The sequence below is a fragment of the Orcinus orca genome, chromosome X (assembly GCF_937001465.1).
Source record: "Orcinus orca chromosome X, mOrcOrc1.1, whole genome shotgun sequence".
NCBI classification, from domain to species: Eukaryota; Metazoa; Chordata; class Mammalia; order Artiodactyla; family Delphinidae; genus Orcinus; species Orcinus orca.
In genome coordinates this window covers 72,095,381-72,239,559 of record NC_064580.1, presented here as the reverse complement: position 1 = coordinate 72,239,559, position 144,179 = coordinate 72,095,381, and the positions used below count along the sequence as shown (strand labels likewise).

At 36.0% G+C, this 144,179-nt stretch overlaps 1 pseudogene; it reads right to left on the bottom strand.

The window, feature by feature from the left end:
• Positions 1 to 16,138: 16,138 nt before the first annotated feature.
• Positions 16,139 to 16,405, bottom strand: LOC101288503 (ATP synthase subunit f, mitochondrial-like; annotated as a pseudogene).
• Positions 16,406 to 144,179: the final 127,774 nt, after the last annotated feature.

The window sequence follows — 144,179 nt, the reverse complement described above, 5'->3', positions numbered from 1 at the left end:
GAAAACCTGGAAGAAATGTACAAAATCTTAGAAAGGCACAACTTGTCAAGACTGAATAAGGAAGAAATAGAAAATATGAACAGACCAATCACAAGCACTGAAATTGAAACTGTGATTAAAAATCTTCCAACAGACAAAAGCCCCGGACCAGATTGCTTCACTGGCGAATTCTATCAAACATTTAGAGAAGAGCTAACACCTATCTTTCTCAAACTCTTCCACAATATAACAGAGGGAGGAACACTTCCAAACTCTTTCTACGAGGACACCATCGCCCTGATATGAAAACCAGACAAGGATGTCACAAAGAAAGAAAACAACAGGTCCATATCACTGATGAACATAGATGCAAAAATCCTCAACAAAATACTAGCAAACAGAAGCCAACAGCACATTAAAAGGATCATACACCATGATCAAATGGGATTTATTCCAGGAATGCAACAATTCTTCAATATACGCAAATCAATCAATGTGATACACCATATTAACAAATTGAAGGAGAAACACCATATGGTCATCTCAATAGATGCAGAGAAAGCTTTTGACAAAATTCAACACCCATTTATGATAAAAACCCTTAAGAAAGTAGGCATAGAGGGAACTTTCCTCAATATTATAAAGGCCATATATGACAAACCCACAGGCAACATCGTCCTCAATGGTGGAAAACTGAAAGCATTTCCACTAAGATCAGGAACAAGACAAGGTTGCCAACTGTCACCACTATTATTCAACATAGTTTTGGAAGTTTTAGCCACAGAAATCAGAGAAGGAAATGAAATAAAAGGAATCCAAATCAGAAAAGAAGAAGTACACTGTCACTGTTTGCAGATGACATGATACTATAAATAGAGAATCCTAAAGATGCTACAAGGAAGCTACTAGAGCTAATCAATGAATTTGGTAAAGTAGCAGGATACAAAATTAATGCACAGTAATCTCTGGTATTCCTATACACTAATGACAAAAAATCTGAAATTGAAATCAAGAAAACACTCCCATTTACCATTGCAACAGAAAGAATAAAATATCTAGGAATAAACCTACCTAAGGAGACAAAAGACCTGTATGCAGAAAATTATAAGACACTGATGAAAGAAATTAAAGATAATAGAAGTAGATGGAGAGATATACCATGTTCTTGAATTGGAAGAATCAACATTGTGAAAATGACTCTACTACGCAAAGCAACCTACAGATTCAATGCAATCCCTTTCAAATTACCACTGGCAATTTTCACAGAACTAGAAAAAAATATTTCACAATTTGTATGGAAACACAAAAAACCCCGAATAGCCAAAGCAATCTTGAGAATGAGAAACGAAGCTGGAGGAATCAGGCTCCCTGACTTCAGACTATTCTACAAAGCTCCAGTAAGCAAGACAGTATGGTACTCGCACAAAAACAGAAAGATAGATCAATGGAACAGGATAGAAAGCCCAGAGATAAACCCATGCACATATGGTCACCTTATCTTTGATAAAGGAGGCAGGAATTACAGTGGAGAAAGGACAGCCTCTTCAATAAGTGGTGCTGGGAAAACTGGACAGGTACATATAAAAGTATGAGGTTAGATCACTCCCTAACACCATAGATAAAAATAAGCTCAAAATGGATTAAAGTCCTAAGTAAGGCCAGAAACTGTCAAACTCTTAGAGGAAAATATAGGCAGAACACTCAATGACATAAATTACAGCAAGATCCTTTTTGACCCACCTCACAGAAAAATGGAAATAAAAACAAAAATAATAAAATGGGATCTAATGAAACTTCAAGTCTTTTGCACAGCAAAGGAAACCATAAACAAGACCAAAAGACAACCCTCAGAATGGGAGAAAATATTTGCAAATGAAGCAACTGACAAAGGATTAATCTCCAAAATTTATAAGCAACTCATGCAGCTCAATAACAAAAAAAAACAAACAACCCAATCCAAAAATGGGCAGAAAACCTAAACAGACATTTCTCCAAAGAAGATATACAGACTGCTAAGAAACACATGAAAGAATGCTCAACATCATTAATCATTAGAGAAATGCAAATCAAACTACAATGAGGTATCATCTTACACCAGTCAGAATGGCCATCGTCAAAAAATCTAGAAACAATAAATGCTGGAGAGGGTGTGGAGAAAAGCGAACACTCTTGCACTGCTGTTGGGAATGTGAATTGGTATAGCCAATATGGAGAACAGTATGGAGGTTCCTTATAAAACTACAAATAGAACTACCATATGACCCAGCAATCCCACTACTGGGCATATACCCTGAGAAAACCATAATTCAAAAAGAGTCATGTAGCAAAATATTCATTGCAGCTCTATTTACAATAGCCAGCAGATGGAAACAACCTAAGTGTTCATCATCGGATGAATGGAAAAAGAAGATGTGGCACATATATACAATGGAATATTACTCAGCCATAAAGAGAAATGAAATTGAGCTATTTGTAATGAGGTGCATGGACCTAGAGTCTGTCATACTGAGTGAAGTAAGTCAGAAAGAGAAAGACAAATTCCGTATGCTAATATATATGGAATTTAAGAAAAAAAGTGTCATGAAAAACCTAGGGATAAGACGGGAATAAAGACAGAGACCTACTAGAGAATGGACTTGAGGATATGGAGAGGGGGAAGGGTAAGCTGTGACAAAGCAAGAGAGTGGCATGGACATATATACACTACCAAACGTAAAATAGATTGCTAGTGGGAAGCAGCCTCATAGCACAGGGAGATGAACTCGGTGCTTTGTGACCACCTAGTGGGGTGGGAGGGAGGGATACACAAGAGGGAAGAGAGATGGGAAATTATGTATATGTATAACTGATTCACTTTGTTATAAAGCAGAAACTAGCACACCATTGTTAAGCAATTATACTCCAATAAAGATGTTTTAAAAAAAAATGCAAGCCTGCTTTCCTGTCTTAATTTTTGCCATGCCCTTCTTCTTACCTCTGTTATTCAGAGAGTTACTTCAGCATATTTTGTGGCCATATATCAGATGCTCCCAAGTGAGTTAAGTGTGCAACATCATTTTCATCTGCTTCTCTAAATTTGTCTAATCTCCAACCCATAATGTTACTTTTTTCTCTATGAACCTTCAGTTGGTATAGTTATCATTCTCATATAATGTTATCTTTCTGCAGCATTTCCCCAGCCTCCTTAATCCTGGTAATATGTGTGAGTACACACACACACGCACACACACACACACAGCAACAACAATATAAACATAGAATCAAAACACAGATGTTTATAGATAAATGGCAGATAATTTTTTTCTGGCTTTTTCTGGAACTCACTTGATGACAACTGGTGATGCGACTGATATATACTGCTTGAGATTTGAACAGACTGTAAGATGCACTATCAATAATAATTGATGAAAACTCGTATGCCTACAGTTTGTCTTGCACACCAGTTGGTGCCTAAAACACACAGGTATTGATATTTTTGGTCATCTCTATTTTTATTGCTAAAGTAGTTTCTTTATGCCCTCTAGTAGAGCAAGCTGCTACCAAGTATATGATTTCTCATATTCTGGTGTCCTCTGACTACATCACTATTTCTAAGACCTCTAATTATGGCAGGGGCCCCAACTGCTGGGCCGTGGACCGGTACTATTCCGTGACCTGTTAGGAACCGGGCTGCACAGCAGGAGGTGAGCAGCGGGCGAGCGAGTGAAGCTTCATCTGACGATCCCCATCGCTCACAATACCATCAGAACCATCGCTTGCATTAATGCCTGAACCATTTCTCCTCTCCCCCGCCCTCCATGGAAAAATTGTCTTTCACGAAACCAGCTCCTGGTGCCAAAAATGTTGGGGACCACTGAATTATGGAATCTTCTCTCACCATTTTATTTTTAATATTGATACGGGGTTGCATGTCCATATAACAATGCAAAAATCAGTGGCTTTTTATATTTTTGGAAAATTCTGTAATCCGTGTGACAAACATAAGGACCACGTTCTTGAATCATAATTTGTAATGATCCAGTAGATATCTAATATAGTTTCTTAAATAGCAGATAATTTAAATTATGGGTATTGTTTTTTGTTTAAAGGTTTTTGGTTAATAGTATAAAAGTAGTAAAAGTCTTTCCTGTCCCCATGCCCTGAGGAAATAAGAGGTACTTTTATTGAAATGTAATTTTGGTTAGGACAAAAATTATTAAAATAACAACAACAAAGAAAGGGCTTCTGATTATGAGAACACAATGATTTCTACTTCTCTCTGATTTATCTGTGTATGTATGTATGTATCTATCATCTATCTGACTTAGTTTTATTGAGATATAATTGACATACGACACTGTATAAGTTTAAGGTATGCGGTATAATGACTTGACTTACATGTATTGCAAAATCATTATTACGACTTCTTTTTCCTTGTGAAGAGAACTTTCAAGTTTACTCTTTTAGTAACTTTCAAATATACCATACATCATTGTAAACTTTAGTCATTATGTTGTATATGACATCTCCCAACACCCCACACCCCACCTCTCATAACTGAAAATCTAATCCTGTTTTCTATTATTGTTTTTTTCTTATATTTCACGTGTAAGATCATGTGGCATTTGTCTTTCTCTCTATGACTTATTTCACTTAACATAATGCCCTCAAGGTCCATTCACATTTTTGCAGATATTTTTTTCATGGCTGAAGAGTATTACATTATATATATATAAATATATATGTATTTATTCGTTTGTTTATATTTCATTTTCTTTATTCATTTCTCTATCAATGGACATGTATGTTGTTTCCACGTCTTGGCTATTGGAAATAATGATGCAATTCACATGAGGGTGAACAAATCTCTTCAGCATAGTGATTTGGTTTTCTTTTTGATATATACCTGTAAGTGGAATTGCTGAATTATATGTTAGTTTTATTTTTAGGTTTTGAGATACCACCATTCTTTTTTTCTCTAGTGGCTGTACCAATTTATGATCACACTCATAGTATCAAGATTTCCTTTTTCTCTGCATCCTTGCCAGTCTTCTTTTTTTTTTTTTTACTTCTTTATTAGAATATAATTGCTTTACAATGGTGTGTTAGTTTCTGCTTTATAACAAAGTGAATCAGTTATACATATACATATGTTCCCATATATCTTCTTTCTTGCATATCCCTCCCTCCCACCCTCCCTATCCCACCCCTCCAGGTGAACACAAAGCACCGAGCCTTGCCAGTCTTCTTGATGATAGTCATTATAATAGGCATGAGGTGCTATGTCATTGTGGTTTTGATTTGCATTTCCCCAATTATTAGTGATGTCAAACAGCTTTCCGTGTACCTGTTGGAAATTGGAGTATCTTCTTTATAAAAATATCTGTTCAGGCTCTTTTCTCATTTTTTAATTAGAAGATAATGACGATGATGATTGCTATTGAGTTATATGTGTCCTTTATATATTTTTGATTTTAATCTCTTATCAAATATATGATTTGCAACTATTTTATCCCATCTGTAGGTCGGCTTTCATTTTGTTGATTGTTTATTTTGCTGAACAGAAGTTTTTTAGTTTTATCTAGTTCCCCTTGTTAACTTTTTTACTTTGTTGCTTGTGCTTTATGTGTCATATCCAAAAAATCATTGCCAAAACCCACGGCAAGAAGTTTTTTCATATGTTTTCTTTTAGGAGTTTTATGGTTTTCAGTCTTACATTTAAGTCCTTAATCCATTTTGAATTAATTTTGTGAGTGGTGTAAGGTAGGGTCTAGTTTCATTCTTTTATATTTGAATATCCAATTATCTTAGCACTATTTATTAAATAAACCATTTTTTTCTCCATTGAGTATTCTTGGCACCCTTGTCAAGTCTTAGTTGACTGCATATGCATGGGTTTATTACTGGGCTCCTGATTCTGTTCCATTTGTCTATTTGTCTGTTTTTATGCCAGCACAACACTGTTTTGATAACAATAGCTTCATAATATGGCTTGAAATCAGAAAGTGTGGTGCCTCCTGCTTTGCTCTTTCTTAAAATTTCTTCATATATTTGGCATCCAAATACTCTGTGGTTTCATTCAAGTTTTAAGATTGTTTTATCTACTTCTGTAAAAAATGCCATTTGAATCATAGTAGGGATGACATTAAATCAACAGATAGCTTGGGGTAATATGGATATTTTTACGATATTAATTTTCTCCAATCCATGAACATGTTTTATTTTTCCATTTATTTCTGTCTTTTTCAATTTCTTTAATGAATGTCTTTAGTTTTCAGTGTAGAGATCCTTCACCTCCTTGGTTAAATATATTCCTAAGTATTTAATTGTTTTTGATGCTATTGAAATGGGAATGATTTTTAATTTCTTCTTAAAAAATTCATTGCTTTTGTATTGAAATGCTACTGATTTTTGTATGTTAATTTTGTACCCTGTGACTTTGCTGAATTTGTTGATCATATCTAACAGTTTTCTGGGGGAGTCTTTAGAATTTTCTGCATAAAAATTAATGTCATTGCAGATAGAGACAATTTCACTTCTTCCTTTCTAATTCGGATATATTTTATTTCTTTTTCTTGCCCAGTTGGTCTGTCTAAGACTTCCAGTACTATGTTGCATAGGAGTGGAGAGAGTGGGTATCCTTGGTTTTTTCCTGATCTAAAGGAAAATATTTTATTTTCACAATTGAGTATGATGTTAGCTGAGGGCTGGTCATATATGGTCTTTTCTTCTTCATTGGGAGATTTTTTAAATTGAAGTACAGTTGATTTACGTTATTGTATTAGTTTCATGTGTACAGCAAAGTAATTAGGATTTTCTTTTCCATTATAGTTTATTACAAGATACTGAATATATTTCCCTGTGCTATAGAGTAAATCTTTGCTGTTTACGTATTATATATATAGTAGTGTGCATATGTTAATCCCACATGCCCAAGTTATCCCTCCCCCTATAAACCATAAGTTTATTTTCTATGTCTGTAAGTCTGTTTTGTAAATAAGTTCATTTGTATTAATTTTTAGGTTCCATCTATGAGTGATATCATATAACACTTGTCTTCCTCTGTCAGACTTACCTCACTTAGTATGATAATCTCTAGCTCCAACCATGTTGCTGTGAATAGCATTATTTCATATTTCAGTCTTTTTTATGGCTGGGTAATATTCCATTGTGTGTGTGTATATATACCACATCTTCCTTATCCATTCATCTGTTGATAGACACTTATGTTACTTCTGTGTCTTGCCTATTGTAAATAATGCTGCTATGAACATTGGGGTGCATATATTTTTTTGGAATTAGAGCTTTTGTCTTTTACAGACATATGCCCAAGAGTGGATTGTTGGATCATATGGTAACTCTATTTTTAGTATTTTGAGGCAATTCTTTACTGTTTTCCATGTTGGATGCACCAATTTACATTCCCACCAACAGTGTAGGAGGGTTCCCTTTTCTCCTTACCCTCTCCAGCATTCATTATTTGTAGACTTTTTGAAGATGGCCATTCTGACTGGTGTGATGTGATACCACAGTATAGTTTTGATTTGCATTTCTCTAATAATTGGCAATCATGGGCATCTTTTCATATGCCTGCTGGCCATCTGTATGTATTCTTCGGAGACATGTCTATTTAGATCTTCTGCCCATTTTTTTGATTGGTTTGCTTGTTTTTTTTTTTGTTGTTGTTATTGAACTTTGTGAGCTGTTTGTGTATTTTGGAAATTAAGCCCTTGTTTGTTGGGTTCATTGTTTGCAAGTATTTAATCCCAGTCTGTAGGTTTTCTTTTGTTTATGGTTTCATTTGCTGTGCAAAAACTTATGTTTGATTAGGTCCCATTTGTTTATTTTTGCTTTTATTTCTATTGCCTTGGGAGAATGACCTAAGAAAACATTGGTATGATTTCTGTTTTGCCTATATTCTCTTCTAGGAATTATATGGTGTCATGTCTTATATTTAAGTCTCTAAGCCATTTTAAGCTTATTTTGTGTATGGTGTGCAGGAGTGTTCTTACTTCATTGATTTATATGTGGCTGTCCAGCTTTCCCAACACCACTTGCTAAAGAGACTGTCTTTTCTGCATTGTATATTCTTGCCTCCTTTGTTGAAGATCATTTGACTATAGGTGTGTGGGCTTATTTCTGGGCTTTGTATTCTGTTCCATTGATTTATATGTCTGGTTTTGTTCCAATACCATGCTGTTTTTTTTTAATTTTAAAATTTATTTTATTTATTTATTTTTTGGCTGAATTGGGTCTTTGTTGCAGCAATCAGGGGCTACTCTTCATTGTGGTGCACAGGCTTCTCATTGTGGTGGCTTCTCTTGTTGCAGAGCATTGGCTCTAAGCACACAGGCATCAGTAGTTGTGGCTCGAGAGCTCTAGAGCACAGGCTCAGTAGTTGTGGCATGCGGGCTTAGTTGCTCTGTGGCATTTGGGATCTTCCTGGACCAGGGTTTGAACTCGTGTCTCCTGCATTGGCAGGTGGATTCTTAACCACTGTGCCACCAGGGAAGCCCACCATGCTGTTTTGACTACTGTAGCTTTGTAGTGTTTTCTGATGTCTGGAAGGGTTATCTCTGCAGCTTTGTTCTTTTTCCTCAGGATTGCTTTGGCAATTCTGGGTCTTCTCTGGTTTCATATAGGATTCACTTTAGGATTATTTGTTCTAGTTCTGTGAAAAATGTCTGGGTAATTTGACAGGGATCACATTAAATTTGTAGATTGCTTTGGGTAGTATGGCCATTTTAACAATATGAATTCTTCCAATCCAAGAGCATGGAATATCTTTACATTTCTTTGAATAACCTTCTATTTCCTTTATAAAAGTTTTATAGTTCTCAGCATATGTCTTTCACCTCATTGGTTAGGTTTACTCCTAGGCATTTTATTTAATTTATGTATTTTTTTTTTACTTTCTCTTTCTGATATTTCATTGTTAGTGTAAAGAAATATTATGTATTTCTGTGTATTAATCTTGTTTCCTGCTACTTTGCTAATTAATTTATCAGTTTTTATAGTGTTTGTGTGGAGTCTTTAGGCTTTTCTATATATAATATCATGTCATCTGAATATAAGGACAATTTTACTTCTTCCCTTCCAATTTGGATACTTTTTATTTCTTTTTCTTGTCTGATTGCTATGTCTAGGACTTCCAATATTATGTTGAATAGAAGTGGTGAGAGTGGGCATTCTTGTCCTGTTCCTGATTTTAGAGTAAAATCTTTCAGCTTTTCACCATTGAGTATTATGTTGGCTGTGGGTTTGTCAAAAATGACTTTTGTTATGTTGAGATGTGTTCCCTCTATACCCACTTTGGCAAGAGTTATTATTATGAATGGATATTGAATTTTATCAAATGCTTTTTCTGCATCTATTGAGATGATCATGTGGTTTTTGTCTTTTCTTTTGTTGATGTGGTGTATCACACGTTTGATTTGCATATGTTGAACCACCTTTGTGACCCTGGAATGAATCCAAATTGATCATGGTGTATGATCCTTTTTATGTATTGTTGGATTCAGTATGATAATGTTTTGTTGAGAATTTTTACATCTGTCTTCATCAAAGATATTGGCCTGTAATTTTCTTTTTTGGTAGTGTCTTTGGTTTTCGTGTCAGGGTGATGGTTGCTTCATAGAATGACCATGGGAGTGTTCAGTCCTCTTCAATCTTTTTGAAGAGTTTGAGAAGGATAGGTATAAATTCTTCTTTGTATGTTTGATAGAATTGCTGGAATATTTTTGATTACTGATTCAATCCAAGCTAGTATTTGGTTTCTTCAGTTTTTCTATTTCTTTCTAACTTAGTCTTGGTGGGTTGAATGATTCTATGATTTTATCCATTTCTCACAGGTTGTCCAGTTTGGTGGTGTATCACTATTCATAGTAGCCTTTTATGATCCTTCAGTTTTCTGTGATATGTTATATTATTTCCTCTTTATAATTTTCTTGATTTAAATCCTGTTTTTTCTGGTTAGTCTAGCTAAAATAATTTCAATTTTATTTATCATTTCAAATAACCAACTCTTTGTTTTGTTAATTTTTTCTATTGTTTTCCTGTTCTCTATTTCATTTATTCCTGCTGCTGTCTTTATTATTTCCTTCTTTCTGCTGCTTTGGGTTTGGTTCATTTTTCTCTTTCTGTTTCCTTGAAGTGTAAAGTTATGTTGTGCATTTTAAATCTCCCTGTTTTCTTGATATATAGCTAAAAACTTCCTTCTTAGAACTGCTTTTGCTGAATCACATACCTTTTGATGTGTTGTGCTTCTCTTTTTATTTGTATCAAGATAATTTTATTCTTTTCCCTTTAGTTCTTCTTTGACTCCTTGGTTTTTCATGTATTCATTTTCTCTTTTAATTGATTTCTGGTTTCATACCATTGTGGTTGGAAAAGGTACTTGTTATTATTTAAATGTTAAATTTGCTAAGACTTATTTTGTGGTCTAACATATGCTCTATCCTAGAAAACGTTTGATGTGTGTTCACGAACAATGTGTATTCTGCTATTGTCAGATCAAATGTTCTGTGTATGTCTGTTAGGGCCATTTGGCCTATAGTGTTGTGCAGGGAATAAATCCTGCAGTCCTAGCCAACAGTCTCAGCCAGCAGCACAAATCTGCCCAACCTCAGAGCTCATTATGCAGCCTTGTCCAAAAATATGCCCTAATAGTAAGCTTTGTCCACTCAAGGACGAAGGTTCAAAACCACACCTTTCTTATTAATTCTCTGTCTGGATGATCTATCCATTGTTAAGAGTGGGGTATTAATATCACCAACAGTTTTTTGTTGATGTTTATTTCTCCTGTTAGTTCTGTTAGTGTATGCTTTATATATTTAGGTGCTCTGATATTGAGTGTTTTAATATTTACAATTGTTATATCTTCTTGATGGATTGACCTCTTTATCATTATATAATAACCTTCTTTATTTTAATGAAGTTTATACATTTTAAGTTTAATGTCTTTCGGTTTGATATAAATATAACTAGCTCTGCCGTTTTTTTGGGAGGGGGTTACCATTTGCTTGAAATATCTTTTTTCATCCCTTCACACTCAATCTATGTGTGTTGTTAAGGTTCAAGGGACTCTCGTAGGCAGCATATCATTGGATCTTTTTAAAAATTCCATTTAGCTATTCTATGTCTTTTGATTGGAAAATTTAATCCATTTATGATTAATCTAATTATTGATAGGTAAGGACTTGTTATTGTAATTTTCTTAATTGTTGTCTGACCGTTTTGTAGATCATTGTTTCTCTCTTATCTGCAGTCTTCTTTTGTGATTTGATGACTTTTGACATCAATAATCTTTGACTTTTTTTAGTATGTTCTTTTGTGTAACTACTGCATGTTTTTGTCTTGTGGTTACCATGAGGCTTACATATCTTAAAAATGTCTTAAAATTGTAACACCCTATTTTAAAATGATAACTTTCACAGTATTTCTAAACTTTATACTTTTGTTTCTCCTTTCCCTCATGTTAGGTTACTGAAGTTACAGTTTACATATTTATCATATTTTGTAACCAATAGCAGATTATTGTAGTTATGGTTATTTTTAGTACATTTGTTTTTAAATTTTAATATAAATTTAAATGAATAATGCACTACCATTACCATAGGAGATTATCTGACTTTGACTATATATTTACCATTACCAATAAGTTTTACACTACCTTCATATGTTTTTATCATGCTAATTAGCATCATTTTACTTCCGCTCAAAGAACTCTCTTTAACATGTCTTATAAGGTAGGTAGGTCTACTGTTGATGACCTCCCTCTTCTATTTTTTGTTTGGGAAAGTCTGTTTCGCCTTTATTTTTGAACTACAGTTTTGCCAGTTATAGTATTCTAGGTTGACTTTTGTTTTTTTTTTTTTCAATATTTTGAATATATCATCCCATTCTCTCCAACCTGAAACATTTGTTTTGAGAAATCCACTGATGGTCTTATGGGGTTTCCCTTGTATTCATTTTTTTCTCTTTTCATGCCACTTTCAAAATTGCTTTTTTGTCTTTGACTTCTGAAAATTTTATTATAGTGTGCCTCTTTATAGCCTTACTTTGTTTTAACTTATTTGGGGTATTTGGGCCTCATAGATATGGATGTCCATTTTTCTCCCATGGTTTGGGAAGTTTTCCACCATTATTGCTTTAAATATACTTTCTGTTCCTTTCTCTTTATCTTCTCCTTTGGAATTCCCATAAGGTGGATCTTGTTTCTTTTGATCATGTCTCATAAGTCCTGTAGGCTTTCTTCACTCTTTTTAATTCTTTTTCTTTATGGCCTCCAACTGCATATTTTCAAATGCCCTGTCTTCTAGGACACTGATTCTTTCTTATGCATGGTCTAGTCTGCTTTTGAAGCTCTCTATTGAAGTTTTCAGTTCACTTGTATTTTACAGCTCTAGGATTTTTTTTATTTTTGACAGTTTCTATTTCTTTGTTGAACTTCTCATTTTATTCATGTATTTTATTCCTAATTTTGTTTAGTTGTATATTTGTAGTTCACAAAAGTCCTTTAAGAGGATTATTTTAAATTCTTTGTCTGATAGTTTATAGATCTTCATTTCTTTTGGATCAGTTATTGGAGTTTTATTAGTTTACTTTGGTGGCATGATGCTTACCTGATTTTTTGTGATCCTTGATTCCTTATGTTTGTATTTGTGCATTTCTGTAAGCAGTCTCATCTTCCAGACTTTACAGGTTTACTTTTGCACTAACAGTTCTTCACCAGTTCACTTAGTGTGGAATTCTGTACAGGTCAGCTGGTAGTGTCCTTGAGTGGATGAAGCTTACTATTAGGGCATACTTTTGGGCAAGGCTACATAATGAGCTCTGAGGTTGGGCAGACTTGTGCTGCTGGCTGAGAACTGTTGGCTAGGACTGCTGGCTTTATTCCCTGCACAAATAAGTTTATAAGATGAGCTCCACATTTGCCTGTGTTCTCTGGTCAAGCTTTCTAGATGGTTCGGACTGAGTACTATACTCATAAGTAGACAAGACTATGACTTAGATTCCGTACCCTGGTAGGGGAGAAGAATGGGTCCCAAGGCCTGCATTGTTCATTGTTTGGTGACCCAAATTAATCAAGAATGTGCATTGCATTTCCTGGCCAGACAGGTCCACAAGTTTTGTTCTGAAGATGGGGAAATCCATGGGATCTGCTCTCTGTTCATATGGGACTGTAAGCAGGGCTGTATGGTGGGCTCCACAGCTTCCACAGTGATCTGGTTAGATTCCCTGGTCAAGCAGACTGATAACTGGATTCAACAGTGAGCAGGGCTACAAATTAGTTTCCCTGCCCAGGAAGGTGCCCATGTATGCCCCAAATCTGGAATGACTCTTGTTTGGTGATCAAATGTGGCAGAACTATACACCTAGATCCCTGGTCTGACAGGCCACTGTCCTAGCTCTACAGATGGGTAGGCTCACTAGACAGGCTCTCTGCTTAAGTACTGTTGTAACTGAAGTTGCAGGATCAGCTATACAAATTTCCAGAAACTCTGGTTAGATTTCCTGGTCAGGGCTGGCTGGACCTTGTATTCAGCTTTCGGTAGGGCTATAAATTAGCTTTCCTGCTTGGGTGGGGCTGCAGAAAAGGCCATAGGGCTTGCATGGCTCTTTGGAAATCAAATTCAACAGAACTGTGTGCTAAGCTCCTTGGATATACAGGACCTCTGTCTTGTCTCTGTATATACAGATCTGTTTGCTGGGCTCTTTGGTCAAGTGCTGTTGAATCTGGGCAGCAGGATGGGACACTGAGATTCCAGGGAGCTCCATTTAGGTTTCCTGGTTGGCAGGGTCAGAGGCTGTATTCAGAAGCACGCAAGACTACAGATTAGCTTCCCTGACTAGGGAGAACCACAAAATAGGTCCCAAGGCTAGCAAGACTCTTGTTTCAAGAGCTAATCAGGCAAAACTGCACCAAACTCTCTGGCCATATAGGGTTGCTGGCTTGGCTCTGCAGATAGGCAAAGCTGCTGGCCAGGCTCTAAAGCAGTTCCCATGTTCTCAGGACAGGCTTCTTGGACATGTGGGCCAGGAGGTTCCCTCAGCAATGGGCAGGCCTGTGAATTAGCTCCTCTAGAAAGGCACAGTGTTAGAACTAGTTTTAGGCCAGCAAGACTCTTTGTATGTGGTCTTGACTTCAGCAGTACTGTGATACAAGTTCTCTAGTCAAATGGGACCATTGGCTTTGCTCTTTAGACAGTCAGCACTGCCTGATGAGTTCTCCACTCAACTGTGCTGGGCTAATCAACCTCACAAGATTTCCAACCAGGCTTCTTTCTTGAACAGGGCTGGGAGCAACACTTAACAGTGATAGGGGTTATGACTTAACTCTCCTTCTTTGACAGAGGGGAAGACCAGGTTCCAGGACCAAAAAGGCTCTTTGTTTGTGGTCCCATATCAAGCAGGCCTGCATCCTGCTGAGTTCTTTGGTCAGACTGGACCACCATTTTGGTTTTGCGGATGATCAAACCCACTTGGTTTGGACTTCTATTTGTGTGCCAAAGCTAGAAATACAGTCTGCCAAGGTCTGAGAGCTGGTTGCTACAAGCCACCTGCCTGCTTCTCCATCACAGTCCAGTTCTCAATGGTCAAGATCCATAGAGTCCCCCACAATCCCCATTAGGCAAGTCCAGAGTGACTCTCTTCAGAAACAACCCACAATGCTTGGGGATGTCTACCCTGGGCTCTCTTTTTCCCACTGGAGGAAAAGTAGTGCTGCCCTGGCTTAGGGGAGGAGCAGTGTGGCCAAAGGGTAGCCATTCCTCTTACCCTTCTAACACAGCCCATCTGTGTTATATATATCTATATAGATGTAGATGGGCAAATAAAGTGGGATTTTTTAAATTTTTAATTTATTTTTAATTATTTTTTTACTGGAGTATAGTTGATTTACAATGCTATGTTAATTTCTGCTATACAGCAAAGTGAATCAGTTATACATATACATATATACACTCCTTTTTACATTCTATTCCCATATAGGTCACTACAGAGTACTGAGTAGAGTTACTTGAGCTATACAGTATATTCTTATTAGTTATCTATTTTACCATGTCACTACAAATGACATCATTTTGTCCTTTTTTATAGCTGAGTAATATTCCATTATATATAATACCACATTTCTTTTTAAAAATTTTATTTTACATTATAGTTGATTTACAATCCACAATATATTTTTTAAAAACTCTTATGCAACTTAATAGAAAAGCAAACAAGCAACCCAGTTAAAAAATGGGGAGAGGCTCTGAATAGACATTTTTCCAAAGAAGGCATACAAATGACCAACAGGCACTAAAAAAGGTGCTCAACATCACTAATCATCAGGGAAATGCAAATCAAAACTACAATAAAATATCACCTCACATCTGTAAGAATGGCTATTACTAAAAAGCAAGAAATAACAAGTGTTGGCAAGGATGTGGAGAAAAGAGAACACTTATGTACTGCTAGAGGGAATGCAAATTAGTGTAGCCACTATGGAAAACAGTATGGAGGTTCCTCAAAAAATTAAAACTAGAACTACCATATAACCCAGCAATTCAACTTCTTGGTATTTATCCAAAGGAAACAAAATCATTATCTTGAAAATATACCTGCATCCCCATGTTCAATGCAACATTATTTACAATAGCCAAGACATGAAAACAACAAGGGTTCATCAAGACATTAATGAATTTTTTTAAATGTGGCATATACACAATAAAATATTATTCAGTCATAAAAGAAGGAAATCCTGCCATTTGTGACAACATAGATGATCTTGAGAACATTATACTAAGTGAAGTCAGACAGAGAAAGACAAATACCAATACTGTATGATCTCATTTGTATGTGAAATCTAAAAAAAAAAAAAAAGTCAAAAACAAAAATATAAAACTGAAGCCATAGATACAAGAGAACAGATTGATGGTTGCCAGAAACAGTGAGTGAAATGGGTAAAGGTGATCAAAAGCTGCAATTTTCCAATAATAAAATAAATAAGTCATGGAGGTATAATGTACAGCATGGTGAGTATGCTTAATAATACTGTATTACATACTTGAAAGTTGCTAAGACAGATTTTTTTTAACCAGTCATCTTTTATTGAGTGTTAATTCTCCATTAGGATATGAAAGGATTCAGGGGTGCCCAGCAAAGGTCATGGTCAAGAATGCAGAGTGCACCCTCTTCAGTGGTACTCACTTGGCTGCTCATGTTCAAGTTCCTTGTAAGAACAGCAGTAGTTGAAAATCACATAAGCTGCCAGCACCATAGAAAACCCAGTGATGCTCCCTTTCTTCACGTTGAAATACTTGTTGTAATATCAGTAATAACCTATTTGAAACGCTCCAGTAATGCCTTTAGGGATGAAACCCCACATTATTATCCAGCTAGACAGCTCCTTTAATTTGATATCCAGGAGCTTCTTCTCCTTCAGTGGTACAACTGATGTCATCTTAGAGTCCTGGCTGTCTGCTCCAACCTGAACTCTTCCATGTTGAGCAAGGTTTGAGGCATAACTAAAGGCCTTCCCACATTCTTCATCTTCATAGTGTTTCTCACCACTATGAATTCTCCGACGCAAAAAAAGTGATGGCTTTTTCCAGATATAAATGTCTTTCTAATGCTGATTATTTTATAACTTGAATCCAAATCTGTAATCCAGCTTCTTGTTTCTTCTCTCACAACCATTCAGCGTTCTTCTCCTTGCTCCAGTAACACAATTATGTCTGGCTCATAAATGGAATGGTCCACTAAGACCAAATTACTATTGCTCTCCATCAACACATCATAGTACAACTTCTTCTGAATAGGATCAAGAAATTCCAACGCATGCTGAAAGAACTCTTTGGCCACATCCCTGAAAGTTATTGCTTCATAGGCCATGGTTTTAGACCTGCAAGAGCTGATCAGTCCTCAGGGTTTATTTACCAGAAAAAAACAGAGTCCAGAAAACCCAAACCTGAGATTGGGTACCTTTGTCTGTTGTGAGCAGATCTTCCTTCTCCCATGTCTAACTTCAAAACTGAAAAGAGGTCATATAATCCCAAGGAGAAACTCTTTTGTGACTGTCCCCCACGGGCTGTGCACAGTCATTTCTGCAGCAACTTACACAGGTTTCTTGCTTGGATGGTTGCTAGTCACAAGCAGTTTGCAACAAGGAGCCTGGAAAAAGGCCCAAAGTGGAAGTTACCTCGTCAGTTGTGGTCTATACCACATTTATTTATCCATTCCTCCATCAATGGACATTTAGGTTGCTTCCATGTCCTGGCTTTCATAAATAGTGCTGCAGTGAATATTGGAGAACAGGTATCTTTTCGAATTATGGTTTTCTCCAGTTATATGCCCAGGAGTGTGATTGCTGGATCATATGGTAGCTCTATTTTTAGTTTTTTTTTTTTTTTAACATCTTTATTGGGGTATAATTACTTTACAATGGTGTGTTAGTTTCTGCTTTATAACAAAGTGAATCAGTTATACATATACATATGTTCCCATATCTCTTCCCTCTTGCGTCTCCCTCCCTCCCACCCTCCCTATCCCACCCTCCAGGCTGTCACAAAGCACCGAGCCAATATCCCTGTGCCATGCGGCTGCTTCCCACTAGCTATCTACCTTACTACGTTTGTTAGTGTGTATATGTCCATGACTCTCTCTCGCCCCGTCACAGCTCACCCTTCCCCCTCCCCGTAACCTCAAGTCCGTTCTCTAGGAGGTCTGCGTCTTTATTCCTGCCTTACCCCTAGGTTCTTCATGACATTTTTTTTTCTTAAATTCCATATATATGTGTTAGCATACTGTATTTGTCTTTTTCTTTCTGACTTACTTCACTGTGTATGACAGACTCTAGGTCTATCCACCTCATTACAAATAGCTCAATTTCGTTTCTTTTTATGGCTGAGTAATATTCCATTGTATATATGTGCCACATCTTCTTTATCCATTCATCCGATGATGGGCACTTAGGTTGTTTCCATCTCCGGGCTATTGTAAATAGAGCTGCGATGAACATTTTGGTACATGACTCTTTTTGAATTTCGGTTTTCTCAGGGTATATGCCCAGTAGTGGGATTGCTGGGTCATATGGTAGTTCTATTTGTAGTTTTTTAAGGAACTCTATACTGTTCTCCATAGTGGCTGAACCAATTCACATTCCCACCAGCAGTGCAAGAGGGTTCCCTCTTCTCCACACCCTCTCCAGCATTTATTGTTTCTAGATTTTTTGATGATGGCCATTCTGACTGGTGTGAGATGATATCTCATTGTAGTTTTGATTTGCATTTCTCTAATGATTAATGATGTTGAGCATTCTTTCATGTGTTTGTTGGCAGTCTGTATATCTTCTTTGGAGAAATGTCTATTTAGGTCTTCTGCCCATTTTTGGATTGGGTTGTTTGTTTTTTTGTTGTTGAGCTGCATGAGCTGCTTGTAAATTTTGGAGATTAATCCTTTGTCGGTTGCTTCATTTGCAAATATTTTCTCCCATTCTGAGGGTTGTCTTTTGGTCTTGTTTATGGTTTCCTTTGCTGTGCAAAAGCTTTGAAGTTTCATTAGGTCCCATTTGTTTATTTTTGTTTTTATTTCCATTACTCTAGGGGGTGGGTCAGAAAGAATCTTGCTGTGATTTATGTCATAGAGTGTTCTGCCTATGTTTTCCTCTAAGAGTTTGATAGTTTCTGGCCTTATAATTAGGTCTTTAATCCATTTTGAGCTTATTTTTGTGTATGGTGTTAGGGAGTGTTCTAATTTCATTCTTTTACATGTACCTGTCCAGTTTTCCCAGCACCACTTATTGAAGAGGCTGTCCTTTTTCCACTGTACATTCCTGCCACCTTTATCAAAGATAAGGTGTCCATATGTGCATGGGTTTATCTCTGGGCTTTCTATCCTGTTCCATTGATCTATCTTTCTGTTTTTGTGCCAGTACCATACCGTCTTGATAACTGTAGCTTTGTAGTATAATCTGAAGTCAGGGAGCCTGATTCCTCCAGTTCCTTTTTTTGTTCTCAAGATTGCTTTGGCTATTCGGGGTCTTTTGTGTTTCCATACAAATTGCAAAATTTTTTGTTCTAGTTCTGTGAAAAATGCCAGTGGTAGTTTGATAGGGATTGCATTGAATCTATAGATTGCTTTGGGTAGTAGAGTCATTTTCACAATGTTGATTCTTCCAATCCAAGAACATGGTATATCTCTCCATCTATTTGTATCATCTTTAATTTCTTTCATCAGTGTCTTATAGTTTTCTGCATACAGGTCTTTTGTCTCCTTAGGTAGGTTTATCCTAGATATTTTATTCTTTTTGTTGCAATGGTAAATGGGAGTGTTTTCTTGATTTCACTTTCAGATTTTTCATCATTAGTATATAGGAATGCCAGAGATTTCTGTGCATTAATTTTGTATCCTGCTACTTTACCAAATTCATTGATTAGCTCTAGTAGTTTTCTGGTAGCATCTTTAGGATTCTCTATGTATAGGATCATGTCATCTGCAAACAGTGACAGCTTTACTTCTTCTTTTCCGATTTGGATTCCTTTTATTTCCTTCTCTTCTCTGATTGCTGTGGCTAAAACTTCCAAAACTATGTTGAATAAGAGTGGTGAGAGTGGGCACCCTTGTCTTGTTCCTGATCTTAGTGGAAATGCTTTCAGTTTTTCACCATTGAGGATGATGTTTGCTGTGGGCTTGTCGTATATGGCCTTTATTATGTTGAGGAAAGTTCCCTCTATGCCTACTTTCTGCAGGGTTTTTATCATAAATGGGTGTTGAATTTTGTCAAAAGCTTTCTCTGCATCTATTGAGATGATCATATGGTTTTTCTCCTTCAATTTGTTAATATGGTTTATCACATTGATAGATTTGCGTATATTGAAGAATCCTTGCATTCCTGGAATAAACCCCACTTGATCATGGTGTATGATCCTTTTAATGTGCTGTTGGATTCTGTTTGCTAGTATTTTGTTGAGGATTTTTGCATCTATGTTCATCAGTGATATTGGTCTGTACTTTTTTTCTTTATGACATCCTTGCCTGGTTTTGGTATCAAGGTGATGGTGGCCTCGTAGAATGAGTTTGGGAGTGTTCCTCCCTCTGCTATATTTTGGAAGAGTTTGAGAAGGATAGGTGTTAGCTCTTCTCTAAATGTTTGATAGAATTCGCCTGTGAAGCCATCTGGTCCTGGGCTTTTCTTTGTTGGAAGATTTTTAATCACAGTTTCAATTTCAGTGCTTGTGATTGGTCTGTTCATATTTTCTATTTCTTCCTGATTCAGTCTTGGCAGATTGTGCATTTCTAAGAATTTGTCCATTTCTTCCAGATTGTCCATTTTATTGGCATAGAGTTGCTTGTAGTAATCTCTCATGATCTCTTTTATTTCTGCAGTGTCAGTTGTTACCTCTCCTTTTTCATTTCTAATTCTATTGATTTGAGTCTTCTCCCTTTTTTTCTTGATGAGTCTGGCTAGTGGTTTATCTATTTTGTTTATCTTCTCAAAGAACCAGCTTTTAGTTTTATTGATCTTTGCTATTGTTTCCTTCATTTCTTTTTCATTTATTTCTGATCTGATTTTTATGATTTCTTTCCTTCTGCTAGCTTTGGGGTTTTTTTGTTCTTCTTTCTCTAATTGCTTGAGGTGCAAGGTTAGGTTGTTTATTCTAGATGTCTCCTGCTTCTTAAGGTGTGCTTGTATTGCTATAAACTTCCCCCTTAGAACTGCTTTTGCTGCATCCCACAGGTTTTGGGTCGTTGTGTCTCCATTGTCATTTGTTTCTAGGTATTTTTTGATTTCCTCTTTGATTTCTTCAGTGATCACTTCATTATTAAGTAGTGTATTGTTTAGCCTCCATGTGTTTGTATTTTTTACAGATCTTTTCCTGTAATCGATATCTAGTCTCATGGCGTTGTGGTCAGAAAAGATACTTGATACAATTTCAATTTTCTTAAATTTGCCAAGGCTTGATTTGTGACCCAAGATATGATCTATCCTGGAGAATGTTCCATGAGCACTTGAGAAAAATGTGTATTCTGTTGTTTTTGGATGGAGTGTCCTATAAATATCAATTAAGTCCATCTTGTTTAATGTATCATTTAAAGCTTGTGTTTCCTTATTTATTTTCATTTTGGATGATCTGTCCTTGGGTGAAAGTGGGGTGTTTAAGTCCCCTACTATGAATGTGTTACTGTCGATTTCCCCTTTTATGGCTGTTAGTATTTGCCTTATGCATTGAGGTGCTCCTATGTTGGGTGCATAAATATTTACAATTGTTATATCTTCTTCTTGGATCGATCCCTTGATCATTATGTAGTGTCCTTCTTTGTCTCTTTTAATAGTCCTTATTTTAAAGTCTATTTTGTCTGATATGAGAATTGCTACTCCAGCTTTCTTTTGGTTTCCATTTGCATGGAATATCTTTTTCCATCCCCTTACTTTTAGTCTGTATGTGTCTCTAGGTCTGAAGTGGGTCTCTTGTAGACAGCATATGTAAGGGTCTTGTTTTTGTATCCATTCAGCTAATCTGTGTCTTTTGGTGGGAGCATTTAGTCCATTTACATTTAAGGTAATTATCGATATGTATGTTCCTATTCCCATTTTCTATATTGTTTTGGGTTCGTTATTATAGGTCTTTTCCTTCTCTTGTGTTTCTTGCCTAGAGAAGATCCTTTAGCATTTGTTGTAAAGCTGGTTTGGTGGTGCTGAACTCTCTCAGCTTTTGCTTGTCTGTAAAGGTTTTAATTTCTCCATCAAATCTGAATGAGATCCTTGCTGGGTAGAGTAGTCTTGGTTGCAGGTTTTTCTCCTTCATCACTTTCAGTATGTCCTGCCACTCCCTTCTGGCTTGTAGGGTTTCTGCTGAGAGATCAGCTGTTAACCTTATGGGGATTCCCTTATGTGTTATTTGTTGTTTTTCCCTTGCTGCTTTTAATATGCTTTCTTTGTATTTAATTTTTGACAGTTTGATTAATATGTGTCTTGGCGTATTTCTCCTTGTATTTATCCTGTATGGGACTCTCTGTGCTTCCTGGACTTGATTAACTATTTCCTTTCCCATATTAGGGACGTTTTCAACTATAATCTCTTCAAATATTTTCTCAGTCCCTTTCTTTTTCTCTTCTTCTTCTGGAACCCCTATAATTCGAATGTTGGTGCGTTTAATGTTGTCCCAGAGGTCTCTGAGACTGTCCTCAGTTCTTTTCATTCTTTTTTCTTTATTCTGCTCTGCAGTAGTTATTTCCACTATTTTATCTTCCAGGTCACTTATCCGTTCTTCTGCCTCAGTTATTCTGCTATTGATCCCATCTAGAGTATTTTTAATTTCATTTATTGTGTTGTTCATCGTTGCTTGTTTCATCTTTAGTTCTTCTAGGTCCTTGTTAACTGATTCTTGCATTTTGTCCATTCTATTGTCCATTCTATCTCCAAGATTTCGGATCAACCTTACTATCATTATTCTGAATTCTTTTTCAGGTAGACTGCCTATTTCCTCTTCATTTGTTAGGTCTGGTGCATTTTTATCTTGCTCCTTTATCTGCTGTGTGTTTTTCTGTTTTCTCATTTTGCTTATCTTACTGTGTTTGGGGTCTCCTTTTTGCAGGCTGCAGGTTCGTAGTTCCTCCTGTTTTTGATGTCTGTCTCCAGTGGCTAAGGTTGGTTCAGTGGGTTGTGTAGGCTTCCTGGTGGAGGGGACTAGTGCCTGTGTTGTGGTGGATGAGGCTGGATCTTGTCTCTCTAGTGGGCAGGTTCACGTCTGGTGGTGTGTTTTGGGGTGTCTGTGGCCTTATTATGATTTTAGGCAGCCTCTCTGCTAATGGGTGGGGTTGTGTTCCTGTTTTGCTAGTTGTTTGGCACAGGTTGTCCAGCACTGTGGCTTGCTGGTCGTTGAGTGAAGCTGGGTGCTGGTGTTAAGATGGAGGTCTCTGGGAGATTTTCGCCGTTTGATATTATGTGGAGCTGGGAGGTCTCTTGTGGACCAGTGTCCTGAAGTTGGCTCTCCCACCTCAGAGGCAGAGCCCTGACTCCTGGCTGGAGCACCAAGAGCCTTTCATCCACACGGCTCAGAATAAAAGGGAGAAAAAGTAGAGGGAATTAGTAGAAGTATGAGGAAAGAAAGAAGGAAAGGAGGGAAGGAAGGAAGGAAGGAAGGAAGGAAGGAAGAAAGAAAGAAAGAACCAAAGAAGGAAAGAAGGCAAGAAGGAACGAAAGGAGGGAGGGAGGGAGGGAGGAAGGAAGGAAGGAGGGAAAGAAGGAAAAACAGAAAGAAAGAAGATACAGTAAAAATAAAATAAAGTATAATAAAGTTATTGAATTAAAAATTCTTAATTAGAAAAAAAAAAGGGATGGATAGAACCTTAGGACAAATGTTGGAAGCAAAGCTATACAGACAAAGTCTTACACAGAAGCGTACACATACACCCTCACAAAAAGAGGTAAAGGGGGAAAAATCATAAATCTTGCTGTCAGAGACCACCTCCTCAATTTGGGATGATTCGTTGTCTAAAGGAGGGAAGGAAGGAAGGAAAGAAAGAAAGAAAGAAAGAAAGAAAGAAAGAAAGGACGAAGGTAAAGTATAATAACGTTCTTAAAATTAAAATTGATTATTAAGAAAAAAATTTTAAGAAAAAACCATGGACGGATAGAACCCTAGGACAAATGGTGGAAGCAAGACTATACAGACAGGATCTCACACAGAAGCATACACATACACATTCACAAAAAGAGGAATAGGGAAAAAAATCATAGATCTTGCTCCTAAAGTCCACTTCCTTAATTTGGGATGATTGGCTGTCTATTCATGTATTCCACAGATGCAGGGTACATCAAGTTGATTGTGGAGCTTTAATCCGCTGCTTCTGAGGCTGCTGGGAGAGATTTCCCTTTCTCTTCTTTGTTCTCACAGCTCACAGGGGCTCAGCTTTGGATTTGGCCCCGCCTCTGTGTGTAGGTCGCTGGAGGGCGTCTGTTCTTCGCTCAAACAGGACAGGGTTAAAGGAGCCGCTGATTCGGGGGTTCTGGCGTACTGAGGCCGGCGGGGAGGGAGGGGCACGGAATGCGGGGCGGGCCTGCGGCGGCAAAGTCCGGCGTGACCCTGCACCAGCCCGAGGCCCGCCGTGCGCTCTCCCGGGGAAGTCGTCCCCGGATCCCGGGAACCCGGCAGTGGCGGGCTGCACAGGCTCCGCGGAAGAGGGGAGTGGAGAGCGACCTGCGCTCGCAGACAGGCCCCTTGGTGGCGGCAGCAGCAGCCCCAACGTCTCCCGCCCGCCTCTGGGGTCCGCGCCTCCAGCCGCGGCTTGCGCCCGTCTCTGGAGTCTGCGCCCTCAGCCGCGGCTCGCGCCTGTCTCTGGGGTCTGCGCCCTCAGCCGCGGCTCGCGCCCGTCTCTGGGGTCCGCGCTTTCAGCCGCGGCTCGCGCCCGTCTCTGGGGTCCGCGCTTTTAGCCGCGGCTCGCGCCCGTCTCTGGGGTTCGCGCTTTTAGCCGCGGCTCGCGCCCGTCTCTGGAGTTCCTTTAAGCAGCGTTCTTAAACCCCTCTCCTCACGCACCAGGAAACAAAGAGGGAAGAAAAAGTCTCTTCCTCTTCGGCAGGTGCACGCTTTTCCCCGGACTCCCTCCCGGCTAGCTGTGGTGCACTAACCCCTTCAGGCTATGTTCAAGCCGCCAACCCCAGTCCTCTCCCTGCGCTCCGTCTGAAACCGAAACCCGAGCCTCAGAGCCTCAGCTCGCAGCCCCGCCCGTCCCGGCGGGTGAGCAGACAAGCCTCTCGGGCTGGTGAGTGCCGGTCGGCACCGATCCTCTGTGCGGGAATCTCCCCGCTTTGCCCTCCGCACCCGTTGCTGCGCACTCCTCCGCGGCTTCGAAGCTCCCCCCTCCGCCTCCCGCAGTCTCCGCCCGCGAAGGGGCTTCCTAGAGTGTGGAAACTTTTCCTCCTTCACAGCTCCCTCCCACTGGTGCAGGTGCCGTCCCTATTCTTTTGTCTCTGTTTATTCTTTTTTCCTTTTGCCCTACCCAGGTACGTGGGGAGTTTCTTGCCTTTTGGGAGGTCTGAGGTCTTCTGCCAGCCTTCAGTAGGTGTTCTGTAGGAGTTGTTCCACGTGTAGATGTATTTCTGGTGTATCTGTGGAGAGGAAGGTGATCTCCGCGTCTTACTCTTCCGCCATCTTCCTCAGTTAATAATCTATTTTTAGATTTTTAAGGAACCTTTATACTGTTCTTCATAGTGGCTGTAACAATTGACATTCCCATCAACCGTGTAGGAGGGTTCCCTTTTATCTACACCCTCTCCAGCATTTATTGTTTGTAGATTTTTTGATGATGGCCATTCTGACTGGTGTGAGGTGATGCCTCATTGTAGTTTTGATTTGCACTTCCCTAATGATTAATGATGTTGAACATTCTTTCATGTATTTGTTGGCAGTCTGTATATCTTCTTTGGAGAAATGTCTATTTAGGTCTTCGGTCCATTTTTGGATTGGGTTGTTTATTTTGTTATTGAGCTGTATGAGCTGCTTATAAATTTTGGAGATTAATCCTTCATCAGTTGCTTCATTTGCAAATATTATCTCCCATTCTGAGGGTTGTCTTTTGGTCTTGTTTCCTTTGCTGTGCAGAAGCTTTGAAGTTTCATTAGGTCCCATTTGTTTATTTTTGTTTTTATTTCCATTTCTCCAGGAGGTGGGTCCAGGAGGTGGATCTTGCTATGATTTATGTTGTAGAGTATTCTGCCTATGTTTTCCTCTAAGAGTTTGATAGTTTCTGACCTTACATTTAGGTCTTTAATCCATTTTGAGCTTATTTTTCTGTATGGTGTTAGGGAGCGATCTAATCTCATACTTTTACATGTACCTGTCCAGTTTTCCCAGCACCACTTATTGAAGAGGCTGTCCTTTCTCCACTGTATATTCCTGCTTCCTTTATCAAAGATAAGTTGACCATATGTGAGTGGGTTTATTCTGGGCTTTCTATGCTGTTCCATTGATCTATATTTCTGTTTTTGTGCAAGTACCATACTGTCTTGATTACTGTAGCTTTGTAGTATAGTCCGAAGTCAGGGAGCCTGATTCCTCAGGCTCCGTTTTTCATTCTCAAGATTGCTTTGGCTACTCGGAGTCTTTGGTGTTTCCATACAAATTGTGAAAAATTTTGTTCTAGTTCTGTGAAAAACGCCAGTGGTAGTTTGATAGGGTATACATTGAATCTGTAGATTGCTTTGGGTAGTAGAGTCATTTTCACAATGTTGATTCTTCCAATCCAAGAACATGGTATATCTCTCCATCTATTTGTTTCACTTTTAATTTCTTTCATCACTTTCTTATAATTTTCTGCATACAGGTCTTTTTTCTCCTTAGGTAGGTTTATTCCTAGATATTTATTCTTTCTGCTGCAATGGTAAATGGGAGTGTTTTCTTGATTTCACATTCGGATTTTTCATCATTAGTGTACAGGAATGCCAGAGATTACTGTGCATTAATTTTGTATCCAGTTACTTTACCAAAGTAATTGATCAGCTCTAGTAGTTTTCTGATAGCACCTTTAGGATTTTCTGTGTATAGTATCATGTCATCTGCAAACAGTAACAGCTTTACATCTTCTTTTCTGATTTGGATTCCTTTCATTTCCTTCTCTTCTTTGATTACTCTGGCAAAAACTTCAAAAACTATGTAGAATAAGAATGGTGAGAGCGGGCAACCTTTTCTTTTTCCTGATCTTAGTGGAAATGCTTTCAGTTTTTCACCATTGAGGACGATGTTGGCTGTGGGTTTCTTATATATGGCCTTTATTATGTTGAGGAAAGTTCCCTCTATGCCTACTTTCTGCAGGGTTTTAATCATAAATGGGTGTTGAATTTTGTCGAAAGCTTTCTCTGCATCTATTGAGATGATCATATGGTTTTTCTCCTTCAATTATTTAATATGGTTGATCACAATGACTGATTTGCATATATTGAAGAATCCTTGCATTCCTGGAATAAACCCCACGTGATCATGGTGTATGATCCTTTTAATGTGCTGTTGGCTTCTGTTTGCTAGTATTTTGTTGAGGATTTTTGCATCTATGTTCATCAGTGTTATTGGCCTGTAGTTTTCTTTCTTTATGACATCCTTGTCTGGTTTTGGTATCAGGGTGATGGTGGCCTCGTACAATGAGTTTGGGAGTGTTCCTCCCTCTGCTATAATTTGGAAGAGTTTGAGAAGGATAGGTGTTAGCTCTTCTCTGAATGTTTAATAGAATTCTCCTGTGAAGTCGTCTAGTCCTGGGCTTTTGTTTGTTGGAAGGTTTTTAATCACAGTTTCAATTTCAGTGCTTGTGATTGGTCTGTTCATATTTTCTATTTCTTCCTGGTTCAGTCTTGGCAGGCTGTGCATTTCTAAGAATTTGACCATTTCTCCCAGGTTGTCCATTTTATTGACATAGAGTTACTTGTCGTAATCTCTCATGATCTTTTGTATTTCCACAGTGTCAGTTGTTACTTCTCCGTTTTCATTTCTAATTCTATTGATTTGAGTCTTCTCTGTTTTTTTCTTGATGAGTCTGGTTAGTGGATTATCAATTTTGTTTTTCTTCTCAAAGAGCCAGCTTATAGTTTTATTGATCTTTGCTATCATTTCCTTCATTTCTTTTTCATTTATTTCTGGTCTGAATTTTATGATTACTTTCCTTCTGATAACTTTGTTGTTGTTCTTCTTCTTTCTCTAATTGCTTTAAGTACAAGTTTAGGTTGTTTATTTGAGATGTTTCCTGTTTCTTAAGGTAGTATTTTATTGCTGTAGACTTCCCTCTAAGAACTGCTTTTTCTACATCTCATAGGTTTGGGTCGTCATGTCTCCATTGTCATTTGTTTCTAGGTATTTTTTTAATTTCTCCTTTGATTTCTTCAGTGATCACTTCATTATTAAGTGGTGTATTGTTTAGCCTCCATGTGTTTGTATTTTTTACAGGTATTTTCCTTTAATTGATATCTAGTCCCATAACATTGTGATAAGAAAACATACTTGATACAATTTCAATTTTCTTAAATTTACCAAGGCTTGATTTGTGACCCAAGATATGATCAATCCTGGAGAATATTCCATGAGCACTTGAGAAAAATATGTATTCTGTTGTTTTTGGATGGAATGTCCTATAAATATCAATTAAGTCCATCTTGTTTAATGTATCATTTAAAGTTTGTGCTTCCTTATTTATTTTCATTTTGGATGATCTGTCCATTGGTGAAAGTGGGGTGTTAAAGTCCCCTACTATGAATGTGTTGCTGTCTACTTCCCCTTTTATGGCTGTTAGTACTTGCCTTATGTATTGAGGTGCTCCTATGTTGGGTGCATAAATATTTACAATTGTTATATCTTCTTATTGAATTGATCCCTTGATCATTATGTAGTGTCTTTCTTTGTCTCTTCTAATAGTCTTTATTTTAAAGTCTATTATGTCTGATATGAGAATTGCTACTCCAGCTTTCTTTTGGTTTCCATTTGCATGGAATATCTTTTTCCATCCCCACACTTTTAGCCTGTATGTGTCTCTAGGTCTGAAGTGGGTATCTTGTAGACAGAATATATATGGGTCTTGTTTTTGTATCCATTCAGCCAGTCTATGTCTTTTGTGGGTGCCTTTAATCCATTTACATTTAAGGTAATTGTCGATATGTATGTTCCTATTCCCATTTTCTTAATTGTTTTGGGTTTGTTGTAGGTGTTTTCCTTCTCTTCTCTTTCTTGCCTAGAGATGATCCTTAGCATTTGTAAAGCTTGTTTGGTGGTGCTGAACTCTCTCAGCTTTTGCTTGTCTGTAAAGGTTTTAATTTCTCTATCAAATCTGAATGAGATCCTTGCTGGGTAGCATAATCTTGGTTGCAGGTTTTTCTCCTTCATCACTTTAAATATGTCCTGCCAGTCCCTTCTGGCTTGCAGAGTTTCTGCTGAAAGATCAGCTCTTAACCTTATGGGGATTCCCTTGTGTGTTATTTGTTGTTTTTCCCTTGCTGCTTTTAATATGTTTTCTTTGTATGTAATTTTCACACTTTTATTAATATTTGTCTTGGCATATTTCTGCTTGGATTTATCCTTTATGGGACTCTCTGTGCTTCCTGGACTTGATTAATATTTCCTTTCCCATATTAGGGAAATTTTCAACTATAATCTCTTCAAATATTTTCTCAGTCCCTTTTGTTTTCTCTTCTACTTCTTGAACCCGTATAATTCGAATGTTGGTGTGTTTAATGTTGTTCCAGAGGTCTCTGAGACTCTCCTCAGTTCTTTTCATTCTTTTTTCTGTATTCTGCTCTGCAGTAGTTATTTCCACTATTTTACTTCCAGGTCACTTATCCGTTCTTATGCCTCAGTTATTCTGCTATTGATCTCACCTATAGTATTTTTAATTTCATTTATTGTGTTGTTCATCATTGCTTGTTTCTTCTTTAGTTCTTCTAAGGTCTTTGTTAAAAGTTTCTTGCTTTTCCTCTATTCTATTTCCAAGATTTTGGATCATCTTTACTATCATTATTCTGAATTATTTTTCAGGTAGACAGCCTATTTCCTCTTCATTTGTTAGGTGTGGTGGGTTTTTGTCTTGCTCCTTCATTTGCTGTGTGTTTTTCTGTCTTCTCATTTTGCTTATCTTACTGTATTTGGGGTCTCCCTTTTGCAGGCTGCTGGTTCATAATTCCCATTGTTTTTGGTGTCTGTCCCCAGTGGCTAAGGTTGGTTCAGTGGGTTGTGCAGGCTTCCTGGTGGAGGGGACTAGTGCCTGTGTTCTGGTGGATGAGGCTGGATATTGTCTTTCTGGTGGGCAAGTCCCCGTCTGTTGGTGTGTTTTGGGCTGTCTGCAGACTTATTATGATTTTAGGCAGCCTCTCTGGTAATGGGTGGTGTTGTGTTCCTGTCTTGCTAGTTGTTTGGCATAGGGTGTACAGCACTGTAGCTTGCTGGTCGTTGAGTGAAGCTGGGTGCTGATGTTGAGATGGTGATCTCTGGGAGATTTTTGCCATTTAATATTATGTGGATCTGGGAGGTCTCTTGTGGACCAGTGTCCTGAAGTTGGCTCTCCCATCTCAGAGGCACAGCACTGACTCCTGGCTGCAGCACCAAGAGCCTTTCATCCACACAGCTCAGAATAAAAGGGGAAAAATGTAGATAGAAGGAATTAGTAAAAGTAGAAAGGAAGAAAGAAAGAAAGAAAGAAAGAAGAAAGAAAGAAGGAAATAAAGAAAGAAAGAAAGGAGGGAGGGAGGCAGGATGGAAGGAAGCAGGAAAGGATGGAATAAAAGAAAGAAAGAAAGAAGATAAAGTAAAATTTTAGAAAGTAAGATAAATATAATAAAGTTATTAAAATAAAAAATAATTATTAAGAAAAAAAAGTTTAAAAGACAAAAAGGTAAGATAGAACCCTAGGACAAATGGTGAAAGCAAAGCTACACAGACAAAATCTCATACAGAAGCATACACATACACACTCACAGAAAGAGGAAAAGGGGAAAAAATCATAAATCTTGCTCTCAAAGTCCACCTCCTCAATTTGGGATGATTCGTTGTCTATTCATGTATTCCACAGATGCAGGGTACATCAAGTTGATTGTGGAGCTTTAATCTGCTGCTTCTGAGGCTACTGGGAGAGATTTCCCTTTCTCTACTTTATTCTCACAGCTCCCAGGAGCTCAGCTTTGGATTTGACACCGCCTCTGTGTGTAGGTCGCCGGAGGGAGTCTGTTCTTCGCTCAGACAGGACGGGGTTAAAGGAGCAGCTGCTTCGGGGGTTCTGGCTCACTCAGGCCCGGGGGAGGGAGGATCATGGAATGCAGGGAGAGTCTGCGGCGGCAGAGGCCGGCGTGACATTGCACCAGCCTGATGCGCATCGTGCGTTCTCCCAGGGAAGTTGTCCCTGGATCTCGGGAACCTGGCAGTGGCGGGCTGCACAGGCTCCCCGGAAGTGGTGTGTGGATAGTGACCCGTGCTCGCACACAGGCTTCCTGGTGGCAGCAGCAGCAGCCTTAGCTTCTCATGCCCGTCTCTGTGGTCCACGCTGTTAGCCGCAGTTTGCGCTCATCTCTGGAGTTCCTTTAAGCAGCCCTCTTAATCCCCTCTCCTCACGCACCAGGAAACAAAGAGGAAAGAAAAAATCTCTTGCCTCTTTGGCAGGTCCAGACATTTTCCGGACTCTCTCCCAGCTAGCCGTGGTGCACTCACCCCCTTCAGGCTGTGTTCGCGCTGCCAACCCCAGTACTCTCCCTGCGTTCCAACCGAAGCCCGAGCCTCAGCTCCCAGCCCCGCCCACCCCGGCGGGTGAGCCGATCAGCCTCTCGGGCTGGTGAGTGCCGGCCGGCACTGATCCTCTGTGCAGGAATCTCTCTGCTTTGCCCTCCGTACCCTCATGGCTGCGCTCTCCTCCGCGGTTCCGAAACTTCCCCCCTCCACCACCCACAGTCTCCACCCGCGAAGGGGCTTCTAGTGTGTGGAAACCTTTCCTCCTTCCCAGATCCCTTCCACTGGTGCAGATCCTGTCCTTATCCTTTTGTCTCTGTTTATTCTTTTTTCTTTTGTCCTACCCAGGTGTGTGGGGAGTTTTTTGCCTTTTGGGAGATCTGAGGTCTTCTGCCAGCATTCAGTAGGATGCTGTAGGAGTCGTTCCACGTGTAGATGTGTTTCTGGTGTGTCTGTGGGGAGGAAGGTGATCTCCGCATCTTAATCTTCCACCATCTTCCCTTAGCACCCCGAGAATTCTTCATATGTTGAGAACGTTTGCCCTTTTGTCACATGTAGCACAAATTTTTAAACTAGTTTTTCATTGATCTTCTAACTTTAATTATGGTGTGATTTTCCTCATATAAGTTTTTAATTAGTAAAGATTTAGAATTTTATTGTGCATGTTATTCTACAATGTGATTTATCTTCTTAATAGTATCTATGTCAGGGTACATATGTCGAGCTTACTTATTAGTATTCATATAGCTTTCCATTATTTGGATATGCTATATTTTATTTAACTGGTCGTTTGTTGATAAACTTTAGGTTGTCTCTAGCTTTTTGCTATAGCAATCATTGAAGCAATGAACTTTCTAGTTCATTTATCTTTATGTAAATGATTATGATTAAGTATATTCAGAGGATAAATTTATAGTAGTGGAATTGTATATTAAGTGTAGTTGAATTAAATATCTTAGGAAACATAGCCAAGTTATAGGAGACAATAGATCTTCATTATTGGAAGTTGATTGAGACTTGAGGAGTGAGTAATCAGGCCATTCCAGGAAGAAGAGCAAAAATATATTAAAACATGGAGACTGCCCTCTCCAGAAAAAAAAGTGGATGGTGATAAATTTAACTTATACAAAATGTATGGAGGCTACTTGTGGAAGATAATTTGAAGGGTTAGGAATGTTGCATAAAGCAATTAAGCTCAGACAGTACTTTTATTTTCTGAAACCCTAGAGCAACGACTTTCAAAATGTGTTTCATAAAACACAAAAGACTAGAAAAGGGGCAATTCTCACTACCAGCTTCAACCAGAGCAGTTCATATTAAATTTTTTTAATATATAATGGGAATCAACATGATATTTTATTTTATGGGTTCTATTGCTGGTTGGTTAGTAAAGAAAAAAATATAATTCTATAGGAAGTGTAGCACCCTTGAAAGTTATAGAACTGGTTTTTAAATGTTTTTGTCTAAGAGCATTTACTCTCTTAAAATATTATTGGGTATACTGAGTACTGTAAAGAATTTTCATATTGTGAGTCCTATCTATTGACATTTACCTTATTAAAAGCTAAAAATCAGAAGAAAACATATTTGTATAACACTCTTTTCCTGGATTATTGCAGTGCAATGTTAGACTTTTTGAGATATTTATTTTTTCTTTACTTTTTCATTTCTTCAGCTTTATTGAGGTATAAATGACAAATAAAATTTTAAGATATTTAAGGTGTGCAACATGTTGATTTGATGTACATAGGCATTGAGAAAGATTCTCCCCAATTGAGTTAATTAACACATCATCACCTCTCATATTTACCTTCTGTTTTTTTAGTGAGAACACAAATTCTACTCACTTAGCAAATTTCAATTATACAATATATAGTTATTAAATCTTGTCACCATATTATACATCAGATATTCAGAACTTATTCATAGTAAAATTGAATGTTTGTACCAAACTCTCCCTGTTTTCCATAAATCCCAGTATTTGGCAGCCAATTTTCTATCCATGTTTCTATGAATTCAAATTTATTTTTTTGATTCCACGTATAAGTAGAATACATACTGTATTTGTCTGGCTCATTTTACTTAGCATCATTCTCTCCAGTTTTGTTCATGTTGTCACAAATGGCAGGATTTCCTTTTTTTTAAATGATGAATAATATTTTATTATAGTCATATATAATATATTTCCATATATATCACATTTTCTTTATCATTAATCCATTGACAAACAGGTTGTTTCCATAATTTGGATATAGTGAATAACATTGCCATGAATATGAGAGTACAGATATCTCTTCAAAATAGTGGTTACTTTTCTTTTGGATATATATACCAAGAAGAGGGATTGCAGGAGCACTTGGTAGTTCTACCTTTAAATTCTTGAGAAACTTCCATATTGTTTTCCATAGTGGCTCAATCAGTTTACATTTCTACCAAAAGGTTACAATTATTCCTTTTTCTCCAAGTCCTCACAAACATTTGTTATCTTTTGTCTTTTTGATAATAGACATTCTAAGGGTTGTGAGGCTATATATCATTTTGGATTTGATCCACATTTCCCTGATGATTATTGATGCTTCACACCTTTTTATGTACCTGTTGGCCAACTGTGTGTCTTCTTTGGTTATCCAGGTCCTTTGTCTATTTTAAATTGGAATATTTGATTTTTTGCTATTGAGCTGTATGTGTTATTAATACATTTTAGTTATTAGCATCTTAGATATGCTATTTGAAAATAGTTTATTCTCATTCATTAGATAGTCTTTTCATTTTGTTGCTGGTTTTCTTTATTGTGCAGAAACTTTTCAGATTGGTGTAGTCTCCCTTGTTTATTTTTGGTTTTGTTGTATTTGATTTTGTTGTCAAATACAAAAAAAAAATTATTGCCAAGACCAATGTCAAGGAACCTGCCCCCTATATTTTCTTTTAGAAGTTTTATGGTTTCAGGTCTTAATTAAATATTTAATTATTTAATCCATTTGGAGTTGATTAAGATAGGGATCCAGTTTCATTTTTTTGGATGTGGCTGTCCAGTTTATTCAACACCATATAGTGAAAAGATGGTCATTTCTACATTGTATATTCTTGGCTTCATTTGTCAACAATTAATTGACTACCTATGCATAGGTTTATTTCTGGGCTTTCTATTTTGTTCTATTGATCTATATTTCTTTTTTTATACCAATACCATACTCTTTTGATTACCATAGCTTTGTAATATAGCTTTTTTTAAAAAAAATTATTTATTTATGGCTGTGTTGGGTCTTCGTTTCTGTGTGAGGGCTTTCTCTAGTTGCGGCAAATGGGGGCCACTCTTCATCGCGGTGCGCAGGCCCCCCATTATCGCGGCCTCTCTTGTTGTGGAGCACAGGCTCCAGATGCGCAGGCTCAGTAGTTGTGGCTCACGGGCCTAGTCACTCCGCAGCATGTGGGATCCTCCCAGACCAGGGTCTGAACCCGTGTCCCCTACATTGGCAGGCAGACTCCCAACCACTGCGCCACCAGGGAAGCCCTGTAATATAGTTTGAAATCAGGACGTGTGATGCTTCCAGCTCTGTTCTTTATCAGGGTTGCTCAGGGTATTTGGGGCCTTTTGTGGTTCCATATAAATTTTAGGATTGTTTTTCTATTTTTGTGGAAAATGCTGTTGGAATTTTGATAGGGTTTGCATTGACTGTGTAGATTGCTTTGGGCAGTATGGATATTTTAATAATATTAATTTTTACAATCCATTAGTATTGAATATTCTTCCATTTATTTTTTTTCATCTTCATTTTTCTTCAACAATGTTTTATTGTTCAGTGTACTAAGCTTTCACCTCTTTGGTTAAATTATTCCTATGTATTTGATTCTTTTTGATACTATTATAAATGGAATTGTTTTCTTTATTTCTCTTTCTGATAGTACATTTCTAGTATATAGAAACACAACTCATTTTTGTGTATTGATTTTTTACCTGAATTCATTTATTAGTTCTAAGAGTTATTCAGTGGAGAATTTAGGATTTTCTAGATATAAGATTATGTCTTATGCAACAGATACAGTTTTAATTTTTCCTTTCCAGTTTGGATGACATTTTCATTTCCTTGCTTGGTTGCTCCAGATAGGGATTCCAGTACCATGTTGAATAAGAGTGGTGATAATGGGCACATTTTTATTGCTCCTCTTCTTAGAGGAAAAGCTTTTAACCTTTCACCATAGCCTGTAATGTTTGCTGTGGGTTTGTCATTTACGGCTGTTAGTATGTTGAAGTATGTTCCCTCAATTCCCAATTTGTTAAGGGTTTTATAATAAAAAGGAAGTTGTATTTTGTCAAATGCTTTTCCTGCATCTACTGAGATGATAATATGACTTTAATTTGTTATTCTATTAATGCAGTGTATCACATTTATTGATTTGTGTATGTTGAGCCACCCTTTCATCCCAGGGATAAATTCCACTTAGTTATGTTGTTAAGTCCATTTAATGTATTGGTGAATTAGGTTTACTAACATTTTGTTAAGAATATTTGCATCTATATTCATCAGGGATATTATATAGTTTATTCTTATTGTGTCTTTTTCTGGCTTTGGTACCAGGGAAATGTTGGCTTCATAAAAAGTAGTTTGGGAGTGCTCATTCCTTATCAACTTTTTTGAACAGTTTCAGAAGGACTGGTGTTAATTCTTTTTTAAACTTTTATAGAATTCACCAGTGAAGTCATCTTGTCTTGGGCTTTTCTGTGTTGGGAGGTTTTTGATTACTGATTCAGTCTCCTTACACATTATTGGTCTATTTGGACTTTCTATTTCTTTATGATTCAGTCTTAGTAAGTTGTATGTTTCCAAGAATTTATGCAATTCTTTTAGTTTGTCCATTTTTTGGAGAATAATTGTTCATAGTTATCTCATCTGATCTTTTATATTTCTGTGGTTATAGTAGTCATATTTCCTACTTGATTTCTGATGAAGTAGAAATTCTTATTTATTTGAGTTCTTTCATTTTTTGTCTTGGTACATTTGTTTGTCTATTTTGTGTGTCTTTTCAAAACCCCAGCTCCTTGTTTCTTTGGTCTTTTCTATTGTCTTTTTAGTCTCTGTTTCTTTTATTTCCACCAAGATCATTGTTATTCCCTTCTTTCTACTAACTTTAGGCCTAGTTTTTTCTTTTCTTTTCTTTTCTTTTTCTTTTTTTAGTTCCTTGTGGTCAAAAGAGATTACTTATTTGAGATATTTCTCTTTTCTTAATGTAGGCATTTATTGCTAAAACTTCCCTCTTAGAACTGTTTTGTTGCAACCTATAAGTTATGATATATTTTCTTTCAAATTTTATTTGTCTCAATATCTTTTTGATTTTTTAAAAATGTTTTTCTTGGACACTTTGCTTGTTCAGAAGCATGTTATTTAATCTTTATATATTTGTGAATTTTCTAGTTTTTGTCTTGTAGGTAATGCCTAGCTTCATAATATTTTGGTCAGAAAATGTTCTTGATATGCTTTCAATATTCTTAAATTCCCTAAGACTTGTTTTATTGCCTAAGATTTTTTAATCTTTATTGGAGTATAATTGTTTTACAATGTTACATTAGTTTCTGCTGTACAACAAAATGAATCAGCTATATGTATACATATATCCCAATATCCCCTCCCTCCTGAGCCTCCCTCCCACCCTCCCTATCCTAAATAATGTTTCAAATGCCTTTGAGTAGAAAGTGTATTCTGATGCTGTTGGATGGAACGTTTATTTCTATCTAGTCTAAAGTGTTGTTTAAGTCCAATGCTTTCCTTAATGATTTCATGTCTGGAAGATCAATCCATTTTTAAAAGTCAGGTATTGAAGTGCTGTACTATTATTATACTACTGTCTATTTCTCATATCAGACCTGGTAGTATTCAGTATATATATTTAGGTGCTCTAATGTTGAATGTATAAATAATTTTTAAATTTTTATTTATTTATTTAATATTTTAGTTTTATTAGTGTATAGTTGATTTAAACTGTTGTGTTAATTTCAGGTATACAGCAAAGTGATTCAGCTATTCATATACATATATTTATTCTTTTTTAGAGTATTTTCTCATATAGGTTACCACAGAATATTAGGTAGAGTTCCCCGTGCTATATAGTAGGTCCTTGTTACTTATCTATCTTATATATAGTATTGTCCATGTGTTCATCCCAAGCTCCTGATTCATCCTTCCCCACCATGTTTCCCCTTTGGTAACCATGTTTTTGACATATAAAAAGTCTGCTTCTCTTTTGTAAATAAGTTCATTTGTATCTTTGTTTTTTGATTAGTTTCCATATATGAGTGATATTATATGACATTTCTTTCTCTGTCTGACTTACATCACTTAGTATGATAATCTCTAGGTCCATCCATGTTGTTGCAAATGGCATTATTTCATTCTTTTTTATGGCTGAGCAATATTCCATGGTATATATGTACCACATCTTATTTATCTATTCCTCTGTCAACAGACATTTAGGTTGCTTCCATGTCTTGGCTATTGTAAATAGTGCTGAAATGAGTGTTGGGGTGCATGTATCCTTTCAGATTATGGTTTTCTCTGGATATACACCCAAGAGTGGGTTTCCTGGATCATATGATAGTTTTATTTGAAGTTTTTAAGGAACCTCCATACTGTTCTCCATAGTGGTTGTATCAATTTACATTCCCACCAACAGTGCAAGAGGGTTTCCTTTTATCCACACACTCTCCAGCATTTATTGTTTGTAGACTGTTTGATGATGGCTATTCTGAACCATGTGAGGTGATGCCTCATTGTAGTTTTGATTTGCATTTCTCTGATAATTAGTTATGTTGAGCATCTTTTCATGTGCTTTCTGGCCATCTGTATGTCTTCTTTGGAGAAGTGTCTATTTAGAATTTCTGCCCATTTTTTGAATGGGTTGTTTATTTTTTTGATATTGAGCCGCATTCACTGTTTGTAAATTTTGGAGACTAATCCCTTGTCAGTTGTGTCATTTGCTAATATCTTCTCCCATTCTGAGAGTTGTCTTTTCATTTTGTTTATGGTTTCCTTTGTTATGCAGAAGATTTTTAGTTTAATTAGGTCCTATTTTTTAATTATTCTTTTCATTTTCATTATTCTAGGAGGTGGATCCAAAAAGATTTTACTGTAATTTACGTCAAAGTGTGTTCTGCCTGTGTTTACCTCTAAGAATCCTATAGTGTCTCACCTTACATTTCAGTCTTTTTATGGTGGATTGTGTTAGAGAATGTTTTAATTTAATTCTTTTCCATGTAGCTGTTTAGTTTTCTGAGCACCACTTATTGAAGAGAATGTCTTTTCTCCATTCTATACTCTTGCCTACCTTGTCATAGATTAATTGATCATAGATTCATGTGTTTATTTCTGGGCTTTCTGTCTTATTCCATTGATACATGTTTCTGTTTTAGTGCCAGTGCCATACTGTTTTGATGACTGTAGATTTGTATAGTCTTCAGACTATAGTGTGAAGTCAGGGAGTCTGATTTCTCAAACTCCTTTTTTATTTTTCAAGATTACATTTTCTATTCAGGGTCTTTTGTGTTTCCATATAAATTTAAAAAATTTTAGCTCTAGTTCTGTGAAAAATGCCATTGGTAATTTGAGAGGGTTTGCATTGAATCTATAGATTGCCTTGGGTAGTACAGTCATTTTGACCACATTGATTCTTCCAATCCAAAAACATGGTATATCCTTCCATCTATTTGTGTTATCTTTGATTTCTTTCATCAGTATCTTATAGTTTTTGGAGTAGAGTTCTTTTGTCTCCTTAGATAGCTTTATTCTTAGGTATTTCATTCTTTTTGATGCAATAGTGAATGTGATTGTTTTATTAATTTCTCTTTCTGATTTTTCATTGTTAATGTATAGGCATGCAACTGATTTCTGTGTACTAATTTTGTATCCTGCAAATTTACTAAATTCATTGATGAGCTATAGTTGTTTTCTGGTAGCATCTTTAGGATTTTCTGTGTATAGTATCATGCCATCTGAAAACAGTGACAGTTTTAGTTACTTCTTTACAGATTTGGATTCCTTTTATTTCTCTTTCTTCTCTCAGTGCTGTGGCTAGAACTTCCAAAACTATGTTGAATAAAAGTGGCGACTATGAGCACCCTTCCCTTATTCTTGATCTTAGAGGGAATGTTTTCAGCTTTTCACCAACAGAGGAGTGTCTCAGGTTGGATAGCAGAGGGAAACACTGCCAAACTTCTGTGCAGGTTAATCTCCGTTCTGCCTTCCACAAACTGGTTGCTGCTCTCTCCTCTTAGTCTCCAAAGCTCCCCCTCCATCCAGGCTGATTTTCCCACCAGTGAGGAGACTTCCTGAGGTTCAGGAACATTTCCTCCTTCACAGCTCCCTCACCCGGGTGTAGGCCCCATTCTGATTCCTTTTTTTCTTTTTTCCTACCTGGTTATGGGAAAGTTTTCTTTTATTTTCAGATGTCTGAGGTCTTCTGTTTACATTCAGTAGCTGTTCTGTGTGAATCATTCCACTTGTAAATGTATTTTCAATGTTTTTGTGGGTGAAGGTGAACTCCATGTCCTACTCCTCCACCATCTTGATCCCCCTCCGAGTCCATAAATACTTACAATTGTTATATTCTCTCGATAAATTGACATCTTTTTTTATAATATAATGACCTCTTTGTCTCTTTTAAATATACTTACTTTAAAAGCATTTAAGACTATGTTTAAAAAATAACACATAGATTGACTATCTCCACTTAGTTGTTCTTCTGGAGTTTTATCATGTTCTTTCGTCTGGGACATATTCTTCTGCTGTCTCATTTTGTCTAATTTTCTGTGATTGAAAATTCTCTTCTGCAGGCTGCAGGGTTGTAGTGCTTCTCACTTCTGCTGTCTGCCCCCTGGTGGATGAGGCTGTCTACGAGGTTTGTGCAGGCTTCTTGGAGGGATGGACTTGTTCCTGCCCACTGATGGGTGGAACTGGGTCTTGTCCCTCTAGTGGGCAAGGCTGTGTCAGTGGTTGTTTATCAGGCAGCTCTGTGTTCAGGAAGACTTTAAGCAGCCTGTCTGCATATGGGTGGGGCTGTGTTCCCACCCTGTTAGTTGTTTGGCCTGAGGCATCCCAGCATTGGAGCCTACAGGCATTTGGGTGGGGCCAGGTCTTGGTGAGAAAATGATGGCCTCCTGGAAGGCTCTTGTCTATGAGTACTCTCCAGAACTACCACCACCAGCGTCCTTGTCCCTGCAGTGAGCCACAGCTGCTCCCTGCCTCTGCAGCAGTCCCACCAATACTAGCAGATAAGTCTGGCCCAGTCTCTGACGAGGTCACCATTTTTTATCCCTGGGTCCTGGTGCAAACAACATCTGTGTGTGCCATCCAAGAGTGGAGTTTCTGTCTCCCCCAGTCCTGTCGAGTTCCTGTAACCAAACCCCACTGACCTTCAAAGCCAGATTCTCTGGGGTCTTCTCCTCCCATTGTCAGAGCCCCTGGCTGAGGAGTCCACCATGGGGTTCAGAACTTTCACTCCTGTTGGAGAACTTCTGTGGTATAATTATTTTCTAGTTTGTGGGTCACCCACCTGGCATGTATAGGATTTGATTTTATAATGATTGTGCCCCTCTTTCTGTCTCCTTGTGGCTTTTTCTTTACCTTTGGATATAGGGTATATGTTTTGGTAAGTTCAGCATTTTTTTGTCAGTGGTTGTTCAGCAGTTAGTTGTGACTTTGGTGTTTCCATAAGAGGTGAGCTCATGTCCTTCTACTCTGCCATCTTGTCTCCAATAATAAACCTATTACACATTAGTGTAAATAAGATTTAAAAAAAATAAAATTACATTTTTATGAACAAAAAATATTACTGAGCAGAGTAGCATTGCTTTACACTTTTAGCAAATGTTTTGTATGTTTTATCTAATTAAAATAGCTTGTAATAAAGTGTTTGATTCTATTTTTGAGGTTTGATTATTGACAACTTTCAAGTTACTTTCCTCCCTCTTCCCTTCTTGTCCCTCATTTGTGCCAGCTGATAATAAAGCATGCACTCTACCCCTTTGGCTCCTGTGGGAAGTTTAAAACACACAAGCCCTAGTTTGTCACCATCCCCTAAACAAAATCAAATCCAAAGCCACTCATCTTTTCTTGCTTTCTCAAGCCATTTGTGGACCTGCTTTTGAGCCTTCTCTGCTCTCCTCAGAAAACCTCATAATGTTATTAATAAATCTTTGCATTCTCTTTTGGTGTACATGTGGAGACATCCAAACCAAATTTTGAGTATAGGGTCAATTTCATCCCTTTGGTCTCTCTATAACACAGCTGGATTCTGATATCTACACTGCATTTAGTCTTTTTTTTTTAAATACTTATTTTTTAGACTAGTTTTAGGTTACAACAAAATTGACAGGAAGATACAGATTTCCTATAGACTCCCTGTCCCCACACATGCACAGCCTTCCCAATTATCAGTATTCTCCACCAGAGAAAATATTGGTTACCACTGATGGACCTACGTTGACACATTGTAATCACTCACTGTCCATGGTTTACATTACAGCTCAGTTTTGGTGTTGTACTTTCTATGGATTTGCACAAATGCAAAATGACATGTATCCATCATAATAGAATTATACAGAGTAGTTTCACTGCCCTAAAATGTCCTCTGTGCTCCATCAATTCATCCCTCCCCCAAACCCCTGGCAAGCATTAATTTTTTTACTGTCTCTATATACTTTCCCTTTCTAGGATATTACATGGTTAGGATCATACAGTATGTAGCCTATCCAGATTGGCTTCTTACACTAAGTAATTTGTCTTTAAGGTTTCTCCATATCTTTTCATGGCTTGACAGTTCATTTCTTTTTAGCCCAGAATAACATTCTATTTTCTGTATGTGTCATAGTTTTTTTGTTTGTTTGTTATTTTTTATTTTTATCCATTCACCTATTAAAGGACACCTTGTTGCTTACAAATTTTTGCAATTATGAATAAAGCTGCTATAAACAGCCTTGTGCAGGTTTATGTGACAAAAGTTTTCAACACCTTTAGGTAAGTACCAAGGAGCATGGTTGCTGGATTGTATGGTGTGTTTAGTACATTTAGTTCTGTGAGAAACTGCCAAACTGTCTTCCAAAGTGACTGTACCATTTGCATTCCCACCAGCATGAATGAGAGTTCCTGTAGCTTCACATCTTCACCAGTATTTGGTGTTGTCAGATTTCTAGGTTCTGGCCATTCTAATTGGTATGTAGTGGTATCTCATTGTTGTTTTAGTTTTTGTTTCCCTGATGATAAATTATGTGGAGCATCTTTTCATATGCTTATATACTTCTACATTTAGTTTTTGTGATATGTTGTTTTAGTTGAAATATGTAAAGAAACTGCAACATTTCACAGATATGTAGTTTGAAAAAGGAACACGTAGACAGAGGAAGATGGCGGAAGAGTAAGACGCGGAGATCACCTTCCTCTCCACAGATACACCAGAAATACATCTACACGTGGAACAACTCCTACAGAACACCTACTGAAGGCTGGCAGAAGACCTCAGACCTCCCAAAAGGCAAGAAACTCCCCACGTACCTGGGTAGGGCAAAAGGAAAAAAGAATAAACAGAGACAAAAGAATAGGGACGGCACCTGCACCAGTGGGAGGGAGCTGTGAAGGAGGAAAAGTTTCCACACACTAGGAAGCCCCTTCGCGGGCGGAGACTGCGGGAGGCGGAGGGGGGAGCTTCGAAGCCGCGGAGGAGTGCGCAGCAACGGGTGCGGAGGGCAAAGCGGGGAGATTCCCGCACAGAGGATCGGTGCCGACCGGCACTCACCAGCCCGAGAGGCTTGTCTGCTCACCCGCCGGGACGGGCGGGGCTGCGAGCTGAGGCTCTGAGGCTCGGGTTTCGGTTTCAGACGGAGCGCAGGGAGAGGACTGGGGTTGGCGGCTTGAACATAGCCTGAAGGGGTTAGTGCACCACAGCTAGCCGGGAGGGAGTCCGGGGAAAAGCCTGCACCTGCCGAAGAGGAAGAGACTTTTTCTTCCCTCTTTGTTTCCTGGTGCGTGAGGAGAGGGGTTTAAGAACGCTGCTTAAAGGAACTCCAGAGACGGGCGCGAGCCGCGGCTAAAAGCGCGAACCCCAGAGACGGGCGCGAGCCGCGGCTGAAAGCGCGGACCCCAGAGACGGGCGCGAGCCGCGGCTGAGGGCGCAGACCCCAGAGACAGGCGCGAGCCGCGGCTGAGGGCGCAGACTCCAGAGACGGGCGCAAGCTGCGGCTGGAGGCGCGGACCCCAGAGGCGGGCGGGAGACGTTAGGGCTGCTGCTGCCGCCACCAAGGGGCCCGTGTGCGAGCGCAGGTCGCTCTCCACTCCCCTCTTCCGCGGAGCCTGTGCAGCCCGCCACTGCCGGGTTCCCGGGATCCGGGGACGACTTCCCCGGGAGAGCGCACGGCGGGCCTCGGGCTGGTGCAGGGTCACGCCGGACTTTGCCGCCGCAGGCCCGCCCCGCATGCCATGCCCCTCCCTCCCCGCCGGCCTCAGTACGCCAGAACCCCCGAATCAGCGGCTCCTTTAACCCCGTCCTGTCTGAGCAAAAAACAGACGCCCTCCAGCGACCTACATGCAGAGGCGGGGCCAAATCCAAAGCTGAGCCCCTGTGAGCTGTGAGAACAAAGAAGAGAAAGGGAAATCTCTCCCAGCAGCCTCAGAAGCAGCGGATTAAAGCTCCACAATCAACTTGATATACCCTGCATCTGCGGAATACCTGAATAGACAGCCAATCATCCCAAATTAAGGAAGTGGACTTTAGGAGCAAGATCTATGATTTTTTTCCCTATTCCTCTTTTTGTGAGTGTGTATGTGTATGCTTCTGTGTGAGATCTTGTCTGTATAGTCTTGCTTCCACCATTTGTCCTAGGGTTCTATCCGTCCATGGTTTTTTCTTAAAATTTTTTTCTTAATAATCAATTTTAACTTTAATAACGTTATTATACTTTACCTTCGTTCTTTCTTTCTTTCCTTCCTTCCTTCCCTCCTTTAGACAACGAATCATCCCAAATTGAGGAGGTGGTCTCTGACAGCAAGATTTATGATTTTTCCCCCTTTACCTCTTTTTGTGAGGGTGTATGTGTACGCTTCTGTGTAAGACTTTGTCTGTATAGCTTTGCTTCCAACATTTGTCCTAAGGTTCTATCCGTCCCTTTTTTTTTTTTTCCTAATTAAGAATTTTTTAATTCAATAACTTTATTATACTTTATTTTATTTTTACTGTATCTTCTTTCTTTCTGTTTTTCCTTCTTTCCCTCCTTCCTTCCTTCCTCCCTCCCTCCCTCCCTCCTTTCGTTCCTTCTTGCCTTCTTTGGTTCTTTCTTTCTTTCTTCCTTCCTTCCTTCCCTCCTTTCCTTCTTTCTTTCCTCATACTTCTACTAATTCCCTCTACTTTTTCTCCCTTTTATTCTGAGCCGTGTGGATGAAAGGCTCTTGGTGCTCCAGCCAGGAGTCAGGGCTCTGCCTCTGAGGTAGGAGAGCCAACTTCAGGACACTGGTCCACAAGAGACCTCCCAGCTCCACATAATATCAAACGGCGAAAATCTCCCAGAGACCTCCATCTTAACACCAGCACCCAGCTTCACTCAACGACCAGCAAGCCACAGTGCTGGACAACCTGTGCCAAACAACTAGCAAAACAGGAACACAACCCCACCCATTAGCAGAGAGGCTGCCTAAAATCATAATAAGGCCACAGACACCCCAAAACACACCACCAGACGTGAACCTGCCCACTAGAGAGACAAGATCCAGCCTCATCCACCACAACACAGGCACTAGTCCCCTCCACCAGGAAGCCTACACAACCCACTGAACCAACCTTAGCCACTGGAGACAGACATCAAAAACAGGAGGAACTACGAACCTGCAGCCTGCAAAAAGGAGACCCCAAACACAGTAAGATAAGCAAAATGAGAAAACAGAAAAACACACAGCAGATAAAGGAGCAAGATAAAAATGCACCAGACCTAACAAATGAAGAGGAAATAGGCAGTCTACCTGAAAAAGAATTCAGAATAATGATAGTAAGGTTGATCCGAAATCTTGGAGATAGAATGGACAATAGAATGGACAAAATGCAAGAATCAGTTAACAAGGACCTAGAAGAACTAAAGATGAAACAAGCAACGATGAACAACACAATAAATGAAATTAAAAATACTCTAGATGGGATCAATAGCAGAATAACTGAGGCAGAAGAACGGATAAGTGACCTGGAAGATAAAATAGTGGAAATAACTACTGCAGAGCAGAATAAAGAAAAAAGAATGAAAAGAACTGAGGACAGTCTCAGAGACCTCTGGGACAACATTAAACACACCAACATTCGAATTATAGGGGTTCCAGAAGAAGAAGAGAAAAAGAAAGGGACTGAGAAAATATTTGAAGAGATTATAGTTGAAAACGTCCCTAATATGGGAAAGGAAATAGTTAATCAAGTCCAGGAAGCACAGAGAGTCCCATACAGGATAAATACAAGGAGAAATACGCCAAGACACATATTAATCAAACTGTCAAAAATTAAATACAAAGAAAGCATATTAAAAGCAGCAAGGGAAAAACAACAAATAACACATAAGGGAATCCCCATAAGGTTAACAGCTGATCTCTCAGCAGAAACCCTACAAGCCAGAAGGGAGTGGCAGGACATACTGAAAGTGATGAAGGAGAAAAACCTGCAACCAAGACTACTCTACCCAGCAAGGATCTCATTCAGATTTGATGGAGAAATTAAAACCTTTACAGACAAGCAAAAGCTGAGAGAGTTCAGCACCACCAAACCAGCTTTACAACAAATGCTAAAGGATCTTCTCTAGGCAAGAAACACAAGAGAAGGAAAAGACCTATAATAACGAACCCAAAACAATATAGAAAATGGGAATAGGAACATACATATCGATAATTACCTTAAATGTAAATGGACTAAATGCTCCCACCAAAAGACACAGATTAGCTGAATGGATACAAAAACAAGACCCTTACATATGCTGTCTACAAGAGACCCACTTCAGACCTAGAGACACATACAGACTAAAAGTAAGGGGATGGAAAAAGATATTCCATGCAAATGGAAACCAAAAGAAAGCTGGAGTAGCAATTCTCATATCAGACAAAATAGACTTTAAAATAAGGACTATTAAAAGAGACAAAGAAGGACACTACATAATGATCAAGGGATCGATCCAAGAAGAAGATATAACAATTGTAAATATTTATGCACCCAACATAGGAGCACCTCAATGCATAAGGCAAATACTAACAGCCATAAAAGGGGAAATCGACAGTAACACATTCATAGTAGGGGACTTAAACACCCCACTTTCACCCAAGGACAGATCATCCAAAATGAAAATAAATAAGGAAACACAAGCTTTAAATGATACATTAAACAAGATGGACTTAATTGATATTTATAGGACACTCCATCCAAAAACAACAGAATACACATTTTTCTCAAGTGCTCATGGAACATTCTCCAGGATAGATCATATCTTGGGTCACAAATCAAGCCTTGGCAAATTTAAGAAAATTGAAATTGTATCAAGTATCTTTTCTGACCACAACGCCATGAGACTAGATATCGATTACAGGAAAAGATCTGTAAAAAATACAAACACATGGAGGCTAAACAATACACTACTTAATAATGAAGTGATCACTGAAGAAATCAAAGAGGAAATCAAAAAATACCTAGAAACAAATGACAATGGAGACACAACGACCCAAAACCTGTGGGATGCAGCAAAAGCAGTTCTAAGGGGGAAGTTTATAGCAATACAAGCACACCTTAAGAAGCAGGAGACATCTAGAATAAACAACCTAACCTTGCACCTCAAGCAATTAGAGAAAGAAGAACAAAAAAACCCCAAAGCTAGCAGAAGGAAAGAAATCATAAAAATCAGATCAGAAATAAATGAAAAAGAAATGAAGGAAACAATAGCAAAGATCAATAAAACTAAAAGCTGGTTCTTTGAGAAGATAAACAAAATAGATAAACCACTAGCCAGACTCATCAAGAAAAAAAGGGAGAAGACTCAAATCAATAGAATTAGAAATGAAAAAGGAGAGGTAACAACTGACACTGCAGAAATAAAAGAGATCATGAGAGATTACTACAAGCAACTCTATGCCAATAAAATGGACAATCTGGAAGAAATGGACAAATTCTTAGAAATGCACAATCTGCCAAGACTGAATCAGGAAGAAATAGAAAATATGAACAGACCAATCACAAGCACTGAAATTGAAACTGTGATTAAAAATCTTCCAACAAAGAAAAGCCCAGGACCAGATGGCTTCACAGGCGAATTCTATCAAACATTTAGAGAAGAGCTAACACCTATCCTTCTCAAACTCTTCCAAAATATAGCAGAGGGAGGAACACTCCCAAACTCATTCTACGAGGCCACCATCACCTTGATACCAAAACCAGGCAAGGATGTCATAAAGAAAAAAAGTACAGACCAATATCACTGATGAACATAGATGCAAAAATCCTCAACAAAATACTAGCAAACAGAATCCAACAGCACATTAAAAGGATCATACACCATGATCAAGTGGGGTTTATTCCAGGAATGCAAGGATTCTTCAATATACGCAAATCTATCAATGTGATAAACCATATTAACAAATTGAAGGAGAAAAACCATATGATCATCTCAATAGATGCAGAGAAAGCTTTTGACAAAATTCAACACCCATTTATGATAAAAACCCTGCAGAAAGTAGGCATAGAGGGAACTTTCCTCAACATAATAAAGGCCATATACGACAAGCCCACAGCAAACATCATCCTCAATGGTGAAAAACTGAAAGCATTTCCACTAAGATCAGGAACAAGACAAGGGTGCCCACTCTCACCACTCTTATTCAACATAGTTTTGGAAGTTTTAGCCACAGCAATCAGAGAAGAGAAGGAAATAAAAGGAATCCAAATCGGAAAAGAAGAAGTAAAGCTGTCACTGTTTGCAGATGACATGATCCTATACATAGAGAATCCTAAAGATGCTACCAGAAAACTACTAGAGCTAATCAATGAATTTGGTAAAGTAGCAGGATACAAAATTAATGCACAGAAATCTCTGGCATTCCTATATACTAATGATGAAAAATCTGAAAGTGAAATCAAGAAAACACTCCCATTTACCATTGCAACAAAAAGAATAAAATATCTAGGATAAACCTACCTAAGGAGACAAAAGACCTGTATGCAGAAAACTATAAGACACTGATGAAAGAAATTAAAGATGATACAAATAGATGGAGAGATATACCATGTTCTTGGATTGGAAGAATCAACATTGTGAAAATGACTCTACTACCCAAAGCAATCTATAGATTCAATGCAATCCCTATCAAACTACCACTGGCATTTTTCACAGAACTAGAACAAAAAATTTTGCAATTTGTATGGAAACACAAAAGACCCCGAATAGCCAAAGCAATCTTGAGAACAAAAAAAGGAACTGGAGGAATCAGGCTCCCTGACTTCAGATTATACTACAAAGCTACAGTTATCAAGACGGTATGGTACTGGCACAAAAACAGAAAGATAGATCAATGGAACAGGATAGAAAGCCCAGAGATAAACCCATGCACATATGGACACCTTATCTTTGATAAAGGTGGCAGGAATGTACAGTGGAAAAAGGACAGCCTCTTCAATAAGTGGTGCTGGGAAAACTGGACAGGTACATGTAAAAGAATGAAATTAGAACACTCCCTAACACCATACACAAAAATAAGCTCAAAATGGATTAAAGACCTAATTATAAGGCCAGAAACTATCAAACTCTTAGAGGAAAACATAGGCAGAACACTCTATGACATAAATCACAGCAAGATTCTTTCTGACCCACCCCCTAGAGTAATGGAAATAAAAACAAAAATAAACAAATGGGACCTAATGAAACTTCAAAGCTTTTGCACAGCAAAGGAAACCATAAACAAGACCAAAAGACAACCCTCAGAATGGGAGAAAATATTTGCAAATGAAGCAACCGACAAAGGATTAATCTCCAAAATTTACAAGCAGCTCATGCAGCTCAACAACAAAAAAACAAACAACCCAATCCAAAAATGGGCAGAAGACCTAAATAGACATTTCTCCAAAGAAGATATACAGACTGCCAACAAACACATGAAAGAATGCTCAACATCATTAATCATTAGAGAAATGCAAATCAAAACTACAATGAGATATCATCTCACACCAGTCAGAATGGCCATCATCAAAAAATCTAGAAACAATAAATGCTGGAGAGGGTGTGGAGAAGAGGGAACCCTCTTGCACTGCTGGTGGGAATGTGAATTGGTTCAGCCACTATGGAGAACAGTATGGAGTTCCTTAAAAAACTACAAATAGAACTACCATATGACCCAGCAATCCCACTACTGGGCATATACCCTGAGAAAACCGAAATTCAAAAAGAGTCATGTACCAAAATGTTCATCGCAGCTCTATTTACAATAGCCCGGAGATGGAAACAACCTAAGTGCCCATCATCGGATGAATGGATAAAGAAGATGTGGCACATATATACAATGGAATATTACTCAGCCATAAAAAGAAACGAAATTGAGCTATTTGTAATGAGGTGGATAGACCTAGAGTCTGTCATACACAGTGAAGTAAGTCAGAAAGAAAAAGACAAATACAGTATGCTAACACATATATATGGAATTTAAGAAAAAAAAATGTCATGAAGAACCTAGGGGTAAGGCAGGAATAAAGACGCAGACCTCCTAGAGAACGGACTTGAGGTTACGGGGAGGGGGAAGGGTGAGCTGTGACGGGGCGAGAGAGAGTCATGGACATATATACACTAACAAACGTAGTAAGGTAGATAGCTAGTGGGAAGCAGCCGCATGGCACAGGGATATTGGCTTGGTGCTTTGTGACAGCCTGGAGGGGTGGGATAGGGAGGGTGGGAGGGAGGGAGACGCAAGAGGGAAGAGATATGGGAACATATGTATATGTATAACTGATTCACTTTGTTATAAAGCAGAAACTAACACACCATTGTAAAGTAATTATACCCCAATAAAGATGTTAAAAAAAAAAGAAAAAGGAACACGTTAATAGCATTTTCAGATAACTGTGGATATTCCTCTTTGATATTATTCCAAAACTTAATAAGCATTAGTTGTTATAGATAAAGTAGTTGCAATATGCAATATGAAACCATGTTAATAAATTTGACATTTAGAGAATATTTGTTCACTTAGTTACATAAATATCTAAATATTGATACATTTCATTATACAATATCTAAAAATCATAATCCTTAACTTCACCACCCATGTCATAAGAACAATTTTAAATATTGGGAAGCTGCCAAACTCATGGTGGCAGATGTAAGTTTTCAAAAATATAAATTTTGCTTAAAAGAAAATTGAAAATTTTAGCATTGGCAACAAATAATGTCATTTTTTTTTCAGTGAAGTAACTCTAACTTCCTTTATTTTTGAGAAAATATATGCCAAATACTCAGGTCTAAATAACCAAACTTTGTCAGTCATTATTTCAAGTAAAAAGGTTTTTATCTTGAAAAATGACTAGCAGATTGTACCTCTAAAAGACAGACAACTCTTTTTCCTGGAGACATCCATCATACTTCAGTATACAACAAAAATATTTTATGTATATTTGCCATGTTATCACAAAAATTATCAAAAAGTTGTGTATCCAAGGATTAAAATTTAATAAAATTAATATTCTTTACTATTTCATCAAGGGTGTTTTTAAGTAAAGCCAGTTTTTTTTTTACCTGCAGGTGTGTGGCAATGAATAGTACAAAAACTACTAGCAATTTGATGTCACTGCTTTGATTTTTGTTAAGGACCCAGCACTTTTAAATCCCCATTACTTTTGCACCATCTGTGCAAATGCCTACACAATAAAAAAGGCAGTCTAAGCTTAATATTTTTATAGAATTAATTTTAATGTCACAGACTCCATGAAAGGGTCTTAGACATCCCAAGCTTCCTTGAACCATTCTTTAAAAAGCACTTTTGGGGGTATAGAAAATGGGACAATTTGTGTGAGTTAGTGTGGTTGGGCAGGACTTCATAGGGAAAGTATGATTTAAGCTGGAGCCATAAAGATTGAGATTTGGTATGGACCAAGATGTTCAGGATGTTTAGGTATATGGAAGAAAAAAATAAAAGGTCTGGTGTAAGATTACAGAGTAGAAGAATCATGGAGATAAACTAACTGTATAAGATGGGATATGAGTATAGAATCAGGCAGCCTGAAAATGACCCTAAGAAGATAAACAAGTGAGAACCTTTGAAGGTAAAGTGAAATATTAACACCTAGTGGAAATAAAATGCTCAGTAAAATTAAGACCCTTCATTGTTTATAAAAATTATTAATTAGCACTTTCTAAAATCTTATTACAAATTAGGGGGAAACACAAACATGGGTTTATTAAATGGGAAGCATATTTACAGATAGCAAACCATCCATACATAGAAACATCATTTTAGCAGATTCAGTTATTGAATTTTTTTCTTATTTAATTAAATAATTCATTCAATCTTCTAAGAATCATGTTTGAAAGAAAACAAGCAAGAGCTTTGATAACTTTGCTGGATCGAGTGTAGAAGCCCATATGTTTTTTTCTTAACTGACTTTGTTTGCTTATAAAGTTTTAGAGGCAAGCAATATTTGCAAGCAAACTACATGGAAAATACAGTTGCGTCATTCTTTTATGGTTGTCAGTCAAATAACAATTTAGACTCATTCCTCCCCCCACCCCAACAAATGAATTGACAAGTTGATTGAATTGAATGAATTGTCTGTTTTCATTCCTTGGTGATTATCATTGGTCCCCTTCCCTTTCCCTTTCCCATTCCACAATTAAACACAGCTAAAAATTTTATAGCAGAAAAAATAGCCCCAAAGAACTTAAGATTTTATTTAATACTTTGATTTTTCTTTGTTGATTTGTTTTAAACTCCCAGTGGGTTTGAGTGTTTGAAAAGATTTCTATTTTTATTAAAAAGAAGCAAAAGTTCTTTGTAAATGTCCCTGTGAACGTGTTTGTGTGTGTATGTGTGTTATAATGTGTGCACATCTCTTTTTTCAGGCATATAATATTTTAATAACATGATTGAATGGGTACCAGAAACAAATGTAAATGAGCCAAATTAATACCTTTTTTGAATAGGAATAATGTAATTAATTTGTTTGGGGGTCTCAGAAAGGTCTAAGATTCCTCAATGCTGGACATCACTACAAAAACAAACAATACAACAAAATCTTATCCAAAAATACTCAGTTAAATATTTTAAAGTGAAAATCCATTTATTTTAAAATTAAAAATGATTTTTTTCTTTTTACAAAAGCAGTGCCTATTCATTATGGAATTCTTGGGTCATTTCTACTGAGTATTTTGAAGCTATTTTTTGGAAGGAAGGCACACTTTTCAGTAATATTGCAGATTTGAGAGTGCCTATCCATTGTAACAGGTTCAGTGTTCACATACCCCTGTCAGTGTTTATTAAAACTTCAATTCACTATCATCCAACTAAGTAGAATATGTTGCTAACATAGGGTTGTCAGATTTAACAAATTAATGTTAATTAATGTCCAGCTAAATTAGCTAATTTTTTAGTATAAGTATGCCTCAAATATTGTCCTGTATTTTAACTTGCAGTTGTATAGCCTGGACTTTAATGTTATTCTCTGCTTTTCACAGAACAACCACATTCTAGACCTTGGAACACATCTAGCTTGCTCTCCCATACTTACTAGTGTATCCTGGCCCAAATGGTGAGAGGTAGATCCTTATTAAAGTGAAGCTAGTTAGAACCCAGTGGGTTTTGTAGTCAGACAGACCTGTCTGCCACTAATTCTCAACTTTCAATTCCTTGTCTGTAAATTTGGGAAATATCTATAAAAAATGATTGTTGTGAAAATTAAATGAGATAACATGTGTAAAGTGTCAGGCATGTATTTATCTGGCTGCTTCTTCAGACAAGTAAAAGATTAAATTATATTTAGCAAACTGATGAGGCAAAATCCTGGAACTAGTACATTTCAGACTTTGCTTTTACTTTTATTAGGAAAAATTTCAGATATATCAAAGATAGAAAGAATAGTAACAACTATATCCCATGTATTTAATACCCAGTTACAATAATTACCAGCATGTTGCCATTTTCATCATCTCTCATTTTTTTTTCCTGGAGACTTCTAAAGTATATCTCAGACATAATATACTTTTACCCATATATATTTCAATATGGATTAGAAAGATATTTGACAATAAAGACTACCCCCTTTTCCAAAAATTAGCTGGAAATTGAAATCACTTACCCCACTATTTGACCCTTCCTGTTAATTGGTGTACCTTGTAAATTAAATGTCTAAAAGAAGTTGGTATATAGATACCTAGATTATAGCAGAGTGGAATTACAGATAATACAAACACTGCAGATAATAAAAACACAAAAAGACAAGCCTTCACTACCAAACAATTAAAAACAGTTTCACAGAAATAAATAAAATTATTAAGAAATGGGAAATTTTTATTTGCCGTTGCAATTGTATTTTTGCATCAGTGGGATGAGATTATGTACTTGAAACTAACTGAAGGCTGCTATTGGATATACTTTACATTTGAAAGCCTGCAGTTCTTAAGGTGATTTGAAACCTAGATAGTAATAAATGAACTAAGCTCCTCTGAAAAGAATTATGTAAGATTATTCTTCTAACAACCCAATTCTTTTATCTTCCCTATCTGTGTAAACATTAAAGTTAAATGCACCATTACTGACACATAATATTTAAAGCAAGCATTTTCATAATGGTAAAGTAAAAGTTGAAAGCCCAAATGAAGAATAGAATATACATATGTATAAGCCCTCTACTTCTACGTGTATTGACAACTGGGTAAATTTTAGCCAGTATTAACTCACTGAAAATTTTATAAATTCCAGTGGGGATAGAGTGGAAAATGGGAAGAGATGGAGATTCGAAAGACCTGGAATACATCTTCATGTTCTACCACTAACCAACTAGATGGCATGAATAAGGATGATGTGAGATGAATGCCCTCCACTGTAAAGGTGCCATATACAACACACTGATTTTACTGCTATATACATCTATTTTTTCATATGAGAAAGAATCTCATGGCTTTATTGAAATAACAAATCTGTCAAGTGAATTGGAGGTTGCTGTGGTAACTGTTTCCCACCTAACAGTGGAATACGTAGATGGAAATATGCATACAAGTTGAAGGTATTAATGCCTGAGGGCAGCATAAAAACCCACTGTCTATTTCAGCCTCTATTTTCAGGATTTTTGCAGTTTTACTCAAATAAAGTTGCGGTCAAATATTTCCTCTTTCCTGCCTTCTTTCATCTAACCCTGTGTGGGGTTGTGCACCCTTTTGACCTCCAGAGGTAAGGTGATAATGGAGAAGGGCAGGGAGAGAAAAAGATTGATGAATTTTCTGAATCGGCCTAATTGAAAAACAAAGCTAGCTACATTTTATCCTTCCTGGTAAACATTCCTTGAACAGAGTGGGGTTAGAGATATTTTTCCTTTTAAAATCAATGAGCGCTTTATACTTTAACTAGAAATTTGTTAGCCTCTAAATTCAATAGGTTTGCATCACTAACGTGAGCCAAAACATTCCAGTCTGTTCAAATACTTTTGATTTTGGCATCTGAGCAGAACTTTGCTGGGATATATGTTCTGCACATGCAGGTTTTATTGAACTGGAAACTGGTCCAAATGGCAACGGATGTCTTCTCTACAACTAGTTTCCAGTTTCAAATTCAATATCTCACATACTAACTACAATCAGTGTTTCATTTAAATATGTAAATTTCTTATATTTACACTGGTTAATTTTAGTAATGGAGCCTTTATTGAACCTTTTTTCCTACTTGCCTCTCAACTCTATTTTAAAATTCTCTTCTGAAGTTTCTCCCCCCACCACCACCATAGTGCTTGCATTTTACAAAGTAATTCATGTATGCAGTTAAAAAGAGAATCCTTTTACAGCTAATCTGCATTTTTGTTTCAGCACAATATCGATCTGACAGTAATAGTTTGCATAAGGTGTACTTTTTGCTGGGTGGAGCAAAGAGTAATAAATTAGTTTTGAACTTTTATGATCTTATATTATAAAGAGTCTACAACAAGCCCTGTATTCAAATCAATTGTCAAAGTGAAGAAGGATTAATAACTGTTGCACCATATAACCTTTAATATAACTATAGCCTGAGGAAGGCACACTTTAAAATCTACTATGTTATTTCATTATTGTAATTCTTAACAGAAGACCCTTGCCATTACAGAAAAAAATAAGCAAAAGCAAAAATAAATAAATAAGCAACTGCTTAGTTTATAGATTTGTTTATAGAATTTTTTTTAATACAAAATCTCTATTTTTCCTTTACATGATTGGGAGATGAAGTTGAAAGCAGGCCCAGGGAATAAAACTATCAAAAATAATTTTATATTAAAAAACAAATTAAGTAGCAGAGATGTTGCTTTTCAGGAGACATCACATTAGACTGTATTGTATTTGTGTTGTTTTATTATTGATGGGGTGTCTTTTGTCTGAAAATCTTGAAAATTTCTATACATGTAGTAATTTTCATGGGCCACAGGGCCATAGGTAGGTGAGCCAGAACCAATATTGTTATTTTCCAGAGAAAGAGACTGATTCACAAACTGGTTTAGTGACTCCCCCAAGATAGTTACCCAGCCCTGTGATTCTTTTCTATATTTTAGTAACTGAATGAAAAAGAAAACCCAGATCTTCAGACTCCTGTGTTAAACCACTTCCCTGTTGCTAAGAATGTTTGCACAATAAAGTCAGAAAAGATCTCTTTTAATGCCAGAAACCACTAGATTATGATTCAACATAGAAGAAGTAAGGAGGCTTTTTATTTCAAACTGTTCAAAATTTTCAAATTTACAGCAGCTTAAACCGTGTGAGAATTGGAGGGCCCCCTTGAGATGCTTTGGCCTAAAGTAATACAGGGACAGGACAACAGTCTTAGATGGACTTCAGAACCGACTTCATGGTAAGGAGAGAGAACTTAAGTTATGAAACAAACTCCACATCCTAACCAGCTGTGAGACTTTGGGCAATTTCCTTCCTCTTTCTGCTCTTAGTTTTCCTATCTTGAATAGGGGGAAGTAAGACTAGAATTAGTGATTCTTTGTGGAGGTGGGGCAGTGTAGTTACAAAAAGATTTAAACTGTGATGAAAACTCAGGAACCCCCTCACCAGAAAATAGCAGTCATAGAGCCACCCTCACCGACACAAACATTAATACATCATTTTACCTACAGTTTGTGGAGATTTGTGTACTCCTAAAGCTCTTACACAGACTCCAGTTTAAGAACTCTGCAGCAAATATTCTTTCAGCTCTAACAAAATTTGATTCTATGTTTTTCTAATTCAATTAAGTACAATTTATTTATGCACACTGCATACTAATGAAGATGACTACCCAGTCAATATATTTAAAACCTGGGACAGGCAAGGCTATTCCTCAGGATTATTATTCCCTTTGATGGTCTCATGTTCTTATGTCCAGGCTAGGGACTTCAAGCTTTTCAAGAACCTATAAACATGCTCAAAACCTGAAAAAAAATCTATTAGTTTTAAAATATGGAAAGAAAATGGCAATATCAAAATTTAAACACTTGTTTAGATTTCTAGATAATATAACACATCAACTAGTTAATTGTCACTCAATTCTTAAATAATTATATATATAATTAATGAAGCTTAAATCACAACATATTTTTCTTAATAAAACTCAAAATTATAATATTAATAAAATTATTTAGACTTTTATCAATAAGTATATTTAATATACAGTTAGATATATTTTAATATTTTTGATATGATGTGGGAGAGGGCTTCCAAATCTAAGCGTATATAAGGCCTAAAAATGTCTCAAAACAGTTCTTGTCTGAGACCTACTCTCCAGTTTTCTGCAAGGAAGTAGCATTTTGTATCAGGGCCATAAGATTCACATATACCAGGACCCTATCCTGAAAACACTTTTGTTTTTTTTTTATGAGAAAGTAGAAAGCAGTTTCAGACGTAGGAAAACAGTAAATCTTAGGCTCTGGATCCTGAAATTGGGGGTGGGGGAGAGGGGATTGAACACTACCTAAAGTGCAAGTGGAGAGGAGAGAAAACAGGAAACTAGTACTGTTTTAGAATTTTAATGTTGGCTGAAGCAGTTTCTGGTTTCTTTAAGGTGTTTGAGTGTGTATTTTTTTTTAGTTTTAAAACCTTTATTATAAAATCATTTCAACATACATAAAAGCTGAAAGAATCAAATAATTAACTCCATATCCTCACTACTGATTTATTAATATTTTGCCATATTTGTTTCATCTACTTTTGTGAATTATTTTAAGTTTAGACATAATGATATTTTACCCATATGCATCTCTGAAAAATAAGGGCATTTTTCTAAATCATCAAACTATCATTATCACACTTATTAATGGACTATAATTCCTAGATATAATTTCATTTCTAGTCTGTATTCCAAGTCCCCTATTGTCAACAAAATGTCTTTTAATGCTAACTAAAATCAGGATCCAATCAAACATCATACATAATTTTTCTAATCTAACAGAATCCCCTTTTCTTTTCTTTACAAGCTTGAACAGTTAAATAGATATAGATCTTGGTTATACAGAATATTTGATCTTCTGAATTTAGTTATTTCCTGTCTTGTGGTGTTTAATTAATTCCTCACATCCCTTTATTTCCAGTAAACTGAAAGTTAGGCTTAAAGGCTGGATTTTTGGCATGTATGTTGCATAGATGCTGCTGCATACTTCTTATTGCATTTTATCAAAAGGCATATACTGTCCAGCTGTTCCATTATTAGTGATGGTGAGTGATTGTTGGTTAGAGTGGTAACAACTTGGTCCCTCCATCGTAAAGTTTTATTTTCTCTCTCGCAACTAGCAAGTAGAATACTTTTGACCATGCAAGCTTTAAAGCATGAAAGTGAGAGTAAAGATAAGAAGTGTAATAGAACACCAGAATGTTTTATTACCCTCTTAATTCTTTTCAAAGACTCTTTTTCATTTTTGGTGCTTAAGGCTGTCCTTTCTCCTTTCCTATATGTTAGCTTTCTCTATAAAATATTGGCAAGTTTCTGGTGATATATTCTTCTAGAAATGAACTTATAAAGAAAATTTAAATATTTTCACTTAATTATGGTAATAAATAATAGGAAATTACCTAAAAGTCCATTTTGTCAGGCAACTGTTTTAATAGAAAATAGTGATTTTCATGACCATGATGTAGGACAGAAAATATTTTAGAAAAATTTTTAAAACAAGATTTTGTTGCTGTTTACCACTTTTCATTTCACAGTATACTATTAAATTCTATAAAAGCTTATACATTTTTTCCAGCTTAGTTGTAGCAAAGCCCTTTTATGATTACAATAATGTCCTTCCTCTCCTTATATTTATCTATCATTTGCACTGATTTCAGTGACTTAGGAAGAATTGCTAAAACTGCAGAACTATGTAGTTTAGGTCTGTTTTCAATGAACTAAGTTGCCTTACCAATTGAATAATCATAACCAGTTGTTATATTTAATGGGAAATAATTTCATTTTTATAACAAACATCTGTGAAAAATCAGAAAAAAATTGCTTCCAAGGAATTCTTTTTGATGACTGATTTTTATAAACGCACCTGCTTGACTGAAGAATTTAAGTGCAGAAACAAAAGAATCTGAGATCGCCTTAAGGAGTGAGGTCAGGTGAAGTTTAATCAAAGGAAGTGACAATGAAATGGCATTCATAGCTTTTGGTAAATTTTTAATCATTACATACACAAACACACATTCGAGCATGTGCCTCTGGGCATGCATGCTCACACACACAGCATTGCAACTTAGGTTCCATAGATACAGTTTTATAAAATTAGATGACTCTTTTATTTTATTCTTATGATTTGGATTTCTGCCTGTATTTCTGCTTCAAACTAGAATTTTTTAATTTAATAATTAAGTAGATTAGATTAGCTATGAGGTGTAGAGGTATTCGAATTACATTTTTGGCTTGGAATCGGGATGAATTTTAGGAGAACATTGAAACAGAATATTTTACATATTTAGAATTTGTAGGGAATATTAAAATGAAAATATGCTGAATTTTTAGAATAAAATAATTAGGTCCAGAAAAAAATTTAGAAATAGACAATGACAGATTTCTACACACACTTAGCTGGAAACTGAGGATTTGAGCAGAAATGTCTTTTATTATGTCAGCTTATTATACATACAAATGGTTTATTCCCACAAAATGGAAATTCCTTGTTAAGAAATCCTTCAAGTAGATTGTTAGGTACATTCTCAAATAATATTGCAGTGGTTAAGAATGTCCAATTAAATTTTAATTCACCACCATTTTACTGTTTTTCACTCTACTATTTCTAGATAAAATATAAAATAAAAATGAAATAAATAAACAAACTAAAAGAGATGTTTTAAAATTGAAGAGCTTCCTCCTTTAAAAAAGAAATCTGTTAACTACATTTAGTTTCTGCAACAATCACTTGGTACTACTTTGACTTAACAGGATGGAATCAACTTTTAGTAACTATGTCACTGCCTAAGACAACTGCCTCAAAGTAAGACAGCATATTTTCTTTTCATTTGACTATATGCAATTAATGTTGCAAGGCATACCTCAGAGATATTGTAGGTTGGGTTCCAGAACACCACAATAAAGAGGATATTGCAATAAAGTGAGTCACACTTTTTTTTCCCAGTGCATATAAAAGTTATGCTTGCACTAGAGTGTAGTCTAGTAAGTATGCAATAACTAAAAAAAAATGTACACACCTTAATTTAAAAATACTTTATTGCTAAAAAATGTAAGCCATCATCTGAGCTTTCAATGAGTCATAATGATTTTGCAATAATAACATCAAAGATCACTGATCATAGATTACCATAACAAAAATAATAATAATTTAAAAGCTTGAAATATTGTTAGAATTACCAAAATTTGACACAGAAATGTGAAGTGAGCAAATGCTGCTGGAAAATATGTGCTGATAGTCTTGCTTGACACAGGTTGCCACAAATCTTCAATTTGTAAAAAACACAGTATCTTCGAAGTACAATAAAGCAAAGTGTAATAAAACAAGGTGTGTCTGTATTTAGAGTTTTTGTGGTTGTGGGGCAAGGACTTTTTTCTATTCCTATTTTCACCAAATATATTACCCCAGAAGAGGAAGAAGAGGCTAAATTTCCACTTCATTGATAATTAACGACAAAAAATAAGTCTTTTCCCACTCTCTAAAAGTGTTAGATCACCAACAGTTATCACATTAGTTTTCTAATAAGATCTTCTGAAGATGTTTTTTTTTTTTTTTTTGTATTAACGTGGATAACTGCAAGGCAATCTATCTGAAGACACATTGGTGGGTCTTTGCACACTTAATCTGAATGGATTACAAGGAACAGAAAGCCTTTCATACGAAGCAAAACTGATGAATTTTATACCTCAGTGGACCTGCAAAAGTATAAAAATGAATAAAAGGGGTGTTTCTACTGTAACTTTGCCAAGTTTCTTCCTCTGTAAAAGTCTGTTTTTCTCTTTTGAATTTTCCCCCTTGTGACAGAAAACAAAACTAGTGACATGTACAGCATAAAAGTAACTAGTGTATTTTAATATCTCTAGAATCTATATTTTCCCCACATAAAATCCTTTGGTATGTCACCTAGAGGATGCTGCCAAAAGTAGAGTATTATGACAAAATGGGGATTTTTAAAGAATTTTAGGACACCAGAATAACTGAGTATTTGTTAACCTAATTAAACAGACTATCAATTTAGTAAAAACAAAAAAATCAAGCCAAACGCCCAGGAAAAATGTCCAGCTGTTAGTCTTGCTTCTAGCATGGTTTTATTACTCATTTTTCTTCTATTTTGTGGTGAAAAAGTAAACACTCTCTTACATTTAGACAAAGAGAAAAGACATTGCTTAGAATATCTTGATATTTAGAACTATCGGGATTACAGAAGGGAAGGTTAGTCAAAAAGGAGGCTAAGAAAATAATCTGAGAGTACCTTATGCTTATTTATGGTAAGTGCTTATAATTTAGGCTGGTTTTGTGGAATTATGGATGACTTAAAGTGAAACTAAAAAACAGACAGGCAGGTCTTATTTGATGGCCAATAATTTAATGTAGTCTGAGGAGTGGTTTCATTATTTATGGATTTTTAATTGTTTAACCCCTAAATGAAAATGCATAATGTACCTAAAGAAAATGAACAAGTCTTATAATCTCTTAGTTTGTTTCATTACCTATGTTGTAACGAATATATTATAGAGCAAATAATATATATTTACTTCATAAGGTTATTGTGTTAGAATGTAAAGAAAGAATTTTAAGTCTTATCTTATTGGGAGCCTTTGTATATGTACACCATAATGTGGTAAATTGAAGTAATTGTCCAGAGAACCTAGGTAGAAAACTCCCTTTAGTCTTAGATGATTTTAAAGGAAATGCTTGTTGTGACTTGAGCCAGCTTTACATTTACCTTTCTTTTTTATGCATATTCTATCAGAAATAAATTTTTACTCCCATATAAAAACTTTCAAAGCTAAAAAACACACTTTTATTTAAACTTTTTAATACTTAAAGCTGTGAAATTCCCTCTTTTTCCTGGTAGTGCTTAATAGGGTCATCATAGTCTGAAAAAAAGGTATAGCAAATGTTTCCTTCTCTGTAAAGTGAAGGTAATAACCTCCCTCTCATAAAACTGTTGTGAGGCTCAAGTACCATAATATATGAATATGCTTTACAGACAAAAATATGTTATACAAATGTTAATGGTTTCCATCTATTTATGCTGGTTTTTGTACCCAGGGAGTTTGTCAGCAGAGCCTGCACTTTGAAAGAAGTTTCCTGGTCCTGGGCCTGAGTTTGCACTGAACCAGTCACACTAACTTGGTTTTTCTTGTGACAAATTTAGGTGTTTGCCTTTGGTTCACTAAGATGATAGTTGCAATTTATGTTATTGAGAGAAGTGATGCTAATTGGCCCTCGTAGAGATAAGAGTTGTCACCATAGTCTCATTAATGTCATGATTTAGTCAACAGAGCGAACTGGCCACAGACTAAATGATAGAATGACTAACTTCCCATTACACGATTTTCCCACACTCTCTGCCTATTCACATTTACATTTTTACTACATTAACAAACAGAAATATATTTATGTTCCTAAATATCCTTCAGATTTTAAGAAGACTGAAAGTGAAATTTATTGTACAGAAAGTGGTTGCAATATTGTTTGAAACTTAACAAAAATGTTTAGATTTATAGACTTGGCGGTGTTTTAATATATGCACCTCCCAAGTTTTACCCAGCTGGAAGGAGGAATCCCTGATGAATTTTCATAACTTCTGGAGAGCTAATGACAATATTTGTTGGTGTGGAGATTCTTTTGGGAACTCTCCAAGAAGAAACTCTTCTCCTTGAGCTGATGAAATTTGAGGAACTACTTCAAACAGCGAGACTGTTGTCAAAAGAAACAGATGGGGCAGTATCTGAGGTCATTTCTTACAGTATCTAAAATTAATTTACAGTAAAATATCTACCTAACTAGGGGTTAATTTCTTTTAAGAATTTCTGAACTGGAAAATGAGCTCACCAGCTTCCTGCTTCAAATTTCTCTTTGTAGAACAGATCAAGCGGAAGGATGGGTATTATCTGCAATGTAGATCTGGAAAAAGAACATTAACAATAATGGCATTTCTTCATGGTGCTCATTTAGAAATATGAGTGTAGCCAGAGTGTATAGATAGAAGATGCCTTCACTTACAATCCATCTGTCCTCAATGGGGTCATCAGAAGGTCAGATGTTGTGCCACCTTGGGCCATTTAGCAAAAACTAAAGCCTTTATTCCAACCTCTAGACCTTCTTTTGTTTTCTTGGAGATTGGTTTTCCCTTGGCAACAGTCCAAAGTGCTAATTCCTTGGGTCGAAAGCTTTTAAAATGGAAAATAAAAATCCCTGTTGACTCCCAGTGACTGATTAATTTGCTACTAGATGTAGGTGAGGGACAAGAAAAGCTGCCATTTTTTTTTCCCAAAGAAGAAAGAAACCATGGGACACCTGGTTGCAGAACTGATTGCAACTAATATATGTTTTAAGGAACTTGAGAGAGAAAGAGAGAACAAATATGTGCAGAATATGTAATAGAGGATATCTTCAAATTTACAATTTATTTTTCTAATATTAAATAATAGAATTTTTTATGTTTATCATCATGCTGTTCTTTGACTCATATTACAAACACTGGAAGCATTTATGTTTTTCATGTTTGCTTTCTGAATTCCTGCAGAGATGTGTTGTGACTGGGAAAAAGTTACTCCCCACACACTAATGGTACATAATATCTCAGTAATGCAAAACAAGTATGGCAACTATGTGACTAGGAGTTTTTGGTAGCACCATTCACTATTAAAAATTCTTCCTTGACATGTATGTTGAAATGAATGGGTTCAGCACTAATGAAGGATGTAGTTTAGTCAAATACTTGACTGATTTTGAATTTTTAAATAGTTTTTGTTGGCTATCAGTGATGCATAGGTAAATGATGCTCCAAGATTGAATAGGGTGCTATAGGAGATGAAAGGGCCCTTAAAGACCATATAGCCCAAACTGCTTTTAGGGATAGAAAACTGAGACCCCATAAAAACAGATATCTCATTAAAGACAAAGAGGTAATTGATACGTAGTTTTCCCAGACCTGTGTTCCTTCCACTATACTATGCAGATGTATATAGGTCAAACCCTGTGTTATCTTTAGCCACTTGCCACCCTTAGCCCTTATTGGTCAGTTTGGTTGTATGGGTAAATAATATGGAAGTTAAAAAATTTGTAGTTCAAAGTAATATTTTTTTTTCTTCATATGAAAACAGTCTGTTCTATAGAGTCAGAGAATGTTAGAACTGGAAATGTCCTGGCCCTACCAGTATAGGAATCTATTTTTCAGCATTCTTAAAAAGAAGTTACTGAGCTTCTGCTTGGATACCTTCAAAATGAGGAACTCATTCATTTTTTATAAGGCAGCCTAATTTATTAACTGATAACATTGTTTAAAATGTGCCTTAATATGGAAGCATTTGCCTCCTTGTTATTCACAACTATAGTTCTTTATTTTTCTTCCATATGACACCATATAGAACAAATTTAACTCCTATTTTACAAGATGGTATTTCAACACTTAAGAAAATACAATCATGCTCCCCTGCCTTCCAATATCTCTTAATTCTTTATCTGAGAGCATTAACGGATCCTTTAGAATCCATTAAATGGGCTCTTCCTACATGGTCCCCAGTGAGTCAACGTTCCTCAAAAAATGAATCAAAAAGAGGAATAATGTTAGAGGTTTTTTTTGTTTGTTTGTTTGTTTTTCTGAGCAGTGCAGATTGAGGAAGGATAACTTTTGTCCAGACATACTTTTTTTCCTGCCTTGGACTATCATTATTTTGAGTGATTACTATGTGTCAAAAACTCCTATGCCCTTTATATGGATTACCTAAAATTTAATCCTCAACACAACACTATGAGGTAGGTACTTTTATTATTCCCATTTCATAGATTAAGACACCGAGAACCTGAGATATTGAATAAGATGTTCACGTATTCATAACTAATAGATGGCAGATTTGAACTCAAGCTTGCTTAATTCAAAAATGGGTATATAAACTTCTGCTTTATGCTGACTCCCATACCACCTGAGTGATTTATTTGTCTTCTCTTCTATTGTTGGCTCCTTTTAATCTTGTATATAATCTTGAGGTCTTCTATTTTACACAAATAACAATTAAATTTAGTCTGTACTTGCACAACTGACATTTAATCAGTCTTTAGTAGAGAACTTACATCTTTCCTGTCCATTTTCCAACCTGTTAGTCTTTGTCTAAGCTTCTAGATTTTTGAACACTGCTTTATCTCTTAGATTATTTTCATCCATTGAGTTGAAAAACAAGCTATTAATATATTTGTTTAAATTATCTATAAACATTGAACAGGACAGGGAATTTCTTCCAGGATAATATGGATTCATTAAATCATATTCTTTGTAGGATTGTTCAACCAGGTGCAACCTCACCTAATAGTACTGTCATATAACTTATGTTTTCCATCTTGTTCACAAGAACATTGTGGAAAACTATCAAAGACCTTGCTAAAATAAAGCTACATTGTAGCTACAGCATCCTCCAACTGATTCAACAACCATTTTTTTAGCATTTACTAGACAACAATGGGATACAAAGATGACTACTGACCTTAAAACCCCTACAGTCTAATAAAAAACTATAATATGATTGACTTTAATGCACAATAAACAGTGTTTAAAAAGTTTAGGTAATAGAGTTGGATGGGTCAACGGAAGGAAGGGTTGATTCCAGTTTGTGACAAGAAAGACAATGATTACTAATCTACAGACCCTTCAAAAAGGGAGATTTTCTTAATTTGGCAGGATTACCTATTAGTGAACCCATGCTAAATCTTGGTGATCACTTCAACCTGAGTTAGAAAGCTTAAACCTTAGACATACTTTTCTGTTGGAACCACTTGTTGAATATTTGATAATGTAATCTAGAGTAAGTCGATTTGTCAGGCTTAATGCCTTGGACTTTAGAGAACTGATATTCTGTGCTCAAAAATATAAGTTTTCTCCATAAACTGGGGAGAATTGGCTACTTTAGGATTTCTCTTTTCCAGTAACTTCAGGGAGCATTTCCTTCTCCTTATGGGTAATTTACATCATAAGGGATCACTTTAACCAAACTTTACATTTTCCAATCTCACTTCCTCTCAGAACTCTATCGCTCCTCACAGGGGGGTCTTCCCTTTTGTTGTTCTGAATATTTTAAACACTTTAAAACAGACAGAACAGAACAATTTTAAAACCCAGCTATACAGTGCTTTCCTGAAACATGCATAAAATCTTTACAAATTAAGCCTGGGTCTGCATGATGCTAAAACATCTGCTCAATTCAGTCCCACTTGTTTTTTTATTATACAGATGTAGTGACCATATGCCCTAAATTTTCCAGAACAGTTCTAATTTCAAATATTGTGTCCCATTGTCCCTAAATTACACTCATATCTATAGGATCATGTGTCCTGGTTCAAAGGTGAGGAATTATATTGGCAGACTTTATAAAATATTTTGAAAATTGTTTGAATAACTTCAATAAGCCAGATGTTTTTGTGTACTATAGAAGAAGCCCAGATATCTTTAGAATCTGATAGTTGCTTTTCCTATCCATGTCCCTCTCCTTAATATAATGTGTTCTTTGAGAACTCATGAGCAAATCAAAAGCTAAAAAAATAATCTTGGCAACATTAAAGATTATTTAGTTCATTATATACAACAGGATGTAGATAAGGGTATAAACATATTTTTTGAGAAAAGATAATGGCAAAAGTACAGTAACATTTTAAGTGTTTCTTAAGATACCACAAGGACAGTTCACTATATTGGGGCACATAAAATTTATTAACTTTTAAACATGTTCTCAACACTAAAGGTGCAATCACTTATCATCTCTGAGCCTCAATTTCCTCTTCTATAAAATGAGTATGATGATAACAGTACTTATCCCATAGAGGCATTATAAACACTAAATAAGATAATTATAAATTGCTAGCAATGATTCTGCTACACAGCAAGTGCTCTATGAATATTAGCTATTAATAGTATAACCAGAAAAATATCTTTGTTTAATTCAATAAAATGATACACTGAGGTAGAAAGGAGAGTGTAGAATTGAGCTGATGGAGAATAGGTAAATCTAGTGAGAGGAAAAGATCCAAATGAGATATGTCTTGAAAAATGAATTAAAGGAAGGAAAATATAAATTTGGTGGATAGGTAGGAGGAAAGGGGAAGACCCGTACAAAAAGACAAAATTAACTGTGATGTGAAAACTGAAGCTTTATTTGTTACAATAGACAAAGCATTCTATTTAGTAATGTGACATTTTGACAATCAAATGTTATAATTTAGGCTTCTCGTTGTTGTTGTTGTTCCAATTAGTCTTTTTTAGTCATTTATAGTAATAAGATTTAAAGATTGAAAAGATCAGCCATCTGAATCCACCCTTCCTACAGTCTCTCTTATATGGGAGACTCATATTCCCTTCTTATTTTTTTTCCAGTTCTTTCCTGTATCAAAATTTTATTTAAGACTGTGAACTTTGTTATCTTTGGGCTGTAGAGTTGTTCCAATCTTTACATGTTTTATTGGTGATTCATCTGGATAAAGAATAATTATGCTAAAAAATACCTTCTAGCATTTATTATATAACAATTCTTGGGCTGAGTGCTTTACACCAATTACCTAATTTAATCCTTAAAACACCCTATGAATAGGTAATATTATTATCCTCATTTTACAGATGAGAAAACAGAAGCACAAAGAAGGTAAGCAAATAAGGCAAAGCCACACAGTTCTGTTAAGTGGTAGAAGTGGATTTTGAACTCAGACAGTTTGGCACTAGAGTCCATGATACTATAGTGTGCTACTTAGTATTACAAAGTTTAGTAGCTGATGAGTTAAGTGACACACACAATAAATGCTTGATAAACATTAATTTAATCAATGAGAGAAAAATGAATGAATTAATGTGGATGTGAGCTAAATTTATAGGACAATCTGACCATGTTAGTATAGTAGTGAAGGAAAAATCTGGGTAATTATCCTTTACACATAATCAGTATAAATGACCAGGCAAGACAAATTGCTCACTTTTGACTCAGTAACACCTTCTTTTCCTGAGTTATTCTTCTAATTCCCTAAACCACACAATAAGGATTTCCTAAAACAAAGTGAAAGGAAAAAGGGATAATTTCAGATTCATCTGATACCGAACTCAAGACCAATAGTTCACATTTCAAATTATTCCATAGGCCAGGGCAACCTAAATTTATTATTAAATATGTCAGTATAACCACTGTCAAGGTAGACAAGGTGAAAAGAAAACTTGGAACTTAACATTTAACTTTCTGAGCTAATTCATGAGGTTGTTGTTTGGAAACACTGCTGTATACTGCATAATTCAAGCTTTACTTCATAATATGTGTGTGTATTTCTTTTTGCTTCTCTATCTGTACTGGATTTTCTAATTTGACAGTAGGCATTATTCCAGTTAGTTGGCTAATTTCCAAGTCTCTTTTTTCTTTTATAATGGATAGAATTAACCTTAATTTCTATTTCACACTGCCTGTGCGTAGACACAGAAATCATTCTGTTAGAGAAGAAAAAAGAAGTACCATATAGGAAAGGGATTTCCAGAAGGGTTCTCCTGGTTTCTGAGAAGATGGCATGGCTAAGAGTAATGTAATTAGAGTATCCATCATAAGGCAGCCAAGTTTCGTCATGGAAGTTAGTAAGTTACTGCCACCTGGATACTTCGAGTTCAATATGGGATTGCTTCAGACAAGGGACTCTATATCTATCTATCTATCTATCATCTATCTACCTATCTGTCATTTTCATCATCATCATCATCACCTATTTATATATAGTAATAGAGTCTCATCTTTAAAATAAGAGAAGAGAGAAATCTAAAATTTAGGTATTGTATTCCTCTTGTTTTATTTTTAAAAAGACAACTAGGCATTATTTTATCAAATCAGTAAAAGCTACATAGTTACATTTTGCTTCCCCTTTTCTCAGGCTTTTTTTGAAGATAGATCAGACAATACTCTCTTGAGTTACTATTCATTTGGAAGAAATAATAGATTTTCAGTTTCACTGAAGAAGAAAATTGAATATTCTCTTACATTGCTGATGATGGTCTCAAAAACAAACTAGTAGCAAAATGTTCCTTTTTACTGAATTTGTTTTTGCATTAATAAATATTCCTTGAATGTTTGATGATGTACATAGCACACCTAAGTACATTTAGAAATAATGACATTTTGAAAGATTTTCATGCTCTATTATGTCTTTCTATTCTTTTCTGTATTTGCAAATCTATATGTACACACTCTAAAGTGTAAGTAAGTTCAGTGGCTTCAGATCTGAAACGATTTTTCTCAGTATAGCTGCATTAGCATTCAGCTGTGAGTATGTAAGATAATAGTATTAAAAGCAACCTTCCATTCTGTTGTCATGGATGCAGCACAACCCAATACTGGTAGCACGATACCACTAGTGTTTGTACAATCTCATTTTGATCAACCAATTTTAATTTCATTATATGCAAAATTCAATCTCTATACTTAAAGAAACAAAAACCTTGCTACTTATTTGATATTTGAAGCATTAAAATATTAGAATCAATTGATGATCTTTGAATGTGATAATATTTTAATACTCTTTTTAAGCAAAGTATTTCTGTTATTATTGATTATAAAAATCAGAAAAAAATCATGAAAAATATTGCTTTATAATTATCAAGAGATTATTTTTTTTCTTGATTGGATAGTGAGTCAGTATATACTCATTTATGGGTATGTGTAAGCAATTTATGAAAGCAGCATGTCAATTCTCCAAATTTGTAGGTCTCTATACAAAATGTATGCATCAATTCTAAAGAACTTATTTAATCAGAATAAGTACACATCTTCTTGCTGTAACTCATCATGGTAGTTAAAATAATTGATCACAAGAAAGTTTGCCCCAGTCTTGATGGCCATACCTGGGCCTTTAAAAACAATACTCAACTCTAGAGAATGTGGGAATTTTAGAATTTATAAAGAATGTAGTTTTTGTTATCCAATAACAAAAAGTATCTCTAAGGACAGGATAAACTAATCTGCAAATAGCCAAATCCATAGTTGGTTGCCTAGAAAGTGTAATGTCCAATAGGTGTTCTCCTTATTTGTCAGTATACATTTATTTGTTCTTGTTTTGAGTAAAAAACTATTTTGTGATTTTGTTTCATAAAAGAGGTCTATATTCTTTTTTCTTTTTCCAAAACAAGACAATTTGTGTTTCAACTTTAACAAGCAAAGAAATCCTTATGTATTAAAGATAATATTTTCCTTCTTTGTTAATTTGGTTAGGATAATCTGAATTTATATGCTATGAGAGTAAATTTTGATAAGATACTCTAAGAGTTCTTCATAATACTTTTTCAATGATTATTTTTATTTGACAGTCATTTTTCTGCATAATTTGAAAATATAGAATAAAAATTAATAATTTAGAATTTTAAAATAACTTGACATTTACTTTTGATATATTAATAATAAAATAATTTGATTATATATAATTGAATTTGTTTTTCAATAATTTGAACTATACAGGCTGACTTTTTTTGTTATGATTACCTTATTTACAAAGAGATACCCTAGATTATATATTGTTTAGGCTGAGGGTGACTGGAAAAAGGAGAGTTTATGGGGTGGGGAAAATCTGTGCCCACTCATAATTAAACAACCATGAATGCATCAGTCAGCAAAAGCAGGCATCAACATTATGGAGTGAAAATTAGAGTCAAAACACCCGAGTGTCTACTGTATCTGCCTGCTGTTAGACACTGAAGCATGGAGAACAGGATACACCTCTATGGATGGATAGCTTTCCTTATTAAAAAAACACAGTGGGAAGCACAGTAGGGGAACGTACTAAAACAAGGCTTTGTAGTAATTTCCTTGAAATAAATTTCCCAAGATAACAACTTGAAAAGCTTTTAATCTTATGACTAGCTATAGAGTGCTCTTTGCATTAGGTGGTATTTAAAAATTCCATTAGTTTGCAACAGATCTGATAGAGTGTCCCAAACTCTTCTCTCTTCTTTTATTTTTTCCTTATAAAATATTTGTTTTCCAGACTCATTAAAATGCACACATATTTGAGAGTCTGAATCCCTTTGAAACTTTTTCTCAATGATATATTAGCTATTTTCATTTTGAATAAAATTTTTGACTTAGAAACTGACACAATAACATCACTGGATGAAATGATGAACTTTTATGGATGCATTTTCTGCTTCATTCATTTAATGTATCACATGTTTCATCAGGTGAATACTGAAGGCAGTGTGACATCCTTTTACTTCTTATACACTACATTGAAAGAAGACTTAAGTGCTATAAACTTATGTCACTCCAGAACATTCATTCCTAATGGTTGAAAAGAAATATTTCAAGTGCCAATTCTGAATGTCTGTTCACGCCTTGAAATATTAGATTCTATTCTACTGTGGATTTTTTCCCTTTTACCTTAGATGTTACTTGCATTTTTGGAAAATTATTTTTTCTTTTGAATTTGAGTCTCTATTGTTTACATTGTCCATTAAATATATCTAAACAGTAGAGATTTTGAAAAATTACCATCTAAAATTATCAAAAGAAGATTTTGTGACTTGTGACCCATTGATGGAGCATTGAGTACCCTGTGCATATTTAATATTCCTTAAGTGGATCTCTTGTAATATGACCGAAGATTTCTAATATAATGAATCTATTTGTATACACTGTACTTTTAGATGAATGTTAAAATTTTGATTACTGTACACAGATTGAAAACTGATATAATTGGGAATAAGTTAACCACAAGCAGGCTCAGGCACTTTGGATGCAAAAAGAAAATATACAATTTCATATGAAAATACTCATTCTATTCTTATTTATTAATTTTGGATTTACATAAAACAAACATCGGGGATATGCTCTGAATTTCACATGATTCTTTCAGAAACATAAATATAGAACAATAAATCTAACTTGCCTAGGTAGCGAACAACATTTAGTGAAGCAGCAGATAGCAGCATATTTTCTTACCAACTTTGACTTCTAGACATTTTATTTTTATGTAGCCATTAATAGAAACACTGTGAAATTGAATATCCCCCTTTGAGTACAGATATTTTTAAAATACACACACACAGAAAGCTATGTTGCTGAAGGTAGAGTTTTTTTTTTTTTAACCTTCATTTAGTAATGTAATTATGATCTGGAGCTTTTTGTATTTTCCTTATAAAGACAAGCCACAAGAATATTTCCTAACTATAAAATTAGAGAGGAAAACAAGTGAAAAAAAATTACTTACATGTTTTCATTTTAACACAAAGACATTTTTAATATGTTGATACTAATTCTGTAATTGGTACATACCAGAAAATTTTAATTCATTTTCATTCATTTAGAGTAACATTTGTAAAATTTAGTTGTATCATTTTGCCTTTTTTCTTATATTTGCTCATTTTTGCAGCAAATTTAATCTGCAACCTAATTTACCTACTATAAGAAAGAGTGTCTAAAGTGACAGGGTAATTATTTAAACTCTGTCTGCATCTTATCTATTTAATTATTTTGGTGGTGTGGAATTGTATTACAAAAACTTTCCTTTTTTACTGTGGGTATGTTCCTCAGTATCAGAAAAGCTATTTCTAGTTTAAAGTAGAAGGGCTCAGATTTCAAAAAAAAAAAAAAAGAATGTTTAATGACACTTAAAATTGAATTGTCAATTTTACTGGGTACTTTATAATATGATATATTTAAAGATGTATATATTTAAATTATTACAAGTTATTTTTTATAGGTTTGAATAATTCTGAATTCTAAAAGAAGAATTAGGGGAAAGAGCTAATGAGATGATTACTTAGTAATAGGATTATTTCTTACCATACAACTCATACAACCTATCATTTTTAGTACTTTTATTTATGTAAACTTACAATCTATATACACTTTGGTAGTTAAAAGATTCAGACTGAAATATATCCATTGTTTCTTAAGAAATAAAAACACATTTTTTGGTTTGAGTTTTAAGTTAAAAATCTGATGCTCATAAAGTAATGTAAAACAGCTTTCACATCACTATTGTACAGTTGCTACTATAACAAATGTATTCTGTGGCTCTTATGCAAAACCAAATTCTTAGAAATGTGGGTTATTTTCATGGGTAGGGAGTGCACATACATTTCTACATTTCCAAAGCATCAATGTGGCTGTGAAGGGAAAGTATATTTCAACTTACATTATATGCATATGCTCCCCAAAACGATTAGAACTAATATTATTTGTTTATATATTTTGGGAGGATTAAAGGATTCCTGCAGGGAAACAGTTAATCTATTTTTAACTAAAGCTTTACGTTTGTAATCTATCCAGTGCTTCAAGTTCTGTCATTGATCTATAATTTATGTGATTTAAACCACCTCTTGGCTGTAACACTGGTTTCTGTCCAAGATGCTGAGTTGAATACTAATTACAAGATCAAATTTATGCTGTTGGGCTAAGCAGCTGAATGAGTTCCCCATGAAGGATTCCCTTCTCCATCCCCGCCACAGTTGAATCTCAGGGAAGTATTTGTCAGATAAAAAGATAAGGGGAGAAACAAATAAATAGTTTTAAATGTCTTATTTAATATGTTTTAGTATATTAAATAGTTGTTTTTGAATCACACAAATGCAGTCATGAATGGAGAAGTGGCCATGGACATAGAAGACATAAACTGTATATTTATTGATTCTGTGTGTGTGTGTGTGTGTGTGTGTGTGTGTGTGTGTGTGTGTGTGTTCATGTCTGGGAACATAGAATAAACACTCAAATTAATATTTATGGCTTTATTTAAAATTCAAGTTGAATTAATAGCAAGAAAGATCCACTCCACAGAGTGGCAAAGCTCTCATTCTTTAACTGTACTCCAAAATTTCCAAACAGCAACCAGTATTGGGCCATAGATAACCTATTACTCCATTGGAAGGGAGAGAGAATTTGTTGAAGGAGTAATTTAAGAAATGTAGGTGACTGATAATTTTCTGTCCAGAGCAGTGATACTCAACTGGAATTTATATTGTCTTCCAGGGGATATTTGGCAATGTCTAGAGACATTTTTGAATATCACAGTTGTGAGGAAAGATGTTGTTTGGCTTCTAATGGGTAGAGGCCACTGATGATGCTAAACATTTACAATGTAGAGGACAACTCCCCACAACAAAGAATTGTCTGGCCCCATATGTCATCAGTGACACTGTTGTGAAACCTTGGTCTAGAAGTACCATAAACCTGTCACCTACTATGCATATTCATAGATATTGCTGAAAAATTATAATTGCTATTGTTCACTTCACAAAGAAAAGTCACACAAAATAACTGGGCCAAACAAATAGCAGAATTGGAGTGGTTGGATGTAGCTGTGACTCAGCAGCACAATTGCAGAAGAATGCAAAACTAGAAACGCCACTATCTGAAATGTTTTTTTCAAATTCAGTGAGGACTCTGAATTTGGTTTGGATTTTAGAAGATGCTAGCTCTTTTTCTCCATATATACATATACCAACTTTAATTATTTTCTTTGAACCCACCCAAATACACATTTATATATTGTTGATATATGCACTCACTTTTATTTTGGAGACCTATATTCTTATTTGAATCTGGGTCAGAACTTTTTAGGCATCTTTGTAATTCATAGCAATTATACAGTTGGATTACTCTTGGGGTCACGGGCATTTATTCTTAAGATAGCTGTATTATTTAGCCAAGTCTTATATTTTTTCTCCAGGAAATGTCTAAATCTTAGAATGAATATAATAAAATATCAAGACAGAAAACAATGAGGTCCCAATTTCCAAATTGGAATAAAGGATGTTTGAGTGTTCTAATTGGTCCACTAAACTAAAGAACTCAGAAAAGTGTGTGTGTGTATGTGTGTGTGTGTGTGTGTGTGTGTGTGTGTGTGTGTGTGTGTGTGTGTGTGTATTTCAGTTTAGGGATGCCAGATGATATTAAACTTAAGATTTAATACTTACCCATCACATCTTGTGACAAGATGGGAATGCCACAATTACCAAAATGGAATGGGGCTGACTAGAAGGAAATGGAAGCTGAAGTTAGACTAATTCTTAGTTCTGTTAGTTATACTAACTAGCTAAACTCTATAAGTATCCGTTTTCTCATCTATAAACTCAGAATAAAAGTATCTACACAATTTGGTGGTTTGTGAGTTAAAAAGGCCAATGTATCTAAGTCTGTAGTAAGGAAATAAGTAAATCAGGTTTTACTATTATTATAGTATTAGCTGCTCAAACATGCAATACTCATTTTTTTAACATCTTTATTAGACTATAATTGTTTTACAATGGTGTGTTAGTTTCTGCTTTATAGCAAAGTGAATCAGCTATACATATATATATATCCCCATATCTCCTCCCTCTAGCATCTCCCTCCCACCCTCCCTGTCCCACCCCTCTAGGTGGTCACAAAGCAACGAGCTGATCTCCCTGTGCTATGCAGCTTCTTCCCACTAGATATCTATTTTACATTTGGTAGTATATATAAGTCTATGCCACTCTCACTTCATCCCAGTTTACCCTTCCCCCTCCCCGTGTCCTCAAGTCCATTCTCTACATCTGTGTCTTTATTCCTGTCTGGCCCCTAGGCTCTTCAGAACAATTTATTATTATTATTTTCTTTTAGATTCTATATATATGTGTTAGCATACAGTATTTATTTTTCTCTTTCTGACTTACTTCACTCTGTATGACAGACTCTAAGTCCATCCACCTCACAACAAATAACTCAATTTCATTTCTTTTTATGGCTGAGTAATATTCCATGTATATATGTGCCACATCATCTTTATCCATTCATCTGTCAGTGGACGCTTAGGTTGCTTTCATGTCTTGACTATTGTAAATAAAGCCACAATGAACATTGTGGTACATGACTATTTTTGAATTATGGTTTTCTCAGGGTATATGCCCAGTAGTGGGATTGCTGGGTTGTGTGGTAGTTCTATTTTTAGTTTTTTAAGGAACCTCTATACTGCATTTATTGTTTGTAGACATTTTCATGATGGCCATTCTGACTGGTGTGAGGTGATACCTCATTGTAGTTTTGATTTGCATTTCTCTAATGATTAGTGATGTTGAGCATACTTTCATGTGTTTGTTGGCAATCTGTGTATCTTCTTTGGAGAAATGTCTGTTTAGGTCTTTTGCCCATTTTTGGATTGGGTTTTTTGTTTTTTTGACATTGAGCTGCATGAGGTGGTTGTATATTTTGGAGATTAATCCTTTGTCAGTTGCTTCATTTGCAAATATTTTCTCCCATTCTGAAGGTTGTCTTTTTGTCTTGTTTATGGTTTCCTTTGCTGTGCAAAAGCTTTTAAGTTTCACTAGGTCCCATTTGTTTATTTTTGTTTTTATTTCCTTTTTTCTAGGAGGTGGGTCAAAAAGGATCTTGCTGTGATTTATGTCATAGAGTGTTCTGCTTATGTTTTCCTCTAAGAGTTTTATAGTGTCTGGCCTTACATTTAGGTCTTTAATCCATTCTGAGTTTATTTTTGTGTATGGTGTTAGGAAGTGTTCTAATTACATTATGTTACATGTAGCTGTGCAGTTTTCCCAGCACCACATTGCAATACTCATTTAAAAGGAAAAATTCTTCAGAGAAAATCCAGTCTCCTGGCAAAAGTTGTTTAAAGAGGGGGAAGAGTCTAATAAGGCAGCTGGCAACAGAGAAATACAACATGGAATAACAGTGTACCTTGGTATGTCACCTGACCACAGCAGTGGGGAAGTTGGGAACAGTTGACATTTGGAGATCCAAATAAGCAGTTAGAAATCTGGCCTCAGGGAAGGTAATCTATAGGTATTAGGGTCTTGGCAAAGATCTAGTGTTCAGGGAAGAGATTTCATGTCCTGGAGGAGAAATGGCAAAATTCATCACTGTTACAATTGGATTTTAGGAAAGTCATTCTTTCAGATAAATAGGACTGGAAGCAAATAAAGGACACTGTTTACCAGATTTTAGGTAGTACCACTTGAAATCTAGTAGTACAGTTTTGTGGTGGGCAGCAGCTCTTCTCTACTGCCTGTTTTTCCATAATGTATGTAAAATACAATACATTAGAAGATAATTTACACAGATTATAGAACAGATTTACACAGCTGTAATAATCCGTGAGTTTCCTCTAAGGAAGTCTGTTGATCTTAACTCTAAGGAAGTTTTAGCCAGTCCAGTAGTAGTAATTTAGTTTTAAAAAATTATCCTTAAAGTGAATAGAGCTATGCTGTCACCTGCAAAGAACTTAAGGGTAGATACGAGCTATAGTCTATTCAAAATCAAGATTGATATTAAGAGTGGAGATTATGGACAATTTACTTGTGTCCTGTTCTCTTTTACTGGTTATGCATATACCCAGTCCTGTCATTAATGTAGATTATAGGAGCATGGGATTTAAGATCTTCTGCCTCAAATACTTTGAATTGAATCTGTTACTGTATTTTATGTGCAATTGTTGTACTTAGAATGATGTGTGGCTCAAGGAGACACTTAGTTGAACAATCCTTCCCTATTCTGCTGTATGAAGATACTACTACATATACTCAGATATGATTTAATCCATGATTTTATTTCTATGAAAATTTGAACCATGGTCAAACTACACTACAAAATTGTTTTGATTCCACCTCTGCAATGTTCAGGCCTTCATAATCTCTCACTTAGATCATTGAAATAGCCCCTTAACTGGTCTCCATGATCCCAATCTCTCCCCTTTCCAATTTTTTCTTCACATCAAAGTCAAAATCTGGTTGGGAATATTCTACTTACCCTCCACCAATTGCCAGGAAGAGGTAGTTAACTTCTACTATGCATCAGTACCACCTAAGTAGCTTTTTAAAATGTCGATGACTCAACCCCACCCCTAGGGTTATGATTTATGACATGAGATAAAGCTCACTTATCTGAATTTTAACTAGCTTTCAGGAGACCCTAAGGTATGAATTTCCTTTACCACACTTTGAAAAACAGTAACATAGTGAGTAAAGTTCAAAATCTTTATCAGGGCTTTCAGCATTCTCTAAAGAGCAAAATAAATTCAGGGTCCTCAGTTCTAATATTATCAAACCCAATATATCAGAAGCTACTGTAACTGCTACATAAAAATGAATGCAGATCTTCATAAATCTATAAGGTCCCAGAAAGTTAATAGCTTACTTGGTTGGTTGTCTTACTCCATTTGGGCTGCTATAACAAAATGCCATAGACAGAGTGCCTTACAAATAACAGAAATTTATTTCTCATAGTTCTGGATGCTGGGAAGTCCAAGATCATGGCACCAAAATGGTCACATTTTGATGAAGTCCTTTTTCCTGGTTTGTAATTGGTGCCTACCTGCTGTGTCCTCACATGGTGGAAGGGGAGAGGGATCTCTGTGGGATCTCTTTAATAAGAATACTAATCTAATTTATGAGGGCTCCACCCTAAGAATTTCAACATGTGAATTTCGGGTGGACACAAACATTCAGACCATGGCAGTGGTCTCTGGGTGTGTGTGTGGGTCAGGAGATATTAATGACCAAAATAGATTTGTAAACTCTATGTGGAAGTCTTGCATTTGTCTCTTCCATAGAAGTAAGGTTAGTTAACCTTGTTGCCATTCACTGCCAACACTACTCCTACTCTCTGGCTCTAGGCCTCACTCCACTCTGATGACACAATATCACTCCTTTCACAATATTACGCCTATTTTTTCTTTTTCTTTTTTGGCTGCACTGGGTCTTCATTGCAGCATGCAGGCTCTCTCTAGTTGCGGCGAGTGGGGGCTACTCTTCATTGTGGTGTGCGGGTTTCTCATTGCAGTGGCTTCTCGTTGAAGACCGTGGGCCCTAGGTGTGTGGGCTACAGTAGTTGTGGCGTGTGGGTTCAGTAGTGTGGCTCATGGGCTCTAGAGTGCAGGCTCAGTACTTGTGCTGTGTAGACTTAGTTGCTCCACGGCATATGGAATTTTCCCGGACCAGGGTTCGAACCCATGTCCCCTGCATTGGCAGGCAGATTCTTAACCACTGTGCCACCAGGGAAGTCCCATGCCTATTCATTTTGGGGGTTCCAACTAGTCTGATGAGAGAGTGGGTTGGGGGATATTGGGCAAATTAGGCAACATTGTGTATTAGAACACATGATATGGGTTCAGCTAAGAATATAAAGTAGCCAATACTTAGAGCCACCTGGAAGGAGGGGGCAAAAAAATCCAGGTAGATAGATAGATCACTGTGACTCTTTAGATGAACTAATCAACTCTTTAAAGTCCCATTGTGGAAGGAAACAAAATGAATTCTACCTCAGTTAAACCTGAATATTTCATCTAATACTCACAATTCAGTTGCTGAAACACTGGCCCCATTTACTGCAAACTGTTTATACAATAAGTTTTCATATGTGTTTGTTGAAATACATTTTCTGCCTCAAAATGTCTTTCCTTTGTCAATGTTTCTACACAGTGTTGTATGTTAAGTAAACATCAAATGAAAGATACTATACTAGGTTTTCTTTCATTTTAATTGGTCCTAATTAAACATTGGTCTTCCTTTACATTTTTTTTCATATTCATGGCTCAGCTGATACATTTCACATTCTCTATTAATAGCTTTGGAAATGATAACTAAACGAAACCATATTGAATTTGATTACTTTAGAGTAATAAATGGAGGAAGGAGACACCCTAACACTGTATAAAAATCAGAATAGACATTAAAATTTTTCTCATAATGCCTGACCATTAGGGTTTGGCAACTAGAAATGCAATAACCATCTGCAGACCAGACCTTTTGGAGGTTGTCCATCTTTCTGCCAAATGCAAATATGAATGTATACAAATACACACCCATGCGTATTCTGTTTTGACACCTGTGAATGAAGAACATGCATATATGTGAATGAAGATCACCCTCAGATCCTTCCTTCCAGTCATAACTAGACCTATTGCTATGGGAAAGCTTTGAGATATGCTCTCTTAACTGGAATATTTCATTAAATAGCTCTAAACAGGCAGTCTGGAAGGCAGTGATAACTGGTGTTTATAGTGATGTTTCTGGGGCACTGCAAGATCTTAAAGTATATTCTAAATCTTCAAAATAAAATGTAGGTATACAGTATAGTTTTAGTGTTGCATGTTTTCTTTTTACTTATCCTATTCTAGGTCTTCGAGACTTGGGAATTCATGTATGTTAAATGTGTAAACTCATCGTTTACCAAGGATGTATTAAACCAGATGTTCCACTTTTCAATTTTTTTTTTTTTTGAGTAAAAGGACGTCTACTGTATCTGATTTGACGTTCTCATTTATCTACATTTTCAACACTTCTGGACATTATATTCTCTTGAATTTCCTGTTTCTTAAAATTTAAAACTCCAAATTTCAATTTCTGGTTGCAAAGCAAATGTGGAAATCCTGACCATTTTGTTGTCATTGTTCAAACTAAGGTCCAACATCAAGCCATGGGTTCAAATGAATTGATAATGCCCTTACTATGTTTGCAGCATTGTGCTTGATAATCCTGATCACTATGAAAATAAATATTAAACACTTGATTCATTCATTAATTCAACAAATATTTATTGAGCACTTACTATATGCAAGGCACTGTACTAACAAAAACAGTTACTATATTTCCCTTCTGGAACTTAAATGTTTTTTGTTGTTGGCTAGAAAGCATACATTAATCAAAGAATCACATAAATAACTGTAAAATTCCAACTGGCAGAGAGGTCCGTAGTGTTATGAAAACATATAAGCGAGGGATTTTACCTGCTCTGAGGAGTAAGGGATGTCTTCCTTGAGATGAGATCTTTGGAATAAGTAGGTGCTAAAGTTTTGAGGAGGAAAGGTTAATAATGTCCTAAGTAGAGAAAAAGTTTGTAGTAGGAGGAAACATGGTACTTTTGAATAATTGAATATCTAGTATGGAGGGAGTACGGAAATTACAAGGAAGACATGGGAGATAAGGCAAGAGAGTTAAATATAGGTCAGTTCACACAGGTACAAAAGAGAGGCCTTTAAGGGGTTTTAAGCAAGCATTGGTGAAGTGATATAATAGATTTGTATTTTTAGAATATTACTTTGGTTGAGGTGTAGAGAACTGATGGGTAGATGCCAGAATGAAGCAGAAAGTCAAATTAGGATATTACTGTGCTAGCCCTTGTGGGAGATAATGGCATTAACAATGGCTCTGGCAGTGGAAGAAAGAAGCTCACACATTAGAGAGATACTTAGGAGGTAAAGTTTCAAGTTTTAAAAGCAGAAAGGAGGTTCCTGAAACAGGGAATGCTGGAAGAGATGAAGACTTTCTCTTATGGAGGGGACTGGGTAGTGAGTAAGTTAGATTTTGAACATATTTGTCTTTTAATTACTTATAAGACCCTTAGGGAAGGTAAGACATGTAGTGTAATCATTAGAGTGCAAACCAAACAATACATCATATGACACGGTACTAAGTAGTTCAGCCTTTAAGTACTATAGGAGTTTTTGTAGAGGAGTGATAAGTTCTATTACCCCTTCCGTGAGTACATGAATTTGAGCTTCATAGTGATGTTAGTGGAGTAAATCTATTTTAAATGTTGCCAGTTCCCACAGATAGAATCCAAAAAGGGATAAAATCCACCTATCCCTGAAGTTAACTCAGTCCCCCCATGCTATCTATTAATACCTGTAATAGTGAATGAAAGAGGGGGAATGATAGACTTGGATGATTTAAGACGGACTACATTGACTGAACTCAACATTAATCACTCATCTTATAAATTTTCATTTATTTTCTACTAGCAAGTTGCAAGAGGACTGGAGACATTAGTCAGAATGAGCTAAAAAACAAATAACATCCAAGGTAGCAAGGTCTCAGCAAACACTAACACACAAGTCAATCTTAATTGGCCTCTCTGGGAACCATGGTCAGATGAAAGTGTTCCAAATCTAACAATAAACATTCCCAGGCAGCTCTATCTCAATTTCTCCCATTTGGGATTGTCTTTCAAAAAATGCAATATCATTGATGAAAATGAGCCCAGAAAAGGATGATGGTAAGAATAAAAGAAGAATGAATCATTGTTTGCCTTACTATTCTTTGGAATGAAATAATTATTTGATTATATATTCTGGATCTTTCCAAAGCATCTTATAAAAGTCAAATCTTCTACATTAAATAAGTAGAGGGTTTAGAAATTAAATGGCTGCATTGATTATTACATACTTCACTGAGATGAATCATGTACTTAAAATAGTTGGATAGAAAACCAATTCACTATTTGAAATTGTTTTGAATTTCATTAGACTTAAATTGTCTTTGATATAAATAAAATTTATGCCACTCCCCTGTTACTCCCATACCCCCATTAAAAAGCAGCACAATGACAATAGCAATGAAAATTTCTGAATCCTTTGTTAATAAAAGACATATTAGGCATAGAAATTGTCACATGGGTAGTCCTATGGTTCATCAAGGCCAGATTTCCATTTCTGACAAGGACATTTGTCTCAGTGTCACTTTATAGGAAAGTCTTGGTGCTTTTACTGTTTTCAACCTAAATTTGAGCTGATCTATCACTTAAATAGACCACATATTTAGTTTACTATAGTAGTTGACCTAAAACACAGTTTGGTCTGAAGTATGCACAGCTTCTTCCCATTCTTGTTTATCCTACAACTTTGGGGTACCCAGACAAAGTTGGACACACCACAGAAATTCTATAGCTCTGAAGAGTAGGTCTGTAAATTGTTTTTCATTGTTGTACTAGGTTATGGTTCTTTATCTTTTAATAAAATTCCCAAGGGCAATAAAATATCAAAATAGACATGGCTGGATATTACTTTGAGATAACAATTTGTTCTCTGCCATCATCCCTTTACGTCCCTCATATTCAATTTCATTGTCTCTGGAGAAGTATGTGGCATGGAATTGTCTGAGAATTTCTCACTTTGTTTTTAGAGTTCTAAATCCATAAGAGAATGTAAGGTTTGCAGAAACACTTTAGAGTTGACACATCCATTTCTCATCCATTTCTCTCATACCCCACATTCAATCCATCAGCTAAGCCTATTGGCTATATCTTCAAAAATACAAGAATCCAACCTCCAGTCCTTATATCAAAGACAATTTAAGTCTAATGAAATTCAAAACAATTCATCTCTTACTCTGCTATAATCCTGGTCTGAGCCACCATAATCTCCTACCTGGATCACTGCAATAAACTCCTAATTAATTTATCTCACCCATCAGTAGTTTATTCTCAACACAGTAGCCAGAATGATACTTTACAAGTGTAAATTACATTATTACTCTGCCCTAATCTCTGTAGCCCAGGGGTTATTAACATTTTTTGTATAAGGATCCCCTTTGGTAGTCTGGTGAAACTTGTGCATTCATTCTCAGAATAGTTTTAAATCAATGAAATTTAAAAAGGAGTAGAGAGTGAACAAATCATTCTGAAGTACATAACCAAAATATTTTATAAACCAAATTTATAATATAGTAATGTATGCATTTCTTAATTAATGTGTTAAATAACAAGCTCTAGGGTCATGTCTAATAACTACCATAATCCCAAGTAGTAATAAGTGTGAATAATATTTTGATATATCTGAAACAACTATAATATGATATAAAACTGTTTTGATTTCTACTGCTGACAAAATTAAAGATAATGTTAATACTACTGTGGTTTGTTGCTACGTTCATGATGGAAGGAAATGAAAAATTTCAGTTAAAGTTTAATGAAAACAAAGATGTAACTGTTTTTCTTGTCTAGTTTTGTAGACCTCCTAAATTCTATCCAAAGGACTTCAAGGTCAAGAACTCCTGCTCTAGTATCTTCCCATCTCACTCATGGTAAAAGACAAGTTCTTATTAGAACATAAAGTCCTAATGATTAATGCTCCTACTTCTATCTTCACTTCTACTATTCTCTCCTTCAGTCACTCTGCTCTTGTAACAGTAGCCTCCTTCAACATGCTAGGCATATCTCCATCTTAGAGTGTTTGCACTGGCTATTTTCAGGTTGTTTTCTTGTTATTATTGTCATAATAGCTTCTTATATATTATGGATACAAGCCCTTTATATTATATATACTGACATATATTTTAATACAATTTTACCCCTAAGTCTTGCCTTTTAATTTTCTTAGCAGCCTCTTTTAAAAATCAAACATACTTAGTAGTATGGTTTTATTGGCACACACAACTTATATAGGGAAATGATGAAAGAGGAGGTTGAAAAGGTAGTACTCATCTCTGCTTCCTGAAATGCATCATACCTATCTTAATGCCCTATCCCAAGTGTTGGGATCAACCAGTCAATCTGCACATGAGATAAATGTGACCAATACTGTGAATGCCAGATCCTCCATTCTATAATATCTGTTCTTTATTAATGTCCAAGATATCACTAGCTGATGGAAACAAATCTCTATCCCCAAACATCTATGGCTGATTTTGGAAGAGGCATGTAGTGATTAATTAAATTGATTTTGGCATTAAGATGTATCTTCTCAGCTTCACTTGAACTCTTCTCTGAGAATTTTAAGAGAAGGACTTTCAGTTTAAGATGATACCTTGTATCAGTCTAACAGTTGATTTCCCTGTTTCTAATTTGGGCAGCTTTACATTTAAAAAGGGGGAATTTCAGAATGAAGGGGTTTGAAAAATTCTCAGGTTTCCTGGAGATAGGTCCTCCTGTAAAGCACCATTATTTGATTAAAATAAATTCCCATAATTAGAAACATATTCATGTGAAAATGTATATCAAAATCCAGGTAGAAATTACTTTTAAGCTTTTTGAAACAGAGAAGCCATTCTCTTCAATTGTGCTTAAGTCTTGCTCAAAGTATGACCTCAGGACCACCTGCAATTTAGAATCACTTGGAGCACCTGCTAAAACAGTAAATTCTGAATCAAAATCTTAGATTGCAATACTGAAGAGTCTGCATTGTTTGTTAGTATTTTTCTGATATATATATTTCCATCCCTTTACTCTTAAGTATCCAATGTAGTGTAGTTTTGCTTTAATTTGACTTCTTATAAATAGTATGCAGATGGATTAAAAACGACACCAACCTAAGCATTAATATGCACACTCAACCCATTCATGATTCTTATGATTAATGATATATTAGAATTATTTATGCCATCTTCTTATATCTCCCATTTATTTATTTTTTATTTTTTTAATTCTCCTCCTTTTTTATCTTTCATTGGTTTGGTTAAGTTTCCTCATTCCCCCACCTTTACTCTTTGGAAACTTGCATATTTTGTTTATATTCACTTATTAACAAACAAGAACATTTCTGGAAACATCTTTGCCAAGTATAGTTGCTTAAGATTCAACAACATTGTCCTATATTAACTAAATAAATAAGAAAATGTAAAATGTAACAGCTAATTCAAATTATCTTCCATACCACCACCACCCCCACCCCAAGTATGTGATTTATTTTAGAATATTTATTTTCAAAACTTGTTTAAAGGACTACTGACATTAGAATCACCTGAAGTGCTAATTAAAATTGCAAATACCTGACCCCACCCCAGGTCTACTGAATCAGAATGTCTGAGTGGAAAAGGGCTAGGAATCTGCATTTTAAAACATGTTCCCAGGATATTTTCTATGAATATTAGACAATGACCACATTAATGCCTAGCTCAGCACTTAGTACCTAATTTCTTAACAAATATTTGCTGGCTTTTTTTTTCAGTTGAAGTTCATATTTTAGATTAGATAACTTGTGATTTCCTTTCATCAGTGCAGGCAATAATAAAATGAATATTTATAATTTGTCTTAGAACTTTCTGTGTTTATATCCAGAAGGATCTACCTATGTGTATAAATGAGCAAATGTATGTGTACTATTTTTCATTAAGGAATGGGTATATTATTTAATTCCTACCTGCTGCCTTTGCTAACGGTCACTGCTTTCTTTAGTGAAGTAGAAGGAGAGGGGTATAAGAGATAATATGCAGAACTGCACAAAAAGACTTGGTGAGAACTGTCTTTGTCAATACTAAGGATGCTACTCCTTAAAAGGAAGAAGGAAAGTTTGATTTGCAGGTCACCTTGCCATTATGAAAGCCAGAATACCGTTTCACCTGCCCCTACCCTCAGTCCTTATAGAAATAGGAAGGTTATAGGCCTTGGGGGGTTCAAATCTAGGCTCTATCATATATTAACTGTGTGGTCTTGGAACAGTTACTTAACCTATATGGGCCAAGAGTTTATTCATATCTAAAACTGAGGGAATTGATAATACCTATGCCATTGGGTTGTTTTAAGTATAAGTGAGATTGTATATATGAGAGCACACAGCAACGTATTTGGCATATAGTGTGTTCTCAACCTATGCTAATTTCTTCCCCTTTTCTTCCACCAAGTCACAAGCATTCTTTGCTCAGTAACAAAATTGTATATAATAATGTTACTTACTGTTCAGTTACTTGCCATTTTGTGCCCTCTGGCTTTTGCAGTTTCTCAGCCTAAGTCTTGTCCTCTGACTAGATCATATAGAGCTCTGCTGCTTCTTATGAATTTTGGTGGTCTCACAGGAAACTGCTCTGGTTTGCTTCTCCAGATGTACAGCCCTTTTTCTGGGTCCAGAGGATGCAAGATTAAAGTACACTTGGGGCCTGGCTTATCTTTGTTAGCGGGGTAAGGGAAATGATTGGACTAAGGATTTAATGAAAGCCTTTATTTAGGAAAGTTTTAGCTGCTGGCCTTTTTTTTTTTTTTTTTTTTTTTTTGGTGAGGAGCAGGACTAGAACTAGACCAATATCTTGTAGCCAAAATGAACTGTGCTGATTGGCATACTTTCTAATGAGTTATGAACCGAATGTTTTACACACACACACACCTTAGTTTGAACCAGAGCCAAACCATATATTTTTTGAAAGCTATTAAACTGCAACAAAACAAAAACATCAACTACTTCTAAGCCTATATATTCCAAACTTCTGTATCATTTGATTTGTATTATTGGTGGAGACAAAGCAAAAAATTCAAAATTAAAATTCAAACCCATACTCAACATTTGGACTAAGAGGCTTCCCCTTAAATCATTGTTTCGTCCTTGGGAATGTCCAATGAGCAAAATAATGTATCTCAGCTAGGTTGTCCTGCTGTGAACTGTAGTTGATTAATAGGAGATATTTCACTTGGCATAAAATATTTTTAGATATTTTGGATTTATAAGAATGTTTGAAATGTGTCTATCATTTCTAGGCATGTGTTTATCCATGCATTACATAGTTCCTTTTCTCTATCTTGAAATTTGAAAATCCACTCAATGAAACAAATGAAAACTATGCCTAAGAGCCAGTTCATATTTGTTGCTCTGTTATTGATGTTTCTTTAATGATTTACTCTCCTCAAGGTCTAGTATTTTAGCTCACTGTTGGCTGAGTTAGTTATGTTTCTATGTCAATTTATTTCTTTTCCACTTGTATAGTAAATATGGTAGGTGGAGAGTAGTTTCCTAGCCAGGTAACAGTGAAATTTATACATAGTATAGATATGAACTGTCTACCTCTACGTGTGTCAGGGCCCAGGAACTTTAAAGGGTCCATTTATAAACTGGCAGACAAGGCCTCGCCAAACATGGAGAAAGCTTGTTTCATGATTGTAAAGGAAAATAATAATAGTAATAATAAGAATAAAATATTTTAACTATATAAAAACAATTTAAAAGAAGTTAACAAAATCTAATTTTAACTGGTTTTAATTAATTTCATTTTAATTAGGTCAATAAAGTAGTATTTTTCAATTAACACATTTATTTTCAAGCTCACTTATGGGAGTCAAGACACTTTCTCTTTTACTGCTTAAAGCAGAGAATATAGTTTTTCTTCTGAATTTAGAGAGTTATTTTTGCTAATTGACAACTACACTTATTTTTACATATAAGCCTTATTAAATGCAATAGATTCTACCTCCTTCCTCAAATCTACTCTCTTCTCTTTTGTATAATTTTATGGAACTGGTAAAATTTATCTTATTCATGTAAAATTGTTAGTGTATAATTATAAAAATTATTGTTTTTTAAACAATAACAGTAATAGGGAAATCTGTGGTAAGTCCTGAGGAAGGTACTTATTATAGAACTTTCTTTTCACAGGGGCAAATCTTTTATGCTTAAATAGGAGTTTGAAAAGTTTGAAAATAGGAGGTTGAAAAGTTATTTTGAAAACTCCCCCAACTATAGATTTTCTGTAAGGAGACTGTACATTAACTACTGCTAAAATATCTTAGAGGATATAGTATTATTTGAGGCTAACTTTATAGAAAGGTCTGAAAATTGAAGGAACTAAAAATACTAACAAAACCAGAAATTACACACATCCTTGAAAAAGTAGAAATAAAGAGGAAATGTAAATAAGAAATTTCAACTTAATTTTACTTGAATTTTCATGAAAAGTATTCTATGCATATATAATGCTTAGTGAAAAAAAGGAAAATCAATTAGAAATATGTTGGTTATTTAGTGGTAACAGTGACCACATGGTTTTCTGTTCCTCTTTGGGACCACTCTTAATAAATAGCTAAAAAAGAAACCCAGTAGAGAGTTACTATTTAACTAGACATTTTATTGACTACTGTTTTGTTATTGTTGAGAAAAGCTCATTCATTCATTCATTTATTATGCTTTTACAAACAGATTTTATCCAGTAATAGTACTGGAAATGCAGATATGTGGGGGAAAAAGGTAAGTGTTCCAACTATCTATAGTTATGTGTTATTTAAAATCATGATACAAATTTGATTTTTTTATACATGGAGTTTCCAGCATATTACAAATTCACCTATTCTGTTTGCAAAATAGATATTTTAATTCTGATAAAATATCAGTAAAGACTGAAATTTAATGAGAAGCTGAATTTCAAGGAATGGCTCTAAAAACAAGGGCTAAGTCAATTTGCCTGACTATGCTTTTGTTTATTTGTATCCATGGCTTGTTAGGATAACCTAGAAATGTTTTATTCAGGAGATCAGTTGTTTGAGGGTCAAGGTAGGCCTTCTTAATCCTGGCTGGTAATCTGGCAAAAGGAGACATTATTTACAAGACTAGATGAAGCCATGAAGATGTTTTCCTGCAAATCCTTTGCTACTACTGGAGGAAAACAATTCAAAGCACATGTTGTACTTTGGGTGGGCTAGTGTGTCAGCTTTGTGTACAATGTCAGCATGTCATGATTCTAAACTATAAAATATGCCTGGTAAGATAATTGCTGGTGAAAATCATAGCATATGGGCTATGTGTATTTCTCATTTATAATAAGTAGTAGCTAAACTTTCCAGAACACTTTCTATGTGCTTGGTCTTATGCTAGGCATTTTGCATATATAATTATAATTTAAAAATCTAAATAAAACATATAAAGCAGATATTCACATGTCACCATTTTATACATGAGGAAACTGAGGCTCAGAGAGATTAAGTAAGTTGTCTAAGATTCTAGCTTTTATAAATGGTGAGGCTAGGATTTGAATCAAGTAATCTGACTTTAGAACTCAGGTGTTTAACCATTATACCAGACAAATGAGGGATATTCCAACTGTAATATATCTATGAAACTATAATTTATTATTATTATAAATGTGACCTTAACACAGGTTTTCCTCATCGAATTTTCCATGCTTTCAGATCCAAATTGCTAAACTAAGTAACATTTCTGTACCTCAGTTTCCTCATCTAAAACTGGGGAAGTGAATAACTACCTAATGAGGTTGTTTTAATGATTAAATGAAATAATGATATTTGTTTCAGGTTGTATGATATGAGCCAGATAATAAGATGTCAGATAAAAAAATATCATTGCATTTAATCTTTTTAAGTAATAATTATGATTAGAATAATAACAGTTCTTGGCATTTACTCATGGATTACTATGAATTAGGCATTGAGTTAAGTACTTTTCATTGCTTATGTCCTATAATCCTCACAAAAAATATGATGAGACAAACACTATTATTATTTCCATTTTACTTATGAGGTCACTAAGGTAGAGTGAAATTAAATAAAAATTCTGAACATCGCACAGCTAGAAAATTTTACAGCCGCAATAGAAACCCAGGCAGTCTGGTGCATTTTTATTTTGTGGAAACCGTTTCTATCCAATGATGGGGTAAAGCTGACCAGTAAATTTGTCCTTACTGACTTCTGTCAAAATACTCTGCTATTTGCAGCACCATATTTTATCTGTTCCTTCCTGGAGGGATGGTTAAATAACCTTGCCTGTTGAAGGAACAGCAAGGAGACCAACATGGGTAGAGCACAATGAGCAACAGAGGGAGTGGTAGGAGCAAAACAGGAGAATGGACTATAGGGGAACAGGATGGTGACAAGGAGAGTCATTAGGCAGCTACTACAGTAATTACTTCTCTTATATTTTCCTTATGTGAAAATGATTATATGTTTTTATTCCTCTTAAAATTTCTCTATATCTAATTCAAAAGAATTGATAAAGTTCCCAACTATCCAGTAAAACCAGTGACTTTCATGTGGTATGGGAGATGTTCTTATTCAAATGCGTAGTGGAGCTAGTTGATTTTTTTCAGAATCACATGTTTTATCTTTAGTATTATTAATTTTCAAGGATACCATCAATTGAACCAGGAAAATGGTTGTTAGATTATGCTCCCTTTCAGCCTCCGCAACATAACTTCAAAGGGTATCCAAGGCCCCAGAAAGGTTTATTGATGAATAATTGACCTGGGGTTCAATTAGCAAAGAAACTTACCACAGAATTTTACCATCAGTAAATGAACCACTGATGTACTTAACGTTACTGCCTGTGATTTACTTCTTTATCGAACAATTACTGTGGGGATTTGGGACAAGATATTTAACCTCTCTGTTTCAGTGCTTGCAAACATTAAACATCTATCTCCTAGTTGTTTCTTTTATAAAAAGATTAAATAAGTTACTGCATGTAAAGTGCTTACAACAGTGCCTGGTACTTAGTAAGCACTCAATAAGTCCTTCTCCTTTATTCAGTATTCTGGTGTTTAGCCATTGCTTAGCATTTTTATTCATGAATGACAACTTCATTTACTTTTAAGAACTATGTATTGAGCACCTCTTATGTGGTAGACAGCTTGATATGCATTGGAGGTAAAGAAAAAACATGGCACTTGCTCACTTTTTCAAAAGGACTCATGGGGGCTTCCCTGGTGGCACAGTGGTTGAGAGTCCACCTGCCGATGCAGGGGACACGGGTTCGTGCCCTGGTCCGGGAAGATCCCACATGCCGCGGAGTGGCTAGGCCCGTGAGCCATGGCTGCTGAGCCTGCGCGTCCACAGCCTGTGCTCCGCAACAGGAGAGGCCACAACAGTGAGAGGCTGGCGTACTGCAAAAAAAAAAAAAAGACTCATGGATAATGATGGTTATAAACATGTAAACTACAAATTCTAAAAGTGTTGAATACTAGGGATGCATATGTAAATTATTGAACGTAAAATAAACCTGAACTATGAAGCCCATCTTAGGGCTGGTGTGCTCTAGATAAGTAAATCCTATCAGAGCCTGATTCCTCAACTTTTCAAAGAAAGGCCATGCTTTGTCAAAAATTTGTTGAGGCACCCAGTGGTAAAGAAGAATTTTCACTTCCTCATGCCAACAAACTGTGCAGTTCCATCATCATCTTCATTAAATAGTACATTGTCATAGAGTTTTGCACATTTTAAAACGGTATTTTGGTTTGTTTCATGACTCACAGCTTTGTAACATCAGCACTACCACTAATGGGTAATTCCCCAAGTGGATGAACAAAGTCCATCATTTACATAGAAAAATAGCCCAGCATGTATGTCACGACTCCATCTTCCAACATCTTTTGAAAGTTTCAATATGCACTTGAAAGTTTTGTTTTCTTTCAGGAAAACGTGAATCAATAAGAATATTCGCCACTGAAAATTTAAAAGAGAATAAAATAGTAAATGACAAGATACATATTTTGTTAGGTATATTTTGAACCAAGGGTATAAGACATTCAGCCTTAATGTCAATAAGGCTAAACCAAAAGACAGTAGGTAAACATACAATACAGAAACCTGTGGGTGAGTACATTTTCTTCCTTTGCATATATGTAGCTCTCACTTTCAAAAGGAAGACATCTTACTGATTGAGAATTAGGTACATTCACTGTTGTATTCTAGTCAACTTAGTCATGAAATGGCACAGTATAATTTTGTAGAATACAATGTTATAGGGTAATGTGATTGCAAGTGCTATGATTCAGAATGAATTTTCTCCCAGGTTCAAAGTTTAATGTGTATATTTTTATGCCCAATATATACTGATGAGTAATAAAATAGAGGTTTCATTTAGAAAATGGGCATAGTATTTTATATACTTAACCTCGGCAAAAAGAAATTCTTATGTGGTAAAATTAAATTACATAGAGAATAGAACTTCTAACATGACAGAGTGAGGACTTTGTAAATACACTCATCCATGAAAATAACCAAAAGCCTTGACAAATTTTGTCAAAATCAACTTTTACAGAACTCTTGTAAACAAGCAAAGGCTTGCAAAATTCTGAGAGGTATTTGTTCAAGAAAAATACTGCTGAACCTTGGTAAGAAAATAGGATTTGTAATGGTTCAAGTTGGCTTACATTTATCCTCCTCTTCTCAGTTCCACAGTAGCACTGAAAACCAACAAGCTTGAAACTATGGTAGATGTTAAAATCATCAGTCTGTGGTCACTGTAAGAAGCAGAACAAGCTTGGAGATCCTGAAAATGGCCCATACTCAGAATTTTATCACCATTTGAACAGTCTCCCAGCTGCTTGGAAAAGTCCTATATTCAGAGGGGTTTTGTTTTCACTTAACTCATAGCTAATTCTGCAGAAAAAGCTGTATTCCCACAGTGTTTGTCAAAAGCAATCAGCGGCAGTTGTTTAACATTGCATATGCCTGAGGCTATGATACCCGTTGGAGTTAACAAGTGCCTGACCAAAAAATTAAAATGAAGTTCTAGGAAACAAAATGCCCATAGAAGGCTTTGTAAAGCTCTACAGAACTAGAAGGCCACACACATTTGCTGGACTATGCATAGTTCCAGGTAAGAAATATCTCTTCAATTATTATCTGACCAATAAGTTAATCAAGCAGAGACTTCACTGGACACACACAATAAAGAATACAGACTTTACAGAAGTTGTCCAGGAAAGTCACTAAACAAATAAACAGCAACAATAACAACTACAGAAAAAAACCCAGCAATGATAAGAAATTTGTGAGGATTTATGATTTCCATAATTGCCGCATTATATTGTCACATAATATTTAAAATATCCAGCTTTCATTAAAAAAATTGAGATATATGCAATGAAACAGGGGATTAAAGCCCATATTCAGGGAAAAAATAGAAACTGCCCTTTAGGTAGTCCAGATTTTGAACTTACTAGACAAAGACTTTAATATCATCTAAATGTAATATGGTCAAAATGAACCATATTCATTAAAATAAAGGAAAGTATAAACATAACATCACACCAAATAGAAAATAATTGGTAAAAAGACCAGATTTTTTTTTTAAAAAAAGAACCAAAATATTCCTGCTGTTGAAAAGTACATTTAACTAAAATGAAAAATTTACTATATAGCCTCAACAGCAAATTTGAACCAGCAATAAAAAAGAATCACCAGACTTGAAGATAGACCAATCAAGTTAATCCAGTTTGAGAAACAAAAGAAAAAAGGAATGAATAAAAGTTAACCAAACCTTACAACCTATGGAATGGAGAAAATATTTGCAAACCATGCATCATATAGGCAGTTAATATCTAAAACATATAAATAACCTATACAACTCAATAACCTAAAAACCAGCAATCCAATTAAAAAATGGGCAGATAAACTAAATAGACACTTTTCCAGATAAGATACCCAAATAGTCAACAGATACATGAAAAGGTGCTCAATAAAAGTAATCATCAGGGAAATGAAACTGAAAATCACAATGCTATATAACCTCACCCCTGTTAGAATGACAAGAAGGCAAGAGGTAAATATTGGTGAGGATGTGGAGAAAAGGGAATATTTGTATACTGTTATTGAGATTGTGAGTTGGTTCAGCCACTAGGAAAAAGAGTATTAAAGTTCTGGCAAAAAGTAAAAATAGAAGCTACCTTATGATCTAGTAAACACACTGTGAGTATATATCCTAAGGAAGTTAAAAAATATATATCAAAGAGATATTTACACTGCCGTATTCATCGCAGCATTAACACTAGCCAAAACATGCAAACAACCTAAATGTCAACTAATGAATGAATAAAGAGGATATATATAAGATGTAGATATAAATATCTCTATCTCTTACTCTCTGTCTCTATCCATAAACACACACACACACACACACACACACACACACACACACACACACACACACAGAATGGAACACTCTTCAACCATGAGAAAGAAGGAAATCCTGCCATTTGCAGCAGCATGGATGGAAATTAAAGACATTATCCTGAGATAACTCAGACAGAGAATGACAAACTTTGTATGTAATCACTTATATGTGGAGTCTAGGAAAGCTGAGCTCATAAAAACAGAGAGTAGATTGGTGGTTACCAAGGGCTTAAGGGTGGGAGAGTTTAGAAGATGTTGTTTAAGGGTACAAACTTGCAACTTGTAGTAAATAAGTCCTGGAGACATAATGGACAGTAGAGAAATTATAGTCAACAATACTATATCATAAACTTCAAAGTTGCTAAGAGACTAGATCTAAATTGTTCTAATTATAAACAAGGAGTGATAATATGTGATGTGATAGAGGTTTTATTTAACACTACAGTGATAATCATATTGCAATATGTAAAGTTATTAAATCAATATGTTGTACACCTTAAAATTACACAGTATGATAGGTCAATTATATTTCAATAAAAATAAATGAACAGATCTTCAGATACCTATGGGACATCATGAAGTTTACCAACACATGCATAAAGGTTGTCTCAGAGGGAGAAGGAGACATTTTATAATGATAAAAGAGTTATTTCATTAGGAATATACTTATTAATTATAAATTAGAATAAATATAGAAATTAGGGTAAGTATAGAGAAGAGAATTTTGATCAGAATGAAAATAAAAACACATGTCAAAATTTATGGGATGCAACTGAAGTGATACTTAGAGGAATATTTATAGTTGTAAATGCCTACATCAAAAAAGAGAAAATTGTCAAATTAATAGTCTTAGACAACACCTTAAAATATAAAAAGGAGCAAATAACTGAAAGTAAGCAAGGTGACAAAAATAATGATTAGAGCAGAAATTAATAAAATGGAAAACAGGAACTTCCCTGGTGGCACAGTTTTTAAGATTCCACCTGCCAATGCAGGGGACTCAGGTTCAAACTCTGGTCTGGGAAGATCCCACATGTCGTGGAACAACTAAGCCTGTGCACCACAGCCACTGAGCCTGCACTCTAGAGTCCGTGAGCCACAACTACTGAGCCCATGCTCCACAGCTACTGAAGCCCACACGCCTAGAGCCCATGCTCTGTAGCAAGAGAAGCCACCACAATGAGAAGCCCATGCACTACAATGAAGAGTAGACCCTGCTCACCACAACTAGAGAAAGCCTGTGCACAGCAAAGAAGACCCAATGCAGCCAAAAATAAATAAATAAATTTATTTTAAAGTGGAAAACCAAAAAGCTATAGAGAAAATAAAATCAAAATTTGGTTCTTTGAAAATATCAACAAGATTGAGAAAATTTTACAAAGGCTAATCAAGAGAAAATGAGAACATTCAGACAGTGGTAAATTAGTTCTGACTCCTCAAAAAATTAAAATGATTATAAAGAAATACTATGAAACACTTTATGTCAACAAATTTAACAACAGATGAAATGGACAAGTTTCTATGACACAAATTAAGAATACTCATTGAACAAGAAATAGAAAATCTAAATAAAGTATAATAAATGAAATTAAATTAGTAATTTAAAAACCTTCCTTAAAAATTAGCTGAAACCCAAATTTCCTTTTTATCAAATATTCAAATAGGAAATAATCACAACACTTACCTAACTTTTCCCAAAAATTTAGGAGAATGGAATACTTCCCAACTCTTTTTATGAAACCAATATTACCCTCATACCAAAGTCAGACAAAGATATCACAAGAGAAGAAAATTACAGACCAATATTTCCCACAAATATAGATGTAAAAATCCTGACAAAGTAGTAGCTATCCAAATCCAGCAAGATGTAAAAATGATATATACGAAGATCAAGTGAGATTTATCCTAGGAATTCAAGGTTGGTTTAACACCCAAAAATCCAAAAAAATAACACCACATTAATAGAATAAAGTACAAAATCTACAGAATCATTTCAATAGACTTAGAAGAAACAGTTGACAAAATCTAATACCCATTTCTAATAAAAAATATGAACTGGAACAGAAGGGAACTTCCTCAACCCGATAAAGGATGTGATCTATTATCTTCTGAAATTTATTCAACTTTTCCTGACCAAAGAGCAGCAAGCATTCTTATTAATCATGTCTTATTGCTAGTTGGAACCCAGTTATACAATTAAATTAAATTAAAATAGCAGTTTTTAAAAAAGAAAGATAAAAGCAGGTTAAAGAGCTCTAAGTGATAAAGATACTAAAGCCCATTTTCATTAGAGTCATAGAAGAATTTATTTTTAGTGATGAAGCTACCAAGTTCAGTCAGTATTTAGCACTTTTCACCTCCTAAAACTGGGGGTTCCTTACAAGGGATCCTCAGCGGCAAAATGTCAATGTGTGAGAATAAGATAAATAATCCCTAAACTGTCACCTTTACCTTACATTATACGCTTGCACCTTCAGAACCAATGTATTTCTCGGATGCTGTAAGCATGAGGCAAGAATATGACCCTGTCAGAGCATAGCCAGGGAAGAATGTCTGCTTTTTCCTGTTTTACTTACTCCACTTTTGTTGTCCCTAATAAATATAATTAGGGTCTACTTAATTGATGTTTGATTGCCTTTTTTTGTCACAAATTGCATTCTCTTCATATTGCTGACTTGTGGCAAGGATATATTACAGAAAAAAACCTGTCTTCTTGAAATTCACTGTATGATGTTAACCTGTGACAGCTTAAGAATCCTGGTTTCTCATGAGTCCATCATCATGTGATTTAAGCCTCATAAGGTGAAAGGTATCACTTCTGAGTTTACTGACACTGTGGGGGCCCCTTAATGTATGCAAACAAATGAGCCAAACATTTTATCTAATCATAAGAAGCTAAGAAGATGATGAATAACCTGGATCTTAGAAAATTAATTTTGTACTATTTGGAATCTCATATATGGATAATCTTTCTACTTTGGAAAGAAATCAGGTGTTAATAGTTACATAGTGGAATATTACCCAACCATAAATAGAATGAAATTCTGCCATTTGTAGCAATATGGATGGACCTAGAGAATATTATGCTCAGTGAGATAAGACAGAGAGAGAAAGATGAATACTGCATGATATCACTTATATGTGGGATCTAAAAAATAATGCAGATGAATGTATATGCAAAACAAAAATAGATTCACAGATATAGAAAGCATACTAGTGGTTATCAAAGGGGAGAGGGAAGGGGGAGGGGCAAATTAGGGTTATGGGATTAAGAGATACAAACTACTATGTATAAAATAGTTAAGAAACAAGAATATATTGTATAGCACAGGGAATTATAGCCATTATCTTGTAATAAATTTTAATGAAGTATAATCTGTAAAAATACGAATTCACTGTGCTGTACACCTGAAACTAATATTGTAATTCAACTACACTTCAATAAAAAAAATAATTTATTGGTGTAGTTTATGCATCTACATAGTGCCCTTGCCCTTCCATCTGGGACTAAATATATTCATGCTAGTGGCTACAAAAGTGTCTGAAATTCCCAACATTAGTTACTTTTTGGATTAAAGGTTTGAAAGGTTTTTGTACATATAGGAGAAGATTAACATATTTTTTCTTTATTTGCTATAATATCTTCTTTTGGTTATTTTATCACATTAATTCCACATTCCCAGGAGGGGGGAGGAGGTGAAAGGATGGAGAAATAATATTAGTAAGGGGAGAGAATCACTCAATTGAGTCAGATAGAGGATGCAGACTGAAGTTCTCAGCAAATGGAAGCATTAAGTAAATAAGAAAGGCATTAACATGGGATCACAAAATCAATGGGAGAGAGAGTAGGAGAGAGATTCTGAGAACCAAAGTGCTTGAGCCTATTGGACGGTGGTCAGGGAGAGAAGTTGGTCTCAGAGGTTTTAGGTCTTCCTGAGGTCCCCATCTCCTCTTCTTCTCCCTTGCATTTAAGGACAGTCAGCCTCATTTTATTTTAACACTAGCTAGATCGCTGCTCTGTACAAGCTCCAGGTTATGAAGAAATTGAGATTCACAGTTAAAGCAAGCTTTGTCCTTGCCTTTCTGAACGTCACTGCCTAGTGAGGAAAACACTTTACTTCCAGCCTTGGCCATTATACTAGGTACTTAACATTTAGAGAGTCATTTAACTTCTTTGAGCTTCAGTTTTCTCATCTGGAAAAAGATAATAATAATAACAATAATGCCTACTTCATAGGACTGTTGAGAGAATTCCGTGGGATAAAGCTGATAGAGGATAAAGTGAGTCCTGTAAATGGTGCCTGTTATTAGTTGGGATGACAATGATAAAGCACCTAGCAAAATGCCTGGCACATGGTAAGTACTCAATAAATATTATCTATTATAAGGAATTATTACTGACATAATTGTAGCTTTTGTGAGTCCTAAGAGGATTACCTTGCCATAATGAATACCAGCATTAGCTATCCCAGAGGTTTTCCCAATACTCTTTCTTCTTTGTTACATTGTGAGCCATTCTGTGTCTGGTGACATAGAATTACTGTGAGTCTCATAATTTAGTATGTGTCAGAATCATCTGAGGAACTTCTAAAAAATATACCTCCTGGGACCATCTCCAAAGATTATAACTCAATAGTTCTAGAAGTGGCTTCCAATTATCTGAATTTTAAACAAGTGTCTTAGGTGGTACAAATAATGTAGTTCTTGGACCATATTCTGAGACAGTCTTGCCAGGTGCCTTCTGGGGATACAGTGGTTTTCTGGATTGTTTTTACCATGTGTATCCTGGCTCCTTCCAATCCAGCTGTCATGCCCACGAGAAGAAAAGTCTAGGAGAGATTCCCATAAAGTCAGCCAGGGTGGGAAGGAAGGATTAATAGATACCAAGGGAAGAAAGTATTTGAGAAGGACGGGAGCAGACCTTTTCCAGTTAGGTACATGTGGCTGCCCGAGCACGGTAGTCACTCAGGGGGCAACAGTGCTTCTCAGACTCACTGAGTTGGAGAGAAGTCCAGGGCACAGCTGTAGATAGGTATTCTATGGCAAGAGCCTTGGCAGATCTTAATGAACAAAAATGTGGTAATGCAAAACCTTGCTAATCCAGTCTAATTGGGGACCTGAATAATTTTAATTAAAAGTGTTAAATTAAAAATGATAGAATATTTGAAAGGTAATTTTATTACAGTCAAGGAGCTACAGCAACCCAAACCAAAGTAAAAAAGTGTTGCCAATATAGGGCCTCTGGGAACGGGTGTAATGAATTGAGAATTACTTGTCATCAGAAATGTGTATGTAAATGGATTTCTATGTAAATAGATGCTTCAAAAGTGCTTGAAAACAGTTTGTTCTTTTAAGGGGGATAAATCTGTCCCTGGTAATACTGTTTGCATGGTTTTACTCATCCCTCCTCCATTCCTCCCTCAGCCAGGCAGTCTAACTTTTATTTCTGATAGAATTATTTCAAGTTCATTTACAAAGCTCTTGAAATCACAATTTCCACTTGGAGAATGAACATGAATGAATTTTTGTGAGTAAAATCAAAGTTTGAACTTTAGGATAGCTCAGAGATCACTAAGCCCAAAGCCCTCATTTTACTGATGGAGAAACTGAAGCTCATAGCAAGAATGTGACTTGACAGAGGACATGCAGGTTTAGGGTAGCACCAGGACTAGATCCCAGATCTCCCACATTCCAGAGCAGCCTGCCTCCTGCTGCATGGACCATGCTGCTTCCTAATGAATGCCATTTACTAAAATGTATCCTGGCCAGTAATTCATTTTTTCATTATTATCCTTGTGTTAAACAATGTCTTTTTTTTTTCTTTACAACCCACTTGTGAATTAAAATGATTCTATCTGAAGATGATAAGATCCACAAGGGCTCAAGAAGCAGAATTCCAATTTGGTGTTTAAATTTATAACAGGATTTCCTAATAGGAGAAAAAACTACTGTACTTGAAAGTACAGGCAAAACATAAAGAGGAGCAGAAGCTGATGAGGTAGGTTAACAGCAAGAGATCCAACTGGGGCTCTAGCCTTCAGCAAACATGTGTCAGCAAGGTGAATCTTTATTAACCTCTCCCTCCCTCTTTCTGTGCCTTATTCCTTCTTCTGAGATACTTAAGGAACATTTTGTTAAAGGAAAGGATACAGGAGAGAAATTGATGCCGAACTATTCAGGCAATTCCATTCTTACCTAAGTAGGAGAAAGTCCAAATGGTGAAATTATTTTAATTTCCAATAACCACTTGCGTTCCTATAGGCCAAATCTAAGTGGCCGGGTAATTTATATCCAAACCTGACCACTTGTGAGATTGAAAGAGTTTCCTATGGAATACTTTTACTGGGACAAGAGACAAAAACTGGGACTGGCCCAGGCAAACATGGTAATCCTTGAAAACAGATGGAACACAAGTGTTAAAGAAGGTAGAGTAGAGCCATCTGACTCAGATATCCACATGTGGGTGGGGACAAAAATCAAAGTGATTCTGTAGAGGTTATCATCATTTTACTTTGGCTAACTTCATAGAACCCCAACTTTTCTAATCTTAAAAATGCTCTCCTCCTAGATACAATAATTATTAAGATCACGGATTTAAATTTCAAACCTGATTTTTGGTGCCAGTTATATCACTTATTAACTGTGACCTTGTATTCAAGTCACTTGATATTTCTAACTTTCAATCTACCATTTACAAAATACAGGTAATACATTTACTATTCTATATAAGGTACATACCTTAGTAAGTGCTTAGTAAAAGTAACAGCTATTCATAGTATCACTGTTATTATTTTATGCTGATATTAAAAAGACAAGTAGTTCATTATAAGGGAAAGGTTACTGCATGAGAATTAAAAGGTCAGCTGAACAATATGACCAGATTTTCTTTTTAGTAGATATTGTGGAAATACATTATATGAGAGAGGGAGTCAGCATTCATATTCAGTAACAATAGCGTTTTTATCCAAAAAGGTACAAAGAAATACTTGCACTAAGAATACTACCAAAAATAAAACTAACATCACCTATTAGTTTGCCTTTATGTATAAAGACTCACCGGAAAACATTGTCTTAAAGTTGAGCACGAAGAGGTAAAATGTAGTCCTACTGATAAATAGTATTCTGCCTGATAAATTACCCATGACTAACAGAAGTTTGAAAAAAAAATGTGTGCTCAATTGAAACAAAAAATATTTCTCACGTTCTTTTTTTTTACATATTTATTGGAGTATAATTGCTTTACAATGGTGTGTTAGTTTCTGCTTTATAAAAAACTGAATCAGTTATACATATACATATGTTCCCATATCTCTTACCTCTTGCATCTCTCTCCCTCCCACCCTCTTAATCCCCCCCCCCGCAGGTGGTCACAAAGCACTGAGCTGATCTCCCTGTGCTATGCGGTTGCTTCCCACTAGCTATCTATTTTATGTTTGTAGTGTATATATGTCCATGCCACTCTCTTGCATTGCCACAGCTTACCCTTCCCCCTCCCCATATCCTCAAGTCCATTCTTTAGTAGGTCTGTGTCTTTATTCCTGTCTTACCCGTAGGCTCTTCATGACATTATTTTTTTCTTAAATTGCATATATATGTGTTAGCATACGGTATTTGTCTTTCTCTTTCTGACTTACTTCACTTTGTATGACAGACTCTAGGTCCATCCACCTCATTAAAAATAGCTCAATTTCATTTCCTTTTATGGCTGAGTAATATTCCATTGTATATATGTGCCACATCTTCTTTATCCATTCATCCGATGATGGACACTTTGCTTGTTTTCATCTCCGAGCTATTGTAAACAGAGCTGCAATGAACATTTTGGTACACGACTCTTTTTGAATTATGGTTTTCTCAGGGTATATGCCCAGTAGAGGGATTGCTGGGTCCTATGGTATTTCTATTAGTACTTTCTTAAGGAACCTCCACACTGTTCTCCATATGGCTGTACCAATTCACATTCCACGAGCAGTGCAAGAGTGTTCCCTTTTCTCCACACCCTCTACAGCATTTATGGTTTCTAGATTTTTTGATGATGGCCATTCTGACTGGTGTGAGATGATATCTCATTGTAGTTTTGATTTGCGTTTCGCTAATGATTAATGATGTTGAGCATACTTTCATGTGTTTGTTCGCAGTCTGTATATCTTCTTTGAAGAAATGTCTATTTAGGTTTTCTGCCCATTTTTGGATTGGGTTGTTTGTTTTTTTGTTATTCAGCTACATTAGCAGATTATAAATTTTGGAGATTAATCCTTTGTCAGTTGCTGCATTTGCAAATATTTTCTCCCATTCTGAGGGTTGTTTTTTGGTCTTGTTTATGGTTTCCTTTGCTGTGCAAAAGCTTTGAAATTTCATTAGGTCCCATTTGTTTATTTATGTTTTTATTTCCATTTCTCTAGGAGGTGGGTCAAAAAGGATCTTGCTGTGATTTATGTCATAGAGTGTTCTGCCTATGTTTCCCTCTAAGAGCTTGATAGTCTCTGGCCTTACATTTAGGTCTTTTATCCATTTTGAGCTTATTTCTGTGTACGGTGTTAGGGAGTGATCTATTCTCATACTTTTACATGTACCTGTCCCGTTTTCCCAGCACCACTGATTGAAGAGGCTGTCCTTTCTCCACTGTACATTCCTGCCTCCATTATCAAAGATAATGTGACCATACGTGTATGGATTAATCTCTGGGCTTTCTATCCTGTTCCATTGATCTATATTTCTGTTTTTGTGCCAGTACGATACTGTCTTGATTACTGTAGCTTTGCAGTATAGTCTGAAGTCAGGGAGCCTAATTTCTCCAGCTCCATTTTTAGTTCTCAAGATTGCTTTGGCTATTTGGGATCTTTTGTGTTTCCATAAAAATTGTGAATTTTTTTGTCCTAGTTCTGTGAAAAATGCCAGTGGTTGTTTGATAGGAATGCATTGAATCTGTAGATTTCTTTAGGTAGTAGAGTTGTTTTCACAATGTTGATTCTTCGAATCCAAGAACATGGTATATCTCTCCATCTATTTGTATCATCTTTAATTTCCTTCATCAGTGTCTTATAATTTTCTGCATACAGGTCTTTTGTCTCCTTAGATAGGTATATTCCTAGATATTTTAATCTTTTCATTGCAGTGGTAAATGGGAGTGTTTTCTTGATTTCACTTTCAGATTTTTCATCATCAGTGTATAGGAATGGCAGAGATTTCTGTGCATTAATTTGTATTCTGCTACTTTACCAAATTCATTGATTAGTTCTGGTAGTTTACAGGTAGCATCTTTAGGATTCTCAATGTATATTATCATTTCATCTGCAAACAGTGACAGCTTTACTTCTTCTTTTCTGATATGGATTCCTTTTATTTCCTTTTCTTCTCTGAATGCTATGGCTAAAACTTCCAAAACTATGTTGAATAAGAGTGGTGAGAGTGGGCAAGCTTGTCTTGTTCCTGATCTTAATGGAAATGCTTTCAGTTTTTCACCATTGAGGACAATGTTGGCTGTGGGTTTGTCATATATGGCCTTTATTATGTTGAGGAAAGTTCCCTCTATGCCTACTTTCTGCAAGGTTTTTAACATAAATGGGTGTTGAATTTTGTCGAAAACTTTCTCTGCATCTATTGAGATGATCATGTGGTTTTTCTCCTTCAATTTGTTAATATTGTGTATCACATTGATTGATTTACGTATATTGAAGAATCCTTGCACACTCTTGGAATTAACCACACTTGTTCATGGTGTATGATCCTTTTTATGTGCTGTTGGATTCTGTTTGTTAGTATTTTGTTGAGCATTTTTGCATCTATACTCATCAGTGATAGTTGCCTCTAGTTTTCTTTCTTTGTGACATCCTTCTCTGGTTTTGGTATTGAGGTGATGGTGGTCTCGTAAAACAAGTTTGGGAGTGTTCCTCCCTCTGCTATATTTTGGAAGAGTTTGAGAAGGATAGGTGTCAACTCTTCTCTAAATGTTTGATAGAGTTCGCCTGTGAAGTAATCTGGTCCTGGGCTATTGTTTGTTGGAAGGCTTTTAATCACAGTTTCAATTTCAGTGCTTGTGATTGGTCTGTTCATATTTTCTATTTCTTTCTGATTCAGTATTGGCAGCTTGTGCATTTCTAAGAATTTGTCTACATCTTCCACGTTGTCCATTTTATTGGCATAGAGTTGCTTGTAGTAATCTCTCATGATCTTTTGTTTTTCTGCAGTGAAGGTTGTTACTTCTCCTTTTTCATTTCTAATTCTACTGATTTGAGTCTTCTCCGTTTTTTTCTTGATGAGTCTGGGTAATGGTTTATCAATTTTGTTTATCTTCTCAAAGAACCAGCTTTTAGTTTTATTGATTTTTGCTATCATTTCCTTCATTTCTTCTTCATTTATTTCTGATCTGATATTTATGATTTCTTTCCTTCTGCTAACTGTGGAGGTTTTTTGTTCTTTTTTCTCTAATTGCTTTAGGTGTAAGGTTAGATTGTTTATTTGAGATTTTTCCTGTTTCTTAAGGTAGGATTGTATTGCTATAAACTTCCCTCTTAAAACTGCTTTTGCTGCATCCCATAGGTTTTGGGCCATCATGTCTCCATTGTCATTTGTTTCTAGGTATTTTTTGATTTTCTCTTTGATTTCTTCAGTGTTCACTTCGTTATTAAGTAGTGTATTGTTTAGCCTCCAAGTGTTTGTATATTTTACAGATCTTTTCCTGTTATTGATATCCAGTCTCATAGTGTTGTGGTCGGAAAAGATACTTGATACAATTTCAATTTTCTCAAATTTACCATGGCTTGATAAATGACCCAAGGTATGTTCTATCCTGGGGAATGTTCCATGAGCACTTGAGAAAAATGTGTATTCTGTTGTTTTTGGATGGAATGTTCTGTAAATATCAGTTAAGTCCATCTTGTTTAATGTATCATTTAAAACTTGTGCTTCCTTATTTATTTTCATTTTGGCTTATCTGTCCATTGGTGAAAGTGGAGTGTTAAGTTCCCTAATATGAATGTGTTACTGTCTATTTCCCATTTCCTGGCTGTTAGTATTTGCCTTATGTATTGAGTTGCTCCTATGTTGGGTGCATAAATATTTACAATTGTTATATCTTCTTCTAGAATCGATCCCTTGATCATTATGTAGTGTCCTTCTTTGTCTCTTCTAATAATCTTTAAAGTCTATTTTGTCTGATATGAGAATTGCTACTCCAGCTTTCTTTTGGTTTCCATTTGCATGGAATATCTTTTTCCATCCCCTTACTTTCAGTCTGTATGTGTCTCTAGGTCTGATGTGGGTCTCTTTTAGACAACATATATATGGGTCTTGTTTTTGTATCCATTCAGCCAGTCTGTGTCTTTTGGTGGGAGCATTTAGTCCATTTACATTTAAGGTAATTATCAATATGTATCTTCCTATTCCATTTTCTTAATTGTTTTGGGTTCATTATTTTAGGTCTTTTCCTTCTCTTGTGTTTCTTGCCTAGAGAAGTTCCTTTAGCATTTGTTGTAAAGCCGGTTTGGTGGTGCTCAACTCTCTCAGCTTTTGCTTGTCTGTAAAGGTTTTAATTTCTCCATCAAATCTGAATGAGATCCTTGCTGGGTAGAGTAATCTTGGTTGCAGGTTTTTCTCCTTCATCACTTTAAATATGTCCTGCCAGTCCCTTCTGGCTTGCAGAGTTTCTGCTGAAAGATCAGCTGTTAACCTAATGGGCATTCCCTTGTGTGTTATTTGTTGTTTTTCCCTTGATGCTTTTAATATGTTTTCTTTGTATTTAATTTTTGACAGTTTGATTAATATGTGTCTTGGCGTATTTCTTGTTGGATTTATCCTGTTTGGGACTCTGTGCTTTCTGGACTTGATTAAGTATTTCCTTTCCCGTATTAGGGAAGTTTTCAACTATAAACTCTTCAAATATTTTCTCAGTCCCTTTCTTTTTCTCTTCTTCTGGAACCCCTATAATTCGAATATTGGTGTGTTTAATGTTGTCCCAGAGTTCCCTGAGACTGTCCTCAGCTCTTTTCCTTCCTTTTCTTTATTCTGCTCTGCAGTAGTTATTTCCACTATTTTATCTTCCAGGTTGTTTATCCACTCTTCTGCCTCAGTTATTCTGCTATTGATCCCATCCAGAGTATATTTAATTTTATTTATTGTGTTGTTCATTGTTGCTTGTTTACTCTTTAGTTCTTCTAAATCCTGGTTAATTTTTCCTTGCATTTTGTCTATTCTATTTCCAAGATTTTGGATCATCTTTACTATCATTATTCTGAATTATTTTTCTGGTAGACTGCCTATTTCCTCTTCATTTGTTAAGTCTGGTGGATTTTTATCTTGCTCCTTCATCTGCTGTGTGTTTTTCTGTCTTCTCATTTTGCTTATCTTACTGTGTTTGGGGTCTCATTTTTGCAGGCTGCAAGTTCTTAGTTCCCATTGTTTTTGGTGTCTTTCCCCAACGGCTATAGTTAGTTCAGTGGGTTGTGTAGCCTTCCTGGTGGAGGAGACTAGTGCCTGTGTTCTGGTGGATGAAGCTGCATCTTTTCTCTCTGGTGGGCAGGTCCACGTCTGGTGGTGTGTTTTGGGGTATCTGTGGACTTACTATGATTTTAGTCAGCCTCTCTGCTAATTGGTGTGGTTTTGCCCCTGTCTTGCTAGTTGTTTGGCATAGCGTGTCCCCCACTGCAGCTTGCTGGTCGTTGAGTGAAGCTCTGTGCTGGTGTTGAGATGGAGATCTCTGGGAGATTTTCGCCATTTGATATTATGTGGAGTTGGGAGGTCTCTTGTGGACCAGTGTCCTGAAGTTGGCTCTCCCACCTCAGAGGCACAGCACTGACTCCTGGCTGCAACAACAAGAGCCTTTCATCCACACGGCTAAGAATAAAAGGGAGAAAAACAGAAGGAACGAACGAATGAATGAAAGAAAGAAAGAAAGAAAGAAAAAAGAAAGAAGGAAATAAAGATAGAAAGAAAGAAACAAAGAAGAAAGAAAGGGGGAAAGGAGGGAGGGAGGGAGGGAGGAAGGAAGAAAGGAAGGAACGAGGGAAGGAACGAAAGAAGGAAAGAAAGAAAGAACGAAAATAAAATAAAAGAAATATAAAATTAAATAAAGTTAGTAAAATAAAAACTAATTATTAAGAAAAAATAGTTTTTAAAAAGATAAAAACAATGGACGTATAGAACCCTAGGACAAATGGTGGAAGCAAAGCTATACAGACAAAATCTCACACAGAAGCATACACATACACACTCACAAAAAGAGGAAAAGGGGAAAAAATAATAAACCTTGCTCTCAAAGTCCACCTCCTCAATTTGGGATGATTCATTTTCTATTCATGTATTCCACAGATGTAGGGTACATCAATTTCATTGTGGAGCTTTAATCCGCTGCTTCTGTGGCTGCTGGGAGAGATTTCCCTTTCTCTTCTTTGTTCTCACAGCTCCCAGGGGCTCAGCTTTGGATTTGGCCCCGTCTCTGCGTGTAGTTTGCCGGAGGGCGTCTGTTCTTCACTCAGACAGGATGGGGTTAAAGGAGCAGCTGCTTCGGGGGCTCTGGCTCACTCAGGCCGGGGGGAGGGAGGGGTGCGGATGCGGTGTGAGCCTGCAGCAGCAGCGGCCGCCAAGACGTTGCACCAGCCTGAGGCGTGCCGTGCGTTCTCCTGGGGAAGTTATTCCTGGATCCCGGGACCCTGGCAGTGGCGGGCTTCACAGGCTCCCCGGAAGAGGGGTGTGGATAGTGACCTGTGCTCGCACACAGGCTTCTTGGTGGCAGCAGCAGCAGGCTTAGCGTCTCATGCCCGTCTCTGGGGTCCGTGCTTTTAGCCTTGGCTCATGCCCGTCTCTGGAGCTCCTTTAAGCAGCACTCTTAATCCCCTCTCCTCGTGCACCAGGAAACAAAAAGGGAAGAAAAAGTCTCTTGCCTCTTCGGCAGGTCCAGACTTTTCCCCGGACTTCCTCCTGGCTAGCTGTGGTGCACAAACCCCCTGCAGGCTGTGTTCACGCTGCCAACCCCAGTCGTCTCCCTGTGCTCCGACCGAAGCCCGAGCCTCAGCTTCCAGCCCCGCCCTCCCTGGCAGGTGAGCAGACAAGCGTCTCGGGCTGGTGAGTGCCGGTCGGCACCGATCCTCTGTGCGGGAATCTCTCCGGTTTGCCCTCTGCACCCCTGTTGCTGTGCTCTCCTCCGCGGCTCTGAAGCTTTCCCCCTCTGACACCCGCAGTCTCTGCCCACATAGGGGCTTCGTAGTGTGTGGAAACCTTTCCTCCTTCACAGCTCCCTCCCACTGATGCAGGTCACGTCCCTATCCTTTTGTCTCTGTTGATTCTTTTTTCTTTTGCCCTACCTAGGTACATGGGGACTTTCTTGCCATTTGGGAGGTCTGAGTTCTTCTGCCAGTGTTCAGTAGGTGTTCTGTAGGAGTTGTTCCACGTGTAGATGTATTTCTGGTGTATCTGTGGGGAGGAAGGTGATCTCTGCATCTTAGTCTTCCCCCTTCTTCAGGACTTCTTCACATGTTCTTGATTTAAATATTTTTATTGCAGTATAGTTGACTTACAACAGTCTGTTAGTTTCAGGTATACAGCATAGTAATTTAGTGTTTTTTTTCTGCTTATAATCCATTGTAGTTTATTACAAGATATTGAATATAATTCCCTCTGCTATACAGTAAATCCTTTTTCCTTATCTATTTTATGTATAATAGTTTGTATCTATTAATCCTATACTCCTAATTTGTCTCTCCTCCACTTCCTCACCCCTTTGATAAACATAAGTTTATTTTCTGTGTCTGTGAGTCTGTTTCTGTTTTGTATATAGATTCATCTGTATTATTTTTTAAATTCCTCATATAAGTGATATTACCTAGTGTTTGTCTTTCTCTGACTTACTTCAGTAAGTATAATATTCTCTAGGTCCATCCATGTTGTTGCAAATGACAATACTTCATTCTCTTTTATGGCTGAGTAATATTCCATTGTATATATGTGTGTGTGTGTGTGTCTGCATGTGTGTGTATTACATCTTCTTAAGCCAATCATATATTTATGGGCAGTTGGTTTGTTGCCATGTTTTGGCTATTGTAAACACTGCTGCAATGAACATTGGGGTACATGTATCTTTCTGAATTAGAGTTTGGGCTTTTTCTAGATATATACCCAGAGGTGGGATTGCTGGATCATATGGTAGCTCTCTCTACTTTATTTTTTTTAAGGAACCTCTATACTGTTTTCCATGGTGGCTGCACCAATTTACATAACCACTAATAGTGTAAGAGTGTTCCCTTTTCTCTACACCCTTTCCAGCATTTATTATTTGTAGACTTTTTGATGAAAGCCATTCTGAATGGAGTGTGGTGATACCTCATTGTGGTTTTGATTTGCATTTATGTAATAATTAGCAATGTTGAGCGCTTTTTCATCTGTCTGTCAGCCATCTGTATGTCTTCTCTGGAAAAATTTATATCAGGTCTTTGTTCATTTTTAATTGCGTTGTTTGTTTCTTTGATATTGAGTTATATGAGACGTTTACATATTTTGGATATTAACCCCTTGTCGGTTGCATCATTTGCAAATATTTTCTGCCATTCTGTAGTTTGTGTATTAGTTTTGTGGATGATTTCTATTGCTGTGTGAAGGCTTTTAAGTTTAATTAGCTGCCATTTATTTACTTTTGCTTTTATTTCTTTTGCCTTAGGATACAGATCCCCAAAATATTACTATAATTTATGTCAAATACTGTTTTGCCTATGTTCTCTTCTAGGAGTTTTATGGTAATATATTTTATATTAAGGTCTTTAAACAATTTTGAAGTTTTTATATGGTGTGCAGGAGTTTTCTAATTTCATTTATTTACGTGTAGCTGTCCAGGTTTCCCAACAGCACTTGTTGAAGAGACTGTCTTTTTTCAGTTGTATATTCTTTCCTTCTTTGTCACAGATTAATTGACCGTAGGTGTGTGTGTTTATTTCTGGACTCTCTATTTTGTTCCGTTGATCTATATGTCTGTTTCTGTGCCAATACCATGCTGTTTTGATTACTGTAACTTTGTAGTATAGCTTGACATCTGTAAGGGTTATACTTCCAACTTTGTTCCTTTTCCTAAGGATTTTGTAAGCAATTCTGGGTCTTTTGTGGTTCCATATAAATTTTAGGATTATTTGTTCTAGTTCTCTGAAAAATGTCATGGGTATTTTGATAGTGATTCCATTAAACCTGTATGTAGCTTTGGGTAGTATGGCCATTTTAATATTAATTCTTCCAATGCAAGAGCATTGGCTGTCTTTTTATTTCTTTGAATCATCTTCAAATTCCTTTTTATAGTTTTATAGTTTTAGTGTATAATTCTTCCAACTCCTTGGTTAAGTTTATTCCTAGGTATTTTACTTCTTTTTGATGAGACTTTAAACAGGATTTCTTTAACTTTCTATTTCTTATATTACATTATTAATGTAAAGAAATGCAATAGATTACAGTATACTGATGTTGTATTCTGCTACCTTGCTGAATTAATTTACTAGTTCTAATTGTTTTTGTGTGGAGAATTTGGGGTTCTCTGTATAGAGTATCATCTCATCTGAAAATACTGGTAGTTTTACCTATTCCCTTCTGATTTGGATATATTTTATTTCTTTTCCTTGTCCTATTTATGTGGCTAGGGCTTCCAATAGTACGGTGAATAGAACTGTTTAGAGTGGGCCTTTTTGTCTTGTTCCTGAATTTGGTGAGAAGGCTTTCAGTTTTTCACCATTCAGTATTATGCCGGCACTGGGTTTGTCATAAATGGCTTTTATTATGTTGAGTTATGTTTCCACTCTACCCACTTTCATTAGAGTTTTTTTTTTATCATGAATGGATGTTGAATTTTGTCAAATGTTTTTTATGCATGTATTGAAATGATTATGTGGTTTTTATCTTTTGTTAATGTGTGTATCACATTGATTTGTGTAGGTTGAACCATCCTTGAGACACTGGAATGAATTCAACTTGATCACAGTGTATGATGCTTTTTATGTATTGTTGGATTCGGTTTGCTAATATTTTGCTGAAGGTTTTGCATATATATTCATCAAATATATACATATATTTTAACATCTTTATTGAAGTATAATTGCTTTACAATGCTGTGTTAGTTTCTGCTTTATAACAAAGTGAATCACTTATACATATACATATATCCCCATATCTCTTCCCTCTTGCATCTCACTCCCTCCCACCATCCCAATCCCACCACTCTAGGTGGTCACAAAGCACCGAGCTGATCTCCCTGTGCTATTCAGCTGCTTCCCACTAGCTATCAGTTTTACATTTGGTAGTGTATATATGTCCATGCCACTCTCTCACTTTGTGCCAGGTTACACTTCCCCATACCCATCTCCATCTCTTGCAGTCCATTCTCTAGTAGGTCAGCATCTTTATTCCTGTCTTGCCCCTAGGTTTTTCATGACCATTTTTTGTTTTGTTTTTTAGATTCCATATATATGTGTTAGCTTACAGTATTGTATGTATGTATTATTTTTCTCTTTCTGACTTACTTCACTCTGTATGACAGGCTGTAGGTCCATCCACCTCACTACAAATAACTCAATTGCGTTTCATTTCATGGCTGAGTAATATTCAATTATATCCACGTACCACATCTTCTTTATCCATTCATCTGTCAATGGACACTTAGGTTGCTTCCATGTCCTGGCTACTGTAAATAGAACTGCAGTGAACATTGTGGTAGATGACACTGTCTGAATTATGGTTTTCTCAGGGTATATACCCAGTAGTGGGATTGCTGGGTCATATGGTAGTTCTATTTTTAGTTTTTTAAGGAAGCTCCATACTGTTCTCCGTAGTGGCTGTACCAGTTTACATTCCCACCAACAGTGCAAGAGGGTTCCCTTTTCTCCACACCCTCTCCAACATTTATTGTTTGTAGATTTTTTGATGATGGTGATTCTGATCAGTGTGAGAAGATATCTCATTGTAGTTTTGATTTGCATTTCTCTAATGATTAAAGAGATTGAGCGTTCTTTCATGTGATTGTTGGCAATCTGTATATCTTCTTTGGAGAAATCCCTGTTCAAGTCTTCTGCCCATTTTTGGACTGGGTTGTTTGTTTTTTTGATATTGAGCTGCATGAGCTGCTTGTAAATTTTGAGATTAATCCCTTGTCACTTGCTTCACTGACAAATATGTTCTCCCATTCTGAGGGTTGTCTTTTAGTCTTGGTTATGGTTTCCTTTGCTGTGCTAAAGCTTTGAAGTTTCATTAGGACCCATTTGTTCATTTTTTTTAAATTTCCATTTCTCTAGGAGGTGAGGTAAAAAGGATCTTGCTCTGATTTATGTCATAGAGTGTTCTGCCTATGTTTTCCTCTAAGAGTTTGATAGTTTCTGGCCTTACATTTAGGTCTTTAATCCATTTTGAGTTTATTTTTGTATATGGTGTTAGGGAGTGTTCTAATTTCATTCTTTTACATGTAGATGTCCAGTTTCCCAGCACAACTTATTGAAGAGTCTGTCTTTTCTCCAATGTATATTCTTGCCTCCTTTAAAAAGATAAGGTGACCATATGTGTGTGGATTTATCTCTGGGCTTTCTATCCTGTTCCATTGATCTATATTTCGTTTTTTGTGCCAGTCCCATACTGGCTTGATTACTGTAGCTTTGTAGTATAGTCTGAATTCAGGGAGCCCCAGTCCTCCAGCTCCATTTTTCTTTCTCAAGATTGCTTTGCTATTCAGGGTCTTTTGTGTTTCCATACAAATTGTGAAATTTTTTTGTCCTAGTTCTGTGAAAAATGCCAGTGGTAGTTTGATAGGGATTGCATTCAATCTATGGATTTCTTTGGTTAGTATAGTCATTTTCACAATGTTGATTCTTCCCATCCAGGAACATGGTATATCTCTCCATTTGTTTGTATCATCTTTAATTTCTTTCATCAGTGTCTTATAATTTTCTGCATACAGGTCTCATCTCCTTAGGTAGGTTTATTCCTAAATATTTTACTGTTTCTTTTACAGTGGTAAATGGGAGTGTTTTCTTGATTTCATTTTCAGACTTTTCATCGATAGTGTATAGGAATGCAAGAGATTACTGTGAATTAATTTTTTATCCTGCTACTTTACCAAACTCATTGGTTAGCTTTTTTGGTAGCATCTTTAGGACTCTCTGTGTATAGTTTCATGTCATCTGCAGACAGTGACAGCTTTACTTCTTCTTTTATGATTTGGATTCCTTCTATTTCTTTTTGTTTTCTGATTGCTGTGGCTAAAACTTCCAAAACTATGTTGAATAAGAGTGGTGAGAATGGGCAAACTTTTCTTGTTCCTGATTTTAGTGGAAATGATTCAGTGTTTCAGCATTGAGAAAACGTTGGCTGTGTGCTTGTGATATATGGCCTTTATTATATTGAGGACAGTTCCCTCTATGCCTACTTTCTGGAGTGTTCTTTTTTATCATAAATGGGTGTTGAATTTTGTCGAAAGCTTTCTCTGCATCTATTGAGATGATCATATGTTTTTTTTCCTTCAATTTGTTAATATGGTGTATAAGGTTGGTTGATTTGCATATATTGAAGAATCCTTGAGTTCCTGGGATAAACCCCACTTGATCATGGTGTTTGATCCTTTTAATGTGCTGTTGGATTCTGTTTGCTAGTATTTTGTTGAGGATTTTTGCATCTACATTCATCCGTGATATTGGCCTGTAGTTTTGTTTCTTTTTGACATCTTTGTCTGATTTGGTTTCAGGGTGATGGTGGCCTCATAGAATGAGTTTGGGAGTGTTCCTCCCTCTGGTATATTTTGGAAGAGTTTGAGGAGGGTAGGTGTTAGCTTTTCTTTAAATGTTTGATAGAATTCACCTGTGAAGCCATCTGGTCCTGAGCTTTTATTTGTTGGAAGATTTTTAATCACAGTTTCAATTTTGGTGCTTGTGATTGGTCTGTTCATATTTTCTATTTCTTCCTGGTTCAGTCTCAGAAGGCTGTAAATTTCTAAGAATTTGTCCATTTCTTCCAGGTTTTCCATTTTATTGGCATACAGTTCCTTGTAGGATCCCTCATGATCCTTTGTATTTCTGTAGTGTCAGGTGTTACTTCTCCTTTTTCATTTCTTTGTTTGTTTGTTTTGCGGTACGCGGGCCTTTCACCGTTGTGGCCTCTCCTGTTGTGGAGCACAGGCTCCAGATGCGCAGGCTCAGCGGCCATGGCTCACATCATTTCTAATTCTATTGACTTGAGTCTTCTCCCTTCTTTTCTTGATGAGTCTGGCAAATGGTTTATCAATTTGTTTATCTTCTCAAAGAACCAGCTTTTAGTTTTCTTGATCTTTGCTATCATTTCCTTCATTTCTTTTTCATTTGTTTCTGATCTGATCTTTATTAGTTCTTTCCTTTTGCTAACTTTGGTGTATTTTTGCTCTTTCTCTCATTGCTTTAGGTGTAAGTTTAAGTTGCTTATTTGAGATCTTTCTTGTTTCTTAAGGTAGGATTGTATTACTATAAACTTCCCTCTTAGAACTGCTTTTGCTGCATCTCATAGGCTTTGGGTCCTCGTGTTTTCATTGTCATTTGTTTCTATGTATTTTTTGATTTCCTCTTTGATTATTTCAGTGATCACTTCATTATTAAGTAGTGTATTGTTTAGCATCCATACATTTGTATTTTTACAGAATTTTTCCTGTAATTGATGTCTAGTCTCATAGTGTTGTGGTTGGAAAAGATATTTGATACAATTTCAATTTTCTTAAATTTACCAAGGATTCATTTGTAACTCAAGATATGATCTGTCCTGGAAAATGTTCCATGAGCCCTTGAGAAGAAAGTGTGTTCTGTTGTTTTTGGAAGGAATGTCCTGTAAATATCAGTTAAGTCCATTTTATTTAATGTATCATTTAAAGCTTTTGTGTCCTTATTTATTTTCATTTTGCATGATCCATCGATTGGTGAAAGTGGGGTGATATGTCCACTACTATGATTGTGTTACTGTCAGTTTTCCCTTTTATGGCTGTTAGTATTTGCCTTATGTATTGTGGTGCTCCTATATTGGGTGCATAAATATTTATAACTGTTATATCTTCTTGGATTGACCCCTTGATCATTATGTTGTGTCCTTCTTTGTCTCTTGTAATAGTCTTTGTTTTAAAGTTTATTTTGTCTGATATGAGAATTGCTACTCCAGCTTTCTTTTGATTTCCATTTGCATGGAATATCTTTTTACACCCCTCACTTTCAGTCTGTATGTGCCCCTAGGTCTGAAGTGGGTCTCTTGTAGTCTGCATATATACAGGTCTTGATTTTGTATCCATTTTGTCATTCTATGTCTTTTGGTTGCAGGATTTAACCATTTACACTTAAGGTAATTATCGATATGTATGTTCCTGTTACCATTTTCTTAATTTTCTTGGGTTTGTTATTGTAGGTCTTTTCCTTCTCTTTTGTTTCCTGCCTAGAAAATTCCCTTTACCAGTTGCTGTAAAGCTGGTTTGGTGGTGCTGAATTGTCTTAGCTTTTGCTTGTCTGTAAAGTTTTTAATTTGTCTTTCAAATCTGAATGAGATCCTTGCTGGGTAGTCATCTTGGTTGCAGGTTTTTCCCCTTCATCACTTTAAGTAGGTCCTGCCCCTCCCTTCTACCTTGCAGATTTTCTGCTGAAAGATCAGCTGTTAACCTTATGGGGATTTCCTTGTGTGTTATTTGTTGTTTTTTCCCTTTCTCCTTTTAATATTTTTTCTTTGTAATTAATTTTTGATAGTTTGTTTAATATGTGTCTTGGTGTGTTTCTCCTTGGATTTATCCTGTATGGAACTCACTCTGTTTCCTTGATTTGATTAACTATTTCCTTTCCCATATTAGGGTAGTTTTCAACTGTAATCGCTTCAAATATTTTCTCTGCCCCTTTTATTTCTCTTCTCCTGGGAACCTTATGTTTTGAATGCTGGTGTGTTTAATGTTGTCCCAGAGGTCTCTGAGACTCTCCTCAATTCTTTTCGTTCTTTTTTCTTTACTCTGCTCTGCAGTAGTTATTTCCACTATTTTATCTTGCAGGTCACTCACTTATCCATTCTTCTGCCTCAGATATTCTGTTACTGATCCCCTCTAGAGAATTTTAAATGTCATTTATTGTGTTGTTCATCACGTTTGTTTGCTCTTTATTTCTAGGTCCTTTTTAAATGTTTCTTGTATTTTCTCCCTTCTATTTCTAAGATTTTGGATCATCTTTACTATCATTTTTCTGAATTCTTTTTCAGGTTGACTGCCTATTTCCTCTTCATTTGTTATGTTTGGTGGCTTTTTACCTTGATCCTTCATCTGCTGTGTGTTTCTCTGTCTTCTCATTTTTCTTAACTTACTGTGTTTGGGGTCTCGTTTTCACAGACTGCAGGTTCATAGTTCCCGTTGTTTTTGGTGTCTTCCCCAGTGGCTAATGTTACCTCAGTGGGTTGTGTAGGCATCCTTGTGGAGGGGACTAGTGTCTGTGTTCTGGTGGATAAGGTTGGATCTTTTCTTTCTGGTGGGCAGCTCCACGTCTGGTGGTGTGTTTTGGGGTGACTGTGACCTTATGACTTTAGGCAACCTCTCTGCTAATGGGTGCCTTTGTGTTCCTGTCTTGCTAGTTGTTTGGCATAGGGTGTCCAGTGCTGATACTTGCTGGTCATTGAGTGGAGCTGGGTCTTGGCATTGAGATGGAAATCTCTGGGAGATTTCACTGTTTGATATTATGTGGAACTGGGTGGTCTGTGTTGGACCAATGTCCTGAACTTGACTCTCCCACACCAGAGGCACAACCCTGATGCCTGGGTGCAGCACCAAGAGCCTGTCATACACACTGCACAGAATAAATGTGAGAAAAAAAGGAAAGAAGATAAAATAAAATAAAATAGTTATTAAAATAAAAATAATTATTAAATAAATTTTTTAAACTAAAAAAAAAAATGGAAAGAAAGAAGAGAGCAACCAAACCGAAAAACAAATCCACCTATGATAACAAGCATTAAAAAGTATACTAAAAAAAAAAAAAAAGCGGACAGCCAGAACCCTAGGACAAATGGTAAAAGCAAAGCTATACAGATAAAATCACACACAGGAGCATACACATACACACTCACAAAGAGTGAAAATGGAAAAACATATATATATCATTGCTCCCAAAGTCCACCTGCTCAATTTGGGATGATTCATTGTCTATTCAGATATCCACAGATGCAGGGTACATCAAGTTGATTGTGGGGATTTAATCCGCTGCTCCTGAGGCTGCTGGGAGAAATTTCACTTTGTCTTCTTTTTTCACATAGCTCCTGGGTTTCAGCTTTGGATTTGGCCCCACCTCTATGTGTAGAGTCACCTGAGGGCTTCTGTTCCTGCTCTTACAGGACGAGGTTAAAGGAGTAGCTGATTAGGAGGCTCTCTCTCACTCAGGCTGGGAGGAGGGAGGGGTAAGGAATGGGGGCGAGCCTGCAGCAGCAGATCCAAGTGTGATGTTGCAACAGCTTGAGGCACACTGTGTGTTCTCCCAGGGAAGTTTTCCCTGGATCATGGGACCCTCGCAGTGGCAGGCTGCAGAGGCTCCTGGGAGTAGAGGTGTGGATAGTGACCTGTGCTTGCACAAAGGCTTCTTGGTGGCTGCAACAGCAGCCTTAGCATCTCATGCCTGTCTCTGGGGTCCAGGCTGATAGCTGTGTCTCGTCCATCTCTGGAGCTCCTTTAAGCGGCACTTTCAATTCTCTCTCCTTACGCACCAGGAAACAAAGAGGCAAGTAAATGTCTCTTGCCTCTTCAGCAGCTCCAGAATTTTTCCCAGACTCCCTCCTGGATAGCTGTGGTGCACTAGCCCCCTTCAGGCTGTGTTCACACAGCCAACTCCAGTCCTCTCCCTGGGATCTGACCCAGAAGCCTGAGCCTCAGCTCCCATACCACATCTGTCTCAGTGGGTGAGCAGACAAGCCTCTTGGGCTGGCGAGTGCTGGTCGGCACTGATCCTCTGTGTGGGAATCTCTCCGCTTTGCCCTCTGCACCCCTGTTGCTGCGCTGTCATCCATGGCTCTGAAGCTTCCCCCTCTGCCACCCACAGTCCCTGCCCGCAAAGGGCCTTGCTAGTGTGTGGAAACCTTTCCTCCTTCACAGCTCCCTCCCAGAGGTGCAGGTCCCATCCCTATTCTTTTGTCTCTGTTTTTTCTTTTGCCCTACCCAGGTGTGTGGGGAGTTTCTTGCCTTTTGGGAGGTCTGAGGTCTTCTGCCAGTGTTCAGTAGGTGTTCTGTAGGAGTTATTTTACATGTAGATGTATTTCTAATGTATTTGTGGGGAGGAAGGTGATCTCCACGTCTTACTCTTCCACCATGTTGAAGCTCCTACTATTCATCAAATATATTAGCCTATAATTGCCTTTTTTTGCAGTGTCTTTTTCTGGTTTTCATATCAGGGTGATGGTGGCTTCATAGAAAGAGTTTGGGAGTGTTTCCTCCTCTTCCATATTTTGCAATAGTTTGAGAAGAATAGGTGTAACTTCTTCTTTGTATATTTGGTAGAATTCCACAGTGAAGCCATCCAGTCCTGGAATTTTATTTGCAGATACTTTTATTATTATTATTATTACAGATTTTACTTCACTTCTGGTGATTGGTCTGTTCAAATTATGTTTCTTCTTGACTCAGTTTTGATAGGCTTTTTCTAGAAACTTGTCCATTTTTCCTAGGTTGTCAAATTTGTCAACATATAAATGTTCATATTATTCTCTTATTTTATTTTTTGCATTTCTGTGATATCCTTTCTTATTTACTGTCTTTCATTGCTTATGTTGTTGGAGTCCTCTCTCTTTTCATCTTGGTGAGACTGGCTAGATATTTGTCAATTCTGTTTATCTTTCAAAAAACCAGGTCTTCATTTTATTGGTCTTTTCTATTGTTTTCTGATCTGTAGTTCATTTATTTCTTCTCTGTTCTTTATTATTTCCTTCCTTCTGCTGTCTTTCAGTTTTGTTTGTTCTTATTTTCTAATTCTTTTAGGTGGTAGGTTAGAGTGTTTATTTGAGATTTTTCTTGTTACATGAGGAAGGCTTGTATCACTATGAACTTCTGTCTTAGAACTGCTTTTGGTGCATCCCATAAATTTTGTAATGCTGTGTTTTCATATTCATTTGCCTCCAGGTATTTTTGATTTCTTCTTTGATTTCATCATTGACTCATTTATTTCTAAGGAGCATATTGTTTAGTCTCCATATGTTCATTCGTTTCCTGTTTTTCTTTCTGTGGTTGATTTCTAGTTTCATACCATTGTGGTGAGAAAAGTGCTTTAAATAATTTCTGTCCTCCTAAACTTGTTGATGCTTGTTTTGTGACTTTGTATGTGGTCTACCCAGAGAATGTTCCATGCTTGCTTGAATAGAATGTGTATTCTGTGTTTTGGAGATGTAGTGTCCTGTAGATATCAATTAGATTCAACTGGTCTACAGTATCATTTAGAAACTCTTATGACTTATTAATTTTCTGTCTGGATGATCTGCCTATTGATGTTGGCTGGGTGTTAAATTCTCCTCCTATTATTGTATTATTGTTAATTTCTCCCTTTATGTCTGTTATTATTTGTTTATAAATTCAGGAGCTCCCATACTAGTTGCATATATGTTAACAATTGCAATATCCTCTTCTTGTATTGATCCCTTTATCATTTTATAGTGCACTCCTTTGTCTTTATGGACTTTGGTTTAAAGTTTATTTTGTCTCATATGAGTATTGCTACCCCTGCTCTTTTTTCATTTCCATTTGTATGATATATTTTTCCATACCTTCACTTTCAGTCTGTATGTGTAAGAGAACTACATTTTTAAACTCTCTTCACCCACATTTTGTGATTTTGATATCATATTTTATATCTTTATGCTTATCATTTTACTGTTTATTGCTGTTATAATCACTCTTACAAATTTTTGTGATTTTTTACATCTATTGACTGGCTTAAGTGACCTTCAATCCTTTAATATATTTGTCTTTCATATTGTGATTTTTCCCTTTCCTATCAATTCTTGTTTCTTTTATATTTAGAGAAGACTCTTTAATATTTATTTTAGGGTGGTTTAGTACTGCTGAATTCTTTTAGTTTTTCCTGTCTGAGAAATCCTTTATCTCTCCTTCTATTCTAAATAATATTCTTACTTGGTGTAGCACCCTATGTTGCAGGTTTTTCCTTTTCAGGGCTTTGTATATATCATGTCACTCCTTTCTGGCCTGCAAAGATTCTGCAGTGAAATTAGCTGATAACCTTATGGGGAAGACTTTGTAACTGACTGTTTTTGTCTTTCCACCTTTAGAATCATCTATCTTCAATTTTTGCAATTTTAACTATGATATGTCTTGATGTGGGTCTGTTTGGTTTCATCTTGTTTGGGACCTTCTGTGCTTCCTATAACTGGATATCACTTTTCTTCTTTAAGTTTGGGATTTTTTAGCCATAATTTCTTCAAATACATTTTCAATCTCCTTCTCTCTCTTTTCTCTTTCTGGAACCCCTATTATGCATAGGTTGGTATGCTTTATATTATCACATAGATCTCATATGTTGCTTTCATTTTTTTTTCCATTTGTCTTTCTGTCTGTTGCTCTAATTGGGTGATTTCCATTATTCTATCTTCCAGATCACTTATTTGTTCTTCTGCATTATTTACTCTGCTATTCATTGCTTCTAGACTGGATTTTATCTCAGCAGTTGAGTTGACTACTTTTGATTGGTTCATCTTTATAGTTTCCAGTTCTTTGTTATAGTGATCAGCATTTCTATCAATAATCTTTCTTAATTCCTTTAGTATTCTTATTACCTCATTTTTTAACTAAGGGTCTAGTAGACTGGTGGGCTCTGTTTCATTATTCTTTCAGGGAATTTCTCTTGTTCTTTTAAATGGGAGTAGTTCCTCTGCTTTTTATTTTATTTAACTTTCTTTGTCTCTATGAATTTAGGAGAAATTGTCTACTGTGGTCTTAAAGGGCTATATTTATGTGGAATCATCCCTGGGTAGACTGAGTCCAATATATATATATATATATATATATATATATATATATATTGTTGTACGCAGGCCTGTCACTGCTGTGGCCTCTCCCGTTGTGGAGCACAGGCTCTGGACGTTCAGGCTTAGTGGCCATGGCTCACAGGCCCAGTCACTCTGCAGCATGTGGGATCTTCCCGGACCAGGGCATGAACCTGTGTCCCCTGCATTGGCAGGCAGACTCTCATCCACTGCACCACCAGGGAAGCCCTGAATCCAATATTTTTGATACAAGGACTGGTTTTAGTTTGGATGCCAGCCACATCTTTCCTCAAAGTATGCTGACTGTTATCTGCATGATAAGGAGTGTGATTGGTGTTGTGGTGTCCAGAGTCTGCTTTGAATGTTGGATGGGCCTCTTCTTTGGCTCTCATGGCCCTATTGTGGGCAAGGTATTCTCTCCATTTGTTGAATTAGAAGCCCTGAGGGTTAGATTTGATCAGGCTCCATTACCCTTGAGTGCCTGCCCTGTCCCAAGGGAGGTGATTGTTGCAAGATGTGAGGTCAGTGTGGTCACAGAGAACCTATTTGCCACCTGTATAGGTGTCCACAGTTCCACTCAGATGCAGCCCAAAGTCATGTCCCTTTTTCTGTGGTGTTTGTACCAGACCTACTGCAAAGTTGTGGTGTGGAATAGCCTGGGGCTGGGATTTGGCATGTTGAGGCTGCATAAATTGAGGTAATTGCGCTGCCACCTGGGATTGGGGCTGCCTCTGTGGCAGTCTTCTCCCAGGACCTTTCTGCCCCAGATGTAGTACTAAACTGCAATATGGAGTGGGCAGATCCAGGGCACTCTCCCTGATAGATGAACCATAACTCCTCAGGGTACTGACAATGGCTATTGCCGCCCCACCCAGACCACACCCCAGGCCCTCCCAGCTATTTCTGCATAGCTAAATGTGTCCTTTCCCAGGGTCTGTCTGCTAGGATTCAGTGCTTAGCTGCTATGTGTTCTTTTGGCTCCACCCTGTGTGTGCACTGACAATGGTCTCTGCAGCTCCTCCCAGATCACACCCCAGGCACCCTGGTCTGCCTCTGTATAGCTGGACTGAATCCTTGCCCAGAGCTTACACCAGGCTGTGGTGTAGAGTGAGCTGGACCAAGATGTTTGTTTCTTAGGATTGGGAAGTGTAGCGAGGCAGCCACTGTCAGTGTACAGCTCTGTCTGCAAGCCAGCATACACATATTCCCCATGTGTAGAGTCTAGGCTTCTTCAGCCCTTTTGTCTGTCTCAGTGGATTTCCCAGCAGACAAGGGGACTGGTCTCCATGCAGGACCCCAGAACTGGGATGCTTGTTTTGGCTTCACCTGCTAGCTCCCCAGGTCAAAGATTTACCCCATAGACCTTCTATTCCTTCTGGATCCCTCCTAGGGGCACAGGTCTCGACCTGATGCCATTTTGTCCATCCTACCAGGTTATATGGAGATCTTTACTGGTTGTACAGGAGTTCTTTTGCCAGTTTCCAGTTAGTTTTCCATGAAAATTGTTCTACATGTGGGTGTATTTTTGATGTGATTGTGGGGGGAGGTGAGCTGTAAGTCCTCTTACTCCACCATATTGATCCCCTTCCCTCAGCAAACAATTTTTAATCCAGTTTTTATTTTGCCTGTATTTTTTTGGATCCTGTCCTGTTGCCAATAGAGTAGTAAAATTGTATCTTTAATTTTTAATTGTAAAGCATCTTAAGTCATACCTTTTTAGAATAAGTAGGAGATAAATAATAATTTTACTTAAATAACTTGCATTTAATAAATATTAAGATTTAATTTGGATTGGGCTTTTTACTTAATAAATACATCCTATTGTTTTGCCATTGTACAGATTTGCATAATTTTGGTTTGTGTTAGTCTGCTTTAATTTCAAAACTTATCATCATCTGTATGACTACCTCCATCCTTTCCAGGATGGCAGTAATAGCTTCCAAAGAGGTATTCCTACTTCTATCCTATTCCCCTAGTCTTTTTAAAAATAATTTTAATTGTATTGATATACAGTTGATTTACAATTTTGTGTTAGTTACAGGTGTACAGGAAAGTGATTCAGTTGTGCATATACATATATTCATTCTTTTTTAGATTCTTTTCCATTGTAGGTCATAACAGAATATTGAGTAGAGTTCCCTGTTCTATACAGTATGTCCTTGTTGGTTATCTATCTTGTACATAGTGGTGTGTGTATGTTCATCCAAAGGTCCTGATTTATCTCTCCTGTCCACATTTCCCCTGTAGTAATCATAGGTTGTTTTCAATATCTGTAAAAAAGTGTCTGTTTTGTCAGTTCATTTGTATCATTTTTAAAATTAGATTCCATATATGAGTGATATCATATATTTGTCTTTCTCTGTCTGACTTACTTCACTTAGTATGGTCATCTCCAGGTCTATCCATGTTGCTGCAAATGGCATTATTTCATGCTTTTTTCTTTCTTTCTTTCTTTTTTTTTTTTTTTTTGCTATTTCATGCTTTTTTATGGCTGAGTAATATTCCATTGTATATATGTACCATATCTTCTTTTTCCATTCCTCTGTCGATGGACATTTAGGTTGCTTCCATGTCTTGGCTATTCTTTTCGGATTATGTTTTTCTCTGGATATATGCCCAGGAGTGGGATTGCTGGATCATATGGTAGTTCTATTTTTAGTTTTTTAAGGAACTTCTGTACTCTTCTCCATAGTGACTGTACCAATTTACATTCCCACCAACAGGGTAAGAGGGTTCACTTTTCTCCACATCTTTTCCAGGATTAATTGTTTGTGGATTTTTTTATGTTGACCATTTTTACTGGTGATACCTCATTGTAGTTTTGATTTGTATTTCTCTGATAATTAGTGATGTTGAGCATCTTTTCATGTACTTTTTGGCCATCTGTATGTCTTCTTTGGAGAAATATCTATTATGATATTCTGTCCATATTTTGATTTGGCTGTTTGTATTTTTGACATAGAGCTGCATGAGTTGTTTGTATATTTTGGAGATTAATCCCTTGTTGGTTGCTTCATTTGCAAATATATTCTCCCATTCTGTGGGTTGTCTTTTCATTTTGTTTATGGCTTCATTTGCTGTGCAGAAGCTTTTAAGTTTCATTAGGTCCAATTTGTTTATTTTTGTTTTTATTTTCATTACTCTAGGAGATGGAATGAAAAATTATCACTGCAATTTATGTCAAAGACAATTCTGCCTAAGTTTTTCTCTAAGAGTTTTATAGTATCTGATCTTATATTGAGAACTTTAATCCATTTTGAGTTTATTTTTGTGTGATGTTAGAGAATGTTCTAATTTCATTCTTTTACATGTAGCTGTCCAGTTTTCCCAGCACCACTTATTGAAGAGACTGTCCTTTCTCCATTGTATATTCTTACCTCCTTTGTAATAGATTAATTGAGCACAGGTGCATGGTTTATTTCTGGGCTTTCTATCCTATTCCATTTATCTATATTTTTTGTTATTCTTTGTGCCAGTACCATTCTTTTTTGATGACTGTGGCTTTGTAATATAGTCTGAAGTCAGGAAGCCTGATTCCTCCAGCTCCATTTTTCTTTCTCAAAATTGCTTTAGTTATTCAGTTCTTTTTGTGCCTCCTTACAAATTTTGAAATATTTTCTTCTAATTCTGTGAAAATTGTTATAGGTAATTTGATAGGGATTTCACTGAATCTGTAGATTGCCTTGGATAGTATAGTCATTGTGAAATTATTGATTCTTCCAATCCATGAACATGGTATATCTTTCCATCTGTTTGTGTTATCTTTGATTTCTTTCAAAAGTGTCTTATAGTTTTCAGAGTACAAGTTTTTTGTGTCCTTAAGTTGGTTTATTCCTAGGTATTTTATTCTTTCTGATGTGATGGTAAATGTGATTGTTTCCTTAATCTCCCTCTCTGATCTTTCATTGTTAGTGCATAAAAATACTCTTTTTTTCCCACAAAGGAATCAATCAATCTTTTAACATTGTGAACAAGACTTTTCACTTCTTTTTTTTTTAAACTCTGCACTTTGTCTTTTGCTTTTATAATGAAATGTAAACAGTATATCATGTCCCTAAGTGATCTAACCTTTACCTACCTCTCCTGTCTCATTTCATCCTACCTTCTCCCTCAGTTACTGTACTCCAACCATACAGGCTTCTTGTTTTTCCTCAAACACATCAAACTTGTTCTTGCCTTAGGGCCTTTGCACTTTATCTTCCCTTTGTCTGGACTACTCTTAATCAAGATCTTTACTTGGAAAGCTCTTTTGTTATTCAGATATCACTTCTTTGCAGTAGTCTCCTCTGACAATCCAAAGTAGCTTTCAACTTTCTATCTCTGTTCCTTTTTATTGCCATTTATCATGACCTAGAAGTTTATCTGAGTATTTTATTTGTGTATTGTCTGTCTTGCCTTTTTAAAATAAAAGTTTCTTGTAAGCAGTTACCTTGTCTGTCTCATTTTTTGTTGTGTCTAATTATCTGCTGTAGAACAGTGCTTAGCACACTGTAGGCACTCAATAAAGAATGCTAAATAAATGATTACAGATAAGCCAAGGGCTTTTGAATAATTCAAGAAAAGACAAATTTATTGCCTTATATTAGGTAGGGTGGAACTTATCATTTAATATCCAAACCAAAAGAGAGATCTCTAATTAGGCTAAAATGTAGTATTTGTAACACTGACAATGACATAAAAGCCTTAAGCCAAAGCTATGGCATACAAAGGCTTTAATTTGAAAACAAACCTCTTAATCTAAAAACACTCATTCTACTTCATTTTTGGATCTGTTTGATGTCCTGATGTTTATATTTTGTGAAAATCATCTCTCTAGGAAAATATCATATTAAATCTATTAAGTAATTAGAGTGAATTAAAATGGAGAATTACCTAATATTTTCTGAGCTAAAAACAACACTAAATCCCAAACTAGATATCCCTGTTCTTGTCTAATCATGAAAAACCAAAAGTTTGTGATAGAGAAGACTAGTCTAAAGTGGTATTTTTTGCTGTTGACAATAGTACTGTCTCTTGTCTGGCACTCTACAAAATTTTCCTCAGCCTATTGTGTTCTTTGTCAGAGATAAAAGTTTAAGTTGGATCAGTTTCTCCTATCACATATTGTCAAGGATGTGTTCAAATGGCAACTTAGACTGGGCATTTGTTTGACATGGCCAAAAGGGTTAGTTATTTTTGATGGCAAATGAAAAACTATGTACATCTGTACACACAGGACCTCCTAGCAGTTGTCAGAAAGAAATATATATGGCTGCTAGTTCTAGCCATTTCCTTTTCTGGTAGCCTAAGAAACACCTGGAGTGACTTTTTCTACCTTATTCTAAAACATTTGATGACTAAGTGTTGTTGACATAATTGACTATGCCAATAATTTGTGATTGGAGTTGCTTAGAACCTCCCAAGGACTGATTCAATCCCAGAGGTCTTCAGAGGAGCTAGGCCACTTATTTTTCATTTATTATTGACTCTATAGAGCTAAAAAGCCTCATGTTTTCCTTTCCCTTTCACCTACTTCTTTTTTTTTAAGCTGATATCTTCTACTCCTTTTCATTTGTTTATCTTTTTACCTTAACCTTTGTAAGATAAAGGTTTTCTTCTATGCTCTTCATTTAAACTTCTCCATAGGGCAGTGATCATCTAAATATAGTCAATATTTTTTGAGCTCTTACAATGTGCCATGTATGTGGAACAGCATGGTATTATTTTTGAATTGTGTTTCTCAGTGTCTGAGGAGGTTCCAAGGTATCATTTCAGAACCAACTTGAGAGTGGGTTGTAAGAGTTGAATGGAAGGGGAAAAGTGTGGCTAAGTGGATGGAGTCTGAGTCACCAACTCTGTTGAATCAGAATAGGCCTATTTTTCTCTGTTTTATGCATTGGTCTTTTGTGTTAGATATTTTCTTGAAGAAAGGGATCCACTACTAAGGAAAAGAGGTGAAAATCAATGCTATTCTGCAAAGAGCAGGTTTGGGAATTGGAGCCAGACAAACCTTAGATGAAATTTTAGTTTAAACTCTCTGTGACCTAGAATCTCTCTGTATATCCTTCGGTGAACTTATTTAAACTCTAAGCCACAGAATCTTCATTTTTTAAGTTGGGGACAATAATAATTATCTCACATAATTTCTCATGGATTAAATAAAATAAAATAACATAAATAAAACATCTATAACAGCATCTGGCACACACTAGGAAGTTAATGCATGTAAGTTATCTAAGTCCTATGGTGGAGAGAGAAAAAAAAGTAAGCCAATATTCTTATTCACAGAAAGCTTATATTCTAGGTAGGATGAACACATCAATATACATGAGACAATTAAAATATAGTTCATTATTGTATGGGGACAACTATAAGAAACCATTATTTCTAAAGAGATTGAGCCATATGAATTAAAATAATTAAAGAAAACTTCATGAATAAGGCATGCCTTAAATAAATTAGGTCCTTGGTTCTCAGCCATTCAGTAAGCAGCTGAATCAGCTAAGGAGTTTTGAAAATAATTAGGCCCCAACTCAGATCAATTGAACCAGAATTTATAAAGTTCCTAGCACATAGTAAACTTTTAATAAATGGTAGTTGTTATTATTTGATTAACCTATTTTTGAATATGTTCAAAAGTAAAACCAGAGCACATTTGATTTGGACAGAACCAAAGCTACCTGGAAAAAAGTATCATTTTGGATTTAGTTGGGCATTTGCAATTACAAACTTGTTCAATGACAAAATAACTATATTACTGAGAACTAAATATATGTGTGGATAATAATAATGTAGATGATGTAAGTAGTAAGAAAACATGCTATTTAAATACATATAAATTATCTCCAATGTGCCAAAGGGCTTTCCTATAAAACCTTGTTCACTGGACAATTGTTTGAGTTCTAGAGTACATTATTTTATTGAATGTAAATTTAGGTCACATTTAGGATTCCCAGTGAATTCCCAGAAGTCAGTATAACTCATTATTTTTTGAATTATAGTACAAATACTAATGAGCATTCAGTTGAGGAAATGCATTGTGGGAAAAGCATTTTTATCTTTAGCTTGGACAAGAAAAATAGCATGATCAGGAGCTTCTTGCCTAGTCCTCTTTTTCCTTTTGTTCTGTCACTTGTGAAGAATATCTTTGGCAGTGAGGAGAGAAGGAAAGAAGTAGTCCTGGATATTAAACTTGGTAACTATCTAACACTGGTTCAGAGAAATTACCTTCATATATCAGTCATTCTTCACATGCTTTGCTTGAGGAACTGAGTTCACTTCAAGATGGAAAAGTACAAGGTTGGGGCTCTGAAAATATTTTCTCATATTCTGTTCCATTGTAATAAGCTTGTCATCCAAATACCTGAACATTTGTCCCAGTTAAATTTCATACAATGTGGCTTTAAGCAATTCACCTTACCTCCTTAATCTTTTGCTTCATTATCTGTGAAACCTAGATAATAATACCCGATTTTTGTGAAGATCAATCATTCAAATATATGCTTTGGGACATTTGTAAATTCTTTATTTTTATATAGGCTTTATATATACTTTTATAAACTATAAAATCTTTGCCATATATATTACCATAGTAAATGCATACATGTATATATGCATGTATATATATGTTTATATATATGTTATATATATATATCACAGACAACATTAACCTAAATAAAATTCCATGACTTTTATGTCAATAAGTAATCATCCAGTGATGGTGGGAAGTTCAGGCAATAGATCCAGGCTGGAGGAGAATTTGTGTGCAAAAGGAATCTTAATATTGAACTTCATGTACCCAAAACATATAGCCTGTGCCCACTGCTTACAAATCTTCAGCTTCAGTGTGATTGATGGGCAGTAATCAAATTGATAAATCAATAAGAATTTGGACTGTTTGCTTTCAGATAGTACTTCACAGATGTTAGAGAACTGCTCAGGCCCAAATAGTGATTCTTTGGTGTGTTTCTTTGGTGTGGACCTCCCCCATTGTTCATGTCAATGAATCCTGCATGGTTAATTTAAGAACATATAACATCTGCCTTCAATGGTAGAAACTAGCAGCAAAAATGACACAGCATACAATGTGCCACAAATCAGCCTGTGCTTATTTTGTCATAGTGGTGCCCATAGTGGTGCTGGTAGACATATTTCCATTTCTCATTAGAGATAAGATACATAAAAGAATACTTATTCCTTCCATTTGTACTGAGTTTAGAGTTTTTGAAAGCCTTGAACAGGTTTTCTTCTTAATTTTACAAAAACAAATTTTTTTTGCAATACTTAAAAAAATATGATAAAAGAGGAAATCTTATTTTGACTTTCAAAAAATGTACTTTGTGATTTTTTAAAAGAAAATTATCTTTAGGAATGTAATGCAACAAAGTCTTCAATACTTGAGAAAATTCTATTGATATGAGAAAATATTTTTTTTAATGAAATGTAGTTCACATTTCAAAAAATAATTTAAATAATGTTAGGCTTATAGAGAGTTGCTGCATATCTTTCACTCAGCTTCTCCTGATGATGACATCTTACATAACCCTGCTACAACCATCAAATCTAAGAAATTAACATTAGTAATTTAACTAAATTACTAAATTACAGACTTTATTAGGATTTTCCAGTTTTTCCATTTATCTGTTCCAGGATTCTTTCCATAATGTACTTAATTATCATGTCTCCTTAGTCTCCTCTGGTCTGTGATAATTTGTCATTCTTTTCTTATTTTTCATAAACTTGATGATCACTAGAAGTACTAATCACATATTTTGAAGAATATTCCTCAATCTGGGATTGTGTTATGTTTTCTTATAACTAGATTGAGGTTATGTATTTTGGGCAAGAATGCCACAGAAATGATATTGTGCCATTCTCAGTGCATGATATCAGTAGGTATATGAAGTTACTATGTCTTATTAGTGGTGATGTTAAATTTAATCACATGATTAAGTTGATGTCAGCCAGGTTTCTCCACTGTAAAGTGACTATTTCCCCTTTTGTAATTAGTAAATATGTTTGGAGAAATATTTTGAGGTTATGCTAATATCTTGTTTCTTTTAAATGTTTCCTCACTAACTTTAATACTTATTTACAATATTTCCTACTCAGATTTTCTGATGGTGATTTTGTGTTTCTCATTTTGGAGGGAGGGAGACACAAGAGGGAAGAGATATGGGGATATATGTATATGTATAGCTGATTCACTTTGTTATAAAGCAGAAACTAACACACCATTGTAAAGCAATTATACTCCAATAAAAAAATTGAAGTACTTCTTTAAAAAAGGTTGTATCTTTCCCTCATTCCTTTATTTATCTAATCATTTGTTTATATCACTATGAATTTAATAGATATTTATTCTTTGGGTTATAATCTAATGTTATCACTATTTATTTTGTTGTTCAAACTCTTCCAGCTTTGGTCATTGGGAGCTCTTTAGATCAGCTTGTCTTTTTAACATGGCCCTTCATTTTTGTTGTTATTATTATACTTGATGAGCATTTCCTTACTATATGAGACCACAAGATGCTCCAGGCTCATCTTGTATTTTCCTTACCCTCAGTCCTGAAATCAACCACATCATCAAGAAGCCTTGGCTCCTTTTATTGGGGAATGTTTGGAAACCAAGATCTGGGTGCTTAATATGCTTATTACTACTTTGAGTGCCATTGCTTCTAGACCCTCTCAGTGGACAGAGCTAGGAAATATAGGTGTGCTTACTAACATGTATGTAAATACACACATCTATGTTTATCTCTGTATACATCTCTCTATATAGACATTAAAAAGCATGAGTTACTGATACATCTTACACCAAGGCATCACCAAACATTTTTTCATCTTATTTTGAAATAACAGAACTTATACCTTTTGGAAGTTTTCACTCATTAGGCACCTCCAATGTAATGGAGACCATGAAATTCCTTTTGACATTCTTAAAGTACAAGTATTACTCATTAATCTCATTAATTTTCAAAACTCATTAATTTTCTAATCCAGAATGGAATGATAGCTGTTGTTTCATTTGTTATATGACTCTGAAAGAAATTATTTAGGTTTTCCCCAGAAACTTCCTAGTCAATCATCTATTAATTTGGAGACAAAGACAGAAAAATTTGTAAAGTTGGATCTTATATTTCTAAAATGTAAATGAAGGGAAAATTATTCCATCTAATATTCAGGAAAAGATCATCACTCCACTAAAATTAGATATCAGTTTTATTGTAAATTTCTGTCTCAAATTGTTGATGGCTAAATATTCAGCAGGAATTTAAAATTTTACCTTAAAACATAAAAGACAATGAGTCGCCCAGAAAGTAGTTTACAAATTTTCCCTGGGCCCTTTGAAAGCAACTAAGCATTCTTGAAAAGTAAGCATAAAGCCACTGAAGGATAAAAGACACTCAATTTTTTAAAACTTTCAACACAAATAAATAGTTTGTGGAAAAAGAAACAAAGATAAGTCAGTTCAGTTTAGAATCACAATCACTGAATAAAAATTAATTAGACCAGTTTCCAATAACACTTTTTAAAATGTAGTATAGTTGATTTACAATACTCTGTTAGTTTCAGGTGTACAGCAAGTGATTTATATATGATATATATATATATATTCAGATTATTTATATGTATATATATTCAGGTTATTTTCCATTATAAGTTATTACAAGATATCAAATATAGTTCCCTGTGGTATACAGTAAATCTTTGTTGCTTATCTATTTTATGTATAGTGGTGTGTATCTGTTAATCCCATATTCCTAATTTATCTTCCCCCCCTCCTTTTCTCCTTTGGTAACCATAAGATTTTTTCTATGTCTGCGAGTCTGTTTCTGTTTTGTATATAGATTAATTTGTATTATTTCTTAGATTCCACATATAAGTGATGTCACATAATATTTGTATTTCTCTGTCTGACTTACTTCATTCACTTAGTATAATATTCTCTAGGTCCATCCATGTTGGTGCAAATGGCAATATTTCATTATTTTATAAGGCTGAGTAATGTTCCATTGTATATATACCACATCTTCTTAAGCCAGTTGTCTGTTAATGGGCACTTGAGTTGCTTCCATGTCTTGGCTATTGTAAGTAGTGCTGCTATGAACATTGGGGTGCATGCATCTTTTCGAATTAGAGTTTTCATCTATTCCACATATATGACCAGGGTTGGGATTGCTGGATCATATGGGAGCTCTATTTTTAGTTTTTTTAAGGAAACTCTATACTGTTTTCCATAGTGGCTGCACCAATTTACAGTCACACCAACAGTGTAAGAGGGTTCCCTTTTCTCCACACCCTCTCCAGCATTTATTATTTGTAGACTTTTTGATGATAGCCATTCTGACCTGCGTGAGGTGATACCTCATTGTGGTTTTGATTTGCATTTCTCTAATCATTAGCGAAGTTGAGCATCTTTTCATGTGCCTGTTATCCATCTGTATGTCTTCTTTGGAGAAATATCTGTTTAGGTCTTCTGCCCATTTTCTGATCCCATAAATTCAGGCTCCTCCTATTGGTTACACTATACTTCTTATGTTTAACCTGTTGGTATCAGTGTAATATATTTTTAGAAAAAGCACAAAATCTTTATTTCCTTTCTTCAAAATCCTTGGATATAAGACTTAAACATGGGATTTAGGCTTCTTAGTTGAAAATAAGAGTGTGTAACACAGAAAACTTAATAGAGTGCTCAGAGAAAATATGTGCTATCCAGAGCTACATACAGACATCAAGTACCAAATTAATCCTGGTAATATCTGGTGAACTCAATCATATACATCATGTATATTTATGGGTTCACAGTACTTACGAACACATATGTCACTTCTGTCAATAAAGACAGAATACTTAATAAAGACAATATGGTCAAGGAATTAACTAAATTCACTAGTATTGCTTTTAAAGGAGTGCAGTCAAATTTCTGTTGATCATTTTCATAGCTAACTACGTTTCTTATACTTGTAACTCAAGCTTCCAAAACACCACCAGTTGGGAGGCAAAAAATAGGGCCATAATAAAGGTAATAAAGCTGTAATTCTCTGAATATGACTCCACCTGCAATTTCAGGAGCACAAACTCAACTTTTAATGTTGTTTCCCAGCTACTTATGGACAACGTGAAGAATGACATGCTGGTATCCATGAACTTAGTTTACTTGATTCCACGTAGAATTCAAATTTTATTCTCTCTTGATTTACTTCATGTTCATTATGTCTACTGCCTAAGGCACCAGTGTCTCCATCCAAGGTGTTAATTTCCCAGGTTTTATTAAGTCTGCTGATATCTGGAAGTCAAAGATGCTGAATGTTGTTTTCAGGTTATGTTGCCAATTCAGTAGTATTACCCCTACTACTGAATACACTGCCATTACCTTACAGTTTCTAATGACATAGTGGGATTTTAATGAAATTACTTCTTTAACTTTTACCTTCTAAAATTTATTGACATATTTATTAATTAAATGAATGTTGAGAAGTACCAGGCACTACTTTAGATACTGGAGACACAGTATCTAACATAGTTTCTGCCCTCATGGAGCAACATACTAGCGGGGGAGACAGACATTAATAAACGAAATACACAAATAAATTCCATATTACCAGTATGACAAAGACTGTGGAGAAGACTGGTGCTATGAGAGTGATACTGAAATGCCCAAGGTCGCGAGGCCCCTCCACAAGACCACCAGAGTCGAGAGTCAAAGCCAAACGGCAAGGGTCATTTATTGCAGGTTCGAACCTGGACCTCCGCGCACTCGTTGCCGGTGACGCTAAGAGGTCCTGGCGGAGTTTAGTACAGCTCTTTTATAGACCGGTACAAACATAGTCGCCGATTGGTTGACTTTTAAACAGAGACACTAGTCGCCGTCTGATTGGTTGGACGGTTGCGGGGGGGGGGGTCAGCAAGCGTAATTACAGAAGCGAGAGCGGCTGGTTAAGTTTCGGTTTCCTGAGGTTTTGTTTCTCAATTGGAAATACTTAAGGCGGGGCCATGGTCGCAAAAAGAAATAGTGCAAACAGGAGGACTGATGCAACCCTAGCAGTGCTGCGGCCTCCGCCAGCCCAACGGCAGGGCGGCGGGAGGCTGTGCGCCCAACTTCAGGCGGCGCTCCCAAATGTGGCAAGCCCAGCGCCGCGCCCTGGAATGGTCCTTTTTCGGCCCTTCTCCTCCGGAAAGAACAGAAAAGAAACTCCAGGAAAAGCACAAATTGAATGCAGGGCGTCAACTCAGTCCTATTCCCACCAAAGTAGAACATAGCCCCCTCATTACCAGTGGAAAGGAAATCAGAAAAATCTTCCTTGAGGAAGCGATATGAAGTCAAAGGAAGTGGAGGTGGTGGGTGAGGAAGAACACTTCAGAGATACTCCTCATCTTAGACTAACTGGAGGAAAATCTGAACAAGTCACCTGTTGCATATAAAATCGTCTCTCTCATCCTATGCTGGTTCATTGTCCTTAGTCAAAATTTTATGCCTTTTCTATCTCTTTCCTTGAGATAAGCCTTTTTTCCCAGTAGAACCTTCAGTACTTTATGAAAGCAGACAGAATGTCAGTCTTAGCCATAAGTCTCCCATTGATGTATATCTGAATCCCAAATTGAACACAATGAGTTTCTCAAGGTGAAAACCATTACCATATACTGAAAAGAAATGAAAGATATCTACATTATTTGTTTATCTGCATTTAAAATATTTTACTCCACTTTATAATAGTGCTTTGGGATTTCCAAAGGACATGGTATTACTCATTCAAAGCATCAATACAAATTATAATAAAATCCAGTTTTTATTGTCTGTCTTTCTTTAAGGGCTGCATATGAGTCTCTAGAGAGCTACATGTCATTCTAGAATCAAAGATTTGTAATTGAGAGTTACTGAGTTGAACTCTCCCTATTGAGCCTAAGACAAAACTGTTATGCATATCCAATTATGGAAGGAAGCTCATAGCTCATCTTCATTTTCCCCCTAATAATTTTTGAAATGCACCTCAGTCATACTGATACCTTGTAGTTGAAAGGATTTACTTCTCTTAGCAGTTCTTGGCAGGAAAATCTCCTGCCCTGAGAAAGATGGAATTGGATGCTCTTTGAATGGTTGGCTATTTCCCACTGACTTACTTCTTCCAGAATATCCATAACTTCAGTTAATCTTTTGCCACTGGAGAAATGATCCTTCTTTTTTTCTGTGAGAATTGAACTTTTGTGTTTAAACTTGTATCATAGATAATTGTAAAATAGAAGAGATATAATAACCCCTTCCTCATATACTCATCACAAAGCTTGAAACATTATCAACATTCTGATATTTTATTTCATTTATGGTTAGACTTTTTAAAAAATCAGATACTTATATTAGATTCTTTCATTTTAAATAATATCCTTCAATAGAAGTGAGTGTTCAGGTTTTATTATTCTTATTCCATAGCAGGGAAGCAGAGGTTAAATGACTTGCATAAGGTCATAGCATTATAGCAAAAATTAAATTATTAGAACTACAGGCTCTTGATTCCATTTCTCTTTCTCTTCATTTTTTTTTTTTAAATCAGATAGCTTCTCTCCTCAAAGAAAAGAAGGCTGATTGCCTCTTTATAAATTTATGAAAACTCTCATTGCTCCTTGGAGAAAAATCATTTAATCTGTCAGATACAAGATCTTTATTTTTATAATAGCATCTTCTATGTCCAACACTTCAGGGGGTAAAATTGACTTTCTGAATTTAGTTTTTGTTTGATCAGTAAAATTTGTTACCAGTCTGTGACTAAGTTTTCTGCTTTCTTGGCTAACTTGAGCTCCATTTGATGGAATCTGACTCTAGAAATTTCAAGCCCACACGATTACCTCCAGGTATGGGTTCAAATCTTCCAGTCCCTGTTTGAACTGGTCTCCTAAGACTCTCCAAGCTTGGCTTACATTTTTAGCTCCTAGTTGGACTGGCTTCCTTGGTCTGCTTCAGCCTGACCTCCCAACACATTATACTTGGCTAGTTTTCTGGTCTACTGCTTGGACTTCCCTCTCAGGCTCTTCAATGAACTTCCCTGTAATTACCAGTGTTCACTTTGTAGTCTTGAATAATAACTGTAGTTCTGTCAACTCAGCCTCTGACATGTGTCAGGTTTATATTTTCAGTTTAAACTATGGTAGACCATAGGGACTAGTTAGTCCAAAAATGCCGACTGGAGAAAAAAATTCCATAAGTAAGTTATCGCTGTTAGTCTGAATCCTAGCCCTTACATCTCCTTGCTCTTAATAGCAGGAATCGCTTGGCCCATGGACTCATACCTGCCCTAATCCCTAATTGCAATCATGGGCAGAGACAGGAGGGAACTATAAAGCTTCATCGTGTATCATTTGCTATTTATCTGATCCCAATTTTTGGGCCCCAGTTTTGTTAACTGAACTATTGCCTGGGCTCTTGTTTTCATTTCCTATGTGTGAACCCTTGTTTTAATGCCCCTGTTCTTTTAGAACTGGAATCCTGATTCACTTCTTCTAGACTTCTTTCAAGTCTATGGTTCTTGTCCCTGGATCCCATATGAATACTAGTTGAGACCTTGCTAGCTACTCACAGAATTTTCTTGATTTTATTACCTGGACTTTAGAATTCACAACAAATTGGATTCCCTTTTCTGCTCTGCTAGCTGTATTGGTTGGATTTAAATAATAATACTAATAAAAATGGATAACATTTATTGAGTGCTAACTATTTTCTAATGTCTAGCCTATGTACTTTCAAAGTATTAAATTATATATACCTCACAGCAAGCCTGAGATAAGTAATGTTATTTTGCCTGAACTTCCTGTTGTCTATGACCATATCCTTTGGGTACACATTCTGTTTCTACACTAGATTTTCTTAACACTTATAAGTGAGTCTGTCTCCTCTGTCCCAATCCCTCAACTACCATGTGTCCCATTAGTGGTTGGTCTAGCTTCATGTCTTTGCTGCTCTGAGCTTGTCCAAAATCATTCATTCAATCAGGCCATGGATAGCTATGTTCTGACATATGAACATGATCTCCGTTTTGTCTTTCTAGAATGATAACATAGCTAAGGGTTTGGTATCTCTGGTTAGACAGACTGAAATTCAAATCTTAGCTCTAGGATTTTCTAGCTGTATAATCTTGCACAGTTTTTAATTTATAAAATGAGATTAATAACAGTAATTATCTTCACAATGATATAATGAGAATGAAAAGAATTTTACATGTAAAGTATTTAGCATACACAAACTTGGCATATAGCAAGAGTTTAAAAGTGCTGGATAATATTAAACTCAAGTTCAGTGTTTTTATTGAACATTGAACTCCATCGGATTGTGTTCTGTCTTTAATATTCTTGGTCTAACAAATGAAGCTGTCTGTGGAAAAGAGAAATTTATTTAAAAACAAAAAATACATTTTGCTTTTTTTTTTTTTTTTTTCTGTGGTACGCGGGCCTCTCACTGTTGTGGCCCCTCCCGCTGCGGAGCACAGGCTCCGGACGCACAGGCTCAGCGGCCATGGCTCTCGGGCTCAGCCGCTCCGCGGCATGTGGGATCTTCCCGGACTGGGGCACGAAACCGTGTCCCCCGCATCGGCTGGCAGACTCTCAACCACTGTGCCACCAGGGAAACCCACATTTTGCTTTGGACTAGAGAATTTTCTCTACCTAAAGAATTAAGGATTTTCCAAATAATAACCGCAGTCTCCACACACAGGTAATAATGCATTTAGGAGATAAAACAGTTCATTTAAATTGCAAAGAGTAAATATTTAAGACATTGATATGATTTGGGGAAAAGAAAAGCATTAGGATGATTAAAATAGAGTTTATAATCAATTAATGGAGTGTTTAGAATTCCCAGTGGAATTTTTCTCCTTAGTGGTTTCCATTTTTCTTAATTCCTGATTATCCCCAATTACTTAACACACTTATACTAAGAGCTTCTGTATATGAAAGGCATTTGGGAAGTATCAGGAGAGATGCTAAGAAGCATGATAAAGTCTATAGACTCAAGGAGCTTATCATCTAGAGCTATAAAATATGTAAACATGTGAAAAGCTAAAATAATACAAAAGAACAGAAATCTAGGAAAAGGTGAATTGCTATAAGGCAATGTGATTAATCACTTGTATCACAATGAGTAATAAAGGAAATAGGCTCCAGAGAAGTTCAGAAGAAGGCATATGCATTTGGGTTAAAGTGCCCTGGAAAAGTCTTTCTTGAGGGAGAAGGAATTGGAACTGGTTTTGAAGGGTAAGTAGGATTTGGACTGTCTCAAACATTTTTATTCTAGAAATAATCTACTCTGGTCTTCATATTAAGGTCCTAGAAAATATATTTTGAAAGACTGTTTTTGTTATAAGTAAAGTTGAGAAATCATAAATTAAAACAATACTATCTTGGTTGGAATAAAAACATAATTCTTCAAATAATATGATGTTTTCCTCCCACAAGATACCAGATGTTTCATGTATGTTTAACTTTTTCTGAAAATGTACTTTGTGTGTAAGATAGAAATATATGCAGTGAGAGTGAAAAATACTGAAGTGCATATAACAAGGATTTGTAAGTAAAATTATTCCACCATAAAAAATCTGGCAAAGCATTACTTAAAGGAGATTTTTATATCTGTCGACCTTAAGTCCTATTCACTTTATATCTACCAGCCTTAAATCTTATTTGCCTGTAGAGGAGTGTTCAGTTTTTTCTCACTTTTGCAATTCATCAATACTTTTTTCCTGAATCCAAGAGTTGCTTTTCCTTTGATTCTGCATGTGAAGCAATAGTTGGTATATTTGTAGTATTACAGCCATTTCTTGATTTGAACAGTAGAATTTCATCAATGCTGTCTTTTTGAGGTGATATAACATTTAGAGAAATGTACATGCCATAGAAGGCCAAGAACCCCATCACTTCTTTAGAGATATACAACAAATCTTCTTTTGGAAGTCCTCTTGCTTTGCTTGTGCACTTCTTGGTCAACTTTGTTTCCCTTAGGAATTTCCAAGAATACCTTTCCTCACTCTTTTTAAGTGCCTCCCATCCCCATCAAGTTACTGAAAAAAAATCTGTCAACTAACTACCAGCACCTCTTTCTGTCAGATAAGAGTCAAAGATTTTTATATTCAAAATATCCCTTACTGTTAAAACTACCCTATGCTCTTGCTACTGATAAAACATCACTGAGATGAAGGAATGAGAAATAACTTACTGACAACTGGTTCTGGCTAAACTGAGACAAGAAATCTAATTGCTTTGTTCAAAGTTAAGATTATCACATCTCCTCATTTGTGGCACTTAAAAATAGCCCAAATAAAACTAAGTTCCACCATGTATATATTGTTTAATGAAACAGCTTTTTGTTTTCTAAAAATATGATGACTAAAATTAAGACCTGTTTATAGGATCTAATTTGAAGCAGCTCCCAACCACCAAAAGGAAAACTTTAGCAAAAATATATAATGATAGTAATGGACTACAATCTACAGAGTAAAATAAGAATAAATGAATCCATACTAACACAAACAAACAATTGAATAAATACATTAATAAGGGAAAATGTAATTCAAACAATTGTAGAAAATTATGGAAATAGAAAAGTACCATTGCTAAACACCACAGTAATTGTTTCAGTCGCTAACTAACAACGGGTGATAAAATTAGTGAGTAAATGTACTATGAGAAACAGGTTATTTGTATAGCCTCAAAATATCTCTTTAAAAATACTTATTAATTACAAAGGAGAAAATATTAACTTTACACTTTAGAAACTTGGCAGATATCACCTGAACTCAATGATGAAAGCTAACCATCAATAATGAGGCATACCAACATCATGGACCTCCTAATATGATGCAATAAGAAAATAATAAACATTATTTTGTGATATCTTTGTCAAAAATGGATAACCTAACTTTTGTTTTTAGGAAACATTAGTCAAATGCAAAATGAGGGGAATTCCATAGCCTTTACTCTTCAAACATGTCAAGATCATGAAAGATGAAGACATACTGAGAAACTATTCTAGATTAAAGAATACTGAACAGACATGATAATTAGTGCATCATGTGATCTAAGCTCCTCAAGCAGAAAAAGGAGATTATTGGGACACTTAGAAACATTTCAATAAAGTCTGTAGATGAGAATGCTGTATCAATGTTAATTTCCTGATTTTGATAATTGTAATGTGGTTATGTAATTTGCTAACTTTTGGGGAATCTGGGTCAAGGATATACAGGAATTCTTTGTAGTACTACTTTTGTATTTTTTTGTGTAAGTCTGAAATTATTTCAAAATCAGCAGTTAAAAAATAAAAATAAAGGGAACCTTCCTCACAAACATTTTAGAGTCAGGACAAGTGAATGAATACAAGTTGCTAATTTTCATGGCTAGGCTCTCCAAAGGCTTGGAATCCCAAGCCTCCTTGAGGACTTCATTATTCTGTTATCTCACTTCTATTTTCCAGATTTTGGCTAATGTTTAAACGAACCTCTCACATCTGCCTTCTTTCCATGTTAAGCCTTTTCCTCAAAGGGACATATAAAGCACCTATTTCCCAAGATTAGCTGGACAGAATGCTTTCCTACACTTAACATTTCAGGAAACAAGACCAAAAATCACCTCACCTCTCATAGACCGGATTTATATGGGACATCACTGTCCAAATCATATTACCTCTTTTCACCTCAAATATGTCTTCCCACAGTTTTCAGTTCAAAGGAGCTAAGGAACAGTTTTAAGATAAAGAATGGTAGGAGAAGCGATTAATTCCATCAGATTAAAGTAGTGAGTCCTCTAGTAATCTCCCTTTTATTTGCATGAAAGTTAGGTTTTCAGGTTGGTTCATATTGGGTTGTCTATCATCAAGCAGGTAAAACTATATGTGAAGAGAAGTTTGGGGAAGGCATGGCTTGGTGAATGATTACTACAAACACTAGTTTGTTCCTTTCTGGCTGAGAAGAATGGCAAATATTCTTAGACCCTCCTCCACTTTTTTTTTTTTTTTTTGTAACTCAATAAGAGAATAAAGGAACAAACAAGCAGAAACACTTGTGTAGATAAAAACAAATTTCTTTGGGGGAGTTCCTTTACTGTTTTTGTAGTTTGGCAGCTCTCAACATCTCAAAATATCATCTCACCCAAACTGTTGAAAGACAGAAACCTTTTGATTTCCCCCTGGAGACTCTGAGACTGAAAATGAAAACTTTGTAGTCCTAGTTCCATTTCAGACAATACAACCTTGTATATTCTACTTGTCAGAAACATGTAATTACTGAGAAGTTAATTCAATAAGTTTTATTATTCTAACTTACTTTCAAAGGAGAAAAACAAATCTTTTCTCTTTGTTACCAATCTTAAGAGAATAAACATCACATTTTGTGCATCATTAATAATGCAAATTAATTTTTGTATCACATAAGACTACAATTAGAAGTGAATATTTAATGCCCAGGTCAGAAAATCAAATCTTACACCCCAAGAACAATGCTTCCAAGCTGCAGGACACTACTCTGAGAAAGACTGCAGGTACTGCCATTTTTATTTAACCTTTCTTGGTTTTTCCTCACTATCAATGGATTACTTCATAATTATTCATTAAAGAATAATATATTCTTATACTCTTTCTCCCCCAATCTTTAGAGTTGTTGATAGCATTAAATAGTATACATTTAACACTATCAAATATAAGTGAATATATATGTAAGTACAACATCTGAACTTTTAATTTTATATAATTGCAACAATCTGAAAGATTCAGAGTGAAGTTGAGGAATTTATTTATTGACATCAGTTTTTAATACTTTAGTTTAAAATATTTGTTAATCTACTGAAAATGTAAGTGTTTTCTTGAGCACTGGCAGCATTCTGTAGATGTGGTACTTGTATTTTACTAATAGGGTAAAACTATCTACAGGAAGAAGGTAAATCCCTTCTTGATGTGGTCATTAAAACAAAATCATTCTTTGTGGACTGAACTTCCCAGATTTTTTCTCCAACTTCACTTTTCACTAGGAATGACATAGGAACATAGAAAGTAATTTATAAATGAAATAATCACTATGAGACATATAAAATATATAATCCCTATTAAAGATATGAAAATAAAATCTGCTAACCAAACACAATCACCAATTAAAAATTACTTTTGACAATGTTGAACTAAATTTTTTAAAAAACAAATGAGACCTAATAAAAGTAAAAGCTTTTGCACAGCTAAGGAAACCATCAACAAGATAAAAAGACAACCTACTGAATATTTGCAAATGATATAACTATTAAGGGGTTAACATCCAAGATATATAAACAGTTCTTACAACTCAACACCAAAAAAAAAAAAAAAAAAACTCTATTAACTGTGGGCAGAAAATCTCAATAGACATTTTTCCAAAGAGGAAATGCAGATGACCAACAGGCATATGTAAAGATGCTCAAAAGTGCTAATTATTAGGGAAAGACAAATCAAACTATGAGATATAATTTCACAACTGTCAGAATGGCTATCATAAAAAAAAAAAGAGCCCACATACTGGCAAGGATGTGGAGAAAAGGGAAACCTCACACACTGTTGTTGGGACTGTAAATTGGTATAGCCACTGTGGAAAACATTATGGAGGTTTCTTGAAAACTAAAAACAGAACTACCATATGACCCAGCAATTCCACTCCTGGGTATATATCTGAAAAACTCTAATTCAAAAAGATACATACACCCCAATGTTCATAGCAGCATTATTTACAATTTGCAAGTTATGGAAGCAACCTAAGTGCCCATCAACAAATGAATTGATAAAGAAGAGGTGGTATATATGTAAAAATGGAATACTAATCAGCCATAAAAAACGATGACATTTTGCCATTTACAGCAACATGGATGGACTTAGAGGTTATTATGCTAAGTGAAATAGACAGAGAAAGAAAAATACTGTATGATATCACTTATATGTGGAAGCTAAAAAACACAACAAAATAGCAAATATAACAAAAAAGAAGCTGACTCACAGATACAGAGAACAAACTAGTGGTTCCAAGTAGGGAGAGAGAAGAGGTAGGGGAAATACAGGAGTAGGGATTAAGAGGAAAAAACTATTAGGTATAAAATATGTTACACAGCATGGAGAATATAGTCAATATTCTATAACTTTAAATAGAGACTAAACTTAAAAATTGTGAATCAATATATTGTACACCTATAACTTATAAAATATTGTCCATCATCTATACTTCAATAAAAAAGGGAAAAAGGAACAAAAGACATTTTGTTATGTAGTAGTTTCAATCTGCTGTTAAAAGTAATAACAATAAAAATTAAGCTCAAGAATGTCTCTTACAGGGGTCAACATTTAAATATATCCTCTGATCGGTTTTCAAGATGGTGGAGGAAAAGAGGGACATGGAGTTCATCTCTCTATATAAATGCATAAAGATTACAGCTACATATGCAATAATACTCAGAGAACACTGGCTGAACACTAGCAGTGGACTTTGGGCACTGGAAAGAGCTATAAAGATCCACACATAACTGGGTAGGATGAAAGAAATAAGGGAGAAAGAAGAGGAGAGGAAGCGGGATGGTATCTGCACCCCAGGGGGGGAGCTGAAGCAGAGGAGAGGTTACCACATCCAGGGAAGCCCCTTCACCAATGGAGAAATTGGTTGGGACAGAAGGGAAGCAAGTGAGGCTGTCAGAAGAGGGTGAAACAGCCAGTCTGTGGCAGACAAGACAGAGTGAGAACTACACAGAAAGTCCATGCCATGGCCCTTTGTGCTCCCGACTGGGACATGTGTCTACCAGGGTGCACGAGGGCTGGGAGCTGGAGTGTGGGGATAGGAGAGCAAACCCAGGGGGAGGACTACTGTTGTCTACAAGGAGACAGCCTGAGGGGATGGGAGGGAGGAAATCCGCAAATGAGAATGTCTGTGGAGGAAACCTGGACTGCCATGGAAACAAGGCACCACTGTTCAGCAATATGCAGAGGGTGAAGCCTCCATTCCAAGCT